The sequence below is a fragment of the Stegodyphus dumicola genome, chromosome 9, assembly GCF_044657685.1.
Source record: "Stegodyphus dumicola isolate Sdum_Otavi_A_Nest chromosome 9, ASM4465768v1".
In the NCBI taxonomy this organism is placed as follows: Eukaryota; Metazoa; Arthropoda; class Arachnida; order Araneae; family Eresidae; genus Stegodyphus; species Stegodyphus dumicola.
The window spans coordinates 105228546-105366247 of record NC_140776.1 but is presented as its reverse complement, the minus strand read 5'-3'; the positions used below and the strand labels follow the sequence as shown (position 1 = coordinate 105366247).

Sequence of the window (137702 nt, the reverse complement as noted above, 5' to 3'; positions counted from 1 at the left end):
GTATAGTTTACGAGAATGTTTTTGATTCACATCCGAATTTGAGTCCGGTCGCTGCAAGTTACTGTAGTCAGGTTGTATCAACTGGGAATTTTCCTCAGCTAAAATATATGCTGGTTTCAAGCGATCCAGGGATACGTTAACATGTTTTCCTTTTATGCTAATAGTAAAATATTTGTCCTTGCGATCAATAACAGGAAATGGTCCTTCATAAGGAGGTTCCAAAGGTTTTTTTTACCCGATCTATTCGCTGAAACACATGAGAACAAGTTTTTAAGTCCTTATGTACAAATATCCGTTCAGATAAATTTTTATGAATTAGTCTAGGTCCAACAACTTCCATCTGTTTCTGGAGTTTATTAGAAAACGTCTCCGATGATGTCTGGATACTTGGTTCGCTGAAACACTCTCCAGGAAGTCTGAGACTCTGGCCATAAACTACTTGCGCAATAGAATGATTTGTATCTTCTTGAATAGCAGTACGCAAACCCAAAAGTACTTTTGGTAACGTGTCCGTCCAAAATATGTTGTTGTAGGCTTTTAATGCTGTTTTTAATGTTCGATGAAGGCGCTCAACTTTGCCATTACCCGAGGGGTGGTAGGCAGTAGTGTGTTGTAAATTGATGCCACAGATTTGGACAAAGCCCGTAATGTATCACTTTTAAATTGGGATCCACGATCACTAATGAGTTTACTTGGTGTTCAGAAACGCGCAATCCAGTTGCTATAAAAGGCTCTTGCGACATTCTCAGCTGAAATATTTTCTAAAGGAATTGCTTCCATCCAATTAGAAAATCTATCTATACAAGTAAGACAATAAATATTCCCTTTAGATGAGGGAAGTGGTCCAATGAGATCAATATGGATGACAGAAACTCTTCCTGGTGGTACTTCAAACTCATCTAATTTTGTTTTGGTATGCCGACTGATTTTAGCTTTTTGGCAACGAATGCAGGTTCTTGTCCACAACTGTACATCTTTCTTTATGTTAGGCCAAATGAATTTTGATGTCATTAATTTCATAGTCGATTTTATTCCTGGATGTGATAAACCATGAATTCGCTGAAAGACGTGTTTTCTGAAAGCTTGAGGAATATACGGCCGAATATGTTTAGTTGATGTATCACACCACAAATATTTCCCCGAAGGTAGAGAACATTGCTTTAAATTCAAGGAAGTAGTGGTTTGCAAACTCTTCAGTTCTTCATCTTGAGTTTGTTCATCAGCTATTTTATCATAATCTATCGATGAAATTTCATTAACTCTGGATAATGTGTCCGCCACAATATTATTCTCATCTTTTACATATTCGATATCAGTCGAAAACTGGGAGATGTATTAAAGTTGGCGAGCCTGTCTAGGTGCTGCTTTGTCAAGTTTTTGACGAAAGGCGAATAGGGCTTGTGATCTGTATAAATTGTAAATACTCTTCCTTCCAGATAATGCTTAAAGTGTCTAACTTCCACGAGGAGTTTTCGTATTGTTGCAACACTGAGCCAATCGCCGTATCTGAAGCATCTGTAAATAACGCCAGCGGTAGTTCAGAATTGGGAAAAGACAACAATGCCGTGTTCACCAGGTCATTCTTGCACTTTTCAAACTGTTTGTCAGCTTCTTCAGTCCATTCGATTTTACGTTTGTCAATCTTTTTAGCTGCCTTAAGATACGCGTGTAACAATGCTTGATTCTTCGCTGCATATTTTATGTAACGACGATAAAAGTTAAGTATTCCAAGAAAAGTTCTGAGTTCATGAATTGTTTCTGGGCGTTTGTAGTTAGTAACAGCTTGAACTTTTTCTGGCAAAGGACGGGAACCCTTAGGTGGAATTAGGTAGCCTAGAAACTCGATTTGTGGAAAAAATACAGATTTTGAAACATTAATTCTTACCCAAATGTATGTAATCTTTCGAAAACTAATTTAAGGTGGTTTTCGTGTTCTTCATGGGTACTGGATGCAATGAGTATATCGTCTAAATAGGGAAAAACGAATTCTAATCCTCTAAAGACTTCGTGAATAAATCGTTGGAACGTTGCAGGAGCATTTTTTAAACCGAAACTCATTACATTAAATTCATATAAACCGAAAGGAGTGATGATAGCTGTTTTACATTTGTCTTCTCCAATGGGAATTTGAAAATAAGCTTTGAATAAATCAATTTTAGAAAAAATATTTGTACCTCTTAAAATATGATGAAAATCTTCAATGCGAGGAATTGGGTATAGATCAGGTATCGTCTGCGCATTCAATCGTCGGTAGTCTCCGCAAGGACGATATGAACCCTCCTTTTTCGTTACAATGTGCAAGGGGCTTGATCACTGGGAGTTTGATGGACGAATTATTCCATTGTCAAGCATAAATTTAAATTCCTCTTTAGCTATGTGAAACTAAATAATTAAATTTCGTTTCTTCTGAAACGATATTACTAATTTTGAACTGAGCTTCAACTTGATAAAAAACCATATTTCCGGTTTATCAGTCCAAAAAGGAGGTATTTTTACACTCACCTTATGAAGCTCCGGTGACTGCATCGTATCTTTCATAGCAGTTTCAGAAGAGTCATTTGTTGACATTTCGAAAATTAATCAGGGTCACCACGATGTGGCCTTGGCTACTAATTTTTAAAATTAATTTATGACTAGGAACAGCATGAATTATAAACAAATAGCTAAGTTTATTGCATTTTATTTTCTAGCTATCGAAATGCGACGCTACGAGCAACGTTTTGAAACCAAAACCAAAGAAGCCAAAACCTTGTAATCGGAGATCGGAGATCATCATTCGTTAAGTGGTGTTCGATCCGAGGGCCTTTACCACTACATGTTTATCAATCCCCTAAGGACCTGTAAAAGTTCGTTAAATTCCATAAACTGGAACAGTCCTGTGCACTTGTAATAAAAGTGCAAAGTCTTCAGTAGTGAAGAAGTTGATCAGGGGTGGCGACTTATATCGGCCACAGATGAAGTCTTCGTTGGATAAGCTATAATAGCAACTAAATTTTGGCATATCTTTTACACATTATCGTATATTTGACACAGTATCGTACATTAGTAAGATGAAAAGGATGATAAAGATGAAACAAAATCTAGATTAAATAGTTAAAAATAATAAAATATATACAAGAACTACCATCTAACATTATGATGTATAGTTCTGGGCCGTTTATGTGGCTGTTCGATTAGATAGTCGTACTCCCCTATGTTTTTAATAACTTCGTGAGTGGAGGAATCACATTTTTCGTAGAATTTGAATGTAATCTTTAGTAATTCAGCATCTAATGGTAAAATCTTTAAAGAATTATGTATGACAGTGTTCCTAACGAACCACGGAGAGTTCGAGAGGAATCTGAGAGTTTTACTCTGAAAACTTTGAAGCCTTGCTCGGTTTGAACGTGCAGTAGCTGCCCACGCCGGAGCGGCATATAGAATTATGGGTCGGATTGCCTGTAGATAAAGTGTTCTTTTAGCGTTGATATTTAACTTCGAATATTTGCACATCAGAGGGTATATGCTCATTAAGGCACGTTGTGCTTTGTCTCTGATATAATTAACATGAAATTTGAAAGTTAACTTCTGGTCGAGATAAACACCTAGATATTTTACTTGGTGGTCACGTGACACGATTTGTCCGTCCATTGTAATTTCTTCTAAGTCTTGAGGGATATTTCCTTTTTTAAAGTAAATCACTTTTGATTTTTCGAGGTTAATTTTAATTTACCATCCTTTAAACCAGGGTGAAATGTAATTAATGGCATTCTGTAGTTTATTTCTTGCATGATATGGATTAAGTGAGTGACATAAAAGTGCCGTGTCATCGGCATAGCATGCAGTGAGAATATTTTCAATATTAGGAAGATCATTAATATATAAATTATAGAGAAGCGGGGAAATTACCGACCCCTGTGGTAAACCCGCGTGAATTTTTCTTGTGGTAGAATAATTATCTTGAATCTTAACTTGAAAAGTTCTGTTCTTTAAAAAAATCAGCGATTAGATGGATGATGGCAGGTGGGAAATTATAGTTCATCAGCTTGATGATAAGACCGTGATGCCAAACTTTATCGAAGGCTTTCTCTACATCCATAAAAATAGCAGCAACTACTTCCTTTTTATTAAAATTTTCGCCTATGAATTCTACGATTCGGGCGATCTGCTGAGTCGTTGAGAATCCCTGGCGAAATCCAAATTGATGGTCTTTGATGATGTTATTTTCATTAATAAAAGTGGTGAGTCGAGACTCGATAAGCCTTTCGAAAAGTTTGGCAATCGCAGGCAGAAGACTGATCGGTCTAAAGTTACTTGTGAGATTTCCAGCTTTGCCAGGCTTTTTAATGACAGTTAGAATGGCGTGTTTCCAGTTTTTTGGGAATGTATTAAGTCTTAAACATGCGTTAAAAATATTTGTAATAAGAACGATGCCTTTCCTTGGGAGGTATTGCAGGGCCTTATTAGTGATATTGTCATATCCAGATGCTTTCTTTGGATTAAGTTTCTTTATAATTTTCTGTATTTCTTTGGGAGAAGTCGGGTTGTTTTGATTTTCAGGATCTTTGCAGAGGAAATCGGTCACGTGATTGATAATATTGATATCATTCGGGTGTAGGAAATTATTTATATTAAACTGTTGTTCATAGTTATCAGCGAAGAGGTTGACAATTTTCTTATGATCGTAAATTTTGGTATTATTATCATCAAGAATGGGTCCAATATTGGAGGGAGTGCTTCGGATAGCTTTAGTAACTTTCCACACAGAGTGGTCAGTGTGCGAAAGACTTTCAATGAAGTTATCCCAGCAATTGTTTCTGTACTCTTGGATAAGTTTTCTGAGGTTTCGATTGGCAGCAATTTGGACATTTTTGTCTTGGGTGGAGTGTGAACGTTGATAAATTTTTCTTAGTCTATTTTTCTCTGTAATTTTCTTTCTAATATTGTGTGGGAGTGTATAATTAGTCTGTTTTGGAATAAATTTGGCGTGGTTGATGGCTTCGTTGATTTTACTGCTAAGATAGATTGTGGCATCATTAATTTCGCTGTTATTAGTTATTTTAGTGGTAGCAGATATGTTTTCTTCAAGGTGATAAGCATAGTTTTCCCAATTAATGCGACACTTTATAGGCGGAAGACCATGCTTTAAGCCATATAAAGTGAAGCGTACTGGTAGGTGATCTGAAGAAAGTTCATTATCCACTTGGAGAAAAGGTATTTGAGGAACATTGAAGGTAATTAAGATGTCTAATACATCAGAAGTATTTGAGATTTTATGAAGATGCGTAGGTTCATCTGGACCATAAATGTTGATATCAGGGTTGTTGATGATGTAATTATTAAGAATAATTCCGCCTGGATTATTTCGCCTGGAGTTCCAGTTAGCGTGTTTACAATTTAGGTCCCCAGCAATAATAGTTGGATAACCTAAGTTGAGAATATAGTCAAGATCTTGAGAGTTGAGGCTATTGTTGGGTGGCTTATAAACAGCAATGATGAGATATTCTTTATTGTCACTGTTCAAAATACATGCACTTGCTTCAAAGCTCATAAAGGGAAGAGGAAAGATGGTACTGTTTAGGCATTTTTTCATGAGAATAGCTGTACCACCACCACGGTTATGAAGACGGTCAGATCTATAGATGTTGTAGTTGGGAATTTTAAATTTGTCATTCGGTTTGAGGTGGGTTTCACTTAATAAAATAACATCCAGACTGTGCTGGTTGATGTAGTTTTGAATTTCAATTTTTTGATTTTTAATACCATTACTATTATAAAACATAAACTTGGCATAATTAATATGTTGCATGGTATTTGGATTAGCCGTATGGGCGTAATTATTCATGCTCGTTCTGGATGAATATCTTTAGTGCTGTCATTGCAGTCTTGAGCCTGGAGTCGGGGTTAGAAGCCTGCTTGTATTGCTGGTAAATTTGGTAAATTTCAGTAATGAACCCGGTGAATTCTTCAAAGGATTGTTCTTCTGTGTCTATGTTTACTGATTTTCGTTTATTTTTGGAGGATTGATCTTCTTTATCGTTATTTACAGATTTCTTATTATTCTTGAGGGATTTCCTGTCGTTAACCGTCTTCGGGTTGCTCTTGGTAATCGCCGCATATGATTGGTTGTACGGGGCAGTGCCCAAATTACGTGATTGGCTGAGAGTAGCCGGAGTCTGTTGATCTTGCTTATTTTGGGAACTTTTTGGTGTTTCTTCTTCATTATTTTTTTCAATAGCTGTATTTCCTGGTCTTTTGGGGCATTCCTTACTACAGGATGCATGTCCTCCTCCACAGAGGACACATTTCGCAGGAAATTCTTTACCTTTTTGAGGGCACTGGAAGGATTTGTGATTCTCGGCGCATCTGAGACACCGGGGCATATTTTTACATGCACGTTGAGTATGCCCGTACTGTTGGCAGTTGAAACACTGCGTCGTTTCGGGCCTGCTTTTGTACGAAACCACTTTTACTCTAATATCAGTAATGTGACGTACATGATTAATTAATTTTCCAGCTTCAGTGCGTGGAGTTTCAACATAAAAAACGGGTAGGTTCACAGCTATGCCATCGCGCATGCGCTGTATTTGTTTGCATTTTAGTACTGGAATGTTTTGAGATTTAAGATCATCTTCAATTTCTTTTATGTCTGTGTCATTTGATAACCCTTTTATTATGCTTCTAACCATTTTGTCAGAGTTCAGTAAAAATGTGTGATAGGGAATCTTTCGAGAATCAAGCCTATCCTGAACTTTGCGGTAGTCGTCGGCAGAAAACAGCTTAATCCTGAAGTTTTCGCCTTCTATTTTTCCTTCAACTTTTTCGATGCCTAAATCTTCTTTTATTTCTTTACGTAATTCTTTCCAATTTATTTAAGGGTCTCTGATAATAAGTGGTGGAATTTTGCTAGCATATTTACGTGGTTGTTTAAATCCTGTGATACAGTAGTCGTGATCGTTAATTGCAGTAGTCGTGGTGTAACTCGCAGAAGTATCAATTTCAGTGTCTTGTTCCATATTATCTAAGTTTTCTTCGCTAGGAAGAGAGTCAAATTTTGATTGAGTTTTTAAGGGGGGTAAATCCTCTTCAACCGAGGAGTTACTGTTATTTCGTGTGCGTTTTCTGGGAACTTGTTTCCATTCATCTTTGGTTTTAGTGTTTTGTGAAATGGCTATTTTTTCGACTTGTTTTACAAGGCTTTCGGGAGTGTTATAAGTATCATTAAGGGTTTTATGATACTGTTGCCTCAGATTGTTTATCACAGCTAGTTGCTCACTATTCGGTTTGCCGTCGACGAAATTCGCCGAATAATTTGCAATTTCTTTTTCCAGGGTAAGAAGTAAGTCCAGATCCTTAAGGTGCGTATCCTTTACCGTTTCCATATCGTCTTCGTAAAAAAAACAATTATAGCTCCTTGTAATCATGAATCAGAACTAGTTGCCATTCAGCATAAAGAAATTTAAATATAAATATGAACTACTTGTTACCATTCAGCATAAAAAATATAAATATGAATATTAACAAAATATTAAAGTTAATTTTATAAAATAATTAAACACATGAACAAATATATGAAATAAAAATATAATTATTTCTCATGCAATAACTGGGCCACTACAATATCACAATGAGATATTTAAACTCAGAGTCATGTTTAGCAATATCGACTACCTAAATGATTAGCTAATTATTAAATTCGCTTATACAACTTCACTCACATGCCTATGTGTTTTAGTTACTTTCTTTACATCTCAAAAGTAATTCTACGAGGGCCATCCAGGAAGTAGATTACGTTTCCGTCTGTGTCCGCTAGGGGCGGGGCTAGCGCGGCCATCTTGGGGTCAGAGCGTTGCGCAGCTCAGTCTGCATCTAGCCGTGCTAGTGAGAGGTTCGTGCTGTGCTCCGTTCAGATACTGTGACGGTTTGAAATGTCTGCGTTAATTGAAAATCCCGCGAGCTGCGAGGTGCGCTCAGTAATAAGGTTTCTGACTGCAAAAAACTGTAAACCGATAGAAATCTATCGGCAGCTTCGTGAAGTGTATGGGGACAACATTATCACTGAAGGTGGAGTGCGTCAGTGGGTCATAAGATTTCAAAATGGCCGAACCAATGTTCACGACGAAGATCGAAGTGGGAGACCCAGCATAGTGACCGCCGAACTTCTCGAAAAAGTCGATGCTAAAGTCCGTGAAAATCGAAATTTCACAATAACGGAACTTTCTTTGAGTTTTCCACAAATTTCGCGAAGTTTGTTGCACGAAATCATCAGCGAAAAGCTTGGTTACCACAAGTTTTGTGCAAGATGGATTCCAAAAATCTTGACAGAGGACCACAAAAATCAGCGAATGGCTGCAGCGTTGAACTTTTTGGACGCTTACCATAAGGATGGTGACTCTTTACTCGATCGCATCGTTACTGGTGACGAAACATGGGTGAAACATGTGAACTTGTAAGGATCTTAAGTTTTACTAACGTTTATTTTATTTTAAATCTTTACTATCACTTCTTATTTTCTACTTCCGGCCAGAATTATAAGCGTGAAGGAGTTTATGCAAAGTTGTCTGGCGAACGCCAAGTATTTAAGTGTGGCCTTTTTGCCAAGCAGAAGAGAGGAAGCCGTGAGTTCGAAGCAGGCCGCTTACCTTAGAAGTTACGCAGTTGCTACTTTGCCTTCCAGGCCAGAGGTTTTAATCCTCTTGATAAATTAAACGTATTGTAGTGTTCACAGTCTCTGTGCTACATACGCTTCCTGTTATTATAAGGCCAATCTTATTCTAAAGTTAAATTAGAGTTTAGTTTTATTTTGATATCTTTTAAGTTAGACCCCGAGTGGAGGGTCATTGTATTCCGAAGTACGGAAGTCATTGTATATAAAGAAAAAATAAAGAGTTTTGTATACCCTTCGTCTGTATCCTGTCTACTTACTACAATTAGTGAACATAGCTTTAGTAAGCTCTCTGTTCTAGTCAGGTCATTGTATGTTTCCGAAGAAGGATAGAAGAAACATTGAACCTGATAAACTGTGAAACGAAATTGCAATCAATGCAGTGGGGGCACACAAGTTCTCCCCAAAAACCCAAGAAATGCATGCAAACAATGTCGGCAAGGAAGATGATGGCGACTGTTTTTTGGGACAGAAAAGGTGTAATTTTGGTGGACTTCCTGGAAAGAGGCACTACAATAAACTCTCAAAGGTATTGCCAAACTCTCCAAAAACTCAGAAGAGCAATTCAAAACAAGCGCAGAGGAATGTTGAGCTCTAAGATCTTGTTGATTCACGACAACGCCCGGCCCCACACGGCAAATGTCACTCGTAAAGTTCTTGAATCTTTTAAGTGGGAGTTGTTTCCTCATCCGCCGTACAGTCCCGACCTGGCACCGAGCGACTTCCACCTATTCCCAGCAATGAAGAAGTGGCTGGCTATGCAGCGTTTTGATGACGACGCACGGCTGCAAGAAGAGGTAACGAAGTGGTTGAAGGCGCAGGCGGCCGAATTTTTCGACGAAGGAATTTCCAAGCTCGTACATCGCTACGATAAATGCCTTAATTTGTATGGTGACTATGTAGAAAAGTAGTATTTGAGTGTGGCTTTCATCTGTATATAATAAAATTTGTTTCCTATACTTTGTTTATTTTTTTATTCCAAAACGTAATCTACTTTCTGGATAGCCCTCGTATATATTGAAGCAATGTTTGGGTTAAGCATTGCGTACAAAGTAAACTGATATATGCTTCACCCTGAGGAAAGAACAGTTTCTCGACCACACTACCATGCAAATATCGAATCAATGAGTAACATATTCTCATCAGTGTTATTTAACTGAATCTGATGTAATTTAACTAACGTAACTAAGTGAATTTTCTTCTGCTTGACCCTGAAGGGAAAAAACATATGTGTATTGTGTTGGACCACAAATAGTGAAATAGTAAGTAAGATATTCTCTTCAGTGTTATTAAACTGCTGCATATGTTTTTAATTTTGATTCTATATATAATTTGTTTTTAATTATAACAGAAAGAAAAATATTTAAGTACTGAACACTATTTCGAGTATAACAAAAGTATTTTAAGAAACAAGGTGATACAGTAGTTATTAAAAATATTTAATTTGTACGCAGGCTTAATTGAAATTAAGAATTAGGGAAAGATTACTTTTAGATAATACTGAAAATATACTATGTAGAGTGTCTCACAAAAGTGATGGAACACTTGTGCTTTACGAAAGGGAACTGTAGTAAAATAATTTTAAAAACATGTAAAATATTTTTGTGGGTGTGTTTCATACTTAAATTTAGTAACAATTATTACACAACACACATTTTCTCAAAATATTAAAATAGTAATTTAATAAAAATACAATTGTTTAGAACGGAGCAAAAAAATGGCTCACATAAGTGATGGGACACTTACTTTTCCATCAAATATTTATCCAAAAATTTTACTTCTTAACCTCTCGAAGCCGGCTGGTACAGCAGTTGTACCAGGAGAATGACTTTCTCAGACGCCGGCATTGGTACAACTGTCGTACCATCCATGCTTTCCCCATTTTAGAGAATCGCCTATCTGTAGATCTTTGGGTGGTCCATTGTCGCTGCTCAGAGTAGCCGCTGGCGGCTACGCATTATTTCCCTCTTCTTATCAGTTTGGCTACATTTTGGCAAAAACCGCAGCTTTCGTCTCGCGTCAATATACTTGAAAATTAAATAGAGGCCATCTCTTTCTCAATCTGTCTCATAATTTTAATGCTAATTTTTTTAGCACTGAATTTTGCTATGATTAAAACGTCAGCGATTTTGCACGCTCTTTAAGCATATTTAACATATTTAATATATTTTAAGCATATTTAACATATTTAATGTTTTTTAATCATAACAAATAAGAATAGATTAATATTTTAGATTTAATGCCCTTCTAGAAAATAGGTAAAACCGCTTTATCGTTTACTTCCTTTTCATACTTATGAATAATAAGATTTTATTTTGACATTTTTTTGTGGAGTGCATAAAACCCTTAAGAACTGTTAACTCTTTCAAAGTGCTTCTATTATGCAAGCAATTTTGTCTGATTTATCAGGAGATAAATAAGAGACAATTGTATGCATAATAGTTTTTGTGATTTTCATTCATTCAGTGATTGCTTTCAATGATTTTCATTGATTGTAAATTAAATAAAATCAGTTTATCTTTAAACCCTCTTTTAGGATGAGATCTGCCAAAAAGTATTTAAATATCAGTAAAGCTCACGTTACTTCTAAATTGAATCAAAACATCAGTTACATTTTATAAAATTTCGGCCAGTTTTATTTGCTGAAATTCTTATACTCCTCAAGAGATAAAGGGAATTCAGACAAGTTGATAAAAAATATCTTTAAAAAAGGTTGGTATTTTGTCTGTAATAAGGTGTATGTCAACTTACTATTAAATGTATGAAAATTAGAATTGGATTACGGAAAAGTACGCGAACGCTATCTGCTTAAGGGGATGGATGCTTTCGTGTAAACCTTTTTAAGAGAAAATTGCTCGTATTTACGTTCCTGGTGGAAAACTCCACATGTAATCAACCCGCTCTTCGGTATTGATTGGATTAATTTTGTTCGCTTACTGAATTACATCAAATCACACAACAATTACCTGTATAAGGGGAGTTATGCCTTCGAGGAGGACTTTCTAAGAGAAGCTGACTTGCATTTACGTTACACAAAATCCGTGAATCCAACTATTTAGCCGGGATTCAAACCCAAGCGAGCTACAAGTGTTCAGCCACCTTTATCGCTCTACTGAAGAGCCTGTAAAAATATTGATAAAGGAAAAGTATTGAAATAACCGGTTTAATTTACTAACCTACAATCGACAGTACATAAATTACGCATATGAGGGGGATTATTTGTGAATAAATAAACTGTATTGCACTTTTCTCCACTATTTCATATTACGATGGAATTATTGCATTTCAAAGTTATTTCTCATGAATTAATTTTGCTCTTCATGATTTTTGATATTTTCAAAGAGAAAATTCCACACTTTAAATAAAAAAATACACGAGAAGATATTTTATGCAAAATTTGTCGTAAACGGTTTTCTTAATTTTGCTTTGAAAATATTCCAGGGTAATCGTTTTCATTACTGGAAGAAATATGAAAAACAGATTTACTATATTGTGTCAACACCCAGTATTTCCTTATTCTTTTGAAAACGTGAAAGATTACTCTTTCTAAAATAAATTAGAAATTATATTATGTGCAAATAGAATATTCGTTGAAAATGAAGTAGACTTCAACTTTTGGATATAACGATGGTTTTAGACGAAATTTCTAATTATGAAAAGAAATTGACGTATAATTAATTCTTCATGAACATTTAAAACTGTTCTCAAAATTCTTTTGGTGATTGCATGTATAGGTCACGGATTTTTTTTTCTCTGCTAACATAAACAAAAGCCAATTTTACAAAGAAAAATTATCGTTAAAGATATACCTTCTTTGCTTGAATATTTGTTAAAGTTAAATGATTAAACGCAACCAATGTATCTCGGATTTTGATTTTTATATTATAATAACAAAATTATCGAAAAAATCAGATTTAAATCTCTGTTATTGTTATGTAAAGCTTTATTATTGCTGTAAGTTCATCTCAAAATCTAATTGTATTGAATCTCATTCTAATCATCTAATGGTAATAAATATTATTATTATTATTTCATTAAATTAGTCGTTACCAGTATTTTATTAATGAAAATATGTTATTAAAAATCGCATTCCAGCCTGCAGACTTACAAATCTAGTCCGTATTTACTATATTTTGTTAAATTTTGTTCTCGCTTTCTAATTTTTAATACGAAAATACGCGAATATAAATGAAGAGTGAAAACAAAGTTAAAAAATTCTCAAATTATTTACGAGATTGATTAGAAATAGTGAGTGAAATATAAACATTGCATACGTTTTGTTCTAAATAAAGTGTGCTCTGCATATGCATCCAGTACTGCATATTTATTTATGCACTATTTATTTAGAACTTCATTTAAATGAAAGCAAAATAATCATCGAAAAAATTGCAAATCTAGCAACCCCTGTACTATGGGACGTAGGCGTCCAACAAACATGTAAATTTTACTTCATCCATGGAGGGGAACTAACGACTTTTCTTATTAGGAAAATGTCAAAGAGGGGGCAAAACTGTTTCGGATCTCGCCAGGCTGAAGGCTATATTATGAGAATTTCGGCCCGGTTTTAGAAGGTTAAAATGTTTTAATATTTTGTTGAATTTCCTTTTACTTTTAAAACGTGATTTAATCTTTTTGGGATGGATTCGACTAATTTTTTTTGGTTATTTCTGGAGTGATTTTACCCCATTATTCTTGAAGCAATGATTTTAATTGTTGTTTTGAAGAAATGGTGTGTTTGCGAATTCTTGATTCCAAGTCTTGCCAAATATTCTCTATGGGATTTAAGTCTGGAGATTGTGGTGGTGTTTTTGGCACCAAGTTCTGTTTGCGAAATTCTTCCCTGGGTTTTCTCCACACCAAGATTCTACCGTCAAATATATTAAATTTACTCTCATCAGCAAATATAACTTCATGCCAGTAATCTGAGTTCTTATTTATGCTGGATTTTGCGAAAGCCAGTCTGAGTTTTCTATTCTTTTCACTTACTAAAAATTTTTCCAGGCTGCTCTACCGTGATATCCAGCAGATCGAATTATTTTTCTAATAGTCTCTGGATTAACAATTACTCCATATAATGCTTGTAAATCAGCAGCAACTTTAGGAGCACTCATTCTTGGATTTTTTTTTAATATTTTGAACAATAATTCGCTATATTCCATTGGATAGTTTTTGATGGTCGGCCAGGTCTTCTTTTATCCTGAATCATATGATTCTTTTTATATCGTTTAATGATATTGAAAACTGTTGAATGACTCATGTTAACTGTTTCAGCAGTTTCTCTAATAGATTTTTCACGTTCAATATGCAAATTAATAACTAATTTTCGAATATCAGGCAAAGTTTCTTTTCGTTCAGCATTCATGGCTGCACAGAGCTAAAAACACAAAAGTTCCAAAACAAACTGGAGAGAAAGACTGCAGACGATTTCATAAATTATTGCTAATTGCTTTTGAGTAAAAATAAAAACCCCCCAAAATATTTTTATTGTAGTACGTAGTAGTATCTAATGGTGTCCCATCACTTATGTGAGCCATTTTTTGCTCCGTTCTAAACAATTGTATTTTTATTAAATTATTATTTTAATATTTTGAGAAAATGTATGTTATGTAATAATTGTTACTAAATTTAAGTATGAAACACAGCAACAAAAAATTTTTACATTTTTTTTAATTTATATTATTACAGTTTTCTTTTGTAAATCACAAGTGTCCCATCACCTTTGTGAGACACTGTACTTCTGCTGACATCTGAAGTGAATCAATATAAGTGACTTTTCACCTTAAAAAAATGTGATAAGTCTATTTAAAAAGTATATTGACGTTGTAAAGAAATTTGTAGAATTTTATGTTAATTGAGTATGAATTTGGTGATTCAAATATTTTTTTTACTTGAGCTATGTAATTTAAACTGAAAATCACGATCATATATTACTCACAGAGTATCAAAATTCATTTGTATTGAAAAAATGCATGAGCAATGAAAACATATGGGAAAATACTTTTTGATTATGTTATGACCATGGTTTTGGCAGTTCTGCCTTCATGTGTTCTATTCAACAAGATTTATTAAGTGCAGGCAATACAACGTAAAAATATTTAAAAATAGCGCGTTTTACAATATTTAGTTTCATTAATTGAAATATCATTTTTCATATTTTAATGCTTTCCTTTAAGAAAAGGGTGTTTACAATTATTGGTACTATTCCGTTTTGAGGACCGTAAAATTTGCAGCGAAAATATATGCGCAAAAGCGCCAAATCTAGCAAACGCGCCCATTTAACAGCGCGCCAAATCTAGCGTACCCGCTGATTTCAGATTGCGTAAGTTTATATAGTTCTATATTTCTTAAGACGCCATTGAAATACTAGTTTAATTTTTAAATCCTTTTTTTATTTTAAATCCTTTTTTAATATCCTATGGATTTAACAATTTGGGAATTGCCCATGACGAAAAGTCGGCAATAGAATTTTGGGCAAAGTGCAGAATCACCCACTGTTTGACGCGTTTTTAAGAATTGCACATACTCGGTATCCATGTATACATCAACCTATTTTCACTTAAAAAAAACATCCCAGAATTGCACAAAAATGGCATTGTGCATTCCCTTGACTTAATCCATGTACACATCGACCTATTTTCACTTGAAATGTCAAAGAAAATTGACAAAAATCCAATTGTTTTTAGCCTTGTAAAAAGCGATAAACAAATAAGTGGACGATTCTGCACTTTAACGAGAATATTTTCAAAGAAAAGGCATCATTCATCATAGAGAATTACGTTTGAACAACCAACGAGATGAAATTATGCTTTAGCGATAAGTCGGTAGCGAAATAGCGATGCAGACATTCATTCAGTTATTTTAGCAATTCTTATATAAATTATAAATAAATTATAATAATGATCTGAAATAGTTATTTACTCTTTTGCTTCCATTCAGTCATGTTTAGCCTTTTTTATATAAATTATAATAATAAAAAAGTATTATATAAAATTAACCTTTCATTCTAAATTAAAACATCAATCTTAGATAGTTATTTACTATTATACTTCCTTTCTTGCCGCAATTATTTTTGGCAGCTTTGGCATCAACAATAGTTTGGCGATTTTTTACGGCCCTCGAAACCGAATAGTACCCAATTATTTTATCATTCGTACGAATTCTAAACATAAAATAAACATTTGATTTGACAAAATACTTAATAGGAAAGTATATACCCGGTATTTCCAATATGTTATTATACATACTACACATAAAATGATCATTTTGCTTTAGTTTACATTTTTTCCATTATTGAAATCATGCAACAGACGCGTCGACCGATGGATCTTGTCACTCGGGTGACGTCACTATCAGCAACCAATGGCATACTTTTCCCGTTCCTGACCTAATCTTTAGTATATTAAAGAACCTTGGTTTGTCAGTTTGGCAACACTCGGTAGCGAAAGTGAAGGTTTGTGATTTGTAGCAGAAGGTTCAAATGCGAAGTAGTGAGCCATTTAAGCATGTGACTGTGTCAATAGAAAAAAAAAAAAAAAAAATCCTTTTAATTCCAGCCAATCTTTATAATTATTGCAGTCTCCATACTTGAAAATTTATGTATGAGTTTTATGTAATCTTCTGTAAACTTAGAGAGAAATAATTTTATTTTTTCAATTCTTTATATTATCTGTTGAGACGAAATAATTTATTTACCGTATCTGCGTTTCTGACCCTTATCCTAACCATATATACTGATAAACCCATTTTATAACTGACAGCTTTTCTCTGTTTTTGAGATTTTTAGTACATTTACGGTATCTGAAATTACTTAAGCTCAAACAAGGATGCCGCCGCACAAAGGTATGAGGTTTAGTTGGGATATGAAAATGCAACCTGAAGATTTGATCAAACGTGCTGATGAGTTAATAAATAGATGCAGAAAAGTTTATGATCATGTAGGAGCTGTACCTGATAATGATGTTAGTTATGAAAGTGTTTTGAAGGTATGTGTCAGTATTTTAGTTTTATCTTTCTATATATATTTATGTGTGTGTGTTTATTTTATTTTGTCTAAATCTAAATATAAAATAGAATTTTTGGAACTGTGACGTTATATATTTCATGCACAGGCTTGATCTCTAAGGATATTTAAAGAGTAAAATAAAAGACCAAATCTTTGTATATATTGTTCTGATAAATTTGCCATAATTAAATCTTTTTAGTGTATCAACACTAGTTTCTTTTTCCAGTGTAGAATATATGTAGTAAAACTATTTATTTAGTATTAAAAATATGAAATATAATTTTATTATTTGCATTAAATTATATGTATTAACTCTCTGACATTTTATTTTCAATAATTGATTTAAATTTTTAATATGTAGTAATTCAGCACTTTGGATCGAGGCTTGCTGAATAAAAGTGACGTATTTATATTTCAAGGAAAAAGCAATGCATTTTTGTAATGAAGGTGAATTTGTTGGTTGGTTGTCAACTTGTATTTTTTAAACTAAGCTTTTTTTTTTCTTAAAACAAATAACTAAAAAGATTGCATGAAATGAAACAAAATTGAACTTCCAATCAATTTCCCTACTTTTATCAGCTAAAAAAATAAGTTTCATTATACTCTAGCAGAAAATTCGTTTGCTAATCAGGTGAGTCGAGCTGAAAAATATCGGAAACAAAATTAGCTTAAGCATAAGTGTAAATCTTGGCTCTAGTGTAGAATTGGGTGCCCCTTCGATTAGCGACAATTTTTTATAAAATTTTGACGATGAAATCTTATTTTTGGTTACCATGATAGTGTAACTTTGCTTTAGCCTCCTGATTTTGGAACTACTCTGATATGCGGCCTCAAGTCGCCACATTTCTCGCCAAACTTCACGCTGCCATATTTCACGCTGCCATATTGCTATCTAAATTTCACACGCTGCCATATTGCTATCTAAATTTTTTGTCTACATTTCGAACTTTAAGCCTAAAATGTCTCCAAAAACACGGTTGTTTTTTCATCCGCAGAGAACCCGTTGGCGCCGTTGCATTTTTACTCGCCAAGCTCGCGGTTCATCAGCGATGAGCCGAGCCGCAAACGTGATATTTTGTAGACGTGATTTTTAGTGCATGTAAATTCAAGTTAGCAGACAAAACAATACATTAAGCATATAGTAGTAAAAATTCACAGATTATAAGCATGTAGATGTAAAACTAACTTGTTAAGCGTGATATACGAAAATTGTATTAAATTCAAGTTAGCACAGAAAAGAATATATTAAGTATAAGACAATATATAAGCATTTATAACGGAAATAAAAATTCATTTGAAAAATATAAATTAGTATTAATGTACTGAAATTAACCTGTTAAACGTGATAAACAAAAAAAAAATTGTCTTAAATTCCAGTTAACACAGAAAACAATATATTCCTTACACCAGCAGTGGTTTGCTAATTTTGATGACCATGGTGATGCATCAAACTATTCTGTCATCTTAGATAATCAATAATCTTTTTTATTTCAACTTAATCATCTATTTATGTCACACTTGCCATCATTTGAAAGGTTATTGTTAGAAAAGCATTAACAATATATTATCTTGTTAAAATTTTACGCCAGAAAATTGATTTATTCTCATAATTTTAGATGACAATAACCAATAATAAAAATAAAAGCATTACTTAGTTATTTAAATTGCTGGTTCTTAGAGCTGTTAATAATTAAGAACACAACGGGAACAGCCGTGTTACAAATTAGCATTCACCCCTCCCGCCGTATTTTCTTCCTTTCATCCCGAACCGAGAACCGGCATCTATCTACGAAAATATTTCTATCTATTCGTTGTTAAAAAATTCAGAAAAAATAATAATAAATAAGAGAAGAATAATATAAATCTGCAAATGCGAACAACGACAGTGATAATTCAACAAAATGAACCCAAGAGGAATGGTTGCAAACTTCGAACAAGCGAATAGGATAAATGCGCTGGGTTACCAGGTTTGAACTTTTATCGCCGAAGTTGGCGATGTTTACATTTACCGGGTTCTCTGCGGAAGTGCTTCCACACGGTTTTCGCACATGCAAAAACTACGTTTTGAACACGATTTAAGCTAAAAATCCGAAACAAAAACAAAAAATTTAGATAGCAAAAACGTAAAGTTTCTAACCAAAAATATTTGACAAGAATCCATGTACACAGTGACATGTTTTAACTTAAAAAAACATCTACGAATGGCACACTGTAGGCAACGAACGAATCTACGAACTACGCACACCTCGCTTTAATAAATTAACATAGCAACAATAAATTTCAAAGAATACTATGTACACAGCGTTCTGTTTCAACTTTAAAAAACATCTACGAATTGTACAATCTACACTAAAAACAAATCAAGAAAATAAACTAAAATAAATTTCAGACAATTAAAAAAAACAACAATAAAAACGGAAATTCACACAAAAAACAATGAATATAACATTCTACATAATAAAAACAATAAAATAAAATGCACTTACCATAATGAAAGCTTCTTTTAAAAGCAGAAATATCTTTCCCCCCTATCTTCTCAGATACAGAGCATACAAAGTCCAAAATACATTCGTTAATAAAATTTCGCCAGTCACACAACGTCTGTGAAGAAAACTTCCACGATTTTGCTATATCACATGCCTTCCTATGATTCAAAATTCCAAAAGTAACAAAAACTTCCTCCAACGTTAACTTGCTACACGAAAACCAAGTTCCAAACCTTAAACTCCGCTGACACCCATATACTTTATTTGCAACAATTTTACTGCAAACCCAAACAAGTCTATCAGAAACACCATTTTTCGTCTGAGTTCTCGTATCAGCTCCGCATTTCGGACACGTCAAACTCCGTTTTAAAAGTCCCGACTCCCACAGAAATTCCAAAAATACACTACAATCCCCATAAATACATCCGTGAACAAAAGACTTGTTAACAACTCCAACATCGTACCTTTTCATACTAAATTTACTCTGCACACAATCTAAAATACGCGGCTGAAACCTTCCCACCACGTCTTTCATCGCAACATAGGCCATTTCAAAAACACATGCGACACGAACCAACTAGCAATTATTAAACTACTCCACCAAAAGATTTTTCAATGTCGACATGGTTGCCATACAACACGCAATCGTGCCAAAAACCAGTGCAAAACATATATCGCCACATTTGGTGAAATTAGGGCGTTTATCAGAGTTATATCCTGATTTTTTTAAAATAAAAATAGATTGATGTGTACATGGACATAGAGTTTATATGCAATTCTTTGACTTTTTATTTTGGTTTTGTGTAGTGGCCATCTTGAAATTGTGTCTTCCTGGCGCCTATCTTGGTGTCAAAAAAGAATCGCCAAAAAACAAGGGACACCAAATTGTAAACTTTTGTAATTTTTTTATTTCTTGATATTTTAAATTTTACTTGCTTTTCTAAAATGATTACAAAAAAGTAAACTGTAGATTAAAAAAAATGAAATTAATGCAGTTAACACTACTCACTTACATCGCGAAGATGTTATGGAGAACTATTCAAAATTATTTATTTATGTAATTCTTTAAAATTCAGTACAGTATTTCAATACAGTAACTTTAAATTTTTTAAAATTTAATACATTATTTCAGTTATGTTTTAAATAGGAACAGATCGCTTAATATGGTACTGATTAATCTTGTATATCTGGTAATCTTTATATATATATATATATATAGTTAGCAGCTAAAGTGAGTGTCGCCGATAGTTTATTGTTGCCACTCGGAAAAATAAGTGCGGAAATTAACGTTTATGCAATTTTTAATTAATATCTTGGCCGATTAAAGTCATATGAAGACGAAAATGGTATCGATAGATTCGGAGAATTTTTTGGAATCCGTGGATACGCAACTCGTATTTCAACTCGGCACCATTCCGTAGATATTCGAGAAAAAAGAATTTGTCACATAGCCAAATTCCTGTAATAGGGAAAACCCAAGGAGGAAAGTAAAAAATGTAAGGAAAACATAGGGGAACATTAGTTTTTTAATTAATATCTTGGCTAATTAAAGTCCCACGAAGATGCGAATGGTCAAAAGGGCGTGCTACGGACCTGCGGAATCCAACGGTGTGCTTCGCTAAGCCCGGGAGCCAGCCGTTTTGAAGGAGATGATGTTACTTCACCCCATATATATATGCTGCTTAAGTGTCTGTTTGTCGCCGATAGTGTATTGGTTGCTTGCGTAACTGTACTAGCCAAAGGGGTGAAGTTGCCATGGCACAGGGATGCGTTTCAGTTGAGACGTAGACAATTTCCTGTAAAACTTACCTTTGCTATGACCATCAATAAGTCCCAGGGCTAAACGCTTAAGCATGTTGGCATTTTTTTACCTGAGCCTGCATTTGGACACGATCAACTTTATGTTGTAGAAGTAAAATTAAAAATAATTGATAGTCCTCTGCAAGGCGAGCTTAAAAATGATGGAAAGATCTACACAAGAAATGTGTACAAAGAGATCTTTGACATGTGAATAAACATTTTATTATTTAAATCACCTTTATTTATTGAGCTAGCGGTAGTTCTTAAGAAATGTACCACCAGTGGTTTCCTTCATTGCACTCTACTTTAAGCAATTAAGCAAGTAGAAGGGGGAAACTCCATGGGGCAGTAAGCAAAGGGACGTCCTCTCCGCCAGCCCTGGGTAATTCAGTTTGAATTTCATTTTAATTACAATTTATAATATCTAGAACAGCGGTCATTTCATATGACTGCCGGGCTTTCTAGTTTTATATATGATGAGTAAGTCATCAGCAGAAATGGGACATTTCTTTAAGTATAAAAGGATGTGTATTCTGAGCCTCTTTTTTCTTGGGGGGGGGGAAGATAAGGACTGATTTCTTCTATAGTATTTAAAATATGTCAAATTATAAATTTCTTTAATTCTGTGTATGAAAAAATTTAAATTAGAACCAAGAACAAAATTTTAAATTTCATTTTTTCTTTCTTAATTACACTTTTCATCATTGTTTTGAATTCTCATTCAGGGCTGGCATCAGAACCAGATTGGCTGTATGGGGTTGTAAAATGTTTGGTAAAATTCTACTCTACCCTTGGCAAATCGTTTCTTTTTTGATGCCAAGATCGGCAGCAATTTCAAGATGGCCGCTACACAAAACCAAAATAAGAAATCAAAGACTTACACAAACTCGGTTACACACACACACAAACTTGCACAAACTCGGTTATGTATACATTGACTTATTTTCACTTAAAAAAAATATTTGAGAATTGCACATACTGGGCATTGTGCACTGCCTTAACTTTGTCCATGTACGCATCAATTTATTTTCACCTAAACAAATCAGAAAGCTAAAACAAAGTTAAAACTATCATGGTAACCAGAAAAAATTCACTGCTGTCTTAACAGACAGAGACAAACAAACAATGAAAAATATGCAGAGAGGAATAAATAACCAAAAGTACATATTTCCTAGCATAAAAACATTAAACAAAAATTAACACACAGAGATGAATAAATGAAACATCAATTTTTTAATATACCTTTTTTTCACGTGCATATGTTGAAGCTTCCCGCCACCATCTCCATCCTCCAGGTAAGCAATTCAGTTAAATTTTTTCGTTGTTTCGTTTCATCCACTGTTAATCAACATTCATCCTCTTGGTCACCTCACACATACTCAAATGATGGTACCCATGCATGTGCAAGCAAACACAGCAACTGAAAAGAATAGTAAGAACCAAAAACCCACTTCCATATGAAAGGGTTGCTATTACAAAAAAGTGCAGCGGACTTCACAGATTTCATGAACAACCAACACTGCTTGGAAATTTTTCAAAAAAAAAAAAAAAAAAAAAAAAAAAACCACCAAGGGCTACTGTATATTAAAGATAAGCCAAATTTTTAAAATTTAAGAAAGCACTGGATGGCAGAATTTAGGTGCCAGAAAGATTGTACCAATTAGTAAAATGCCTAGCACTGACTCTACTCTCATTGGCAGTTATCATTCAGCAAAGCCTTGATTTGTAAACTAATGCTAATTTGCATGGTCACTTTCTGCTTCTTTGTGAAGGTCACATTTAAAGCTCTTTCTGTTATGTGAATAAGGTCCTTTTAATTATTGTAGGCATGGTAATGTTCTTGGTTGTGCATCCCCCATTGAAAAGCCATGAACTTGTTGCCGAATTTGGAGAGCATTTCAACTTGTTGACAACTTTGAAGAGAAATGTTTGCTTGAGTATCTTTGTCTCTGTTTCAGTGATGCACCTCATATGTTTTTATCTTCTTCTTTTTCCATAGAAGAATATCTCCCTATGTATGGAATGATCTGTTTTTCCAAAAAAGAACATTGGAGAACTGCACAAATGCGACACTGCATGCACCCATTGCCATGATTCCCCAAGAACAATTAAATGTACACTCCAAAGAAATACTCCAGTGTAATGAAATTAAAAGTGGGCAAACTCCGAAGTTCCATTACAGTTTGTTACTACAAAAACAAATGCTCTAGATGTGAAAAGAAATACTGATAAGAAAAGTCTGTTGAATTTCAAAAGTGGCAGTTTATGTGTCTAAAACACATATAGTCTATGCACATATCTGTGTGGCTGCATGAATACTTTTTGACAATATTGTGGGTTGCCACAGAAATATATTTTGAGGACAGGGTGCATTGCCTCATTATTACTTTATGTGGCTTTCTGGTGAGGGTGCAAATAATCTGAAAATACATTTAATTGCATTAGTTTAATTTTACCACTGTAATTTAATTGATTTAGGTTTATAACAAAGTTATCAAAATATTTTAGTTTTTATTATTATTATAATTATTTCTTTTTTTCCTTGAAAAAAATTAAATCCTCGGTTTAAACTATAAGTTCATGTCTTATAAAATGCATAAACTGAAATCATGAAAATAAAACATAGAAAAGTCAAATTGGTATTTTAATAGAAAAATAGTAAATTATTAAATTATTTCTTAAAGTATTTTATATAATTTGAATTGCTGATATCTTCTGCATTGAAAAGAATTGGAGGCAGTTGAGACTATATTGGAAGTTTCTCTCAAGTTTCCAATTTTGGGAATCATGCCTTGTTAGAAACCTTTAGAAATTCTTAACTAACAATCTGCTAATATAATTTCTTTAAAATAAAAGTTAAAAACTTAAAGTCTTTTTAATCTAATTCATGTAATTTTTATTTTTGAAGTTTTAAATGCTGCATGCTGTTCTTGAGAAATAAGTCAGCAGGATTTTTGTAAATATTCCAGTTATTTAGAAAATACTTTGGAAGTATAAAAAATGTTTGAAAACATACAGAAAATATACTATGTATAATCTGCCTGCTGTAAAAGTGTTCTTTATTTATAACAACTGCAAGTTGTCGATTTTGATGACTTGTTAGGAAAGTCACCAGAATATTGATATTTGATATTTGGCAAGCATTGTTAAATATATTTAACAAAACTTTAACTATTTAAAATAAATTTTAAGTTTTAAATAAGGATTATGTCATATCTTTAAAAAATAAAATATGTACCTTTTTTGAGAAATACTTCATTAATTTGTTTGCAGTCTTGCTCTCTGCATGTACATAATGACCAGTTTTTGCTATAGAAAAACATTGGAGAATTGCACAAACTTGACATCGTGAATAACCTCAGTATTGTGCACCTGTCATGATCTCTATCACACAGGAAAAACTGAAACTTTAACATATACTCCAATGAAATATTCCAGCATAATGAAAATAAAAGTGAGATTCTGCTTCCATTATTTAAAAATTACAAATAGTAAACAAAACCGAGAATAGATCACAATCCCTTGGATTCGAGTTGAAAAAGAAAAAGGTTCCCAGAACCATATCGTTAACTATAAATGGTTACCAGAAGATCAGTAAAAGTAAGAAGTAAGGTACCAGAAAAAAAAAAAAAAAAAACATTATCCAAACATCAGAAGAGCTCTGAGTATTCTAGCTGTTAACTTATTTTCTTCTTTCAAAAAATAAATAAATAAAAAAACTATTTAATTTACCAAGAAGTGAAAAGTTGTTGTATCTTTCTTCCTAGAAAAACACATTTTATCTTGCATCTGAATATGTAAAAAGGGTCATTAAATAAAATTAAGTATCATTGTTATGGATTTGGAGATGTAACATGAAAAGTTTCAAGTGAAGGAAAATCATACATTTTTGGCAACGGATTTAGTGATATCAGAGTATTGTTTACAGTGATTTATTTACTGTTCACCAGAGGAATAGACGTTGACTATGGTGAGAAAAGAAATTCAGTCTTTTTGAGAATGCAACTATTCACTGGAACAGCTTTCTGAGATGTATGTGCTCCACATCTAATCCAGGAATAAAATAAGTGAATAGTTGGATCTTAAAAAACTTAAGAAATACACACAAAATATAGGCTGTGGTACTTTCTCAAGTAGTGGAATAAAAATCAATGAGGCAAGTTTCACCATCATCATGAAACTGAAGATTCTCGTAGAGTTTGTGTAGTGAAAGTCATGGGATGAGAAAATATTTCCTATGCCATATGAAAAGCAATCTTGGAAATATTGCCAAAAAGGCTATATGAAAAGTAAATATGAGCTTGTCAATTATCCTGACACCAATTTGGCATTTAAAAAATATTGGTTGCAGTATTGAGAAAGTACCATGGTACCTTCTGCTTCTTCTGAACTTGCTTTCATAAGCATATAGTAAAGTGAAAGGATGTTTCTAATTGATAACTAAGGGTGTGTCGTCTTTGAAAAGTATTCTGTTTAATGCATGATACAGTAAAGTTTGTTAAGTAACAGAATTGTAACTGTTAAGTTTGTAAAGTAACAGAAGAGCAAAACTGAGAAAAATCTAATTTTGTTTGGAATGCTAAGAATTTTCAGTCACTAACAATTTGCTCCATTTTATTTCCAGGTTTTAGGAGAAATTGAATGTGAATATACATCTGAAAGATATATGTGGGATTTTCCACAATCCGTATCAACTGATCAAGCAATCCGTGATGCCAGCACAGAAGCAGATCATAGGCTGCAGGCTTTTGATGTTGAGATAAGGTAGTGTAGCTTTAAAATATTTTGTATTTGGGTACAGTAAGCACTGCTTAATGTGATAATATTTTTTTAGCTATTTTGATAATATTTAATAACAAGAAAAAATATTCTTCAGAATAGCAATGAAATGTAATTAATTTAATATAAATGAGACTTTAAACTTATAAATAGGCTTTTTTCAGAGTGTTTGAACTGGGAAAATAAAAAAGTTTGTTTTCTGGAAATTATTTGATCGATGCTATACTTATCTTAATATTCGAAGGGCATCTTTCATTGGAAGATAACCTGTGGATGTGAAATTTAAAATTAGACAAAAAAGCAGCTTTAGTTTGGCTTAGATGTTTTCAGGGGAAAAAATTCTGCAGTCTTTTTTTCCTTCTAAAAAAGATGGATCTGTGTCTCGCTTCAAAATCAAACATTTTTTCTTTGGGAATTTCTTTAACTCTTTTAGAGATTTCAGATTTAATGATTATCTTTCCAAATGTGAAACCTTTAAAAAACTTTTATTTCTAATCCAGGTGTAAAGAGATTTTTGAAAAATTATCACAATGTTTTAAACCCTACTTGAAAATAAATTGACTTAAAGTAAAAAATGTGTGGCAACTTTTGTTATAAATTGTGCCACACAGTTAAATTTAATCATAATTTTATATGATTTCTATGATATTTTATATTTTTTATTTCCTTAATTTCAAAGTTTTATTTAATTAAAATTTTTTTGTTCACTTTTTGTGAAAAGTAAAATGTTTAATTAGAATTTGAAATTTTGTTTTTATTAGATAAAATGTGAGTTTTTGTTAGAATTTTTATAGCTAACCACTGGTTATGATGCTTCTCTAAAGATCAATGTAAAGCACATTATATCAGATAATTGTTGTATAGAATGGGTCGAAATAATGGCCTAAAAGTGATTTATCAGTGTTACTTTCCCATATTTTAAGTAACAATTTAATTATCATTGTAATTATGCTAAAAAGTTTCTACATAATTTCATATTTAATCTATAAAAAGTAAAAGTGAATTAAAAATTTTTAGGTATTTGCATATTATATCGTCCACCGTGAAACTGACTCCAAGCAGCATGATTTAGCACCATTTATGGATAAGTGACATCACAAAACTCATAACATCTGCACTTTTGTTTAATGTAACCCTGAACTGATTCTAGCCACTTTTAGTTTTTATGACTAGGGGTATAAATTAACGGTACTTTTCCGTTATGCCGGTGCAAATCTCGCCAAGCAGACTTTATTGGCGATAACATACAGTATACACATAAAAATTTTTAACAAATGTTAGTTCTTAAGAATTTTTTATTTTGAAGGCATAAATATTTTAATATTGTTTAAAATTTTGTATAAAGCCAATAAATAAAGACTATAAATTTGTAAAAAAGATATTAATTTGAGAATTTAGTATGGTTTTATGGTTCAACATCCTGATTCGCCGGTTCATATCGCGTGACCCCAAGTGATCTCATCTCACGTAAACTACGCTACAAAAATCTACAGTCTTTTTCTGAAAATAAGACATCCTCCGAAAATAAGCCCTATCGTAATTTTTGGAACTTTTTGTAAAATAAGACATCCTCCGAAAATAAGCCCTATTGTGATTTTCGGAACTTTTTGTAAAATAAGACATCCCTCGAAAATAATCCCTAGTTAAAATAATGTGACAAAAAGAATTCGTTAAAATATGCTGTTGATTTATTAAGTAATAATATGTTTAGCTTTCCTAATACTCATATTTCAGAGAAATGTTTGAAACAAAATATTCCGAGAAATTAATTGTTTACCTCTACAGTTCATTTCAAATTAATTCTTGGAGTTTTTCTTAACCAGTTCACTGTTTGCCCTGAGAGAGATACGTTCACAGGAAAGGCATCGTCATCCGTTAGCGTCGGCAGACACTCGTCGGGGTGAAATTTGGGCTGAACCGTAACCCCCGAGACACATACGACGCAGCGACCTTTTTCCAACCCCCACAGAATGAATCAAAAATCAAAAGGGGTGATTGATGAGTTACTTATCTTCTCAGCGGTGTCGCATTAGGATCACAGTGGGGCTGTTTCAGGAAAGTAAAGGATGGGGACACTTTCTTCGAATAGCTACCCCCTCAACATATCTTACGAGATCCACAACAGCTTTCTCCCTTTCTATTAACGAACAAAGGGATTCTTAATGATTCAATTCTTTTCTTTTGTTACAGGCCATCAAGAAAATAATAAAATAAAATTCAAGGACATTTCAAATACTAGCTAATGCCCTTATTTTTACTTTATATAAAGCTTTTTCTTGACAATTAAAAATTATATTTACATTGTAATAGATTGCAATAGATTTGGGGTTGGGTGCAAAGGGAAAAATATCTGCTCTAAGGACCACACCAGTTTTTGTGTCTTATGTTGCCCCTTAGGGGTCGTTATTCACAATCCTTCAGTGTGACAGGTACGCTGTTGAATCTGATTTGAACAGAACTTCTAAATAGGCTTTTACAGGTGGTGAAAGTGGGAAAGAAATACTCTGAGCCCAGTTTTAGACACAAAAAGTTTATCTTTGGATGCGAAACATATCACGAAATGTTTGCGATTTTTCTAATGGCGAACTGGTTAAAAATACAACATAAGGCAGCAGTCTACATTGAGTGACAGTGCAGGTATACAACGTTCATTCATTTCAGTCTTGTAAGTCTGATTATTTCCTCATACGTAATTTTATTTAAAAATAAAGTGAATAATTTTAACCCCAGTTAAAATGAGTACAAAACAAAAGAGCTATTCTGTCAAGTACAAAAAGGGAATCGTGAAGACTCCAGGGGTGTAAATCTTGTAGCATTCTGTAAAGAGAAGATGCTGGATCTCCGTATGGTTTGTAAATGGCGTGCAGAGTACAATTACCTGTGTCAACTGGTGGACCAAGGAAATGATAAAAAACACAGATAAAAAACAGGCTACTTATACAAGAAGTATTCATTTAACGATAGCTATATCGCAAGACATGAGAGATTCAGACCAATGATTCAACAGGAAATGGATTTAGAAGAAAATCAGAATATAATTCAGAATTTTATTTATGACGATGTTCCAGAAGAAGATGACATGACTGTAATTGAATAAATTTAAATTTCTGTATTCTGTGTAAAATAAATATTAAATAATAATATATAAATATATTTTTATTTTTGCCCTCCCCCGAAAATAAGCCCTAGCGCGTATTTTGGACCAAAAAAGAAAGTAAGTATTTTCAGAAAAAGACGGTAATTCTCTCAGTAATTATCTACATTAATTTCAAGTTAAATCTTAATTTGGAATACAAGTTTAAATGAAAGAATTATTTCAATTTGTACGAATAGCTTACTCAGAAATTACGTAAAACAGCAGTGCTTTACTTCGCTAGTGCATTCTTATTAGAATTGATAAATTTAACCCTTGACTTTGCTTTTTTTATATTTTCGCCTTCGAGTGAGCAGTGTGATTGCATCCTAATTGACTTGATTACCGCGAATGGCCTTAAGGAATAAAATTGAACTATCTGGTAAAACTTCTATGTAATTGTATGCCAGTATTGAAAGAAACAATCAACCTGATAAGAAATAGCTGTGACTTGTTTTGAAAATGAGGCATAAAAGGTTATCAGCGATGATATTCCGTTTGGCATCAGTTGTACTATTAATGGCGACTTTATTGCCTGCGTCGGCAAAACAGAAAAGTACCAAATTAACTGCTATTTGTGTATTTTTTACCTGCATTATATATATATATATATATATATATATATATATATATAAGAGCTCCAGGGTTGTTCCAGTTCATTTGCTGCTGGTGGAGAAAATTAACTTCTGTTGAATGGGTAAAAGAAGAGATGCTCATGGCCAACCAAAAAATACTGTATTTTCACTATCATGCGATGTGTTTTTGATAATTGTAATAAAAAAAATTGAGGTGCACTGCTTACACAAAACGAAACAATATTGGCCAGGTAAATGCAAGTCGTTTGGCATAAATTATTTATTTTAAAAGCTAAGCTGTCCCCAGAAAATATAACATTATGTGATATTACCCTCAAAAATAATAAGTTTGGGCCAGGGATTTATAGAGGATATACTGGTACTTTTAATTAAACTGTTATTGCCTAAATGGTTTTTGCCAAACTTGGGGTTTTGGTCATAATATTGGCAGCAGCACTGGAAAAAATGTACATGGAATGTATGGCTGCTGAAAATCATGCACTGACACCGACTGGTTGCATCAAGAAGTCCAATATAATTCGAATCTGTGGATGGATCAAAGCTGCCTTGGATGAAACTTCACAAGAACTTGTTGTTAAGAGCTTCAAAAAGTGCCGAATGTCAAACAGCATGAATGGAAGTGAGAATTAAGCAGAGTGGGATGCTGAGGAAGAAAAGAATATCGGCAGTTTAAAAAGCATCAGTGATGACAGCAGCGCAAGAAGACGAAGATTTACAATCTACATTGTGTTTCCACACTAAAAAAGTGAGAAGTGCCATGGTGTGATAAGTTTTCTGTCTTTGTTAGATTGCCGGTAGATTTTAAAGCATCAGTCGAGACTTTTAAATCCATATTTGTTTCTGACTGAAGCTATTGTTTAACGAATAAAATTTTATATAACATACTTACATTAGCAGTTTTTTCATTCTGCCATAGAATTGAGTTCTGCTAACGATTTATTTCCTTCCATTAAAATGTTATTGGGCATGTGTTGCTATGTACTTAGGCGGGAGCTGCGAAAGCTGCAGGTGGTAGCTCAGATTTCTTTCCTGATAACCATCAATCGGTATCACATTTCTTTGTTTCTTTATGTTCGTAATCCGGAAGAAAGATTTTTTTCTGTAGATTAAGCTTTCAGTGGGTGTGATAAAAATATGTGAGCCATATTCGTGGGCATTTTTTTATTTTTTGGTGTATTGAAAAAAATTTGGGTGTGCGTCTTATCCGTGCATGGTATTCATGAACGTACAATAATACATTTTAACAATAACCTGTGAAAAAGTTTTACTCGTAACACTCTAAACAGAGATTCTAGTAAAACTTGAGGGCCTGACAAAATAGAAGTCAATGAAATTTACACTTTTTACAAAGTGCAAAAAGAGCAAGTCGAATATTTCTGCAGCAGTGGCTGTTTGGTGGATTGCACAGAGACACTGGCAAATGTTTTATCGTTAAAATTGCAGATAAAAATTCAGCTCAGAATTCTGTGGAAAAGATTGGCACAATTTTGGTGGCAACTTTTGCAGGAGCTTTGTTTTATTATAAAATTTTTCATGTTAAGTGGTTTTAGATATCCTAAGTGCTGATTTAGCCATTTTCAAAAGTTATTAATTAATATAAAATAACCGCATAATTTTTTTTTTCTTTTTAGAAGGAATTTCACAGCACTCTAGTAGCAATTTAATGCTCTCTTTGATGATATTTTTTTGTTGATCTGTTCATTAGAAGGAGAACATTGTTTGTTGAGAAGTAAGCAAATTTGCAATAAAATTATCTTCTAGAAAGTTTTTTGCATGTTAAATATTTTTATCAGACGCAATGTGATCTTCAAACATAAAATACAAGTCAGAATGAATGCAGTAAGAAAGCATATGAGGTCTATCTGCCTAAGGGAAGGAATGTTTTCATGAAGGATTTTTTTCAAGGCAAATTGGCTGATATTTATTTTACACATATGAAAATCCACAAAAATGGTCATGCAGCCAGCTCATACACCAGGATTTAAACCTGGTTTGCACTACTGGCATTTAGCAACTTCATCACTTGGTTGCTGGTGAGCCTCGTTAAGTATAGATATTAATGAATTTTTTTCAAAACTGTTAAGAATGCCACATGGAAAACATTGAGACCTACCGAAGAAACAACCGTGCTACAGTAACTATGATATTTTCCAGTACTTGTTCTGTTTCAAATATATAATATAATAATAAAAAAATATTTTGCCTAAGGATGCTTATGAGAAGGATTTTGTAGGGGAGGTTGGCTCATATTCGCAAAGACCGCTTAACTGCTGGTAATTGCGTAAATTATTGCCCGTGGAACATATTTTGTGCATTCTAGAAAATACAGTCAAATACTGAAAATCCGCCGACCTGAAATCCGTCAACTCCTGAAATCCGCGTTGCCTCTCAAAATATAAACATTCAGTTATTCAGTTTATAGATTCTGGAAACCGCAGCATTGAGTACGAAATATCGAAGAAAAAATACTTACTGAATAATGACGTCATAATTACCGAATAATAATGAGTCATAACGGAAATACCAAATTATTGACATCATCATAAAAGTTTTCCCCCCTCTAATCTGCATCGAGGTAAAAAAGCAGACGATTCACTCAACTCTTCTTTCAAGTTCATGATTCACGTTGTTGTATTTTCTGAGCTTTGTTATTTCATGAGATTATTTAGTGCTGCCTTTTTTTAATCCAGATATTTTGTGGATAAATTAAGAGTATATTAAATTTCATCCCTTTCTAATACAATGACAGATAAGAAATGCACTCATAATTTTACTGCTTGCAACGTTGAAAAACATAATAACGTTGCATTGACGGTAATACAAAAAGTGCAAATTCTGCAAAAGATGGAGGCGGGTTCCACTCCTCGGTTTATAGCAGAATCATATGGAATTGCGACATGATTGTGTATGATATACGAAAAAATAAAGAAAAGCTGTTGAAATTTTACAGCAACAGTGATTCTAACACCGGAATCCGAAACCGGAAATCATTGCATCAAACGAAATCGGCAAACCTTGATGCTGTGTACATATAATACAATGAATAATATAATCAATTTATATATGTAATAATAATAATTTAATGCATATAATAAATTATTGCAAAAATGTATATAATAATTTAATTAAATGTATCTAATATGCTTATTTACTACTTTGCACACAATCATGTCGCAATTTCATATGAGTCTGAATATTATGATTTATCTTTTCTGTCCTAAAATCCGCAAAATCTTAAGATCCGCACAACCTCTGGTTCCAAGCCTTGTGGATTTCTGGACTTCTATTGTACTTTTAACTATCTTAAAAGTAAATTTTACATATAAAAATTGCATCTCTTTTTTTTTTTTATATACCGTATTTGACGGCATATAAGACGCACCCGTATTTAGAAAGCCACACACAAGGAAAAAAAGTTTAAATAGTCCGTGCGAGAGCACTGTACCACAATAACTTAAAATGTGGTTTCTTTTAGTTCTCATGTTTCGTAAAAGCCAAATAAACAATCATTGAATGCAATTACCAAACATGTTTTTATTAAGGAAAATTAACAAACGGCAAGCTATTTTGAACATGATATGTCAAGAGCATTACTGATTCCGCACTTCTTAAAAGACTTAACAATTACTTCAGCCTTTACATCCTCCCAAGATCTTTTTACTCACTTGCACACTTGTGAAATAGAAGGCCGCTTCATTCTACCTGAGGGTGTGAGGGCGTGATGTGGCTCTCCTATCCACTTGTTCCATCGTTCTCGCACTTTTTCCTTAAATGGCTTATTCACCGATACATCTAAAGGCTGTAATTCGCTAGTCAGTCCTCCAGGAATAATAGCTATGTGGGTTTTTAATTCTCTCGCTTTATTCTTTATGGTTTCAGTTCTATGGGTGCTAAACTGATTCAAAACCAAAAGAGAGGGTTTTTCTTAAGAGTCCACCAGGTCGCCTCGCACATACATTCTGCAACCACAGTTTCATTCCAGCTTCGTCCATCCAGCCTTTCAACATGAACAATTACACCCATTAGAAGTTTTCTTTCGGATGAGTTTTTCTTTTGAATATGAAAAACAGCGGTAGTTTTGTGCCATCAGCACAACATGTTAGAACTATTGTATATCGGGTTTTTTCATGACCTGTGGTTTTTATGATTATTGATTTAGACCCTTTAATACTCAACAGTCTTGTTGGATGATACATCAAATGTGAGTGGAATTTCATCCATATTTCCTGTTTGACCGAGCTCAAAAGAAGTTTTCTTGCGTGCATTTATAACAAACCTATGAAATGCTAGTATTTTTTCTTCATAATCAGCTGGCATTTTCTGTGCAATAGTTGTTTTTGTGCGCATTGATAAGCCTTGCCTTTTCATAAACCTGTAGCACCAGCCCTCAGACCCTGAAAAATTCTGATTCCCATGTTTTTCTGCAAATCCTTTGGCCTCATTGATTATCATTTTCGTTGAAAATTAATCCTAGATTTCCACTTATTTATCACCCACATTTTTATGGCATTTTCAAGTTCAGGCCAAGATGGAACTCGGCATCGAAGGTTATGTTTTTGTTTTTTAGCAGTCTTCAGTTGATCTTCCTACAGTCGCCAAGTATGTATCATTTTTTTGGTAGGTGGTAGCCCGAAATGCCTTGCTGCTGCTCTGTTTCCATGCACTATGGCGTAGTTTAACACTCTTAGTTTATACTGAATTGTATAGTTTAATCTCTTGTTTCTTGTAGTCATATTTTCCAGGGTATTTTTTTTAAACAAATAGTTTTAAGCACCGGTACTGACACGTTTATACAGAGTAGCACCGATACCGACACGTGTGTCAGCTGAGTCAAAGAAAATCTATGTAAAGAAGGAAAGGCTCCATAGGCGTAATGTGACTGTCGAACCAAGTTCGAACTTCGACATCAGCTTCGAGCTTTGGTGCTTTTTGGCGACAGATATTTCACGCATGCGCAAAATAATTATGGCAGATGTAGAAAAACTTGTGTGTGTCTAGACCTTTATCTGGGCTAAAAATGGCATTCAGTATTGAAAGTTAACCTGTGTCCTTCATGTATAAAACACAGGTAACTTTTTTGAGACCAAATTTAGGAAAAAAAGTGCGTCTTAAATGCATCAAATATGGTATTCTTTCTTCATTTCAAATTAATTTTTATATCTGTGTAGTATGCGACAAGATGTCTTCAACAAGCTGCTCATTGTGGAGAAGAAACAGGAACTTATGAAACCAGAGGCAAAGCGGTTCCTTGAAAGATTAATCAAATTGGGCAAAAGAAATGGTTTGTATTTCTTTTTACTCTATCATTTTTTTAATTATTCATAATTATTGCCATTCATTATGAACTAAAAACTCTACCTTATAAACCTATGAAACAAACATAAAAACATGTTTATGTTTGGTACTTTTTTGTTAAGCTCTGACATTCATTTTTTGCCTTTTTTTTTTTTTTTTTTTGGTTTCTTTTCTCACACATTTCACTCACAAAGTGAAATGATTAAGAACTGTAATTAGGAAACATTTTGTAATTCTGTGATAGAATCCACCAGATACTCACTATAGCTAACATTTATTTTCCTGAATAAGCTTCCATCAATTTCCATGATTTTGTTGTGTCCATCAATTTTAACATTAAGACAAGATAATAGGGTATTGACATATACACTGGTTATCATAAATTAAGGAAAAATAACAAAAATCACAATTACTGAAAAAGTTACATGTAGAATTTAATGAAACTTACCCACAATATACAACACATAGTAAGGTATCAAATAACATAAAAAGAAATTACCAGACAATTATGGTAGTATAGAAATTAGCACATGTATAAAATGAAGAATTCCAAGGTGTCAGTTTGCTATAGGAAAGTACATTCAATATGGAATATGGTCGCCTCTAGAAGGAATACAGCACATACAGCGATGCGTGATGCTTTCAATTATGTGGTCTATCAGTTCCGTAGGAAGCGAGAGCCATTGCTCTTGCAAAGCAGTTGCAAGCGCGGCAAGGGTCTGAGGGGGCAGATTGAGAGCAGCTAGACATCTCTCTAAAGCATCCAAACGTGCTTGATAGGATTCAAGTCCGGGGATCGAGCTGGCCACTCCATGTGCATAATTGTTTCCTGTTGAAGATAATCATCTATGATGCGAGCCTTGTGCGGTCTTGCATTATCGTCCTGTAACTGGAAAGCATCACCTATATCCCCGGCACATGGGCGCACATAAGCACCAAGGATGTCATCTCTATAAACCAGAGTATTCACGGTTTCCGTTGGAAAGACATGGAGGTCTGTGCGTCCACCCAAAGAGATGCCACCCCAAACACAGACAATGCCTCTTCCGTATGCATCTCTTTAACAGATGTTTGACAGATGATAACGGGTTCAGGGTTCTCTCCATATCAAATAATGCCTACTATCGCTTTCTAGACTAAACCTGGACTCTATCCGTAAAGAGAACCACCCTCCATTGATCAGGCGTCCAGTAGACATGTTGTCGTGCCCACTGAAAATGGTCCCTCCTATGGCATGACGTGAGCGGCACACAAATGGCTGGTCTCCTTGCATACAGACCATCTTCGTGAAGCCTTCTACGCACACTTGACGCTGACATGAATCTTCTGGTGGCTGCAGCAAGGGAGGATCTAAGAACAGTCAGAGTAGCGGTTATTCCTGCGTGAACATAATGTCAAATATCGGTCATCGGCACTCATCGTAGCAGTTGGCCATCCTTGGCTGAACCTCCTAGATGCCGAATCTGTGGTTTGAATTTGTCCAAAGTTTATGAACCACAGAAGGACTCACATTTAGCCATCTGTCCACTTCTGTTTGACTTTGTCCTGCCTGTAGACTCCCAATAGCTCTCCATCACAGTTCTGCAGGCAAATGATGCCTGGAGGTCATTGTTAAGAATTGGCTATCTCAGGTTTCTGATGTCACTGTCACAGTGAAATATGTGGGCTTGCTCTCAAACATGGACTTTTATGCTCCTCGCAGATGACGTATTCCAAAAGCAGTGCCACTAATTTGCATATCGCAGTTTTACTCAGCTACTCTTACTTGGCAACATATTCAAATTTTACACGGTTTGGCTTATTTTTGAGGGAGTTAACGCTATTTTTGTGTTTTTTCCTTTATTTATGATAACCAGTGTACTATAGTGTGCAAATTAATTGGACAAAGTGACTTGCCAGCTGGCACCAGCCACTCTCTCAAAGCAATTTTATCTACCATAATGTCATCTGGATGTCTGCTTTTGAATATTTAAAACTGGCTTAGGCAGTAAATTGGGATTATTGCACCATTTTGTAAGCTTCTTTCTTTGAGAAGAGGGAATTACTTTTGCATATATTTTACGTACATTTTGCATTCATTCATTTTAGTGTACTAAAAATAGATTCACAGAGGGTGCTGCACATTTTTGTAACAATTTTGCAAAACTTTATATATAAGCAAACTTTAGAATTTTATTTTCTATTAATATGTTCAATCTGATATCCTTTTTGTTGAACTATTATATTACATCTTGATTTTCAAGATAAAAGTCCTTTTCTTAAAACGTCTAAGTTTATTCTTTTTTTCACTTCTCCTTCACAATCTTCCAGAGTCCCTCCAATGTTTTGGGATGCCGCTTATAAGGAACTTTTTTAAAAGTTCAGATGCACAGTAATCCATAGGAGACACATCAAAGGACTTGGGATGTATTTAAAGAAAATAGCTTCAATTCCAGTTTCATTTCTCATTTTTTCAAAAAAATAGAGCAGTAGATTTAGAAGTATGGCTTGGAGCCTTATCCATATGGAACTGAACACAGTGAAGATTATTTGAGTAAAGAGATGGGATTTCTTCTTTAAAAATAGGTTTTGAAATATATTTCTGATAGTTATTCAAATTAATTTTGACATTTTTTCTACTTTCCTTATTTTAAGTTTTCTGTTATAAGAGAATCCAGTAATAACAATAAAACTTTTCGAAAAACTTTCCTTGTTTTCTCTGAACTAACATTTAAGTCCCTTTCTCCTCTTTTTTGGTAGTAAATCGATCTTGTTATACTGCAATCAGATAAATATATCCAAGTCTCATCAATTGTAACTATATATTTCCATTTTTAACCTGCTAAATAATTTCATACAGCAATCTGCACATAGTCTTTCGCTGAGAAACATGTTTCGGCATTAGGCGATGAATGTGATTTTTTGTTTTGTTTTGATTAGCTTTAAGTCAGATTTTATAATTTTGTTCACAGTTCCTACAGAGATATTTAAAGATTTTGCAATAGCTCTTTAGAAAGGGGGGGGGGCTGAATTTTCCTTTAAAACATGAGATGTGACTTAAGAGCTGTGCATACCTTTGTTGGGTATGCATTTTTTGCCTTTTTCTCAGTCAGATATAAACTTTTATGTTTATTTCTTTCATATTACTTATGCTACTTATTTTAATGCATAAATATTAAACCCATGCCTTTAACATCTTTTTTTTTTTTTTTTTTTAAATAATTGAATAAGAGTATTTCTCTTCAGACTGCTCAAAAGTATAGTCTTTGATCCATTGTTTATTTTTCAGTGACATTTTAAAGAAAAGAATATTTTTAATGCTGCAGACCATAATTAAACCTTATTCCAATTTGATGACAGTCACGTTTGTATTTTAAAATTAATATTTAAATTCATTGAGAAAATCAAAATTATTACAAAAATGTGTGAACATCCTCTGTAATGTCTAAAAGGAAAGCGAAGATTATCACATTTAACAATCATGCATCCATTACTGTAACAAATACTGCTTCTGCGACTGGCATTGGAAAAATCAAGTGTTTCTAGAATTCCAAGGAAACAGAATGAAACTGGAGCATTTTCTTCAGAAAGGAAGGACAAATTTAGAAGGAAAAGAACTTCAAAATCTTATAGATTCCTACTCCAAAATGGCTGCTCACTACTGGTTGGAAGGAGAAAAATCATATTAAAAAACAGCTTTTGACATTTCAAGTGAAGCAAAGTTTGCATCAGGGAAATATGGCAAAAGAAAGAAAAATGCTAAGTATAGTAAAAACTCAACTTTCCAGAATGTTCATAAATTGGAGAATACGAGGTACATGAAAATTCTAGATAGTTTAGCATATAAAAAATTTAATTCATGTTAGAAAATTCAAATCAATGCTGAAAAATTTCATTCTAAAATTATAAAAACAGCCATCTTATTTGTTATCAACTTAAATATAAAAAAGCTTCATTTAAAATTATATAAGATTTCGAAAACAATGTGCATTTCAGTTGTAAAAGTCTATTATTTTGCAGGTTTTAAACATGAAAGTAGAACTTCTTATCCGATTGTAAAATCCTGTCAAACATAAAAGTTGGTGGAGATATCACCAATAATTCCAGAAGTTTAAATGAAGAAATAATTTTTTATTTAATTATTTAATAAAGATTATTTATAATCAGATAATTTTTCAGTTACATTGCCATTGATTATCTGTTTTCAATGTCGCATATGGTGGCTTTTTTGATGCTTCAATCCTGTAACTTTGAAAATACTCCATGGAGCCGCAAATATTAATCATTTTTTTCAAATGTGAGGAAAAAATAGAAATTTTATCTTTCGTTACAAAAATTATGCCAGCTTATTGAGAATTAATCGAATTTGACATTAAACCAAAACAAACTTATTGTGTTTTGGTTTTCTGCCTACTATTATTGGTTCTAAATCACAGTGTTTGGCAACAATGTGTATGCATTAATAGTATTACAAGCTGTATAATGGCATTACAAATATCTCATTTACTAAATTTTTAGGAGACAAAATTGTTTTCTAAAATTAAAATAAAATAAAAATTTTTTTCTAAAATTAAAATAAATAAAATAAAAGTATTCCAGTTACTTAAGCTGTTCAGTTAGTTGAATGCTGGATTACTGTTGTATGGGCTTTTAAGAAAACCCATTCTTTAACTCCTCAAAATATGTATGTCTTAAAAATTAATAAAGAAATGGATGCCTCTTCAACCCAATCAGTTATACTGCATGCTGTTGAAAGCTGTTTTCCTGAGGACCAGTAATTTAATGTTCATAGTGACAGTTCAATGAAGGTTAAGAACATGGCTGCTGGAATTGATATGTGTACCTGGTCTACTTCCTTTTACAAAGCAGCAAGCCATTTAAATGATTTTACAAGACGTTTTCTCACTGTTGTGAATACTTCATTTCCACAATCAAACAGAAGCTAACACAAAGAAGATAAGAAGCATACATAAAATATACATGGAAAAATTGAGATTTCCTTGTTAGATGCCATCAAGGTTATCATTACAGGTTCTTTATTATGGTTTCCTTCAAGATCCACATGTACTTTATTAAAAATTAAATAACTAGGGAAAAACAGAATGTTTTTATTCCATAAAACAGTCCAGTTTTTTAGATAAAATATATTTTTAACCATTTTAGATTTTAAACTTATACATACATATATTTTTGTTTAGGTTTACATCTGTCTGGTGAAATTCAAAAAGAAATTAAAACTATAAAGGGTAGAATGAATGATTTATGCATTCAATTCAACAAAAACCTTAGCGAAGAAGCCACCATCTTAGAATTTACTGAAGAAGAACTAGATGGTTTGCCGCTTGACTTTATACTGAGTTTAAACCAAAATGTAAGTTATTTTCAGTGTTCATTTCTGCTTTTTTTTAATTAGGATTATAATTAATTTTATAATGGCTGAATGTCCATATACAAAATGCTTTTGCATATTGCAAAGATTTATGAAGTACAGTATAAAGTCTCTAATTCGGATGTCCATTATCCGGAATGATCTATAATCCAGACCTCTAAGCCACAAACTTATGCATGTGCGTAAAGCCAGTAAAGCGTTTACCTATGCGGGCTTCCGATAGTGAAGAATATAACAGAGAATGTTATTGAAAACGAAAATATTTCGATTGACAAGTTAGTCAGTATTCTCGACACAGCAATTACAGGACTTGAACAGTGAAACTTTGTACTGAACAAGAAATTATGTCTGTTTATAGAATTAAAGAGAAAGTATTAGCACAAACAACAAAGCAATTTAAATAACTTACATTGATAGAAATGTTTACTAAAGTAAACAAATAAATATTAAGCTTTTTTTTGGTAAATTTTGATACTCTTTAGATCATAATTGCTCTTTATTTCATAAATTAAGGTTTTATATTTTTAATTGTATTATTTCTGCATGCCATCTTACCAGATTTAAATTGATGATGTATAATCCAGAATCACCGAAGTCCCGACGAGTCCGTATTACGGACTTTGTACTGTACTTTTAAAGGAATGACAATCAAAATAAGATCTTTTTGGAAAATGGACATGTCTGCCTGATTCAGTTGTGTTGCTATCTGCAAAAGGAGTAACAGACATTGGTTTGTCTACTTTCTGTTCTTGTTTTCAAATTCAGTTGATTGTTTAGTGTTTGAAAATAATTTAGCCAAATCCAAATTTTCCAAAATGTAAAAGGCAGGTTCTAGTATATCTATTGTTATGGTAGTTGGTGTCCCATTTAAATCTGTTACAAATGTTTTGTGTGTTCGCTTCATGACTGGGTGTAGTCCAGAATATGGGGATTTGCGTGGAGAACAAGTTTTGTTGGTTCGTAAGAATATGTGTGAGCATGTTTCTAATGATGGATTGACATATGCTTTGATATTGCTGCATGTGTACGCGTTCGTAATAGATTGAATGCACAAGTCTGATGAAAAGTTAATAAAATTTATTCTTATCACAAAAAATAAAATGAAATGCTGAAATATTTCCTCATACATATTCGTACAGTATCACACAGTAGTTATTTTTTAAACTACTAAAACATTAAATAAAACACAATTTGGGCAGAGAAAGCTAATCTGTTCGAATTCGCTACAGTAAACAACAAAAGTTATCTAAACAGCTGAACTGAGATGCTTTTCTCCGGCTTTTATAAGCTTTTTAATCCTCTCGCTGCATACATTTTTTTATCAAAATAGGTTCAAAAATTGCTTATTCTTTTTATTACATATTTCAAATCTACATATATTTTAGAGTTAAAATATACAAAAATTTTTTAAAGAGTTTTTTTTTTCAATATGGAATTTGATCATAGAAAAAGGATGTCAGAATACTGAAATTGAAGAATAATGATATAAAAGGAAAATTTTGAAAAGTAATATTGGTTAAATTATGATTTATTTTATAAAATACAAAGGTAAAACATATATATTTATGACAATATTTGCATAATGTAATATTTTTGCATATCAATTTTACATCACTGTTGAACGTTTTCAATAGAAACTGAATTTTCAGATTCATCACTATCTGCAGAGGAATCCGAGAAGTTCTTGTTTTGCTATAACTATCACCAATATACTTGAAATCAGAGTCAGAACTACTATCAGTGTCGGAAATATCGTAAGGAATATAAGTTATATCACTCACAAAATGCTTCCTGCCAGACATCTTTGAACTCTGAAAAGCATGCGCAAAATGTTACATTACGTATTCTTGTACAATTAGCAGAAATGTGGACAACTAACGCCATCTGTTAGCCCACATCTAAATAAACAATTAAACATCACAGAAAAGCTGAAAGGAAACCTTGAACTTTGAAAGAGCGGGTTGCACAGTTAAATAGATGGCAAAAATTCATCTCCGCAGAAATCACGGGTTGCGCAAATTTTGCTACTTCTACGTTGCCTACGTGGAAATCGCCAGATGTGCAGCGAGAGGGTTAATCTTGCACGAAACATTCTGGTATTTTCTCGAGATTTCTGGAAAGCAAAGGAGTAGAATTACAGTTACAGGTAACACACAATTGCATTTATTCAATTTAAATATAAATTACGAGATATCTATTTATTAAATGCCCGTACTCCTGTATTTTTACTTTTTCGATGTAGCTTTCTCTTACTCATCACGTGCTGCGTTGAACGGGGAAATAAAACAATTTTAATTACAATTCTTCAAAAATAGCTAATTAAATACAAAATCCGTGACAATATTGACATGATCAGTAAAAACGGTAGGATTAAGTTTTTTCATCATTTTGCAGTTAACTTAAAACTAGTAGTAATAGGGTATTTGAGATAATCTATAGGAATAATATTCGATGGTAACCATAAGAAAGTTTTATATACCAGTTGAGAGCTTGTTGCATTTATGAGCTTATTATGTTTTATATCTTCATTTGCACATGGGGGTTTCATAATATTAGGAAATTCATTTAAGACTTTAAGCAAATCATTATCACCATATACAGTTTTGGCAGAAAAATAATATCAGCAATATTTAAAATACCATGGCAATTCAATTTTATCAATTGTGTAAGGATTTCAAATATCAGGTTTTAAATTAAAATAATGCAAGAAATCAGCATCAACTAAGCAGTAGAAACATTACAAATATAAAAAGGAAAAACAATATTTTTTCTTAAACTAATGAAATTTTTTTCACCATAAACCTGAATGAGTGTACCATTGGCGGCATTAAAAGTTTGGATCAGAGTCTGTCTCTTTTCATATTTATTAGCGGGAATTAAACTTGCATCAAAACCTGTGTTAATAAGAAAATTCACTTTTGATTTTTGGTCTCTTATAAATATGCAATTTGACGTTGATAACAGGATATACGTCTCCACTATACCTGCCTGCTGGCATTTCTCTGGAATGAACATGGTAGTGTACACATTTTTGCTTTCAATTTGAACTGGTGATGGTACGAGCAAATGCCCGAAGCAGCTGCGGGTGAAGCCTCGATGATGGGCACCTCGATTGTAGAGGAGAATTACGAGAATGACTTCTTGACCTTCTTAAGGAATTTACTTCTTTGCAGAATTCTTTTAGCTCCTCTAGAAGTCGAGATTATGTATTACTATTAATATTAACATTGGAAGAATTCGAAGCTCTGCTTTTCTTGGATGGAGTAACTTCTAAAATTCAATCAACCACCTCAGTGGCTTTTTGCAGAAATGGGTGCCAGAATAACTTGAAGATTTGCAGGTATTTGTTGTGAAAATAACTCTAACATAAGGAAATTGACAATAGTATGCAACTCGGTGTGGCGTGGCACTGCATCACACAAAGTAATTTGCTAGGCTTATGGTTGCCTAACTGTTCTCCAGCTAATAAGTATCAAATTTGAGTTTTGGTTCCTCCTCATCTGGAAATGATGTGCTCCTTCAACTGGGTATAAGGATCTGTCTTGTCAGGATTTAGGATGATATCATGTACTATGGATGCTGCATCAGGTAGAGATGAGAAACACAATAATTATATTTTGTTTTCAGTTAAGTGGTAGGCTTAGGAGAAGCCAAATTGAAAGTAGCTTCGCACATGAAAAACCACAAAGCAGGATCAGCATTAACGAAGACTGCAATTTTTACTGCTGTTGTCTCTGTTGACAGTGATGCGATGGTAGGCTTAACACAAAATGAAACGAGTCTAAAACAAAATTCCACAGAATGAGAAATGAAGGTAGTCTGGCATATAGTTCCGGCGGTCACCATGTGGAGATCTTAGATGCAGCTATGAGATGAATGTTTGCATTTTATACAAATGTTTATTTACAACACAAATAATATTAGCAGAAGAGCACATACAGCAGCTTGTCCATTGGCGTAGCAATTGGGGAAAGACAGAGTTAAAGAGTTATTACAGCACTACTCCTCCTGAACTAGAATGCTTTCACTTCAGATTCACAAGCAAAGCAGTAATCGGAGAGCAACAAACTCAGTTACAAATCAGTTGTGCTTCTGTGAACTGACCAACTGAATGATTCCAGTGGAGTCATGTTGAAAGGTTATCCGAGGAAGAGGTTAAACACTTCTGAAAGCTTTGAAGAAAACTGCTGCTGGGACTTCAAAACTGTTGTACAAGATATTTAAATTCTATAATAGTTATTTTATTTTGAAACCCTTTCCTATCAATTCTTGTTTCCACTTAGAGAACTCCCTTACCAGAATAAGGTTTTAGAATTGCATTGAATGCAAATGAGTTAGAAGAACTACTTAAGGAAGGTTCAACTAACTTCCATAGAGAGTGCTAGGAGTCCTTAGAAGCACATGTTTGCCTACTCGCTAAGTCACTCTTGAAGCTGTTATGCTCGGCCATATTATACGTGACTTTTGGTATTCGCCGGCTAGTTTAATTTAAAGGCCAACTATGTTAAATAATTGTGTCTAGCTTCAGCTAAGTCTTGTTTAGTTAATTATAGTTTAATTTCTTATTTCTTATTCTGAGTTAAAGCTGAGTAGTAAGGAGCTTCTTGTAAGCCTGAGAAGGGGCTGACAGTCATTCTTATTTGAGTGAATGAAAGGGTATTTTAAACCTTCTCGGGTCTATGTCCTAGCTGTTCACAATTCAGCGATAAGTCGCTGCATAGTTCACTAGGTTTCTCGATGTTCAATGTAGACAAAAGGAATTAGGAGCCCTACACTGTATTTTCTAGAACCTTAAAGCTTATCACCAAGTTGGGGAAAAAAAATATCAATAAATGTTGCTAACTTGGCTGCAAAAATTATCACTGAAGCCAGGAAGGAAGTGTTCTGCCTTACTCCGAATGTAACTGAGCTAGATTTACAATTCAAATGTCAAACAATTCTAAATAAAAAATTCTACTACTAAACATATGAATTAAACATTTACAAATGCAATAGGTGGCCACAAAATAAATAAAAATGCAGTAATAAAATTATTATGTACAGTACTCTAAACAACTAGATAAAAACATTGTGTGACACTGGCAGAAATACATAAAATCCAAATTTGCAAACAAATACATACAAAAATGTACAGCAATAATGTGATACAATCTATAAGCTTTTTATCTTTAATACTTTTTTGGTGCTGATGAATTATAGTAGCAGAGCTAATGTAAAAGAATAAATGAGAACTGTGGGCCAACATGCCTTCATTAATTCAATATATGAATGGCGGTATCAAGTTAAATGCTGAATTTTTATCATACAAATGTTAATATAGTGAAAGTAAAGTGGATCCTCTAAACCTAGTTTTCAACATTAAAAATTTTTTTTTTTTAAATTGTACCTGGTACATAGGCATGTGAATGTACATGTACACTGCACAAAAAAAAGGGGGCAGTTCTATGTCTCCTGTTCTACTGGGCCAATTGATGAAATTCAGCACTTTTCATGACTCGAAAGTGCGACTTTCATGTCTCAAAAGCGTGGATATAAATTAGATTTATATAAAGTATTATTCTAAGATAGATATTTTAGCACAAAATCAGACTTTTTATGAAGTAACATACCAATTTTTTCCATATTTTGATTCTATGACTCAAATTATGCCAAACTGCCAAGTTTTGTGAAAACTGCACAATTAGTTTTTAAAAACTTAGCTCTCAAAATTTCAGCTCCTCAGTGTTAATTGAATTTGGTATATATTTATTAATATCTCCCTTTTTATTAATTTTTTTTTATTCTTCCTTTCATATTTCGAAATTTAGGTTCATTTTGATTAACAGTGCCTCTAGCAGTGATTTCTAACCAGAAGATTTTTTGCTCTTGCCAGATGAAACTTACATAATTGTAGTTCCAGAAATAATTTGTTTCTGCTTAATAAATTAATTATCGAACTTGTACTGTGCTATTCTTTTTGTCCCATTCAACGTAAAACATACTGTGCGAATCTAAGTAGTGTTTATTACTGCTTCATATTGCTAAACCCCAAAATCTTTCAATGTTTTGAGTGTCCCATAATTTTAAAACTAATCCACCACTTGCTATTCTGTAAAAAGAAGGCCGCAAATTTCATTTGTTTATGTATTTTTTCAAATACAAGAGAAGAGCAGAGAAATAGCAATTAACTCATATCCTTCATTACAAAATCTAAACTGTCTTATTGAGGATCATGCTTCCCTAAACCCAAACAAAACAGATAGGTTTTGAGTGTGTTTATGCTACTTTTATCACTAACTTTAACATCTGGTAATAATCACACTGTCTGGTGGCAGTTTTTGTTCCAAAAATGGTTGAGGGAAATATCCATAAATATTCAACAAAGTAGTTTGAAAAGTTAATGGTATTTATATATTATCCTCTTAAAATTATGAAAATTGGCTACCATCAAACCATGAAAGTTGGCAGAGATTTCATCAAAGTTGTAACAAATGTTCTCCCAGGATTCTTATAAGTAACTGGCACAATAATAAAACAACTTCATTTTTTTTTTTTTTTTTTTGTTTTTTTTTTGTAATAACACTTTTGTTGATTTCTACTATTTTGCTGTGTCCTCTGACTGTGTGACTGGAAGCTTTGTTTAGAATGCTCCTGCAACATAGTTCTTCTAATCTATTACTGTTTTGTCAGCCATCTTCAGCTATCATATCATGCCCAGTAATCATTAATACAATTTCTTTAATTATAGGATCCATAACTTGAAAATAATCCACTGCTTGATGTTCTTGAGAAGGCAGATCCCAAATTTAATTTTTTTTTCAAAATGCAAGTAAAAACACAGAAATAATTTATTTATATCCTTGTTTATAAAAAAATCATGACTTATTGAAAATGGGGTTACATCAAATGAAAGTGCAGATATGATTAATATGTTGTGATGGTCAACTCCTGAGTGTTGAATCTTGAATGCAGATAATCAGAACATACTGGATAAAATCTTATTGAAATTGAATATTTCAAGTTAATCTGAATGAAACTATAATTTTTGTATTTGTAGACGTTTATTTAATTGTATTTTCATAACTATTTCTTGAATTTAGAAGTCTATTCCCGGTTTTGTATATTTTTATTGTAGTTGCCTCCAGATTTAAGAATGAATAACTTCAGTTGTGGAAAATGTTTCGTGCTTTGTCTAAATTTTATTGTGCTAATAAAATTGAGTTTTTTTTTTTTTTTTTAAAGTAGCCAATATTTTCATTTCCTATGCTGCTGTTTTAGAGATTTCCATTTTTTAATTTCTGTGCTGCTGTTATAAAGTTTTTTTTTTTTTTATTCTTCTAGCCTGACACAGGAAAAAGTGAAGTAACCTTAAAGTATCCACATTATTTTCCAATTATGAGAAAGTGTAAGAATCCTGAAACTCGGCGCCTCATGGAATTAGCATTTAATAGTCAGTAAGTAGTTATTTTTTCACTTATAAATAGCTAATTCCAGATCTGATTAGTGATATCCAAATAACCAAATTTTACATTATATGCTAAAAATTTCTCAAACCAGTAGCCTGTCATGACTGCCATTATAAGAGATTGATCTGAAGAAAAATTATAATCTTCTTTAAAACAACTTATAAGGTATTTCTCACGCTTTCCTAGCTTGCCTTCGTGGTGTAGCGGTCTGCATGCTGGGCCAGTATTCCAGAGGTCCGTGGTTCAATTCGCGATGAAGGCGTTTTCTCAGTTTTCATCTTACCTGCTTCCAAAAAATAATCCTAATGTCTTTACAGTGGCACCCAAACTAATAAGTCTGGTGGATGATGACACCCCACACTCAGGATTTGGCAGTTGGGTACCCTGAAAACCGCAGTCGCCCTTTAAAAAGGGGACTATATAAGGTATTTCTCCCGCTTTCCTAGCGTGCCTTTGTGGTGTAGTGGTCTGCACGCTGAGGCGGTATTCCAGAGGTCCAAAGTTCGATTCCCGGTGAAGGCGTTTGCTCATTTTTCACCTTGCCTGCTTCCAAAAAATAATCCTAATGTCTTTACAAACTGACCATTGTTCCAAAAGATCCTGGTCCATGATGGAAGTGGTTGTTTTTCATTGGGAATTTTTATTTATGTTCTCGAAAATACTAGTCCTTTCCAGAAGATAAGCTCACCATGATAAGATTTACTATATTTTGAATACAGAGACTAGAGTATAATAATGTATACTATGCTCTGATAAATTTGCAAAAATTAGAAGTGGGGAAATCAAAATGGTTATATTGGAAAAAATAAATAATTTTTCAATTTGATGTATTCCATAAAAATAAATATGTAATTGAAAACATTTCTTATCAAAAATAGTTCAAGATCAGCGAAATAGACTGCTACTATGTTCTTATATCATTAGTCGTTTTGAAATTGTACTCTGTGAGTGGCTTAGCATTTTGAATGTGGTATGAAGAACTGTATTCAAACTGCTTCTGTTAACTAAATTTGTTTATTATTTTTAGTTTCTATTTTCATAAATTTCCTTTCATTAAGATGATATTTACATTATTAACGAAACAAAAAAAATATTCAAGTTGTAAAATAGTATATACAAAATATCTCATGACCATATCATGCTGCCAACTTTCCTAGGTTTATTGGGAGACTTCCTTTTTTTTGTTCCTTCGTCACATCTTCTATCCTCTGGTAGATCACCAAATCTTCCAATTTTTTTTATTTTAAACCATTTCTAAGGAAAATGTTTTCCAGCAATAAATGTAACTTATGTATACTATTAGGCAAATGTCATTTCCCCACTTCTAGTGATTTTTAGGATAGTTTTTCGTAATAAATTTTATTCTATCTGAATATTCTTAATGATTATGTTTTCTTATTAAATTTCATTTGATCTGAGTTGTCTTAATCTACTGTAGACATTTGCAGTTTTTATGTGAAGATTCAGGCAGTGTTAATATAAGTTAATACTTGCATTTAATTTAATTTTACTTCAGTGCATGGTATTATTATAAATTTTATCCACATAAATATCATGCACATTAGTTTGCAGCTGTTTTGCTGCATTTAATTTTATCTTCATCATATTTAAAAGTATTTTTATAAATAAAAGCTTTCTTTCATTATTCAGGATTTTCTTAGTATAAAAGTGCTAGAAAATTTTAAAATGAAATTAACCAAAAAGCATAAAATTTAGAATATCTAATTAAATGCAAATATAGTTTACCTCAGAATTATATTAGATATAGTTGAATAACATGAATTATAAGCATTATAACTGAATTAATGTAAGTTTGGAGTTTCCTTTGAAATGGTGCCGCCATGCAGCATGATACCCTCCCAGACTTCTCAAGCAAATCCCCAGTTTTGAAGATTTCAAGATTGGCAGCTATGCTATAAAAAAACTGGTAATGCTGCTCAAGGGGTTAATATTCCACTTTGGAATGATGGGGATAATGTTTTGTGTTTACACAAATGAGAATATATGAAGCATATCTAGTTTTTATGATTATTTCTTGTTTCTTTTGAAAATAAAAGGTGGCCCAAGATAAACCAGATAACTCATTTTAACTCATTTCATCAGTTTAAATATTAAATAAGGATTATATGATACATATTTTTTTTCACAAAATGCTTCCGTTTTTATTTTATTTAATTTTTGCACTGTTATTTTTTCCATGTTCACAGTAACCTGTTTTGATTTAAAAAACATCAGAGAATGGCACAAACTCGGCATCGTGCGCAACCCGGACAATGCACACAGGGTATTTACCAAATGGATCTTGCCATTGTTCTGTTTAGCAATGTTTTGGAAAATATTCTCTTCTGCCAGAAATTTGAACTTCAAGTGACACAAAAAGAATGCAAGTGAAAATGGTGACATTGTTAGCTCAAAGGATTGTTTTGAGCATGGGTTGTCTGAAAAATGGTATGCACTTGGCTTGGTGCATTCTGAAAATTTCGGGACTTCTACTAGGGTGGCTTTGATAAAACATAAGTACCAAACAGTTTTTATGGAAAAATTTTACTATTTTTCCTGTTTTAAACTCAGTTTTCAAATCTGTATTTTTGGGATTTGCCTGTAGTGGAAGAAATTTTTAGTAAAATTTTGTAGCATTAAAGGGAAGAATTACATTGAGTCTATTGGTAAGGTTTTTATTTTTTTTTAAATTTTCACCCAAACAAAAGAAACTATCAGCTAACAAGTAAGTTTATTCAATAGATAATTAAGGCAAAAAGTATGTATATTTAGTACTTTTTGCAATTATAAATAATCATTTCTTATCTTTTGTAAGAAATCGCCAAATGCACCAAATTGGTTGCATTAATACATAAGCATAAGTATTTATTCTAATTCTCATGCATGCAAATAGTACATGATGGAATATATGCATTAGAGATATGATGCCAATTAGACCTAACATATTGTCAGAATAAGAACTTGGAATTTATTCCAAGGAAGTAATCTAACTTCATATTTAGCAATGTTCACATAGAAGTAGAAACATGCTGTGAATAACAGTCATACAGTTTTGAACGGGACTGTCAAACAATATCTGCTACAAATATGCATAAAAAAGCTGTTTAACTAATCTGCTAGTATTGAAAATATACTTTATTCTCAAAAATTGTTTGTTTTATTAACATGTTGACTGCCGTGCGCATTTCACGTGGTTTATCCATGACACCAACTTGAAAGTTTTATTATGCGATGTATATTATGTTGAAATATTATCTAAAGAAGATAATGTGATTTATATGATCGTGCTTAATGCATTTTTTCATGATGGGGGATCACCGGCGAACCCCAAACATCTGTAGACCATTTTTGCAATTTATATTTAAAATTTTTACGATTTATTATTCTTCAAACCATTATAGTAACAATGTACTATTTAAAAATTTATTAGTGTTGATATTTACTTATTATTTTCTATATTTAAAATCATGCTGAGATACCACCATCCACTACTTGATTGGGGTATTATCATTGCAAAGAAAAACTTCTGTTACATCTTCTTCATTTATTATCACTTTTTTGCATTTCTTTTTAAATTCCTTGTGTGGAAAATTATACCTTCTGTAGCATTCAAAATCCACAACAAAATAAGGTTGTAGTTTTGCCCCTCCCCCTTTTTTTTTAAATGCACTTTCTTAAGCTCAAATTGGCCTAAAACTTTTTCTCTCATGCCATACATAGAAAGTCAACATAGAAGGCAAATACCAAATATACTTTTGCTTTGAAGGTCCTGCTACAGCCCCAGAATTAGAAAGACTCTCCCTTAATCAGAAACTCAGACTTTAATTTTGATAGTATAGTCTGCAAAAAATAAGCTGGATCAAATTAGTTAAGGAAGAGTAAAATTTGTTGCAATAATTCAACTTAATTCCTTCCTAACCTTTTTCTCTCCCCGCTGTTATGCCACAAAAGAAATATCAGTATCAGTAACATCTCACTACAAATGAATATGCCTTCAGGCTTCCATTATTGTTTAGGTCAGTGAGAAAAATATTAACCTCCCCTCCACAACCATTCAAGAATGGAAAGTGTGGTTACGGCTAATGTCAATCAATGCATTATCATTGGCGACAGGGATTTTATGGCTAGTAGGAGCTTAAAGTGGCATACAAGAATCTCAATTTGTAGGGAGAAAATATGTCTTTGCAACACACCTGCTTTTTCTGGGGTATTATACATCATTCCTAAATTTCATTAAAGAAAATGCTGATGATCTGGAGATCTGATTATTAGATCATTCCGGATATTGGATGCTTAATTTTAACTTTATGCTGTACCAACAGAAAATTAAATAAATTTTAATTATATTTAAAAAATAAAATTATACTGGTGGTAATATTTGCTAAAATTTCTATCAAAGGGGATGAGTAAGGTTGTCCGCAGAACATTTTAATTTATAAAAGTGGTTAAAAAAGTTTGATAAATGCTTGCTTATTCAATAACATGGATGTTTGTAATAATCTGTTATGGGACTGATTTTTGGCACAAACTCTTTTTTTATTTAAACATCTTTCTGCATCTTACATTACTTAAAATTATTGTTATTTTTAAATTTAGATGTCATATTTTTTACAGAATGCATTTTGTCTGAAGTTAATAATAGTGCTTTTCAGATGTATCAATGAAAATATTCCTATTTTGGAAGAACTTGTAAAACTTCGAAAAAAGGTCAGTAAATAATAAATATTCAAAAAATACTTTATATATATATATACATACATAAGGCTTTTTAAAAAAAGACTGAACTTCTTAAATTGCGTGTTGATGGCTGCAGATAGCCTGTTCTGGCCCCCATGTGCATTTAGCGATATACCTTCCTTTATTGAGATCAGATATACATATTTGTTGCCAAGTAACTACCAAATGAGTGAGGTCATGCATATGACGCTTGTTGGATTAGTGAAAGAGCAAAAATGTATAAGATAGAGAAACAATACATCTGTATGAAATTTCATCTAAAATTGGGGAAAACTTTCCTTGAAGCATACAAAGGCTGGGTCATACATGGATGTCTGAAAGAGCTAAATAAAGTGCTATGATTGGTTTTCAGCATTTTAAGGAGTTCAGAAGCTGCCTTGCTTAAAATCTAATGACTGGATGACCTTGCACATAAAGAGACAACCTTGTTCAGATGCACTATGAATTTGTGCCATATGGGTAGCCAGTAAACAAGAAAGTCTGCCTGAGAATTCTAACATGACTGAACTGTAGAGAATCGGTCGTGAATATTGCATCTTGAAAATGCTACAGCTGGTGAATCGTTCTTTACTGATTATTTGACTAAATATCGCAATTTTGTTGCTGTCCACTCTCACTGTTCTCCAGACTTTCTTGTTTTAGACCAAGGCAGATTTTTTCCTCTTTCCCAAACATAAAACCAACTTGAAAGTTGTTTCTATTCCATAGAGAAAAATTCAGGAAAATATGATAAAATACTTCACACCATCAAAAAAGTGATTTCCAGCTGGTGTTTCAAAAGTGAAAGAAATGACGCCTCTAGAGGAAATGGTGATTGAAAGTTTGTGTTATAAGCAATGAAGCAAAAACAACAATAGTTCCGTCTTTTTTTGAACAGTCCTTCTAATATATGTGAAGTTATCAGTAAGTTTAGCATAAACAGAATATAGTTTTAAAATTCAGTATGATGTTACATTAAGCATGTCAAACAGAACAGTGTTATATGTATTTGAAACATATTTTAAGTCTGTTTATTTATTTATTTATTATTATTATTATTATTATTTTTGTATTGAATTTACTTCTTTCCTACCACTAGAGTAATTGAGAAATGTTCTTAGTTTTAAGGCATAAGATAATTTTATGCTAGGTGAATATAAAGGTGATATTATAATAGTTATTTTTAGTCTTTTTAATTAAGCATACAGTTCAGTTTCTTGCAATTAAAACTCTAGTGAATCTTCATGGATTCAAAAATTGAATTGACAGAAAATTTTTATCTGCTTGCATGTATATATAAAAATTCACTGTTTTTGAAGTCTGAGAGATTCTTGATACTCTTAAAGAGTGCTGAACATCTAAAGAAAAGAGTAATAGTTTTTAAAATCATTTTGCATTAATATTTTTATTGTTTTCAGAAAAAATGATTTCTCATTACCAGTCTGGGACTACGAACATAAACATGCATGCACAATTACTACCTGTTATTAAACAAGGCAGACTGCAGTGAACTTGTCCATCTTCTTTTGCTTATATTATCCACGGGAGGGAAACCTCATTCAGGCATATGCACTGGTGTGCAAAAATTAAGTATGAGACGGTTTTTTCAATATAACTTTGTACAAAAGCTTTCCCAATCAACACATTTAATACCATAAGATCCCCAACACGTAAGGACATGAGTAATGTAAGCAACACTTACTAAAAGAGAAATCAGAGGGATAAAAAGAAGCTTTACTGAAAAAGTAGCATGGAGCGCAATGCGACTGAAGGCCGAAACATCTCTGTGATGGGTGTTCAGCAAGAAACATCCGGTCTTTAATAGGGGATATGATCTCCCCTGACTGCTAGGCAGGTTTCACAGCATCTGCCCATGCTGAGAATGAGGGTGTCAATGAGTTGTTGAGGCATTGCTGCCCATTCGTCTTGCAGTGCCAATCAAAGCTCCGGAATCGTTACTGGTGGTAAGGTATGAGCTGCCAAGCGTTTGCCTAGAAAATCCCATACATGCTCGATGGGATTGAGATCCGGAGATCGTGCCGGCCAATCCATACGTTCAATATCCTCACTCTCTAAGAGCTGTTCGGCAGCTACTGTGCGATGACATGGTGCATTGTCGTCCATGAAAAGGAACTGCGGACCCATAGCGCCTCTAAAAAGATGTACATATGGAAGAAGAATCTCGTTACAATAACGGGTCCCGTTGACTGAACCTGCGTCGAAGATGTAAAGGTCTGTACGACTACCAAGCATGATGCCTCCCCAAATGAGAACACCGCCACCTCCATACCTGTCCCTTTCAATGATGTTCAAGGGATGATTGCGGTTTCCTCGCTCTCTCCAGATGAGTATGCGATGAGAATCGCTACTCAGACTGAATCTGCTCTCATCTGTAAAGAGTACTCGTCCCCATTCATTGTCTCTCCAATTCCGGTGTTCCCGACACCACAGAGAACGTCTTCTCCGATGGGCAGGCGTTAGAGGTACACACCGTACAGGGCATCGTGCAAACAGACCACCACCGTGCAGTCTTCTGGCCACGGTAAAACGCGATATCGGTCGTCCAGTCGCCTGTGTCATGTGTCTAGCGATTTCTCCCGCTTTCTGCTGCCTGTTTCTTCTGGCCTGTAAGGCAATATACCGGTCATCTGCGGGTGTGGTTCCTCGTAGACGACCACTACTAAACCCCGGATAGCTGTTCCTGTAGTTTGAAATTGTCTCCAAAGTCGTGAAACGATGCTGTGAGCATTTCCGAACTCTGCAGCCACACTTGTCACACTGCGGCCTTCCTCCAACTTCCCAATGATTCGACCTCGGGTAAAAGCATCCAGATGTCGTCTAACAGATTGATTATTCGCCATTTCTCGCTGAGGCAGCAACTTGGTGTGATTTTAACTGCTATACGGCATGCAATCTCTTTGCCAGAAATACTGATCTTACACCGACAACATGCTTTATACTACTCAGACACTCCCCCATTACGTCTACATGCATATCTGCGCATGTGCTACCGTACATCACCTTACTTAATCTCCTGATTGGTCTTTCTGTGCACTCTGCCTCTTCGTTCAGCTGATATGCTAATTTTTCGACTTCGTCCTTAATTTTTGCACACCAGTGTATTTATGATGTAAGGTTTAAATTTATATAACTTAGTTATCTTATTATTTTGGCTTTAGCATTGCTTCAACTTTTATTATCCTTCATTGCAATGTGAAGTAGAAATAAGTAAGAATTCTCAAGTTTTTAGAGAGTGCTTGGCAGCATACATTGAACATCACTCTGTTGTTGTAATCTGGCTTGTTGGCATAGTTTCTGTTCACTGCTGTTGCTTCATGAACATTTAATTAGGGATGGGTCAAGACTTAGTCGGTTATTTTAATTTTTGAACATGTATTCTGGTTACCTACAAAATAGTGAAGTCCTTTTGGTGTTTAATTTTATGTAACCATTAGATCAACTTGATCCTTTCTTTTTAGTTAGAAGGAAGGCAGAACAAAAAGTCACCAATCAGTCTTTTATGATTACTCAGAGGTGATCTGTCATTTTGGTAGTTTGGTCTGAAGTAGTAATAACATAACCTTAGGATAAAGTGCAGGGAATTAAAATATATCCTGATATGCAAGTTCTTGGAGTGCAATGATTAAGATAACCAGCAACAACTGGAAGATCAATTCTCTATGAGGATACAGTTAATTTGTCATGTTTTCTGCTCAAAAATAATATTACAATAGTATGTAACAGGCCACCTTATGGTGCATCCTGGATAATGTGAAAATTACTACTGCTTTGCTACTTTACTTTTAGCTTTTGAACTTGAATTTGAAATGAAGGTGTGATGGATGTTAATGCATAATCAGCTAGTTTTACTGACTGAATCTTATCACTTCTCATCGTCTTACTTCTAAAGTTTTGTTTTTTTCTTCAGTTTTCACTCTTTTTTAAGAATGAGGGGTGCAACAAATTAAGGCGTTCTTCCCATTTTTTCTTGTGATGTATTAAATTCAGCTAACAATTGGAAGATTTGTGGTTTAATTCTTGGCCCCAGTATAATAGTTTTTTTTTATTTTATTTTATTTATTTATTTATTTTTTTTTATTTACTCTCAAATGTAAATCGCCATCTTTTTATAACCAGGTCTGAAGTTTTTCAAGAGAGTCTACTAGTGTCTCAGTATCCGTAGTCAGATAGTAAGCTTTTTTGTTGTTTGTTTTTGGTACTGAAAATCTGTTTTTAATTAAGAATGGTTTTCTTAGAATGTAGGTAATTGCTTTAGAAAAGAAACTGGACACTTTTAATTTCCAAATATGTCTATCATTTTAAATGCTTTGGAGTAAAGTTTTAAATTCAAAATAAGCTATTTAGCTAATTAGCTTTTATGCTAATTTTTTTTCTGACAATAAGTTATTAAACTCAAAAATTCATTCTTCGGTTTTAATAGGTAAATATCACCAAAGTCTTGGACACTGCAAATAAAATAATCTGCAGTTTATGAAATATAAATTTGTGATGTTATTTTGAATCCAAGCAATGAACAACATTTAAGAAACAGCGTTTTAATTTTTTTTTTTTTTTTTTTTTTTTTTTAAAGCTTTCTGTGAATTTGACTTTTTTCAATATTTTGCATCAAAGCTGCTTATATAAAGCAAATGCTGCTAGATATTCCAAGGTTAAATCTTAATTTGCTTCTATGGAAAGAGAAATATTCTTGAAAAGTTATTGTTAAGTAGTGTATAAGTAATTCTGCTCTAAAAGTGAAGTACTTAAGAAAACCATTAGAGCTTTCTCGAGAAATACAACTCATTATTCGTCTGATAGTAAAAAAAAAAAAAAAAAAAAAAAAAAAAATTAAATAACTGAGAGGCTTTGTTCAAAATTAGGGAGAACAAAAAAAGATGGGACAACTATAGATTGGTTTAGCTTATCAGGACTTATGTTTCTCTTGATTTGCTTTGGAAACATGATGTGTCCTGAATAGGAACAGGGAGCTTACTCAAGCTATGTTCAAGCTTTGTGTGTAACAGATGACACAAGCAGGAAGGGTATATGAAACCCTTTATTTTCTATACTTTTACAAGTACTCCCGAACTTAGGGATACAAAGACCAACCACTTGTGGTCTGAACATAAGAATATAAAACTACTAACTAAAAGCTAACTTTGAATTAGTATACAGATGCCTAGCACTAAGACTGGCCTTTATTTAAAAGGGTACGTATGTAGTATGCTGAGCTGCTGAAACTACAATATGTTTACAAATATCAAGAAGGCTAAACCTCTGGCCGTAAAGGCAACCAGCAACTAAGTGAAAACTTGTAAAACTGCAGTGGCAAGCGGCTTGCTTCCTAAATCTCCTTCTCTCTCCCTAACTCTTGGCAAAAAGCCACAACTTAAATACTTGGGCGTTAGCAAGACAATTTGCATAAACAAGTTAAAGCATTTAATTCTGGCCGGAAGTAGAAAATAAGAAGTAATAGTACAGTTTTAAAATAAAATAAACGTTAATAAAACTTAGGATCCTTACAAGGTTTGGAATAAAACTCTGTATTTCAAGTATGAACAGATATATCTCTCTTCATGCTTGTTTTCAAGTTGCTTGCATGTTCTTTTCTCAAGTTCTATTCCTTGAAAATTTTGAGGGAAATCATCTTTTGTTCTGATAGTCCTCGAGAAATAAAAATTCTAAATACTGGGAGACAAATGCTGGAAATAAAAATTCTAAACACTAAAACTCTAATTACTGAAAATAAAAATTATAAATATTGGAAGAGCTGCTGGTGAAACTAAATTTGATATCTCTAATTCTGCTGGTTAATTAATAACATAATGAAGGATCGAAAAAGAATTTTAAGAATGGATTAATTTTAAAGATGTAAAAAATTTAATTCTAACAGGTGGCAGGTAGAAGCGGGTCTGGACAACCAGGTGGCTTACATAGACTATTCAGGTGTTGTCCAGAGCCCACAAGGGCCTAAACACATGGAAGAGGTATAAAAGGAGCATAGATTTTGAAATTATCGCTATAAAAACTTCTTTATAATTAACATAAAAATCTTTTAATTATCTATATATTTCATTTTTTATTTTTCATTTTCTACTAAGACTGCTTTACAATACTGCTTTGAATATGCTGTTTTGGCTGTGGAATAGTCATTCTAAAATAATGAAAAAATATAAACTGTATCCAGTATCAAGAAAGAAAATAAATGCAACAGTATAAAACTTAAAGCTAGGTAGAACAACAACTTTATGTTTGGCATAGATTCTAATAAAAATAATGCTTATATTGTTTCGCTCTTGGCACTACACTCAAGTTCACTTTACTCCACCCTTTGTTTGTGGTATAAATACGGTCATATGCCTTCTTTCTGAGTAAACTCTTTTGACGAAGACAACTACAATGCTATTAAAATCTATAGAGTTTTGGTTAAAATTTGCACTAAACATAAAGTGGTTTGCCTAATTTTAAGTTTACCCAAGATATTTGACAGGAACTGAAATCTAAAACTTAAATTTAAAAAATTAGAAACTTGAATTGAGCAAGATTGGACCAAAAATGAAAAGAAATAGTTGAATCTATGCTGAAAATATTAAAATGGTGTAAAAACTTTAATCAAAGTTAACAAAACTATAGAACTGTTTTTAAAAATGTTATTTTTATTTACTTACTTAATTTTTTAATTTATGTATTTTTATTATTTATAACAAGTGTTTCGTTGGTTTGTGAGTGTATGTTTGGCTATTTATATTGAATTTATATTTTCTTATTTTTATGAACTGGTTGAGTAAGTACAAAGTGTATACTTACAAAATTAAATGTCAGGTGCAAGAACATTTTTTTTTTTTTTTTTTGTGTGTGTGTGTGTGTGTGTGTGTGCATGTGTTTGTTGCATTGAATTCAATTACATTTATGAAAGGCAGAGGTTCCAGTCTTTTTTACAAGACTATGTATCTAGGTTAGGGAAATTTACTCTTTGCATCCTCTTGTGATGTTAGTGAAATTTTCTGCTATACTATCTCTCTTGCTTTTTTTTTTACAATCCTTACCTGAGTGGTGGTGTTATTTGCTGAAAATGACAACATTTTACAGTAAGATCATTTCAGTGACAGTATGATTTTCGAAAAATTACAGTATTTTTACAACAAGAACATTTGACTGATAGTATGATTTGCTAAGAACTACAAGATGTTTGTAGTATGATTTGCTGAAAGTTGCAATATATTTACAGAACAGTTTTTTTTATTTAGAATTTTTTTAAAAATTAAACTACATTCAACCATAGCAAAATATTTTTAATAAGATATTTTGTGATATACATATATCAAAAGAAGTTCTTAACCTTACTTGTATACATAAAAGTTCTAGTTACTAATTATTCATGAAAGAATGAAATTTTTAAATGCGTTTGTAACCCTGATAGATTTTCTGTAACTTTAAGAATCTCTGATATTTTTTACTCTGATATTTTTTTAGTGTTTTCAAGGAGAATGTGCATTAATGTGTTGTTATTTTAAAAGAAAGCATTATTGCAGTCGTTCTGAACCTTTTTCCAAAACTCAATACATATAAATGGCTTATAAGGTTAATATAAACTTTATACATATATATATTAGAATATAAGCTTTATATATATATATATATATATATGGCTTATATACACATATATATGGCTTATATATACACACACATATATATATACTCAATATATATGTGCATTTGTTTAAATTTAGATTGCTTTTTAATGTGTTTTATAAATTAAACACAAAAAGGTATAGAGAATGTTGACAAATACTAAGTTGAACAAAAGTAATGCTTCATATTCATAAACTAAAACTAAATTAACAGGTCAATAAAAGGCTGACTTCATTTTCCCCTCAGAGGGAAATTCCTTCTTGGCTGAGAACCCTTGCATTAATGCATTCTTACTTTAGAAATTCCTTTCTCCTTCCCACAATAAGGTAAATAAATAAAAAGTCTTTTTTTCTGTTTAGTGTGTGAAAAAAAAAGATGATATCTCTAAAATGCAAATGCCATTCATTATGTTTGAAGGTTATGAAAACATGAACCTTAAAACCTTTAACCTCTGGAGGGGAGGGGGGCTGAGTTTCTTTAGTTTAAGAAGAATCCTTGCATATCATGTGTTTGCATAGTTATAATTTTTCTGTTTGTTATTATATAACTAACTTTCAATAATCCTGGTTTAATAATTTTTTTCTATTATTTTACTTAATAGCAAGCAAACTTGCTCGGATTTTCAAACCATGCAGCATATATAACTGATTTGAGAATGGCTAAGACTGCAGAAAATGTCAGCGAGTTTTTAACTCAGCTATGGCATAAACTCACACCTCTATGGGATGAAGAAAGAAAATATCTTCTGGAGCTGAAAGAGGAGGAGGTATTTCAAGTGTTTTCTGTATTTATGTGTGTATGTAAGTTGCAGCTCATAACTAAAATTAGTAGTGTGCTGCTCCAAAAAAATTTTAGCCTTTATTTTAAAAGTGTGAAAAAGGAAACAGATTTGTATAAAAAGAAAATTTATTCATAAACTTCATAAAATTCTAAAAGAACAAAATCAAACATTTTTTTACTTATTCTAATCTAAATTATTACAATTCAAGCTTGATCTGTTCGTTTAAAAATGAAACCCATTTTATTTTAATTTGTGCCAAAAATTCATAATTTTCTTCTTGATCTCTGGATGATGGCTGAGGAAATTGTTCTTTATTAAAAGCACTGAAAATACATTTAGACTTTCCGAATTCATGGTACTTCTTAGAAAAGTTTTTATTCTTTTTCATGTTAAAAAGCAGGGTTCTGCCTCTAATGATAAGTTTCTACAGCTGAATTGATTTTTAATATTCATGAATATCAGACCTACAATAGAATACTTTTAGTTCAGTTTCAGGCTTTTCTTTGTTAATCATCAGATATGCTTCAGTGGCGAGTATTAGCTCTTCTGTAGATTGCTCATTCTTAAAACTAACTGCTAAATTATTTAACAAGCATTACTTGTTATACAATTTAGCTGCTACTAAGAATGTCTGTCCATTATATCAACACATATATAGTCACACACTTCCTTAGCTTCTGCCAGGAGTTTCTCAGAAGGATTCACTCAGTACTTTAAATTTCTTTATTCTAAAATATCAATTTTGAAATATGTTTATTCATTAACTTTAAACACAATTTCTCAAGATTGCGTTTTGTAGTAAATTATTTGTAATCAATACTTGAAATTATCATCATTCAGGTATTTTAAAACTCTCGTTACTTCTGCAATAGTTTGATTTGCATTTGATGCTGACTTGAATTTCAGTTAGGCAGTTTTTTAAAGGTTACAAATTTTCATGAACTCTATTTATGGTCTGTGTGTTGAAGTTCTGCCTTGTACAAGATGGACATAGAATGCTCACATCCATATACTTCTTGAGAAGGGTGCATGTTGTGCTGATTTTGAGAAGAATGTTGGAATAGCCAGAATGTTAGAGAAAAATATTCTTGTGTTTTGTGTAATATTTGCTGCATTTCTCATTATTAAATTAAATTGTTATGCATAACAGTGAATGAAATGTGAATTACCATTAGCTGCATTTATTTTTGCTTGAACTCCTGCTTTTTTGCCCTTTGCGGTATTTGTACCATCATGTGGCTAAGCCATTAAGTTTTTATCTATTTTCTTAAAGGATTATTTCCAATTGTTTTAAAGTATGCTTTTATAAGCCATCTGCAGTTTGATTTTCTGGAGTAAAAAAAAAGTCTCCCAAAATGCTTAAATATTTCTCCATTCAATACGTGCCATAGAACAAGGACCATTTTAGTGTGTTCCAAGACACTTGTATTGTCATCAGCAATGGCAATTGCAGAGGAAGCTTCCCTAATTTCTGTCCTTATCTTCTCATAGTATATTTGTCGCAGGCAGTCACGTATATCATTCTGGATGGCCTTAGAAACACCTTCAAAGACTGCGCTGGTTTTTAAGTTATTCTTCAAACTTGAATATCATTTAATTACAAAATTTACTAATCCTCTAAATATCCCTAGATTTACTAAATTGTCTTTTTCATCATGTCCACATAAGAGAGTTTCAAAGTTTCCTGAAAAGAAAATGAAATTTTGTTATTTTGAACAGTTTCATGGTTCTTTCTCCTTTCAAGTTTCTCCTTAATACTTACAGTTCCTAAAAGTAATAGTGAAACTACATTATCAGTCTGTTTCTTTGACTTCTCATGCATAATGACTTATTTTATTCATTTTATTTATATTTCTAAAATAATCTTTTATCCATGTTTCATTGCTCCCTAATAGCTAACACAGGAAGCAAAACAGTAGATTTTTTTTACTTCACAGCCACAAAGCTAACTTTTCCACTGGTACCATTTAGAATTAAAACTATATGACATGTTTCTTGTTGTTGCTTATATGCTAAGATATTAAAATATAAGCATTAAATGACATCTTTTCTTTGCTGTAACTTTCTGATGGAGAGGTTGCTGTGAAAACTTAAGCTATTTAAGTTCACTTACTATCACAGAACTTATTTCTTGGGGATGCAAGGCCATGGTTAAAGTTTAAAAAAAAAATAAAAGTGCCCCCTCCAAGGAAAAAAAAGGGGTTGGAATCAAATAAAATAGCTAAAAGCCGGATAATAATCTAATTTTATGCTTTATCACATTAAGAATATGGTACACAACTTTTAAGGACAACATGCACAGTGTTGAAAGAAAAAAAAAATACTTTTCACCAACTTGCCAGGGTTAGAACTGTGGGAGCAACAGTGTTTTCTGCCCTTCACAGCTTTGCATATGCTTGTGGATAATAGCCAAAGCCCATGCTGCTGGAACTGTGAAATGCACAGTTCCATATTTTTGTATCTTTTTCATAAACTGAGGAGTGGAAACGTTAAGCTTAAGAATTACAAATTGTACAAGTATAAAAAAGAATTTAAGAAAAAAGGATTCATTATATTAAATATTATTGATAACATCAAGTAGAAATAGGGGGTGCTGCAGTTCTACATTGCTTATATGCGAGCCGCCCTTGGTGTTACTGATGTATTCTCAGTTATTGATTTTTCTATGAATTTTGGATTTCTGAATGCCTTGTGTGGGGAGAGGATTAAATCAGAAAATTAATTTTCTGGACATATATATATTAAATATCCTTCAGAAATGTTTCAAAATTTAAAATTGTCATAGTAGAAAGGCTTAATGAGAGAGAAAGCTCATGGATTGCAATAGGAATAAAAGGGTGATTGTAGTCTGGATATTGCTAGAATTCTGGATTTTTTACTTTTTCAAATTTGGAATTTCTGGATTTAGGAAACATAGATTATGTAATCAGTAAATCTGTTTTAAATTTTTAGAACAGATATGTCATTCAGAATCATCAGAGTGTTTTTCTGAGATTTTTATTTAACAGAAATTAAAAACTTTTATTCTAAATAAAGTTCAGTGAGTGGTCTGACTTTTCTGAACAAACTAGGTTTGTCTTATACAACAAAGGTATTTTTCATGTTTATCTTAAACAGAAACAGAAAAAACTGATATTATAAAGTTTTAAGCTGAAATATTCAGACTAAAAGAAGGTGGCAAACAGAAATTCCCAATATTGACAGAATTGATTAAATCTATTTTAACTTGCTTTTACAGACCCATTGTTGACCTTCAAAGACTGCACTGGTTTTTAAGTTATTCTTCAAATCTGAATATCATTTAATTGCAAAATTTACTAATCCTCTAAATACCCCTAGATTTACTAAATTGTCTTTTTCATCATGTCCACATAAGAGAGTTTCAAAGTTTCCTGAAAAGAAAATGAAATTTTGTTATTTTGAACAGTTTCATGGTTGTGACGAACCTGCATTTATCCATGGCGGCCCGTAGAGCAATCACAAAACATCCGGTAGTTCAGTTTTTCTAATACTATGTATTATCCATTATATTACATATTTACAACTGTCCTATTGTTAGGTGGACTACCTTCACAGAAATCATGTTGCCTAATCAAACGACATTTCGTTTCTACTTACATGCATTGCGCTACTGCCAAGCAGCGCCCTCTACTTCTCTCTTTACAACACTCCCCACCTGTGAACTCAAAGTTCACACAAACATAATACAAAATAAACCAGTATTTCTAAATCAAACACAACATTTGAATACTCTATAAACTACATCAAATTACAAATAACAATTAAGTAATGTTTAAACACGTTAAATCAACTTATAAAGTAATTACTAAATAAGAAACATTATACTAAATCAAAATTCCCAATAATTATATAAACTAAACTACATTTAGCAAAAATCAATAAAGATATTCAGAAGATGACATATGTGCAAACAATAAATCAGATTATTACATTGTAACTCTTTACTACTAATTATGCACTTCAAGGTTGTACAGCAATTGTACTGGTCTCTTTAGATTACCTGTTTTAGTTTTTATTAGACAAGAGCGAACCTGACCATCTCTGCCAGGATAAGTTTCTATTATCTTACCTAGTGTCCACAAATTCCTAGGCAAACGGTTGTCATGTACAAGGACTACGTCATTAACATTAAACTGACCAGACACTTTAGTAGGTGGACATAAATTCACAGATCTTAAAGAAAGCAAGTAATCCTTCCTCCACCTATTCCAAAAGTGGTTTAACAAGGTTTGTTGATGTTTATACCTTTTGATCAAGGAATGTCTAGACCCAATCAAGTCTTCTCTGCACACTCTTGTAACTGGAAGAGAAAGTAAACGTTTACCAATTAAAAAATGAGCAGGAGTTAGCGGTGAGGGTTCTGAAGGGTCATTGTACACATACGTTATAAGCCTTGAATTAATTATGGCTTCGATTTCTATGAAGACTGTTTCTAGCTCATTCAAACAGAGACTAGAACGTCCAATTATTTTCCTTAAACAAGTTTTAATAGTTCTAAAATGCCTTTCCCAGAACCCTCCCCACCAAGCTCCTTTTTCCACAATAAACTTCTATGTTATACCGTGGGAAGAAAACAAATTTTGTACAGATGGATGTTGAATACACTTCCAAATTTTTCGCAACTCTAGATCAGCACATTTGAATGTCTTGGCATTGTCTGAATATATCGTTGAGCACAATCCACGACGAGAAATAAATCTGCGAAATGCAAGCATAAAATTCTCCACGCTCATAGAAGGGACAAGTTCTAGATGTAAAGCTCGAGTTGTAGCACATGTAAACAAAAGCAGATAATGTTTATTCTTGCTGTCCTTTGTAAAGAAGGGACCAGCATAATCCAGGCCTGTTACAGAAAATGGAGATGATTGAAGAACACGATCGGGTGGTAAAGGAGCGGTTTCCTGTGTACCGGCACGCACCTTGCATCGTTTACACAAAAAGCACTTACTCAACGTGGACTTGACGAATTGGCGTTCTTTTATGATCCAAAACTTTTCTCTAATATCGGCTAAGGTAGCTTCGACTCCAGCATGAAACAATTTGTTATGAGACTCAAAAATTACTAGTTCATTGTATCTATCTTTATAAGGTAACAGCCATGGGTGTTTTTCTTCGAAAGCAAAGTCTGAGAATTGAAGTCTGCCCTTTAAACGCACAAGACCATGGGTATCCAATTCTGGGTTAAGTGAATAAATCGACGATGTGTTTTCTAAGCATTTTCCACTTGATAGATCTAGAATCTCTTTCGCAAAGTATTTTCGCTGTGTAACTTTTACCCAATAGAGTTCAGCTCGCGAAATCTCAACAGAGCTTAATGGACCTTTGACTTTCACTGAATTTCGTTTTATATTGTTGGTAAACCGCATAACATAAGCCGTAATTCGATACACCTTCAGCAGCCTGCTGAATCGTGTTAACTCTAGTAATGCCGAAGATTCTACGTCTTGAACAGAAACATGAAGAGATGTTTGTACCCTTGCTTCGTTCTGAACGCTCTCCTCATCGATGTTGGTCTGTTGATTTACTGGCCAAACACTTTCAGGTTGAGAAAGCCAGCTAGGTCCCTGTAACCAAAGGGAACTTCTCACAAGATTAAAGGCATTTTCTCCTCGAGATAAAAGGTCAGCAGGGTTTTCACTCCCACTGCAGTGAAACCAGCATTCAGGATCCGTGAGTGACTGAATATCATAAACTCTGTTTGATACAAAGGGTTTCCAATTTCTTGCACATCCCTTTATCCAGTAGATAGTTATTTGGCTATCACTCCAAAGAAACTTTTGATGACACAGTTCAGGAAACAGCCTTGTCAAATACATAGACAATTTGGCGGCTACTAAAGCAGCCATCAACTCCAAACGAGGTAAAGTCATAGTCTTGAGTGGAGCTACGCGACCCTTTGCGGTAATGAAACTGGTGCAAATAATGTTTTCTGAATCAAGGTATCTAAAATATGCTACTGCGCCGTACGCTTTAGGGCTAGCGTCAGCAAATACGTGAAGACTAACATTAGATTTTTCACTACTACCAAAATATTTTCTCGGAAGAGAAAACTCCTCCAACACCTTTAATTCAGCTTGCCAGCGACTCCAGTCCTTAATTATTTCTAATGGAAGGATATCATCCCAGTCCACACCTAATGTCCATATTTTTTGTAACAGAATTTTCATTTTCATCACAAAGGGTTGAAATACACCAATTGGATCGTAAACTTTGGCCACCCTTTGGAGAATAGTCCTTTTTGTGGCCTCAGCACTGTCATGGGATAAATTTCCTAAAACTTCGCAATTCAACTTGATCTTATCTGCTTCAGAGTTCCAGATCATGCCCAAAAAATTTGACTCTTTAGCTGGTTCTATGTTATAACCTTTTCCAATCCACCAGGAATTAAGTTCCTCGGAATTTGACCTTAATTTTCTCAAATTCATCTCAGCGTCTTTAAAAATCTTAACCGCGTCTGAGGATAATCGACATGCATCTTCAATAGTGTCTGCACCGTAGTATAAATCGTCTACATATAACGAGGAATCTAACACATCATAACTTTCTGGATTTGTGCTTTTATATTTTTTAATGTGGAATTTTATCGTCATCGCTAAAATTGCTGGACTACAGCAAAGTCCGGATGGAAGACGTTTAAACCTTAAAACTTTATATTTTTCCTCACTATTCCCGAACCAAAGAAATTTTAAATATTCCCTATCCTTTTCTAAGATTCCTATCATTAAAAAGGCCTTAGCTAAATCTCCGCTGAAAGCAATTTCATATTTACGAAATTTTAAAATTATGTCCAAAACCACGGGGATCAAACTAGGTCCAATGTCTAAAAAATCATTTAAGGACTTTACACCTTTAGTTCTAGAAGAGCTCGCATCGTAAACAATCCTACACCTTGTGGTTTCCTTAGGTTTTATTATTTCCCTGTGCGGCATAAAATATGATGCCTCCGTTATTTCCTATGAACACTTCTCAACTATACCCTCCTTCATTTGCTCTTCAATTACGGATTTATACTGCTGATAAATCTCAGGATTTCTAATAAGTCTATTTTTAAGACTTTCAAATCATCTTAATGCGACTCCGAAATTATTTTCTAATTGCCCTGCTTCCAATTTCCATAATAAACTGACATAGTATCTATTACCTTTTACCCGTATTTCCTTTTCAAAGCTTTGAATCATTTCTCTCACCTCGTTAGAAATCGCTGAGTCATCGGTAAGGCCCAGCAAATCTAAAGTCCATAACGATCGCAATGAATCAGTTACGCAAGAAGAAAGGTTTACTATTGCCATGTTTTGAGATACTATTTCGCTCTCTTTATCTTGAAGGCCAACTGGGACCCATCCAAACATAGTAGAAATCGCATAAATTTCCTTTCCTAATTGAATCTTTTCCCCCCTTACCATCTTCCAGTAATAATCCACACCTATTAGAATTCCAACGCTTCCTTTACATAAACAAGCGATTCGCAATCCGCACTCATTCATCATTTTTAGTGTTTGTTTTGACGGTGTGGTCATATGCGCAGCCGTAATGGCGTCAGTGACGAGACAGCTGATTTTTATTTTGTTCTTTTGCTTCGCATCTGAAACACAGAATTCGACAACCTTATATGTTTTAGGTACTGCGTATTTCATTCCGAAAGAATAAATAGACAATGTTTCTTCTCCAACAAATTTTAAGTTTAATTTCTTAACTACACTAATATGAACAAAACTTCGTGTAGCACCACAATCGAAAATTAAATTAGTTAACTCTGACCTTCCATCATAATGAGCTAACACTGAACAGGTTTGCAATAAAGCATTTTTCTTCAATGATATATCACAAGGAACAACAGAAAGCGTGTGTTCTTCGGGGAGTTTTGTGTTTCATCTACTGAATTGTCTCGTGAGCTTTCGCACAATTCTTTTATGTTTTGATCTGAAGCCGTTCGCGCTGTGTTACGATTTGAACTACTCGTACATAGTGACTCATGATGCGACTAACCAAGTTTGCAGTCTAACCAAGTTTTGTTCAGGATCTTTAATACTTATTTTATCCTCTTCCAACATTCGATTAATTCGTTTAATAGCTCGAGAACATTTTTCCTGATATTCCTCAGAACTAACTACATCCGCTTCTAGAGAATCTATCTCAATTACGGAATGAATTGCCTCGTCTAATTCTTTCAAATTACTTTTCTTTTCTATTAATAATTCATGCACTTCGCATAATTTATCTGTATCTTTCTTTGCTAAGCTATCCTCGACTTTCTTTAGTAGTTTAGATACTACCGTTCTCAATGCGGTTCTCTTTCGTTTTAATCTATCTAGTTCTGCCATTATTTTGCGTTAATACACAAATGTACCCAAGACTGCAAGTTATCAAAATTCAAATCAAACACGTTCAAAATTTAATAATAATCATGCTCTTACCTAGGGCATGGTCTGGACACATACTTCCTCGTGAAGTTCACTTTAACAAATCCAAACATTTCCGTAAGGTGCACCATTGTGACGAAACTGCATTTATCCATGGCGGCCCGTAGAGCAATCGCAAAACATCCGGTGGTTCAGTTTTTCTAATACTATTTATTATCCATTATATTACATATTTACAACTGTCCTATTGTTAGGTGCTACCTTCACAGAAATCATGTTGCCTAATCAAACGACATTTCGTTTCTACTTACATGCATTGCGCTACTGCCAAGCAGCGCCCTCTACTTCTCTCTTTACAACAATGGTTCTTTGACCTTTATACATTATGCTTACTGATTGAGTTTGCATGCCTAAGTTTCTCCTTAATACTTATGGTTCCTAAAAGTAATAGTGAAACTACATTATCAGTCTGTTTTTTGACTTCTCATGCATAATGACTTATTTTATTCATTTTATTTATATTTCTAAAATCATCTTTTATCCATGTTTCATTGCTCCTAATAGCTAACACAGGAAGCAAAACAGTGGATTTTTTACTTCACAGCCACAAAGCCAACTTTTCCGATGGTACCATTGAGATTTTAGATTTGGGAAACATAGATTCTGTAATCAGTAAATCTGTTTCAAATTTTATTTTAGAACTAATGTGTCATTCAGAATCATCAGAGTGTTTTTCTGAGATTTTTATTTAACAGAAATTAAAAACTTTTATGCTAAATAAAGTTCAGTGAGTGGTCTGACTTGTCTGAACAAACTGGTTTGTTTTATACAAGGAAGGTATTTTTCATGTTTATTTTAACCAGAGAAAACTGATAGTGTAAAGTTTTAAGCTGAAATATTCAGTTTTATATCGGAATGAATTCTTGGACAATAATAGCTTAAATGCTCCCAGACTGAAAAATTATTTACTCTCATAACACAAAATTACATATGAAGCTTTTGGATCATAAAATCCCTCTGATGATTATTGGAAAATGTTTTTAGTAATGGCTATTAGCAAAGGTGACTATTGGTAAAGGCATTACTGGATGGCTTTTCAGAATTCTTTACATTCCATGAACCATTCTCTAACTCTTTCTCATCTGCAACAACTTTAGATAAGTGCATTGCAAGTTTGAATCTAATACTTAAGCCCATTGTCTACATCAAAGATCATACTGAATTTTCAGTTGTTAGCAAAGAAAAATATAAATGTAGGAAGCCCCTCCAAAAAGCAAGCCATTTAGCTTCACAAATATATTGTCGCGTAGATGAGGGGATCCTACAAATGAACAGGCAAGTACAAGTCTAAACTCAAGACTTTTTATTAACTAGAACTGAATGAAGAGCTACTTATATACAGCTGTGAACATGCTGAAACATTGCAGACTTGGAATGTTCTGAAAGAATAAGAAGCAAATTTATATAAATAAGATAACATTAACAACAAGGATATTTACATAAAAGCCAATTATCGGGCATCTTGCTGTTGATGGGTTTCGAACCCGGTACTTTCAGGTTTTGAGTCTTGCGCCTTCTCCACTAAGCTATGAGGAGCTCGGTTGAAAAGAGCGATTTTCGCTACATTATCTCCTTCTTAGGAAGAAGCAGCATCCCGCGCTGGTCTGGCTTCTTGTAACAGGTCTCCTGGAAATATTGGGCTTTCTTTCATCGTCTAGTTGTACTTTTGGATCAAGATAGGGCTTCAACCTCAACACATGAACGATGTCTTTTGAATTCCGTCGTTTCTTATTTTGTTCCATACTTTCTACTTCGTACGTCACGTCAGAGAGCTGTCCTGTTATTCGATACGGTCCAAAGTAACGTCTTAGAAGCTTTTCGGATAACCCAACCTTTCGTACTGGAGTGAAGACCCAGACAAAGTCTCCGATGTTGTAGCTGACGGGTCGATGTCTCTCGTTGTATCGGCGCTTGTCTGTGGTTTGCGCTTTAAGAATATGGAGTTTTGCAAGCTGTCTAGCTTCTTCAGCTCTAGTGATCAGATGTTGCGCATAACTATCTTCGGGATCTTCGATACTGTATGGGAAAATTACGTCGAGAGGAGTCTGGATATCTCTGCCATAAATGAGAAAGAATGGGCTGAATCACGTTGTGTCTTGTTTGGCTGAATTATAGGCATAGGTTACAAATGGTAGAATAGTATCCCAATTTTTCTGTTCAACGTCTACGTACATGGACAACATGTCTGCCAATGTTTTATTGAATCTTTCAGTTAAGCCATTGGTCTGAGGGTGGTAAGCAGTCGTCAGCAGATGAGACGTCTTGCATAGATGAATTACTTCTTTAACAACATTGGATAGGAAGTTGCGTCCTCGGACACTTATAATTTCTTTGGGGGCACCATGCTTCAGTACAATTTCTTCAACTATAAACTTGGCAATTTCAGTGCCCTCAGCTGTCGGTATTGCCTTTGTGACTGCAAATCTGGTAAGGTAATCTGTGCAAACTATAATCCACCGGTTCCCATTTCGAGTAACAGGAAAGCGTCCAAGTAAATCTATTCCAATTTTTGTAAACGGTGTGTGAGGAGGTTTTATCGGATGAAGCTGTCCTGGTGGACGTTGCGGCGGTGATTTCCGTCTTTGGCATTCTCGGCAGTGTGATACATACCGCCGTGTGCTTCCATATAGCCCTGGCCAATGGTACTTCCTCCTTATTCGGTCGTACGTTTTGGCAAATCTGAGATGGCCAGCGGTTGGAGCATCATGAAGACTTCTTAGAACCTCGCTACGAAGTTGCTTTGGTACCACCAAGAGCCACTGCTGTCCCACAGGGTCATAGCTTCTTTTGTGCAGTATACCATTTTTTATTTGATAATATTGATATGCGTCACCTCTCTTGAGAGTTGTAATGATGGATTTTAATCGTTTATCCTTCTGCTGCTCTTTTCCGTAATCTATGATTGCTGCAAAGAAAGGGATGTCTTCATTGTTCTCAATTATTGGTTCTATAAGAGGCTTCCTCGATAGTGAATCTGCATCGGAGTGCTTCCGACCGCTCTTGTAGACGATATTTATGTCGTACTCCTGCAACCTGAGAGCCCACCGTGCAAGTCTTCCGGGTGGATCCTTAACATTGGCCAGCCAACATAAAGAGTGGTGATCTGTGACTACCGTGAAGGGTTTTCCATAGAGGTATGGCCTGAATTTACTAATTGCCCAGATGACGGCAAGGCATTCTTTTTCGGTGGTGGAATAATTCCTTTCAGCTGCACTAAGGGACCTGGATGCATAGGCTATTGGTCTTTCTTTGCCATCCTGGATCTGAACCAGTATTGTCACTAGCGTCAGAATGTATCCTGGTTTCTGCGTCTGGAATAAAATGTCCCAAAACAGTGCCACTGGTCAGCAGCCTTTTGAGCGTTGTGAAAGATTCAATCTGTAACGCGTTCCAAGAAAATTTTGCATCTTTCTTCAACAAGTCATGTAGGGGCTTTGCGATATCTGCAAAATTTTGTCTTGGATTTTGTTTTGGATAAATCGTCGGTAGTAGGAACACAAGCCCAGAAAACTTCGGACATCGGCGATATTTTTCGGAATAGGGAACTTTGCTACAGCCTCTACCTTTTGTGGATCGGGATATATCCCATGTTGATCGACTAAGTGTCCCAGTATAGTCAGTTTCTTTTTGCCAAATGAACATTTCTTGGAATTTAGCGTCAATCCTGCTCTTTGGATACAATTCAATATTTCCCTCAAACGCTTTTGATGTTCTTCAAATAAAAACGTTTTTGATGAAATGTATTTGATAAAAACGTTCTTCAAAACGCTTTTGATGTTCTTCAAATTAAATAGCCGACATTCATCCCTTTCGGTATCAGTTGGGTTCGTCGAGAACAATTAGTTACCCATAATTTACCACAACCATCCTCTATAGTGACAATTGAGGCTGGTATCGATAGTTCTTTTTCGCACATAAGAAGTCTATTTCTAACAATCATAGCTTCATCTGCTTCCCGTAGCTCTGAATTCAAGGCACATATTCGCTTTGCGGTGTTTGCTTCAATTACAGAATCGGTTGCGGCAAACAAGGAGAGCTGTGACTTATTTAAATATTCAATGTCTGGAAGGATTTCTGCAAGTGTAAGTTCTTGATTTCCACAATCGATAACGGCATCGGTGGCACGGGAAAAATTCCATCCAAGTATCATTTGATGACTACATTCAGGAAACACAAGGAATTCAAACGGCTTTTTAGTCCCATTCAAATCAACTTTCAATACACAGCGTCCCGAGGCAGCTACAGTTTTACCACAGGCAGTTTTCAATACAGGTCCATTCTCAGCAAACATAGGAGCATTTAGCTGTCGACGTAACTGTTCAGATATGACAGAAAAATCGGCACCAGAGTCAACAAGGGCTTTCACATACTGTCCGTTCACGGTGATAAAAGTGTTATTCTTTTCCAACTTGGCTGTGGTGTACGTCGGAGGATTTTCTTCAACTGCGGCCTCACCTCCTGTACAGGTCGCTTGAGCTAGTTTTCCTGTGTAGAAATATTTAGTAAATAAAAGAATGAAAACTGATTGTCATTATTTATTCTCGAGTTCTGCCCCACCTGAAAAGTTTTCATAATTTCTTTAGTTTAAGTTAAAAATAAGCTATTTAATATTTCAATGTATTAAAATTATTTGAAATAAATGTCAGCCTGAAAATTTAACATTTTGCTGTCAATAAGTGTGATCAACAGAAATTTCTTATAAACACAAACATTTAGATTTCAGACAGAAAATAACATAAATTGGGACTTTTCCTCTTTTTATCATTATTATTACAGTTTATGTATGCTTTGATAAATATTCAGTTAATAAATTTTAAAATTTAGTACCGTATTTGACAGCATATAAGACGCACCCTTGTTTAGAAGGCCACACACAAGGAAAAAAAGTTTCAATAGTCCGCGTGATAGCGTGGTACCACAATAACTTAAAGTGTGGTTTCTTACGTTTCATAAAAGCCAAATGAACAACCATTGAATGCAATTACTAAACATATTTTTATTAAGGAAAATTAACAAACGGCAAGCTATTTTTTTTATCGGTAGGTGGTGGACTGAAATCCCTTGCTGCTGCTCTGTTTCCATGCACTTTGGCATAGTTTAACACTCCTAGTTTATACTGAATTGTATAGATTAATCTTTTGTTTTTTGTAGTCATATTTTCCAGGGTATTTTTTTTTAAAACAAACAGTTTTAAGCACCGATACCGACACATTTATGCAGAGTAGCACCGATACCGACACGTGTGTCGGCTGAGTCAAAGAAAGTCTATGTAAAGAAGGAAAGGCTCCATAGACGTAATGTGACCGTCGAACCTGTTCGAACTTTGACATCAGCTTTGAGCTTTGGCGCTTTTTGGTGACAGATATTTCATGCATGCACAAAATAATTATGGCAGATGTAGAAAAAGTTATGCGTGTCTAGACCTTTATCCGGGCTAAAAATAGCATTCAGTATTGAAAGTTAACCTGTGGCCTTCATGTATAAGACACAGGTAACTTTTTTGAGACCAAATTTAGGAAAAAACGTGTGTCTTATATGCCGTCAAATACAGTAATTCAGATCATCAGTTCCTTTCAGATAAAGCATGTGGCTTACATGCAGTCTGAGTTTGAGACCATTGACATAAGACAGGCTGTAACTAGAGATGGAGGAAAAATTTATTGGATACTTTCCTGTTGTCGGAGCTGGATTAAAAAATGTGCGCATGTATGTACATATGCGTACATATGTATGTTCACAAACATGCACTACATATGTATGTGTCTACACATACATGCATACTTACACACATACATACATACATATTCATAGATACGTATGTACATACACACATGCATGCATACATATATACATTTCTGAACCTGGTTCCGATTACATAAAAGTACTTTTTATTCTTATATTACTAAGAGAAGATAGATCTTAGACAAGCCAGGATTTCATCATTTCAAAAGTGTATATTATGCACTGTTTTGCATAGGATGTGAAAGATGGGGTTTGTTTTGAACTGTTAATAAATATTCAGTCATTGATATTTAGTGTCATCAGTTAGGTAATTTCAAACCCAAAGAACCTGCTTTGATTAAAAAAAAACCTGATGTAATTCTTTGGTGGAATCATAGATTAAAGGAATGATTTGAAAAACTTAAATAGTAGGAAATTCTTACTCATCTGCTTGAGAGTCCTGATTTTGAACCTGTTAACCCACTGTAGCATTTTCTTATTGGCAAAAGCTTCTGTGGTAAATGAGTGGTCAAAAATAAAATAAATGAATTTTTTGTGACAAAGGCTAAAGAATTAATTCTTCAAGAAGGAGATTGAAAACTTGCCTTATAAGGTGAAACCTAATTAACTATTCTAACTACACCTTTTATAAACTTCTTGTGTGTGAGACATCTCATTGACTGTGCAGTATCTAGAAATTTTAGTAAATGAGGCAAAACCTTACATTTATTATAGCATCTCTTATAGATATAATTCAAATTTAACATAACTTATTTACTGCTGTTGGGAAATGTGTAACTATGTGAAATACAACAAAGAAAATTATTTTTTAACAAACCAGCTGCATATATTCATTACTTCTAAGCTTGAACAAATAAAAGAAAAAACTGACCGAAACATGAATCTGCATACAGATGGAGACCTTGGTGAATTAAACTCTTTATATAAACTCTGCCAATTTTCATTTTGGCAAGACTAATGGAATAGATGTTACAGGAAAGAATTAATTTGGAAATATAATAATTATAATAACTGTTATTTATTATGAGAATATAATACTTTGATAATAAAATACTGAGACTTACAGCATGACAGATGGGCAGAAGTCATATGAATGGTGAACAGCATATTAATAATTAAATTTATTTAACAGTACTTTTATCTCCTTTTAAAGTTGTTTGTCTGAATCCTAATGTTTTATAAACCTAAGAAATACAAATTAAAGAAATAAAAAAGTGCGATATTTGAGAATGATTTCTTGCTCTTGGCTGCCAGGAAAGTACATCCATTTTTGCAAGATTAGCAGATCCATATATAATCTGAACCCTGTATTTTAGCTTTAGAAAATGTTCCAAAAATTCTTGGCTTATACATGGAAATATATGGTAGGTTTTCTGGTTTCATTTAAATTCTTTGAATGATTTGTCAGACAGAACTCTGTGTAAGGTCGATGCTATGATGGAAATTTTGAAAATTTCGCTGTTCCAAGAAAGGGGAAGTAGTCAGTCTTATAAGTTTTGGCTATGCAGTTGATTAGATTTTTATGGAATGAAGATTTTTTATCCGTATCAATTTGTTTTGTTTGAGAATAAATACTATCCAAGTTCTATGGAATGAAGATTTTTTATCCGTATCAGTTTGTTTTGTTTGAGAATAAATGCTATCCAAGTTCTATTCTTTGAATGGGGGTGTGGTGAAAACTTTTCCTTTCTTTCTCCAAAAGCAGTGATAATGTGTGAAAAGGGGGAAAAAAACTTCTTTTTTGTTCTTTCCTTATTGCGAGTTATGACTCATTCCCCCGGTTCTCGGACATTCTCTTCTGGATTCTTTTCGGCAAGTAGGCGCGGCAGAAAAAAAAGGGAGAGACTTCGTTCGACCGGATGTGCGATCACGTGACTCTGGATTCAAAGGTCTTATCTCTCCTGGCGTGGCGCCAATAAATAGAGAAGGGGGATTTTTCGCCGTATTAGCTATTTTTCATTGATCGCTTCTCAACTTTTTTTCCTCCGCTGTGTAAAATTTTCGTTTCATTTATTGATGCATGTGTAAATTTTTCGTTTCGTTTATTGAAATATTTTTTTATTTATGTACGCAAGAGAATTTCACTATGAAATTTCTCAATATAAATAGTGATATTATACAATTAGAAGAAGGTGTCCGGAATGCATTTAGGTGGAATATTGGATTGAATGGAGAGATGGTAATGGGGATACCATCGCCACATGGTGCAAGAAAATAAATGTTGCTGGACAAGCATATTGTGTTTTTTGTAACTCACTGCTGAAGTATGGTGGGGAAGGATTCAAGGCTTTCACAAATCATTCTAAAACTGTGACGCACATGAAATATTCAAAGTGCATTAGACATTCAATGACTTTAAGTAATTATGCTAATTCAAAAAATACTGACGACTTACTGGAGACTGATGCTCGGCCATTGGATATAGTGACAAGAAAAGCACGGCAAGAGGTATTAATAACTTCGTTTATCGCCGAGAATTCTCTTTCTTTCAATTTATCTCCCAATTTAATTGAACTCTGCAAACAGTTGAGCCACGATCAGACGGCACTAAACTCGGAAATGTCCAGGACTACTGCATGTTATAAGATGAAATATGGGCTCGCAAAAACTATTAAGGAAAATATCATTAAAACTTTAAAGGAGACTCCATTTTCTCTAAATTTGGATGAAAGTACTAGCAATGCTCAAGAAAGTATACTGGCAATATTGGTGCAGTTTTATGACAACAATTGAAATGAAGTTGTAGTTCATCATTTTGCATCTCTAAAGATGGAATCTTGCAATTCAGAAGCTGTTTTTAAAGCAGTTGTTAATACTATTGAAGATAATAATATTCCATGGGCAAACTTAATTAGTGTATTAATGGACTCATGTAACACCATGCGTGGAAAAAAAAAGGGTGTTGAAACCAGACTACGATCAAACAAAGCACCCCACTTATTAGATATTGATGGTGACACATGTCACACAGCTAATAACTGTGCAAAAAAATTTGCTTCATGTTTTGCTAGATGCTTAGAAGATTTGTTTGATGACATATATTTTGATATGAAAAGCTGCAGTAAAAAGAGAAAATTTTTTCAAAATCTGTGAATCCCTTGCCATTAAAAAACTTAAGCCTTTGAAGAGACCAGACCATAGGTGGGTGTACATTTTATGTGTTTTAGAAAGAATCAAAGATCTGTGGGATGCTCGTATTGCATTTTATTTTCACTACTTGGATAAAACTGATAAAGGGGATTATTTTTCTTATGTTGAAACTGTATACAATAAAAGAAATATTTCTGCAGCTCAGAAAAAAATTGTTGAAGGGGTGTATTCTTGCTTGCATTCCCAACAACTCACAAAGGATGCTTTAGCTCGGAAAAAAAGAATACTAATTGGGTTATTTATTATGCAAAACAAAACTTTATTGCATATGGCATTATATTCAGCAGTATTACCAGAGTTCAACACATATATTAAATTATTTGAAACAAAAAAAACCAGTGCTTCATTTAATACATTCCAGTATTTATAAATTGATGGCAAAATTTTTATCTTTTTTTATGAAGCCAGAAAATATAGAGTGCACATCTTATAATGATTTATTAAAGGTTGATGTCACAAATCCAGAATTCCATCTACCTAGCTAAGTAATATTTACTGGTGCAGAAGCTTCCACTCTCCTGAAGAAATTATCAAAAAATCATCCAATAGCAAAAGAATTCCAAATTTCTCTGATGAAAGCTTATACTAATACAGCACAGCATATGAAACAGAAATTACCCCTTAAAAATTCATATCTAATTAGTTTTACAGCATTAGATCCAGAGCTAAGAGGTAAAACCAGTACAATATTAGCTTTTGAAAAATTATCATCTTTTATGTCCCATATTTTTAGTGATAATGAAAAGTCAAAAGTAGAAGCTGAAATAAGGTTATACCAGAGTGATATTGATATCACCAAAGAAATGCTTTACACATCTGATGAAAGTGGAAATCAAGTCAAGTGTACAATTGATAAATATTGGTCTAAAGTCTTTAATTTAAAAGATGATTTCACAAATGATTATAAGTATCCTACATTGGCTAAATTGGTCAAAGCCTGTCTTAGCTGCTTCCATGGCCCATTAGTGGAAAGTGCATTCAACTTAATGGATACACTCGTCACTAACTATCTCTAGGCGAACCTCTCTTAAGATTGATTCCCTAGATGCAATGCAGACTATTAAATATGATTTAATGGCTTCTAAAGAAACCTCATGTGAAAAATATGGCTAAAAAAATCCAATGACTGATCCAATTCACAAAGCTCTCTTACTGAATATGAACAGAAGTTGGAAAACATATCAAGAGGACTTAAAAACATGTATTTCAGATGAGTCACCTATAAAAGTCTCTGAAAAACCTTCTACATTAGCAGAAAAGCAAACTGCTTCTACCTCTGCATGTGCAGTTCTTGAGGAAATTTCTTCAACTGTAAATGAGGAAAATACTAAAACAAGTCAACCTTACTGCAATTATGAAGTTCACCACAAAAGAAAGACAAGCCCACAAACATCAGAAAATAAAAAAAAAGCAGCAGAAATTAGATAATTTTTTTTAAAGAATTAATTCAGGTAATTTAAAATATTTACATTATATGTAGTAGTTTATATGTTTGAAAATTTATGGTTATTAATTTTGCAAAAAAAGTAATTCATTGAACTTTTACAATTAAGTCATTCAATACTTCATAATTGTAATTTTTCATTTCTCTCCCCCCTTCTCGAAACTCCAAAATATCGGTAGCAAGTCCGTAAAAGTTTCAGTGTATTTTTTGGGGTCCCACAAACACCCCTGCTTTCATCACACTTCAAATCATGTCATCTGATTAAACAGAAGTTAGCTTCATTTTATTCCTCCGTTTTTCATGCATTTCAAGTTTGCTTCTCCAAACTAGCTCTTAATCAAGAACTAAACTATTTAAAAGCAGTTGCTATTGACAGGGGTTTTTCACCCAACATTATTAACCAATAATTTAGAAAATTCTCATCTCAACACATCAAAAGGCACACTCTTGTTTTAGGAGATTATAAGAATTATCTTGTCTTTCCTTTCTTTTCATTGATTAACTATAAAATTGAACATATTTTACAGAAATTTAACTTTTATGTCGTTTTTCTCCTATCAATAAAATTCTCAGTTCCAGGACTAGTTGAGGACCCCAGTCCGGATATGAATTCCTGGAGTATTTACAGGATTCCTTGCCAGTGTGGTTTAATTTACATTAGTCAAACTAAGAGAGCCTCAAAATTTCATGTTAAAGAACATGAGGCATATGTTTGGAAAACGAAAACGCCACAATTTTCTGTTGCCCAGAACTGTTTGATCAGAAAATCACATTTTCCGTTTTTCTGCAGCCAAAGGTATTCAAAAAATATCTTCCGTTGGTGAATTAGAATTTCTAGAGATGTTTCATATTCAAAAATCTTTGTGTTCGAGTTAATAACCTTAATTCCAATCCATCTTTTCATCATAGTTTTCTTGTTTCATCAATAGATGACGCCAGTAGCTTAACTTCTTTTCAGCCATTCTTATCTTATCTTCTTATCACCATATCTTATCTCCTTCATTTGCACTTAGGCACCCGAAAAGATGGTTCTGTAGTTAAACCATCAAAACTAGTCCTGCAAAATTACAAGTATTACACTGATTTTGTTGTTTGACTTCTTCAATAATCATTACTCTGCATCTTATTTAACCTGAAATATAATATACTATTAATATAATAATAATGAAAATTTAATATGAATTTTTTAAACTTTGATTTATTATTATATTTTTTCTTTTTTCGGTAGACGTGCAAATGCTTTTTTTTTTTTTTTTTTTTTTTTGTTTCAATTGCTCATTTAATTTCTACACTATTTTTTGATAAATCTAGTTTTCTTATCGAATAAAATATAATGAACCAAATTTTCAGTTCCTTGAAGTTTGTTATAGTGGGATTCGATTGTATTTCAAAATTTTAAAAATCGAGCTTTTTGAACTTGTTATGCAGCAGCTTCTTATCTGGGTCTTATTGTAATTAAATCCAGAGTTTTAGCTTATTTTTGCATTTTAAATAAAAATGGATATATTTTTTAAATCCGTCTTTGTTTTTATTTCAGTGTAAGGAAATCGGAATTCCATTTGATGGTAAACTGAATGTTTGGGATCTGAGGTACTACATAACAAAAGTCGAGGAAAAGAAATATGTTGTGAATCAAAGCAAACTCAGGGAATATTTTCCCTTATCGGTTGTAACACAAGGATTATTGGATATTTATCAGGTTAATATATAGTTAATATATAGTAAGTGAAAGAAAATCTCATGGTTAAATAAAAGCCATTACAGTGAAGTTTTGTGCAAATGCATCATTTTAAAAATAAGACTTTATTTAAAAATTTTAGTCTTTTTGTATTTGTTTTATATAAAAGAATTTTGATTATATTTTAAACAGGAATTACTTGGACTAAAATTCAGAAAAATAGAGGATGCTGAAGCATGGAATGAGGATGTGCAGCTGGTAACATATAAAACAATTACTCTTGTTGTTCATCTGTTCTAGTTTGTTACTTTTTAATGATTTCATAATCTCCTTTTTTTTTTTTGGAGGTCAATGAGGTGAAATATAAAGTTGTATGCATTAATGTAAATTATATGAGGTTAACATGTATTGATTTCATTAACATCACTGGCCAAAATAATTCGTTTTTGCTTCTTAAATTAAAGTGAAAAAGACAATCCATATAAGCTTTTTTTTTTGGTGATTTCAAATGAGTTAATAAAACTTTTCTGTACTGAGGGCTTTTAGGTAATATCATGAGGAAAGAAAACAGTTACTGTAAATATGAGATAATTTCTTAAAAAGTGAAAGGAGGGGGGAAGGTCTAAAATTTTATCAGTTGCATAAAGGAGCTGTTAAAGTTTAATGTGATTTATCAGTAGGTATTATCCATAGAGATTTCTCAGGAGGAATACAGAAACATTTTAGAGGATACTAGATGAATAGACATTTAGATTAACATGAGAATGTTCTATAAGTTCTGTACATTTAAAATGTGAAAAAATATGCAACATAATTCTGTAAAAATATATACCGTTTTAAATAGATACATCATGAATTAAATGCATTTTTATTTAAAACCATTCCAATTAAAATATAAAGTATTAATATTTTGTAAATAGTTAGTTAATCCATAACAGACAGATACCGTTGGAAAGATAAGGATCTTACATTTTGTCAAATGGCAACAAACTCAAATGAAAATTGAAACTATGCATTGACAATGGATGACATGAAGTGAGTCAATGCAAAATTGTATTTCAATATATAATTCTTTTGGGCATCAAAAGAAAAAGAAAAAAACTGTGGATGTTAAAGAAAAGAAAATGCAATTTAATTTGATTTAATCTCTTTGCAGTCAGTGTACAGTGCTGATTCATGCATATTTCATATCCTTATTCATGTTATACTAGAACTTAGGTTAACAGTGTAACTTACATTGATTTTGTTTGTTTATACACTGCGCAAAAAAAAAAAAAAAGGGAAGACAGTTCTATATCTCCCATTCTACTGGGCTGATTGATGAAATTCAACTTGCATTTTACATGTCTCAAAAGCACGATATAGGATATGTATTGGATTTATATTGACACAAAATCGGACTTCTCAAATGGCATGCCAGGTTTTTTCCATATTTAACTTCTACAGCTCAAATTTTGCCGAACTACCAAATCGCAGTAGTTTTTAAAAAAATTAGATCTCAAAATTTTAGTTCCTCGATGTTAATTGAGTTTGGTATATATTTATTAATCTCTCTTTTTTTATTATACTTATTTGATTCTTCCTGTCACATTTCGAAATTCAAGTTCATTCCAAATAAAATTCACCCCTTTTTTTATTTATTTTTAAAATTTGTATTTTAAAATAATTTTTACAAATTTTTCAAAAAAAAAATTAATTATAATCTATAAAATTTTCACCATCATCTTAAAGTAGACGTATTTCTAAGCTTACATACAAAAATCCGAAGATATGCATGAATTTATATATTGGCATATTTTGAAATTTGGCATATTTGTTGAAAGCAATAAAACATCAAATGGTTTAGGCACTTTTTTAAAATTATTTGAAAGTAGGAATGATGTGACTTTTTTCCGCTCATGCACAATGTAAAAAGGCAGAAATGAGGTGCCCTTTTTTTTTTTTTTTTTTTTTCTTCGGCATAGTGGAAGGGAAAGGAAAATAAATTGCCATATATTAAGGCAAACTGAAAAAATTGCACCAAGATAAATTCTTGAATTTCTCTGCAAATTTTGCGCCAAATTTTACAAAATTTAATATCTAGGCATAATTTGAGTTGTAGAATGAAAATATGTAAAAAAATTGGTATGTTATTTCAGAAAAAGTCTGATTTGTGTGTCAAAATGCCTATATTAGAACAATGCTATATATAAATCTAATATATATCCTAAGTTGCGCTTTCGAGACATGGAAAACTCAATTTGAATTTTGTCAGTTAGCCCAGTAGAACGGGAGATATAGAACTGTCCACTTTTTTTCCCCCGCAGTGTACATCTTTATTGTTTGATGTTAACTGGTATAAAAAGTAAATAAGAATCAGCATAAATTAACCTGGTCACTAGTGATTTTAAGTTAACTATCTCTTATGTACTGATTACAAATATGTGTGCTTATTATAAAAATGAAACGAAAACCAAATATATAAAGCAAATACCAGTTAATGCCATTGTAATACATGTTATCATTTAGATACTGTTATCGAATTCACAAAATCTGGTTTATTTTTATGCGAAATCACCATAAATTATCCTGGTCACTAGTGATTTTAAGTTATTTCTTATGTACTGATTACAGATATATGTGCTTATTACAAAAATGAAAAGAAAATCAAATATATAATGCAAATCCCACTTAATGCCATTGTGATAAATGCTATCATTTAGATATTGTTATCAAATTCACAAAGGTCTGGTTCGTTTTAATATGAAAACGTGGGGAAAACATCACGTAGTGTGATCAACAATTTGGTTAAGATTTTGGCACAGTAAGATTTATTTTTACTTCTCAAATTTAAAACTTAATGTTCATTTAAAAGGAATTGATGAAAATACTGTAGTTTTTTTAAAATGAAACTAAATAGCAGTTTATATTAGTGTACATTTTAATATTTCATTCTAAAAAAATATAACATTTTAGTTTAGTGTTGAAGATTCCAGTGATGAGAAGCTTCTGGGCTATTTCTTTTTAGATCTGTTTCCACGAATGGGAAAATATGGCCATGCTGCTATATTTGAGTTGCAGGTATGTATCCAGAATGCTCATCTTTGTTAAAATTTCATACTTTTTATGTCAGCTGAATCTGTACCTTAACCTCTGCATTTCTTGCATTTTGTTGTGTTACTTTATGCCAGACCTAGGGATTCTAATACAATTAAGCTGGTAAATTATGAAAATTGGCATAAATTTTTTCTGATAAATATTTTTTTTTTTTCAATAAATAATGGTGACTATTACAGCAAGAGCTGTGTCTAATGCAATATACCACTTTTAGTTAATTATTTGTTTTTTAGGTGGCAAGATTGAAATTGGTAGTTGTTTTAATCATTTCTTTTTCCCATCATTTTATCACACATTCAAATTAAAAAATTGTGTTTTAATGATATCATTTAAATAAATAACTAATTAAACAGTAAATAAATAACTAAATTAATATATTTCATAAAAAATATACTCAATCAAATTCTGATGGCATTTTCTCATCCTTATTAAAACTACCTAAGATTCGTAAGGTAAGTCTAAGATTAACATAAGACTCTACTGCCTAATAGGTACAGATCGCTTTATTCGGTTATTTTCACAATGGAGTTCATTTTGTATCTAAACTGAAAGTCACATTTTCCCATTTGGGCAACTCTCCTGCCTCTCCTCTACATCTGGGCAAAGTTAATAAAGTAATAAACATCAAACATTAAATAATAAATAATAGTTGATAATTCTTTGATCTTTGTCAAGGAACAGATGAAAGAATTATCAGTAGAACCACATTTCTGAATTCTGTCTGGATAAATGGCAAAAGAAAATATTCAAAGAAGTTCTGTTTTAAGTTTGAAGCAAAAGTAATTAAACGAGAATATGTTTATATAAAATTCATCAAAATTTTTAGAGAAGATTTTTAAAGAAGATGAAAAATAAATTTAAAGAAATTTTTAAAAAATAACCATCGAGATATAATCTGTGTTGGCATTATCTGGAGGAAATGCACATAATGTACAAAAAATAATTAAATAAATTAAACAGTTGGAGAAAGACAATAAGTTTTGAAACAAGGGAAAGAAAATTTAATTAATTTTAAAGCAGTTAGAATGCAAAAATGGAGAAATGGACATAAGGTAGTAAGTAATAAGTTAGTCAGGAAAACCAAAATTACCGAAATGTCAAAATTGCTTCAGCTTTGCAAATATGGAAATCCAAAGTAGTAGTGAAAAGGTAAATCACCAAGTCATCAAAAAGTATTTATGTGTCAACCCAGGTATGTGTGTTACACAGGTGTATTTGAGTACACATGGATCTGCACTTTTCGAATTTGGTGGTCATTTTTCCAATTGGCATTTCTTTTTGCACTCAGTACACTTTTTTTTTATTGTAACCATTTAAAATGGATTTCTGGAGTTTGCCAGCTGATGGTGAAGAAAATTTTGCATTTCTTTGGAACTATGGTAGAACAACAGAAAATGTGAAAGTTCTATTGAAATAGATAATTTCCAACAATGGAAATGCAAAAATTTGTATTCAGTGGAGTTGTACTTCATTAATGAGGAAATTTTATGGAAATGCAGTGGGAAAAAATTTCAAGTAAGCTGTTAGAAAATAGATCAGGAATCTGTTCGAAGATAGCCAAATCTCATTTACCACAGCAGTTCGTTTTATTTATTGTTGTACAAAGGAATATAAGTCAATGGAATTCTGTGAAGAAGAGTTGAGATTACCTTTACACATGACTATGTCATTATCACTGAGATCTTATGGCATTATCTCTGAGAAGTGCACGTTTTCGCTTGGCGGGGGGCAAAAGTTGCATAATCAGTTTTAAAAAATTCTGTTATGGCCAGCATATGACCCATTACCGATTTCATGTTTTAAATAACAGCAAGCTTTAAGTAAAATGTCACTTCCTGTTGATTATTTGGAAACAAAATCTAATTGGTTGTTTCAATCTATAGAAAGGTTTGTAATATTGTAGCGAAAATCGCTCTTTTCGACCGAGCTCCTCATAGCTTAGCGGAGAAGACGCAGGACTCATAACCTGAAAGTACCAGGTTCGAAACCCATCAACGGCAAGATGCCCGATAATTGGTTTTTAAGTAAATATCCTTGTTGTTAATGTTATCTTATTTATGTAAATTTCCTTCTTATTCTTCCAGAACATTCCAAGTCTGGAATGTTTCAGCATGTTCACCAGCTGTATATAAGTAGCTCTTCATTCAGTTCTAGTTAATAAAAAGTCTTGAGTTTAGACTTGTACTTGCCTGTTCATTAGTAGGATCCCCTCATTTACGCGACAGTTTGGTGAAGGCGCCGGGTATTTCTCAGTTACTACGGCAGTGTTAAGCCGAAGCCTGCGGATTCGAGGACTTCCTCCTGAGTTTGGGCTCTTACAGGATTCGCGTAAAAGATCGACAAAGATGGTGGATGAGAAGGAATCCGAGCAGAATTCTCCACCAGCCAGTTCCGCTTCAAGTAATATCGCACCAATACCGATCCTGACGTACCAACTACCCAGAAGCCCGTGTATATTCAGCGGGGATAGCCAAGAAGACACTAATAGATGGCTCAAGGACTTTGATCGAATCGCCAACTATAACCACTGGGATGATCAAATGTGTCTGGCGAACCTCATTTTTTACCTTGGCGGAACCGCTCAACAGTGGTTCGATAATAATGAAGATATGTTTACCAGCTGGACTGTTTTCAAGACTGCTCTTAAGAACACCTTTTTCCGAGCAGCTGATGTAAAGCACCAAGCTGAACAAGTACTACTGACACGTGCTCAGCAAATCGATGAGACGTCTGAAGCATACATTCAAGATGTTCTTGCTCCCTGCCGGAAAGTAAACCCATCTATGTCTGACGACGAAAAAGTGGCCCACCTCATGAAAGGCATTGCTGAAGATTTGTACCAGGTCCTGTCGTCCCAGGACTATGACGGCGTCGATGCCTTCGTGAAACGCTGCCATCACATAGAAAGCCATCGACGAAGACGTATCACCCGATCACGATTCCAGAGGCTGCCTAATGTCTCCGCGGTCTCGGCCGATGTGGATGCCAGTGAACTAAAGTCTATAGTGCGCACCATCGTCAGAGAAGAGCTTCAGAAGGTCCTTACGCAAGTTCAGGGCTACATGGAAATAGAACCCGTAGCACCGAATGACATAGCATCTGTGGTCCGGGAAGAGGTTATAGAGGCGCTGGCACCACTCACAGGAGTAGGGAGAAGCAAAAACACTACCCAATGTTCACTTCCAGTTAGGTCGCAACCAAGACGTGAAGCCAGCCAGAGAACTGCTCCACAACGTAGGACAGATCTGTGGAGGACTGACGATAATGTACCTCTCTGTTTTCATTGCGGACGCCCAGGACATGTTCTGAGGTACTGTAGGGAAAGACGCCAGATATTTGAAAATGCAAGAGCCTCAAAGACGTCCAACCCTCGACGGGACAGGGACACTGAATCTACATACAGCTTCAACGACGAATATGCACAACCTAGTTCTTCCCGAGTAAGGAGCAGTTCACCTTATCCGCGACGCTCTCTCAACCGCCGACAATCGCAGTCACCAGTATGCCGGTCCAGCCGTTCCCCACGCCGAAACAATGAGGAAAACTAGCTCAAGCGACCTGTACAGGAGGTGAGGCCGCAGTTGAAGAAAATCCTCCGACGTACACCACAGCCAAGTTGGAAAAGAATAACACTTTTATCACCGTGAACGGACAGTGTGTGAAAACCCTTGTTGACTCGGGTGCCGATTATTCTGTCATATCTGAACAGTTACATCGACAGCTAAATGCTCCTATGTTTGCTGAGAATGAACCTGTATTGAAAACTGCCTGTGGTAAAACTGTGGCTGCCTCGGGACGCTGTGTATTGAAAGTTGATTTGAATGGGACTAAAAAGCCGTTTGAATTCCTTGTGTTTCCTGAATGTAGTCATCAAATGATACTTGGATGGAATTTTTCCCGTGCCACCGATGCCGTTATCGATTGTGGAAATCAAGAACTTACACTTGCAGGATATCCTCCCAAACATTGAATATTTAAATAAGTCGCAGCTCTCCTTGTTTGCCGCAACTGATTATGTAATTGAAGCAAGCACCGCAAAGCAAATATGTGCCTTGAACTCAGAGCTACGGGAAGCAGATGAAGCTATGATTCTTGGAAATAGAGTTCTTATGTGCGAAAAAGAACTATCGATACCTGCCTCAATTGTCACTATAGAGGATGGTTGTGGTAAATTATGGGTAACTAATTGGTCTCGACGAACCCAACTGATACCGAAAGGGATGAATATCGGCTATTTAACTATCATAAAAAGCGACGCTATTTGCTCCCTCAGTGATCAGGCTCCAGCAGGTTCCAAGGGACATAGGTCCAGGAAAAGGTTATCTCAAGAAAACTTAAAAGAGATTTTTGATACTGATTTGACCAATGCTGAGGAAGACGAGCTATTGAGTCTACCAGATGAATTTAGTGACATTTTTGACTTTAACAGTATTGCGAAAAAATCTCGATGCAATTCGGTGAAGCACAAGATTGATAGAAGTGACAGTGCACCAATCAAACAAAGGCCATACCGTGTGTCAGCCACTGAGAGGCGTGTGATTGCAGACGAAGTGCAACGAATGCTAAAAGAAGATGTGATACAACCATCGGATAGTCCATGGTCATCTCCAGTCGTGCTTGTGAAGAAGAAAAATGGTGAATGGCGTTTTTGTGTCGATTACAGAAAATTGAACAAGGTAACTAAAAAGGATGTCTATCCATTACCTCGCATCGATGATGCTTTGGACTGCCTGGCTGGTGCAAAACTTTTCTTTATGATGGATCTGAAGTCAGGCTACTGGCAAATAGATGTTGATGATAAAGACAGAGAAAAGACAGCTTTTGTGACTCCAGATGGTCTCTATGAATTTAAAGTCATGCCGTTCGAATTATGCAATGCTCCAGCCACATTTGAACGGATGATGGACACGGTACTAAGAGGTCTCAAATGGAATATTTGTCTTTGCTACCTCGACGACATAATCGTGTACGCACCTAATTTCGAAGAACATCAAAAGCGTTTGAGGGAAATATTGAAATGTTTCCAAAGAGCAGGACTGACGCTAAATTCCAAGAAATGTTCATTCGGCAAAAAGAAACTGACCATACTGGGACACTTAGTCGATCAACATGGGATATATCCCGATCCACAAAAGGTAGAGGCTGTAGCAAAGTTCCCTATTCCGAAAAATATCGCTGATGTTTGAAGTTTTCTGGGCTTGTGTTCCTACTACCGACGATTTATCCAAAATTTCGCAGATATCGCAAAGCCCCTACAGGACTTGTTGAAGAAATATGGAAAATTTTCTTGGAACGCATTACAGTTTGAATCTTTTGCAACGCTCAAAAGGCTGCTAACCAGTGGCACTGTTTTGAGACATTTTATTCCAGACGCAGAAACCAGGATACATTCTGACGCTAGTGGCTATGGTATCGGTGCAGTACTGGTTCAGATCCAGGATGGCAAAGAAAGACCAATAGCCTATGCATCCAGGTCCCTTAGTGCAGCAGAAAGGAATTATTCCACCACCAAAAAAGAATGCCTTGCCGTCATCTGGGCAATTAGTAAATTCAGGCCATACCTCTACGGAAAACCCTTCACGGTAGTCACAGATCACCACTCTTTATGTTGGCTGGCCAATGTTAAGGATCCACCCGGAAGACTTGCACGGTGGGCTCTCAGGTTGCAGGAGTACGACATAAATATCGTCTACAAGAACGGTCGGAAGCACTCCGATGCAGATTCACTATCGAGGAAGCCTCTTATAGAACCAATAATTGAGAACAATGAAGACATCCCTTTCTTTGCAGCAATCGTAGATTACGGAAAAGAGCAGCAGAAGGATAAACGATTAAAATCCATCATTACAACTCTCAAGAGAGGTGACGCATATCAATATTATCAAATAAAAAATGGTATACTGCACAAAAGAAGCTATGACCCTGTGGGACAGCAGTGGCTCTTGGTGGTACCAAAGCAACTTCGTAGCGAGGTTCTAAGAAGTCTTCATGATGCTCCAACCGCTGGCCATCTCAGATTTGCCAAAACGTACGACCGAATAAGGAGGAAGTACCATTGGCCAGGGCTATATGGAAGCACACGGCGGTATGTATCACACTGCCGAGAATGCCAAAGATGGAAATCACCGCCGCAACGTCCACCAGGACAGCTTCATCCGATAAAACCTCCTCACACACCGTTTACAAAAATTGGAATAGATTTACTTGGACGCTTTCCTGTTACTCGAAATGGGAACCGGTGGATTATAGTTTGCACAGATTACCTTACCAGATTTGCAGTCACAAAGGCAATACCGACAGCTGAGGGCACTGAAATTGCCAAGTTTATAGTTGAAGAAATTGTACTGAAGCATGGTGCCCCCAAAGAAATGATAAGTATCCGAGGACGCAACTTCCTATCCAATGTTGTTAAAGAAGTAATTCATCTATGCAAGACGTCTCATCTGTTGACAACTGCTTACCACCCTGAGACCAATGGCTTAACTGAAAGATTCAATAAAACATTGGCAGACATGTTGTCCATGTACGTAGACGTTGAACAGAAAAATTGGGATACTATTCTACCATTTGTAACCTATGTCTATAATTCAGCCAAACAAGACACAATGGGATTCAGCCCATTCTTTCTCATTTATGTCAGAGATATCCAGACTCCTCTCAACGTAATTTTCCCATACAGTATCGAAGATCCCGAAGATAGTTATGCGCAACATCTGATCACTAGAGCTGAAGAAGCTAGACAGCTTGCAAAACTCCATATTCTTAAAGCGCAAACCACAGACAAGCGCCGATACGACGAGGGACATCGACCTGTAAGTTACAACATTGGAGACTTTGTCTGGGTCTTCACTCCAGTGCGAAAGGTTGGGTTATCCGAAAAGCTTCTAAGACGTTACTTTGGACCGTATCGAATAACACGACAGCTCTCTGACGTGACGTACAAAGTAGAAAGTATGGAACAAAATAAGAAACGATGGAATTCAAAAGACATCGTTCACGTGTTGAGGTTGAAGCCCTATCTTGATCCGAAAGTACAACTAGACGATGAGAGAAAGCCCAGTATTTCCAGGAGACCTGTTACAAGAAGCCAGACCAGAACGCAGCGGGACGCTGCTTCTTTCTAAGAAGGGGATAACGTAGTGAAAATCGCTCTTTTCAACCGAGCTCCTCATAGCTTAGCAGAGAAGGCGCAGGACTCATAACCTGAAAGTATCAGGTTCGAAACCCATCAACGGCAAGATGCCCGATAATTGGTTTTTATGTAAATATCCTTGTTGTTAATGTTATCTTATTTATGTAAATTTCCTTCTTATTCTTCCAGAACATTCCAAGTCTGGAATGTTTCAGCATGTTCACCAGCTGTATATAAGTAGCTCTTCATTCAGTTCTAGTTAATAAAAAGTCTTGAGTTTAGACTTGTACTTGCCTGTTCATTAGTAGGATCCCCTCATCTACGCGACAATATGAAATTTTGGATTATATTTAATTAGGTATAATTGGTCGTGTGTAAAAATTGATTTTTCTAAATTTATATCAACATACTCAAATGTTTGCTCATTTCTTCTTTTTTTTTTAAATTATATTATTGAACCATCAAATACCATATAATTTAATTGTTTTTTAAATTAAAGAAAACTAAGTTATTTAAAATAAGTATAAATGCAATATGCTTAAAATAAGAAATGAATACCATAGTTCCGTTTTCTTTTGTGTTGTTTCTATCATATCAATTAATCTAAATTCATTTTGATCTGCATGTAGTAAACAAGACTTGTTCACCTGCAACAATATGTTGTTATTTATACAGGGTGATTCTAAATTGTTTTTACAAATTAAGAGGGGGGATAATATTCATCCAAATGAGCAATAATTACCATGGAGCATAGGGTTGTATTCCTCTCTGAGAGCCAGAAAAGAGGAATATTAGAATTCCAATCCTAATTTACATCAGTGTTAGGAAAGCAAATGAAGGAAACCAAAAGTTGCACAATCAGTTTAGTGAAAAACTCACAGAGAGTGCACAAAATGAATAAAATCGAAAACTTGACATCCGAGTGTTAATGTGAGCTTAGACTTTGATGGCAAACACTCAAATGCACATCTTTGGTTTGCAAGGTCTCAACCTCACAAACAATTGCAACAAGTGAATTATCTAATCAAGGGCTGATTATTATCAACTAACTCAAGGTAGGTTTGATACTATCAAGATAGCAGTTTTTTCCCCTTTGCCATCTTTTATTCTGTACTCCTGGACTTATTATGCTGTGCACATTTTACTTGAAGTGCCTTTCTATGGTCAGGATGTTCTGACAGCCAGAACACAGCATGAAACTTTCATTCTAATCTTGGCATACAGCGGAAGTTGCAGTTATTTGATAATATTCAGCCCTTGATTAAATAATTTACTTGTTGCATTCGTTAGTGAAGTTGAGACCTAGCGAACCAAAGATGTGCATTTGAGTGTTTGCCATCAAAGTCTGAGCTCGAATTAACATTCAAATGTCAAGTTTTCGATTTTATTCGTTTTGTGCACTCTCTGTGAGTTTTTCACTAAACTGATTGCACAACTTTTGGTCTTGTTCATTCGCTGTCCCAACACTGTCGTAAGTTAGGGTTGGAATTCTGGAATTCAACCCTATGTTCCATGGTAACTATTGCTCATCTGGATAAATACTATCATCCCTCTTAATTTTTAAAAAGAATTTAGAATCGCCCTGTATGTGCAAAAGTATGTTATTTTGATCGTTTCAAAACTGTTATGGGTTTCATATACCACTTCTGGTAGTCCAATTTTACCTGAAGTTTAATTAACTCTCTATATAAATGCAAAAAGCTTAAATTCAAAAATTAGAAATTTTTGGAAGTTTGATATACAGGGTTTGGGATCCTGCCATTGAGAAAAGATGCACTTGAAAAACAAAATCACTGCACACATACACGCAGACATTATTCTAAAAAGAATGAAAATCTGTTGTGGGAATAAACACAAAAAAACTAATTTGTGTTTATTCTCTGATAACTCCCTATCAGATTTTTGGATCAAAAGCCTTTCCACCCTTACCTATTTATATAGGTTGGCGGGAGATAAAAATAAACAAAACTAGATTCATTATTGAAATAGCCATTGGGATATTCAAACAAATGTTTCTTTCCAAAGTTGCCAATAAGTTCATGAATGCTTTCCATATTTGCCTATCTATAAATTACTGATATGACATATAAAAAATTTGAATCGCTTATCAGAATTTTTCACATTAATCGCCGTTGTTTATCCTTTTTCCAAAGTTGCATACTGTGACTTTTTCTGATGCCCGGATCCTGTAACTTTGAAAATACACTCTATGCAATTCCAAATATTAATCTTTTTTTTTTTTTTTTTTTATTGCAAGGAAAAAATAGAATTTATTGTCCTTCTTTAAAAAAATTAAATTGTCTTATTGAGCATTAATCAATTTACATTAAACCGAAACGAACTTATGATTATGTTTGGATGTCATGCTTAACCATTATTGGTGCTAAATCACTCTGTATGATGACAATGTATATGTGTTAATAGCATTGCAAGTTCTATCATGGTGTTACAAATCTCTCTTTTACTGAATTTTTCGGGACAAATATTATTTCAAAATTCCAAAATGTTGTCTATAGTTGAATGCCGAATAGTCAGGCTTTTACTGTGCATAATAATTTAAAAAATATTTGTACCCTTTTTGTAATTATTAAAAGGTATTTGTAATTCATTATTGTGCATATTTCACTACAGAAAAATCATTAATTTGCTGTCTAGCAATAATTTTTTTAATGCTATATGATGTGTTTGGATTAATTTTTAATGATTGTTTTTATGTCTTTTCCAGCCTAGTTGTCTTTTGCCTGATGAAACACGGCAAATAGCTGTTTGTGCAATGGTTGCAAACTTCAGCAAGCCACAGCTAGACAAACCATCATTATTGGATCATAATGAGGTAAATGACATTTAAACTCTTTTGTACATGTCTTTTAAAATTTTTATTGTATTCTATTTAAAGGTGAACATCCAAGATAATTTATTTTATATTTTGTTGCATTTATCCAAATACTTTGACATGTAATTATTTTCAATGGCAAAAATAATTTTTCTTAATCCTTCTTCCTTTTGTATATTTTCAGGTAGTTACATTCTTTCATGAATTTGGGCATGTTATGCATCACATATGTTCTCAAACAGATTTTGCTCATTTTAGGTGAGTGAATGTTGTTTCAGTCTTTCAGAAACTACCACTTACTGTATTTTCCAACATATATGCTGATGCATTGTAAAAGTCCACCTGCAGATTTTATCCAAATAACTGTTAAAAATTTAGATACTGCAAATGTCTGATTATCTGGCATTCAACTAACTGGAAGGCTCAAGTAACCGAAATGTTTTGTTTAAAATTTTCTTTTTTAACAAAAGACACAAATGAGAGACTTGTAAAGGCCGTATAAAGAACATGTAAGACTGCTACTCAGAATCAAACATATAACATCTAAAATGTGAATACAATTGCACAGCAGTCTTTCACAATATGTTTCTATCCCATTACCACAGTTGCATCCTTCCAACAATTTGTCATCTGAGCTTGTTTCTTGTCAAGTCATTTTCAACAAACATAAACTGTCATCAGATATTACGACATCATAAACAATCAAAAGATCTTTGCTGTGCAGCACATTAATTTTTGATGAGCCGATTTAGTTTTTATAATGAAGAATATAAGTCAACTGCTACATATCTGTCTTTACTTTTCATTTTAAAATTGATTAAAATTTGAAAGCTGCCTTTTTTTGAATAACAAGCAATCAAGTACTTTCAAAGGTTTGGGATGCTGCCATTGAGAAAAGATGCATTACTGGGACACAATATGTGACTTTATTTGAAAATGGGTGAACAGTGGAGATGTAACAGGAAAAGTTAGAATGAAAAATTCAAATTTTATACATACTATATTTGTTGATTATTTAATTAAATAAATAATATTGTGTTCTTTCAAATTTTTGACAATATGGTTCTGGGTGGTATCTCCGCTAACTTTTGTTCTTGATGAGATTTCATAAAAGGTTAAAATATTTTATATGTTTAAGGCCTATAAAATATATTGGCTTTCATGTCTGAAATGCCCTTTTTTTTAAATGGAATCCTACATAATTTTTAAATGTATTCACTATTGATAATAAGTAAAATTACTGTTTTTATTAATTTTAAACTATAGATTTCTTTTTGTATTAATTTTACTTTATATTGTGAATTTATCAACTATCTGGAATTGTCATGTATACAATATGTGAAATTTCTCATACTTTCCAGATAGTTGAGTTTTATAATATATCCAGCCTATAAATTTATTCTAATTGCTAAGCATTTAGAAAATGTGGTGTGTATGTGAAACTTATCAAAAGTTAAAAAAAGGGATGGAGAAAAACAAGTACATTAGAAAGTATGCCAAAATTAAAATATACTTTAAATACAGGTAAATACCACTCTTAAACATTGAACATTTTAGCCTGGTCCGAATGTTAAAAATTTTAGGGGTACTGTTGTATAGCTAATTTACTATTACTAGCTATAGTTGTATAGCTAATTTACAGAATGAAAAAAATAAATGATGCAAGAGCTGTATATATCTATGATTTAAAAATAAACCAGTTTTTAAAAAAAGTGTGGTTATCTGCATAATCTAATCATATCTTCATTTAAAAATTATTTTAATAGTACAGTAGGTCACCTTTTCTTTATTTCTTTCCTAAAATTTTCATAGAATAATTTGTTTCAATTTTTGTAAATAAGACTATTTTTTTAGCATTTTATTTTAAGTGATAAATATATAATTAACCATTTTTATTCAACTAACTGCTCACATGGCTGGCTCACCCAGAACTGTCATTAAAGAAAAGAAAAACTATGATTTTAATGAGTCCAGCTAATGTTATTTCTTAAAAATATTTAATATTTTTAATTAGATATATCATTAATTAAGTACATTTTTATTTCAGTCAGATTAAAAAATAAAACAATATTATTGAGAACTGCATTTATTTTTAAATCACTTAGTTTGTTGATTGATAACAGACAAATTGAATTTGAAAGTTTAAAGTCATATAATGAGTTAAATGTCATATATTTTGCCAAATGGCAACACACATTCCTCTCTTATTGATTTCATTAATTATATGTTATATGTTTGTATGATTAAAACTAATTTTTTATAATATTCTAATGCAGTGGTACGAATGTTGAAAGAGATTTTGTTGAAGCCCCATCCCAAATGTTGGAAAACTGGTGCTGGGAAAGAGAGCCACTGAAAAGAATGTCTCAGCACTTTTTGAACAAAAGCGAGTTGCCTGAGGATTCCATAGATGCCTTGTTGAAATCGCGGCTTGCCAATACCGGTTATCATAATTTACGTCAGATTGTCTTAGCAATGTTTGATTACAAGATTCATACAAATCCTGAGGTCAGAATTTAATATTTTTGCTTGGAAATATTATGTGTAATTTTAGTAAAGTGTTTTACAATATTTTTTTATCTTTGAAACAATTGCAATGTATTGTCTAAGTAACATTAGTGGTCTCTCATGTGGCAGTCCTCTATTTTTCTTCATCTGCCTGATCTTTTATGTATTAGCTGTTTGTGTTAAATCCTTCATTATAGTGAAATTGCATGTGCATTTTTAAGATCATATTTCATTTGCAAGTATGCTAACTCTTTTCAGTGTGCTATTGACTGAAAAAGAGTGAGAGGTTTTTATAATGAGCCAGTTTCTTTTAGAAAACACTCAAGGAAGGCGTACTTTTCCACATTCAGATAGCCCTCGTGTGCTTTGCCATATTCAGGTAGCCTTTTTTTATGCAAAAAGGAAATTCTCTTACATACTAGACCAAGGGTTCTCAACTGGGGGGTTATTGTCTGTAGGGGGAAATATCATCCTTTCGAGGGGGGATGAGGTCAGCCATTTATTTAGCTTTTAAGTAATTAGTTTTACTTATTGAATTTAAAAAAACTACTTTTTATCGAACTTTTGATATTATCCAACATTTTCTATATTTTGTATTTTTTAATTGTATATTTTTAATTCTTTTTTTAACTGTATAGGTTAACTCTTTGTGGTGCATTACACTTTAAAGTCGGTATTTCAACAAGAAATGTTGTATGCAGTCTATCTAGGCCTAAAGGAGTATACAAATAAAATTTTGTAAAAATTGCACTTACCGTTCCAATTCTTTGGGTGTTCCATGAGGTGGAACACTGCGCCATCAGAGCTCTTAAAAGTGTGACTAAGCGAGCATTGCAGTGAAGCACGGAAATTAATAGAAGCTTATGTATAGTAATGAAAAAAAATAATGTATTATGACTGTATACAGGTATTTCTGGATATACACAATATTCTTGAATATATGTGGATAAATGAGATAAATATATATATATATACACAAGTCCTATATACAAAAATATTTACAAATTTTTCGATTTCATAGCTTCGTGAAATTTTCAAAGCATGTCACATCTTTTCGATAGAAGCACAAACCAACTTTGCAAGTTTTGAACAAAAAACTTGTTTTGTGCGGCTTCTGTTCCATACAACAATATGTTTAGAATTCCTGCTATTTATGAAAAGTTAATAATAAGAAATTAACTGCAATTAATATTAACAATAAAGAAAAATAAGCTATAAGATACACATACACAAAAAATATCTACACAATTATTGTAAATAAATGGGAATGAAACTAAAAAGCGACAACAAAATAATTCACGCAGCTCCTCTAAGTAAAGATGACTCAAGCTACTGATAAAATCCCCACCTGAAAACTACTCACAAAGGTTTCATTTCAAGGTGCCAATATTAGGGCTTTCATAGCACAAATCACACTTCACCCCTCAAGACTGCTTTGTTTGAATTCATTTCCCCAAAACAACGTAATTAGAAAACATATACAACAGATGTTTCCTCCTAAGACTGATGTTCTGATGCATAATAGCATGAGATCGCTAAAGGTGAAGTGTTCCCGCTAATGGAACACCCCGTTTTATATAATGATTCTGCGCATGCTTTTTGTATGAAAAATATAAAAAAATATATAACAAATAATATAGAGTACAGCCATCAAAATTATATGGAATTTTTTTCAAACAATTTTTGTTTGCGTCACAAAAAAATAAAGAAAATTACTAGAAAATAAGTGCATTTTTTAATAACACATCATAAATGAAAATTCTGGGTCTCCTTGTGATATGCTGCCATCTACTATTTAAAAAGAGAAGTTTGAAGTATATTATAAAGGCATTTTTATCCATTTACAGTTGAACTTAACAGTGCCAAAAAAGAAATGTAAAAATTATGGAAATTAGTGTACTGAATCAGAAATTCCTTTTTTATCTTTTGTTGACAGGAAGAAAAGACATTAGTGAAGTAATATGAGAAACAATAAAATATTTGTGATAATAAGACCATTGATCGGAATAACTTTATGAGGAAAGCATATCAAAAAGACATTCACTCTACCATGCTGAAGACCTGAAGAAATTGTCGAAATTGACCAGATAGTTGTTTTATGCAGGAAAATCTATCATGGAAAGGTTTTAGCTAAGAAATGAGTATTTGAGAGCCTGAGGTGAAGACACAAGAACAATTTTCGTTTGAAGTCTTTAACAGATGCCAAAACCATTTACAAAATATGTCATTTGGAGTTCTATCTTGCTGAATTTATTTGACAAAAGTATAAAGACCTAGGAAATTGTTTTAAACAAGTTGTTGCAATAATTGCTGAATTATGGCTATAAAAAAATTCTTGTATTTAGTTTGGCAATGCTTTGGTGAAGTGGTTAGTCTAGAGCAGTGTTTCCCAACCTTTTTTGTGCTATGCCCCACCTAATCCTCTCTAAAATTTTTAAGCTTTCCCTAGCATATACATAATTTTTAATATTTAAAAATTGAAATTTTCACGAAAGAAACTTGAATGATAGCTTTTAGGCAGAAATGACTAAGAAATTTTGTGAGCAAACACAGTAAGTGAACTTTCAAAACATGGAGAACTGAAATTCAAGAAAAACTCATTTTAGAGAAATTTTTTTATTTTAAGTATTAGTACAGTCAAAAGTCATTAATTTGGACACCCATAATCTGGAATGATCTATAATCCGGACCTCAAAGCTACAAACTTTCTGCGCATGCGTCAACGCGCGTAAGACCTTTATGGCTGCTAATATGCGTGTGCGCATGCCTAAAATACATTTACGCATGCGCGTTTAATGTGTAACGGACGGTATGAGGTAAGCTAAAATTATCTAATTCAGTTAATGTTGCAGATTGCTTTGTTCCTTAATCTTTGAATTGGATCCATCTTATTATTTTTTGCAGACTGTTAGAGCAATTTTATAAAAGTAAGCTTGAACTTTCAATTATGTCAAATAGAATTTCTGATATATATTTACTAATATGTAAAGGATCTACAAAGCGAAAGTATGTTTCGAAGTCCATTAAACAAAAAGTGGAATTGCTGCAAAAAATGGATAAAGGCATATCCTTTGTTTATCTAACCATTCCGAAATCTGTTTATCAATTTCACGCCGCTCTGCAGCGGGGGGACGCCACGGCGTGCAATGAATTGGAAGTTGATCTGTCAGCACTATCCTTATCTTCAGGGCAGATGTTTTTATTTTATTTGGCTTATAATTCCTTACTAAATGTAGTATTTCATCTCGATGTACTCCGTCTTTGATATGATTTAAATCAAATTCGAAGAAAGTAAAGTAAACAAATAAATATTAAGCTCTTTTTTTTTTTTTTTTTTTGTTGTTGTTGTAAATTTTGATACCCTTTAGATCATAATTGTTCTTTATTTCATAAATTACGGTTTCATATTTTTAATTTTATAATTTCTGGATGCCATCTTACCAGATTTAAACTGATAATCTATAATCCGGAATCACCGAAGTCCCGACGAGTCTGGATTAACAACTTTTGACTGTAATAAATTTAGAGAGTTCCTTGCGTTTGATACTTGCTGCAAAGAAATTTTATGTCAGGTTCCAATTTAGATAACTTGAGTCTCAAGTCTCCCGGTTTCATTATATCCAACCGCTGTCTTTCTTTTTTTTTTTTTAAGCAGCAAATCATTTATGGCACTAAATCCGCATTCAACAAAATATGAAGATGGAAACGGTAACAATAGTTCTCTTGCAAATTTTGTTGCATTTGGATATCTCATTCTGGTTTCCTCACAAAGCTATGTCATCACTCCTTTTATATTAAACAAAGTTTTAATTGACTCATCATTTTGCATTTCTGTGAGTTCTTCTTTTTACTGCATATTTGAAATATCAGCCAAATCCACTAGCATTGGCTGCATCATCCAAGTTTGAAAATCAATTTGTTTTAAGTTACAAAATCTTTTAAATCAGCCGATAAAATTTTCAGATGATCGACAATAACAAGTATAGTGGTATCAATAACAAGTATGACGGTAGTCACGTCACATTTTTGGAGCCAATGAGACTTTTCAAAATTTTTGTGGTAAATAGTATGTCTGACATAATTCAACAAAGATAATGAAACCAAATATCTTCCTTTTCCATTGTAAGTTTTATTTGCTCCTTGAAGTTGTTTATTTAATATATTTAATTTTTCAAAGATATTGGCTAAATAACTCACAATTGCCTTGTTATCATCCGTTAACGGATTTTTCATTTCAGGTTTGTCGCTTAAAAAATATCTAAGAGTATCAAATAGTTCCATAAATCTTTCCAAGCAGTTCCCTTTTGACAGCCTTCTTACTTCAGTGTGAAGTACAAGTCTATATAGTCTTCATTTTGTTCTTCATAAAATAACTTGAAAAGACGTTCACATTTGGCCCTAGCTTTAATAGCATTGATACACTTTATAACTGAATTTAGTACTTCATTTAGAACAGGCGAATTGTTTTTAGCTACCAGGTTTTCTCTGTGAATAACACAATGCACAAGAAGCATTTCTGGATTCTCATCTTTTATCAATTTTAAGCAACTTTTTTTCTTATTCTGTGCTTTATTTTATTTTTCAACCATCATATTAGGAGCACCATCTGCAGTACAAGATGTATTATATTTTTTATTGGTATATTTTTTATAGCTAAGTAATGTTTTAGCTTACTATAAATATCTTTGGAGGTAGTGGTGCTTTCTAATGATTTACAGAACATTTCTTCGGCAAAATCCCCTCTATGAATATATCTTACACAAGTTACAAGTACGGCCTCACTGTCTCTCAAAGTTGGTTCATCCATTTGCACCGAAAATTTTCTTGTTTTCAGCTTTTCAACAAGTTGTATTTCAATATCCTCACTCATTTAATCTTTCTTCTGCAAACAGTATTGTTATTTAGTGGCATAGCTTTAACGTCTTTGTCATCTTTTTATAGAACAGTTTCAAATGCTGATATTGATGGTTTGATTAAATTCTCCCCTATAGTACGTCTTTTCCCAGATTAAGCGATAAGTAATGAAATTTGATAAATAGCCTCAAGAGCACGATTAACAGTTGTATTATGAGCAGTAAATAAACGCTTTAATATTACTCTTTTTTTCAAAAATTTTCCTACAGGTGTGAAAATAATTCAAATTTGAATTATTATCAGCAATATGTTTCGCCTTCAAATGTGCCTCAAGACGAACTAGTTTCATTGATTTGTTGATCAGGCATTATTGGCATAAAAGAACAAAAGTTGACTGTTTATGGCTCGGGTATGAAACCAAATTTTAAATATGCCTCCGAATACTGACGAACGTTTTTTCTTTCTTGCACCCCTCATTCACTAAGGGCTGAAAGAAATAAATATAAGATCAATATAAACAAAGCTGAAAGCAGCTACTGTTGCCATTCAAGAAAAGAATAATATACCGGTTGCCATTCCTACAGGAAAAAATAAAATTAATTCATTGGCTGAAATGTGCGAGAAACGTCTGGAAAGCATAATGTGTCAGTTATTTAAATGCCTTTAAAAGCATTTAAATGTCCATGTCTACAGCGAGAATTTTTTATAAAATTTTTAAAATGCACCGCAATTTAAAAACTTTTTTACGCATACATCACTCACATTTTTCTTTATTTTGGGGAATAAAAAATGAAATTTTGACTTCATGAAACATATTTAGAACGTCCCTTGTCCCGTTTGAATGTCCTTTGTCCCCTTAAACTCTGGACGAGTCCATTTTTGAATTGCTCCCATTAACAATCGCTTTGCCCCCTTGTGGGGCATGGTCCCCACGTTGGGAAACACGTGTCTAGAGATTCAGAAGTGTAATTTTTTTCCTCCTTTTTACACTAAGAGATCTTAAAATTTCTGTTACTTTTTTTTTTTTTTTTTTTGCCTTAGGCTGACACTAAACAAATGTATTCTGATGTACAAAAAGAAGTACTAGGCATAGAACCATCTGAAGGAACTCATTTTGCCTGCCACTTTGGACACCTTGCTGGTGGTTATGATGCCCAGTATTACAGCTATTTGGTATGTATTGTAGATATCTATTAAAGAAATGCATTAGAAGTATTTTGATTTAAAAATTTTTACATTTAAAATTGTTATCATTAAACTATCATAAAATTCAGTGGTCTCAAACTAACGGTCCTCAAAGCAATTTTATGCAGCCCATGAATACATTTCAATTATGTATATATTTCAAATACTGTCTTGCAAAGATTTCAAGATTTTAGTTATTTGAAGTCTGAGTTTGCATTATTATCAGTACCATTAAAAACGAACATGGATAACGTACCAGAAAATCTGTAAATAGAGCTAATTAATTTACAATTTAATGCAAATATTATTCTAAGATTTGAAGGTACAGATTTGATTAACGTCTACTCATATTTGTTATGAGATACATTTATACCTGAATAGCTTTTGTTTACAGCTGAAAATTAATAAGAAAAGAACCCAATTGACTGATGAGCATCTACAATAAGTAAAGAAAATATTGGGTTAGCCTATAAATTCATGCGCATTTTTTGGTAAATTTTTAAATAATAAAAAGAAACATGATTTAACATTTTAATCAATTATATATTTTCCTCCATTATGTACAATGTCTTGCCATTTTATTTTTATGCCATTGCTGTAGAAAGACTCTGGTTTTGATGCAAAAAAACTTGAAAGTTCATTATGCACATCCTGTTTAGAATTTAATTTTTTTCCCAGTAAAAAAATTTGTGAGGCACGAAATAAGTGAAAATCACATGAGGCAATATCTGGAGAGTAAGCAGTATGTGGCAAGAGCTTCTAATTAAATTCACTAATTTTTTGCAGCGTTGTTCAAACTGTATGCAGTCTAGCATTATCATGATGAAACAACACTTTCTTGATATTCACCAATCGTGAGCGTTTTTTGATCAATTCTGAGTTTAGACGGTTAGAAGTTGTTCACTATAAACTTCTGAATTAATTGTTTGATTTGGTTCTAACAGTTCAAAACTTTCTGAACGGGGTTCATCATCAATGCTGCTTTTTCCAACTTTAAAATTTTTAAACCATTACCTTACACTAATAGTGTGCTCACCATGTACACTATTAATTTTTATCTCTGCAAACCTGGCAGATTCACCACACAAAAATAAAAAATGTAGCACAGCACACTTATACTGATTATGTATATTCATCTTCTATGGGTACTAAAATGCATTTGATATTTATGAAAGTTGGTGATGAACTGAATAATATGTTAGTCAAACGATGACAAGTTTCAACAGGTTCAAAATTGTATTGTTTTAGTAAATGCGTAATAGTGAATTTCACGCATACTCTTAATGCGCACAAACTTATGGACTGACCCGATAATTTGTAGTTATTTTTTTCCCAAGTCTACAAATTTTCTCAGAAATGAAATGCTCTCAGGTGTCAAGTTGCAGTAAGAAATAAAGAAGTTTATAATTATTTACATACAAATATACATAATTTTTATTTATGTGTTGAAGAAAAATTTAATAAGTATAAGAAAGAAGTATAAATTTAATTTACTTATTCTCAAATTTTGTCCCACTTGGAAATTTTCTCTGAAAACTTAAAAAGTATTCATAATTTGTTTATTTTTAGTTTAATTTAAAGTAAGTTGTTTAATTATTAATGAAACACATTACAATTAACTGAAATAGATGCCAGTTCGATTATTACATATTTTACCTGTTACTATGTTTAAATTACAAAGTGTAAACCAACAAAAATATTTTTAGGTACCAAACTTTAGGTACTGAGGTATTTGGGATTCAGTTAGAAGATATATATAATTTTGATTTTTTTTCTCTTTTCATTATGATTGTTATTGTCTAGGCATATTTTGATAAATATTTAGTTTAAATAAATTTAATATTTAGTTTAAATATTATTTTGATGATAAAATTTTTAATTTTTTATCAACCAAGTTTTGATCTATCAACTGTCTTTGTACTGCCTTTTTTGTTTGTTTGTTTGACATACACAGAAAACACATGCAGAAACATTTTAAGTAGATCAAGCTAGTATTCCAAAAATCTGAAGCCTTTAATTAATTATAAAAAACAGTGATTCCACACAGTCATAAAAATTTGTATAATCAGACACAAAATGAGTATAAATAATGCTTGTGATTAAACATGGAAACATCTTGGTTTCAAGTAAAGTACAGTGTGAAAATCTCAGTCATAGAAATTTTGATATTCAAGCATGCAAAAATTTTTATAAAATAGTGTTCTTGATTATGAATAAAAACATCCTTAACACTTCCATGAAAGTTGGCCTTCTATTTAAAAACTTCATCGTCAGGTTATGGGAAAATATTCCTGGTTATATTTTTCATAATAGATGGCATATTATTTAAAAAATTTGATGTGGACACCATATGACTTTCCTATATGGCCAATTAGATTACTCATATTTTTTATGTACTTCATTTAAACTTATTTCCTCAGATTATTCTAACTTAATTAATCACAAGGTAATTTGGAAATGACATCAAATATTGCAAATTTTGAAATTAAATATCTCAGTCAATTTTTGCTGTATTGGAGTCAAACTTCTTATAATTTTATTTCTTCATAATGAGTATTTAACTTTCCCAAATATAAGTATAGGAACTGGGAGATTGCATTAAAAGTTAAATTTTGTTATTTATTGGAAATTATTTTATTATTATTGATTAATTTGGCATTCATAGTCAACACATGAATACTTTTGCAATTTGAAACACTTCTGTAATTGGAAGTATATGAAACAACCAGTGATTGCAAAAATAAAGGCCGGGTAAAAACTTTTAAGCTAAGATGATGTGTGTGTGTTTGTGTGTATATATATATATATATTATATGTACATAGAGAGAGATGGATATTTGCCGATCCCCTTTTCCTCCCCCCCCCCCCCCCCGAATAAAAAAAGAAAGAGAGAGAAAGAGATGTCCACAAAAATGTTATAGCTGTCCCTCATACAAAATTTCAACATTCTTCAGCTATACAATACAAGCTATTATAGCTATACAAGTATGTGCGCTCATATGCCATGGAAAAAAAATCCTTTTGATTCCATTTTACAATCTGTTTTGGAAAAAAGAGTCATTTAATTTTTCTGTACATACAGACATTGTGGAAAAAAAAGGGGGGATTCAAAAATGGTCATGGATATTTCCTTTGAAATAGCATACTCGAAATTTTTTGCAATTACAGTACTACTTGCTATTGGCAAGGAAATAATAAAGGAAAACAAAATAAAAGTGTAGAGGAAAACTTAAGTCAAGAAACTACCAATACAATATGATTTTCACTTCATTAGGTTTCAGGAACAGATGGAATGACAGCAGATTTAAACTCTGCCAATTTTCTTACATTTCTGTGTTCTGTGGAACTCTGAAAACTCTAGAATGATCTGAAACTGGAAGACAGAAATTCTGATACATTTTTCTTCCATTTCTGTGTTGAATGGAACTCGGGGAAACTATATAATGATCTGGAACTGGGAAACAGAAATGGCGGTACAATTATCTTCCATTTCTATGTTCAGCAGATCAGTGGAATGCTGAAAACTCTGGAATAATCTGGAACTGGAAAACAAGAATGGTGGTGCAAAAATTCACCAAGAAACAATTTCCAAAGAAAATATGCTTATACTACATCTCTACACTCTAAATAAATTTTTTTCTTCTGTAATTTGATTGTGATTTTCTATCATTGGAGAATTAGAATATAATTGACATTAAAGTTCACTTAGTTGCAACCAAATATTTTAGATGTCTATTGCTATTTTAGCATTATATTATGTTTGGTATGAAATAAATTAGTTGCTTAATTCCTTGAAATTAATTTTCATACACCTAATCAAAGATTGCTCTCAGTAATTAATAAAGGTCTCTTAGTGATAGTAGATGAAATAAAAATTCAGCAAATGATATTTTATATATCAAATTCTGAAACCGATATTTATTATAAGTCAGCAAGCATTATCAACATATAAAAAGAAAAAGCACTAACAATTTTAAAATACAAATTTATAAGAAAATAAAACACATTTTTTGCAAAATCCTTCTCTAATTTTTAGGGCTGTTTTTTCCTCCATGTACACAGCAATCTGTTTTCACTTTACAAATGTCAGAGAATTGTAGAAACTCGAGATTATGTACCAGCTATCTACCATCTCATCGTTGTTCACTTTAGCAATTTTGCCACAAAGTACTGTATTTCTGTGGAATTTTTACTGCATTTACTTCCATTGCTGAAAATTTCAACTAGTGCTGTTTTAAAATCGAGCTGAAGGCAAAAAATATCATGATTTGTCTATAAAAACCATTGGAACATGGCATACTGAAAAAGGCATCCATATGGAAATGGTGATGTTGTTTAACTAAAGACTGTTTTGAGCATGATTGCATGGAGAATATTTATATGCAGGGTTGCATATGCCAAAAATTTGGGGTATTCTACTGAGATATTTGCAATCAGTTGAGATGAACACACATATGGTGACTTTTTTTATTTTTGATCATTAGTACCTTTTATGTGAAAAAATTAGTTTGCAGAACTTATTAGAAATTGTTAAAATTTGCGTTGATTTATAATAAATCAAATGAGAAGATTTTCTATTTTTAATTTCACATCAAAATCATCTGATAACTAATTTAATAATCCAAATAATGCATTGTAAAGGGTCTTCGAATCAACTTTTATGTGTTTGGAATTTTTTTAAAACATCCCTTTGCAATGCAAAATTTTCCCTTGTTTTTCATGTTTTAGTATTACCAACTGTGACTGGGTACCAAAAGAAAATGTTTAATTCACTAATTCTTAAAACCATAAATAATGTTTCAAATTATTTGTCTCTTGTTTTGTGTAGGGTTTGCTGTTTGGACATATAATTCTTAATAACAGTGAATTTGTAAATGCATTAGAAAAAAATGTATTTGATAAAATGATTGTCAAGCATATTGTATATATATATATTCACACACCAATTCTCTTAGCATGTTTTTTGCAAGTCCTTGTCTGACAGTTGTTGAAATTTTCTTCCACTAGACTTGGAGAAGAGATGCAAATTCCTTCACTGATATTGGACGTTTGTTGCACTACTTAATTCAGCAATCCAACTTGTCCTAGAGGTTCTCCATAATGTTCAGGTCTGGGCTTTGGGCAGGTAATTCCATTCAGTTAACCCCATAGTCACCATACTAATCCATGGTGGACCTTGCAGCAGGAGAGCTAGCGATGTCGTCATGAAAGTAACGTGGGTCTAACCCATAAAACTTGTATGAAGCCCATTGTCATCCAAAATAGTGTATTATTCGGTGTTGAGTTTACCATAAATTTGGACCAAGTGTTCAGTCTATTAACAGGAGAAAAACCCTCATCATAATTCCACCTCCATTGAACTTTACTGTTGGCACAATGCATCCTACAGGAGGCGTTGTCCAGCTAGACGCCTGACCCAGACCCTGCCATCCGAACAGTAGAGGGTGAACCATGATTCATTGCTTTACAGAACACATTTCCACTGATTGTTGTGTAGCAAATTCACTCAATTATTTAAATTACAAGTTATTAAAAATTTAATTTATTAATATTCTAAATTTATGCTACACAACGTGTATTTTATTTAATGTCTGCTTTAATTTGTTTAATTTTAATTGGGATTTTTGTACGAAAGATTTGGTAAGTTCTTTTCACTCGTTACTTGTAAACATGCTGAAACATGGTGAATTTCTAAGTAATAAACTTGATTTTATAGTACTTAAGTTTAACCATTATTAATCTGTATTACTAGAAGCAGAAAAATTAGCTCCTTAATTTAAGATCACTTGCAAGATTTTAGCTCTAATAGATTTTGAGTTATAGTAATTTATTTAACGAGAATTGCAGTTCTCGTGTGAAAAGTAGTGGGGGGATGAATTTGTAAAAGCGATAGAAAGCACAGTTTTTAACAAGATTTTGGTTCCTTACCCATGATTTTTGGCGGGGAAGAGTTTATGTTTGTCAGCTTAACCTTGCAGCTGTCCCGGGTTGGGGAAAATTTGGCAAGATTTAAATTTGAGTTTAGTTCAATGCCAGAAAAAAGGAGAAATTTGACATAGCGTGAGGTGGTGGTTATAAAAACTGGTTTTGTCACAATTTTGAGCGTGTATTGACGTCGGTGGTAACCTTGTTTAACAAAACAGAATGATCTCAGGGTGAAGGACACATTTTTTACACATCATGCTCGACTTTTTGACTCTCTCTTGGCTAGAGAGAGGTGCTTATTTTAACGTCGGTCGCTGAGGTGATGAATCGTTTACTACTGGGAAGGAAATGAAGGGCGATCTACAGGTTTTTCCTGGCTGGGAACTTTCCAAAGAGAACTTTTCTCATACTATGTCCCAAACTTTCCGGAGGACTATACTGACAAAATAATTCCTTTTTCCGCTTAAAAAGGAGTTTTCCTACTGCTGGCAGGGCACTTTCTTCTTGATAATTTAGATGGTTGGCTTCAAAGCAGAAATAAATGGCAACTAAATGAAAATAAAGATTCCTATTTAGTATCTTAAATTCCATTCTTCTCCGAGTCAAAGAATTTTCTCCTCGTAGACGTCAGTCTTCATCACAACTTCAGCTCTGTATCTCAGTTTCAGTATTATCAGGAAGCGACTATGAGTGTCATTTTATGGAAGTTTGGTTCTCCTCCCCCCTCCTTCCCACTTACAGTGGAGATGTGATTCATTTGTCGTCATCAGTTTCCAAAACTGTCCATCCCCCTGCATCGTTCTAAATGTTCCTGCTGCTTGCTGATGTCCATATTCTTCCACAGATAAGTTCTAGCTTAGTTACTATCAATTAATTAATATTTGTGTTTTTCCTTTAAGTGATAAATCCAGCGTTCCTAAGGCTTAAATATTCCTTTTCCATTTCCTGAGAAAATTCTTAAGTTAATTATGGAAAATGAGAAAAAAAATATTGTTTTTAAAAATGAAATTTAGTTAATGTTCTTAAAATCTAGATAATGTTCTGAGATAAATGTTTTCTGTTCCTTTTCTGCTATGAAGTAAAATTTTAAGGAAGAAATTAATTTGTGCAATAGAAAATTTCTACATCATATCCCTTCCGGTTAATGTACAATTAATAGCAACTAAGAAACTTTTGTTAGAAGGATTCTCTGCTCGTTATTAGAAAATTGTGTTATGATTAATTAATTGCTTCAAAATTTGAAAGTATTTATAAATATCCTGTGTTAATATAATTACTGATCATTAAGTAGTTACACTGTATGTTAACAAAATTGTTTAACTGGTTTTATTTCCCCGGGGAGAGTTTTTATTTAACTAAATATAATAGCCATAGTGTGCTCCAAGATATTTAACCTATTTGATGAAATACTACCTTGGTAAAATAAGTCATGTTTTTATTATTATATGAGTTTAGTAATGTATTTTATTTCTCATACTATGTATTATTACACCTGACAACACCAGTTCATATTTTAATTTGAAATAAGAGTTGTTCGAAATTTTAAACACAATGCAATGCAAACATTTTAATTAGGTTAGGATTTTAGCAAAATTTAATTTGGTGTTTTGGTGACCTTCTTAAAAGGCGCCAGAACATGATCAATATACATTGACTGAGCAATGTGATTGGACTTTGTGATCAAAGGCTTATGGGCTGCAGCACAACCATGAAAACCAAGTAAATGTACTTTCCTACGGATGGTATTCATCAAAACAACACTCCTGGTTGCTTCTTGAAACTCCTGGAGTATGTGGGCCATCGGTTAGGTGTGGTTCTCTGAATTTCTCTGGACAGCACCCGTCTGTCCCTATATCCCAGTTTAGCTGGCCTGCCGACTCAAAGCAAATTCCGATAATCACCGCTCACTTTCCACTTCCGAATCACATAGGCTACTGTCAAATTTGGGTAATGCAACTCACTAGACATGTCCCTTAAGAATCGGCCATTTTTGTGATACCTGACAATCTTACCTTTCTTGAAATCAAATAACTCTGCACTTTGTGGTGCCACTAATGCAAATTTTGTTTCCTACATGATATTAATAATGGAGGTGAAGATATATTTCCATATATCAGGACCCACAGATATTTGCATTTGCAGGGATGTCCAAATTCTTATTCATAGATAGTGTGTATATATCTAGTGGTAATAATTAAACGTCCCCTATAAACGAAATTCTACAGCACAAATGAGTGAACAGAATGCAACGAAATTTTGTATATGGGCTATACATAAGATTACCTTATGGAATTTAGGAAAAAAAAGTTAATTTCAAAATGCCCACCAGGCGGCACCTTTTCGGGAAAAACAGGAAATTTAACACAATAAATGACAAAAACAGAATACAGAAACAATGTTAACATTTATTGACTAGTTTCTGATCGCCTTGTCATCGAACCACATTAAGTAAAGGTAAGGGAGATACAAAAACAGTTCAATTTGCAGACTCGGGAACAGATTAGGACGAAATTGCACAAGAGGAGCAGTTGTTAATCGTGCCCAGAAGGATGTAGGGAAAGGTGCTCCACATGACCACCCTCATTCACCTGCAAAATTTGAAGTCAATGGACAGTGTGTTCAGTAGCAGATCATAATTGATCAGTTGTGAGGCTACGCAAATGAAGCTTTATGGCGATCTTCAACATCTTCCTTCAACATCTCGCATGTAGTTAGATCTGGTGAATGTGTTGGCCACGGATTAGGAAAGGAGTGACTAAAAACACGTTCCTTTGTGAAGTTTTGGAGCAATAGCTCCTTCACGGACCCATGGATATATGGGGGCACACCATCCTGCATGAAAATTATCGATGTAAGGACCCAGCTTTGCTGTAGTTAAGGCACAACAATCGTCTGCAGAATGTCATGGTACCAACTGCCTGTAACAGAAGATGTAAAAGGCCCACGTTCACTGATTTCCTCAAAGAAGAATGGCCCAAGGATGAATGTCGCCATGAATCCACCCCAGACAGTGACCTTTGGAAACTGTAGGGAATTTCAGTGTGGATCCATGGATTTTCCTGCGAATGAGAGACATTGTGGGTTGTCCCTATCAAGCAGCTCCTGGGTATGGTGGATCTTGTATGAGTAGTAGTGAATTATGTTTCTGAATACTTTTTGGACAATGCTGTAAGAATAGTCTGTCTGCAGAGAAACTGCATGCGTGTTACTGCCCCAAAACTGTCTTGATGGCATCAACAAGTACCGGTGTGACATGTTTACGGCCTTTTCCAGGTTGAACTCCTAATTTCTCCGTCTCTTTAAATCTCTTAATCATGGCCCAGATACCTTTAGTAGACGTTGGTCTACGCCATAGGTTCTTTCTACGACGAAATTCATGAACTGCAGCAGTAGCATTCGTCTTGTTTTTGTAAAACAGCTTCACCAATAACGCACGTTCAACTAAAGACACCATCATTAGTACAGCCGAAACATCGACTTAAACATCACAACATCTGTAAACCTTTTATACCCTAACCTGTTTTGCATAAAGCTTCCTCTTCTTTCCAAGCATGCAAACCTTGACATTTTTTTCTTACAACTGACAGCTTTTCCCACTTTTGCATTTTATTACTCATAATTCTTGTGTCTGGATTGTTAATATTGTTTCTGTATTCCATTTTGGTCGTTTATTGTGTTAAATTTCATGTTTTTCCTGAAAAGGCGCACTCTGGTTGACATTTTGGAACTAAAAATTGTTTTTCGAATTTCCATGAGTGCATCTCATGTATAGCCGATATGCAAAATTTTGTTGCATTCCGTTCACCCGTTTGCGCTGTAGGATGCCATTTATAGTGGAAGTGTAATTATAACCACCTGGTATATATACATAAATTAAGCTTGGCATACATATGTATGTGATGTACCAGCTTTTGTCCAGAATAAATAGATTGGTGAAGAATCATAAATGTAGTCGTAGCTTAAATTATCAGATGATAAGTTTAAAAAACAGGATCTATTTATTATTATTCAGGAGAAATAGCAGTTTCAAAAACAGATATCTAGAGTAAATAAAAAGAATTACTAGTAACTTTTTGTATGAAGTTTACTGCATCGTTACATTAAAGAAAAGCCCCCGATATTCCTTTGCGAGTCCTTTTATAGCCTCTGGAAAGGCGGAGCTTCCAAGAAATGACCTCAGCCTCGTCAGCCAATCCAGTTCGCTTTAAATATTTCCAGAACATTCTATAACTGTACGTGTAGAAAAGGCGGAAAAAACAACTTGACTACAGGGCTGTGGATTTAATTCCACGTTTTTTCAAATAAGAGACCGTCGCCATTAAAAATGAAAAGAACATACAGTTAGAAATTTAAGTGTAATTTTGACTATGGAATTTTATTACAAAATATCCCCCCCCCCCCCAAAATCTGAAAAGGCTTGAAGCCGGGCGCCTCGACTACAAGACATTCCAGATAGTGAAAAAGCATGACAACAGCTAGAAAATTAATTTTAAAATAATTTCTTAATTTGTTGAAGAACTTGCATCCAGAATTCGAGTTACAATAATATTAATCTTAAATAGACACTCTCACTATAACACAGTCAATAATAATATCAATATATAAAATTGTAAATAATATACCTTAATATATTGACATTTATAAAAAATAAAGAAAAATAACATTATGCATGCTGTATTGGGAAAACATTTCTCGAGAACAGTTTCAGTTCTAGATCCAGGTCTTTAGAGATTGCTGCAAAACATTAAAGCAGTTCTTATTTTACAAATCTTTCATTTCCAGTTCGCCGTGGCTTTAATATGAAAAATTTCTATTTGAGGTGAGGTATTCCTCTTTTTTTTTTCTTCATGTCATTGACATTTGCAATACTTGACTAATTTCTTAACATTTCCTTTTGACTTTTAGTTTGTTTACAGTATTTTATTTTGACAGTATTTTATTTTGACGAAAACAAAGCTGTATCACAATTCACAATTCTTCAGTTGTAAAAAACAGACACAACTTGCACTTAAAAAGTTCTTTCTCTTCCATTGGAATTAGTTTCCTCTTTGGGTACACCAATCCTGCCGACTCCTATTGGCTTTTATTACAAATTTTGGACTATATGAATGGCTAAGACTCCCTTTTGGCTTCAAAAATGCACTGGCTATCTTTAACAGAGTTATTAAACAAATCCTCACTAAAAATAAAATCCAATTTTTCGGTGTCATCAGGGTGAATAGGAATGTGCCAAAACCCTGATCTTAGATCTATTGTAGAAAAAACATTTGCATTACTTAATTTGTCTAATAAAAAGTCTATCCGGGGCAGGGGATGAGCATCAGTCTTTGCTAAAGCATTCAACTTACGATAATCAATACACATTCTGGTTCCCCCCCCTATCTGAAAAAGACGTTCTATATATTTTACAAGATGATGAAGCTGAAAGTGAAAAGAAAAAATCTGCTTTGGAAAAAGAGCACCTTTTTGTAGAATTTAACAGTGATAAAGGAGGCTATATTGGAGAAATATGTGCAAAGCATAAATGTGAACCAGGAAAAGTGTGTGAAATAAACGAAGACGGAAAAGCTTATTGTACTTGTATTGAAAAATGTCCTGAGGAGATTGATTATAGAAGAAAGGTTTGCAGTAACCACAATGAAACTTGGGACAGTGATTGTGAACTGTATCGCATGAGGTGTTTATGTACTGAAAGCTTGGAAGGTTGTAAATTGAATAAGTATAATCACGTACACATTGATTATTATGGACCATGCAAAGATACAGGAGAATGCACTAAACAAGAATTAGAAGATTTTCCTTGTCATATGAGAGATTGGCTTTTCAATGTCATGCAGGAATTGGCACGAAGAAATGAGTTAAAAGGACCTGCCCTTGAACTTGAACAAGAAGCAGAAAAGATGAGAGAGGAATGGAGAGCGCTTGTGTTTGGAGTTCTGTCTGCTGTGTTCTAAACGCGGAATTTACAGGTTTAACAAATTATGCACCTGCACAAGGTCTTCATACTTTTTCTGATTGTTGCAGTTGTTGCATCCAAAAAGGAGGAGCTTCTAAGAAATGACGTCAGCCAATCTAGTTCGCTTTAAATATTTCCAGAACATTCTATAACTGTACGTGTAGAAAAGGCAGGAAAAACAACTTGACTACGGGGCTGTGGATTTAATTCCACGTACTTTCAAATAAGAGACCATCGCCATTAAAAATTATAAAAAACATACAGTTAGAAATTTAAGTGTAATTTTGACTATGGAATTTTATTATTACATATACTATATATGAGAATTTTTTAATTTTTGGTGTGTTTTAAAAGGTAATTAATTTTTCAGCCCAGATTTATATTGAAATAAACTGCCTCAATGGTTATTTCTAAATATTAAAAAAAATATTGCTTAATCAAGAAAGGATGGAAGCTATAAATCCTCTTTAGTAATTTGTACTTCCTTCAGTTGCACTCAATACCTACATTCTTCATTATTATCTGAATTACCGAGTGTTATTATTCCTGTGCTCATTCATAATCCATATTCTTCATCACTAAATTTCCCCTTTTGATATACTGATTTCCGTACTTAGTCATATTTTTCTTAATTAGTTAATTTCTTTCTGCTATTTGTACCGATTTCTGTATTAAATCATCCAAATTCTTCTTTTTGTTATTTCTACTGACTTCTGTATTCAGTTGTCATTTATATTCTCTTCTTTATTAACTAAATTCTTTTTTTTGGGGGGGGGTGCTGATTTCTGTAATTTCTAATCAGCCATTTTCTTCTTTATTAACTAAATTATCTTTTATTATTTGTACTGATAATTAAATTTCTGTATTCAATTATCATACAAATTCTTCTTATTGTTATTTATACTGACACACAGCCATCAACTACATTCTTCCTGTATTATTTGCTAAACTCCTTTTTATTATTTGCACTAATTTCCATATTCAGTAATCACCCATATTTTTTGTCTATTAACTGAATTCTCTTTAACTATTTGTACTAATTTCTGCATTCAGTTATCCATGTTTTTCTTTATTAATTAATTCCCTTCTTTTACTTGTACTAATTTCTGAATGAAATCATCATCCTTATTTGACGGTTTCTGTACTCGGTCATTATCTATAGTTTTTATTTGTAACTAAGTTTCCTTTTGATTTTATTCTGACTTCTATATTCAATCATTATCCATATTCTAATGTATTAACTAAATACCCTTCTGTTTTATTTATTTATTTGTGCTGATTTCTGTACTCAGTAATCATCCATATTCTTCTTTATTAACTAAATTATCTTTTGTTATTTGTTCTGATTTCTGCATTCAGTCATCATACAAATTCTTTTTGTTATTCTTTTGGTGTACTGATTTTTGTATACAGTCATCATCTACATTCTTTGATTAGCAACTAAATTCACATTAACTATTTGTACTAATATCGATACTCTGTCATTATCCACATTCTTTTTTATTAATGAAATTTCCTTTTGTTATTTGTAATGATTTCTGTATTCGGTCATCATGCAAATTCTTTTTGTTATAATTTTGTTGTTTTGTTATACTGATTTCTGTATACGGTCATAATCTACATTCCTTTATTATTAACTAAATTCACTTTAAGTATTTGTACTTCTTTCTATACCCTGTCATTATTCACATTCTTCTTTATTAATTAAATTTTCTTTTGTTATTTGTAATGGTTTCTCTACCAAGTCATATTAACTAAATTTGCTTTTATTGTTTGTACTGGTATTCAGTTATCATCCTCATTCTTCTGTAATTAACGCCTACCAGCGGGCGAGCGGTAAAATCGCTGAACACTGGTAGTTCGGTCCGAGGTTTGAATCCTGTGAACGGGCTGTCTGCATGGGCGTTTTCGTGGTTTTTCCCATGTGTAACGTGTATACGAGCCAGTTTCCTTTAGAAAGTCCTCCACGAAAGGCATCCCTCCCCTTAGGCAGATAGCCCTAGTGTGCTTTGCCGTATTCTCAATACACCACCACCACCACCACTTCTGTAATTAACTACATTCAATTTTATTATTTATACTGATTTTTGTATTCAGGCATCATCCATGCTCTTTATTAACTTATTTAAAGTGATGGTGTTATTTATATTAGTGTCAGTTTGAGCTTTATGCTCATTCTATCCTTAAAATAAAAGTAATACTTACGTAATGTAATTGTGTGATTTTTCTTTTTGCAAACAGTGGAGTGAAGTGTACAGTTTAGACATGTTCTATTCTCGTTTTAAAGATGGCAAAGTGATGAACAGCGAAGTAGGCAGAGAATACAGAGAAAAAATTTTAAAACCAGGTGGATCAAAGGTATTCCTTTATTTTTTTAATTGGTTTTTGACATAACAAACACTTAATGGAAAATTTTTTAATGCAGATTGCATGTAAATGTTTGGTGTTTAATACACTGCTAATTTTGAACTAGTTAATTGTATTATACCCTTAATCATTGTACTCATTGTTGTTTTTGCTCTTAAAGATTTATTTCTATATGTGTGATTGATGTGTTTAAAATATTTAAAGTCTGATTGTTGATATTATTGGTTTATTAAAGTGTAATTTGTTTGCTGTTTTTTAGTTTTTTAAACTCAGATATATAAAGAAATCTATTACCAAAAATTAAAATTTGCTCATTACGTTGTGTTAAGTATTGTATGTCTAATCATGAGACCTGCCAATTAACTCAAGGCGACTGCTATAGTCACTGGCCTTATACATTTAAAGGAGGCTAGAATCAGATGAAAAATTGATTGGTATATTTTGTTTTTAGCTAATGTTGGTCATGGCAAAGACAAAGTTATAATGATTATTTTACTTAAAGCACAAATCAAAAAGCATGTATCATTAATTCATCATTAAATGCATCAAGATGGCAAACATAAATGCTTTTTTTTTTGTATGTGTGTTTCAAGATACTCCTACAAGAAATGGATAAGGACTTGCTTCTGTGGCACAGGCATTCATAGATATTCTGTCTGAAGATGTTTCTGTGGTAAACAGACAGTAGTCCAGAATTAATTTGTAATGATGTATGGATTAATTGAGTTGAGTCTCTTTGCAGGCAATATCAGCAAAATGTAAATTTAACTACACTTTTTAAACTGTATGTTAGAATCTCTGATGAGTATGTCACGATATTTGGTTTCCAGAAAAAGTTGCCATAGGCATTCAGACATTTGTCCCATGGTGAGACCAGTCTAAGAATGTATCCATGTAAAATTTTGAAAAGTTACCCTTCAGATTGTAAGGCATCTATTCACATGACTATCTTCATTCACCTTTGCATTATTGTTCTCTATGGCAACAATATCGGTTTGACCAGGATGGGAATAATCACTTATTTGTTCATGTTCTTTCTTAGGTATTTTTGACCAAATCACCACTATTGTTTTTTGAGACACTTGCAATGCTCTACACTTATTTCATTCAACAAAGCATGTTAGCCAATGAACATCCATCTACACTGACCCACCAGTGCCCAAGTGGTAAGACAGCTGAATACTTAGAGTGCTACATGGGTTTGATCCCAGTAAATGGGTTGGCTGTATGTTTGGTTTTTTCCCATGTGAATGTGAATATGACCCAATTTCCTTTAGCATGTCATCCATAAAGGCATTCCTCTCCTTTGACATATACCCTATGTGCATTATACCATATTCAGGTAACAAACCCTAATCTTTTAGACTGAGGAACAGTCTGACAGCATCCCAATCTTGTTTTGATAGGTTACATATGCAGAACTGTATTTCTTGATAGCTATTCCTGCAAAAGCAAAAATCAGAACTCAATGTGTATTGCATTTAAAATATGCTAAAAGTGTACTTTTTTTTTTTCCTTTTGTATATATAGGTTGTTTCAATATTTTTATTTTGTGTTTCATAATTATTTTGGTAGATTTAAATATGTATAACATACGTATGTAATGATGCAGGCTTAGATATAATGATGTAGGAATGTTGATGATTTAGATGTAAAAATATTGCTTTTCATAGATGTTGATCCATAATGAAGAGCAAATTTGGCAGCTGAGGCAGATTAAACAATCATTTTAATTTCAACTGACACTTGAAGCCATAAGTACTTGGTAAATTAATCATGCCTGTTCCAGAACAGTTATATTTTTTATATTGTTTGCAATAAGAAATGAGCAGCAGTCTAGATTGGCCAAAGACGAGAAGCAAGTGTCTTGTGTTCAGGATAGAATCTTAATTCAGAGTGACCTGGTTTCAGTTTCAATGCATGTGGTAGGATAATTAATAATGCTGTAAAATTATTATTATCTGTTTGAGTATTAGTTCCATTTTCATCAACAATATTACGTAAAAGTCATGTTATATAGATTAGTCTCAAAGTGAAGCAGTGCAGAAAAAGGTATTATTTTTAGACTGAAGATTGGAAGCACCTAAATTAAAATGAGGAATTAAAAGGCTATTGCTAATTTAAATTATGATTTTGATTTATATATTAACTATGATTACAAAAAAGACAGTTTCACTATTAATAACAATAAAGGGGGAGAACGATTAATAAGTCTTATGTTAAAACAATATTGAAAACCTTCAGCATGTGTTCCATCTGTGCCTCTGCAGATATTAAATCTGTTTCTAGCATAACGAAATACATTCTGAAGCATTTCAGCTAATTGTGAATAATTCTCTTGAGTTCAGCTGAGCAGTGATCTTTTTGCATCGTCTTTTTTTTTTTTTTTTTTCTAAGAAACCCCATGAAAAGAAATGTGTTCATCTGTTTCTGCACATCTTGCCGCTCAGTTGAGGTAATCTTCTTTGTGAAGGGAATGTTGTAATTGAATGTCATGAGGCATTTTCATAAGTGTTAAAGACAAAACTCTGTGAACTGTTAGCTTGAATATATTGAGCCTGAATCTTCCCTATCTGACTTAAGTTGTTGGCTCAGTTTGGAACTTTTGTCAAATCTCTTCAATTTTGTTAGGATCTGTCCTTGCTCATCTTTTTCTTACATCAACGTGCATGGATATAGGTCTTTTAAATTTGTTTACGAGTGTGGTTTTGTCTGTAGGTCCAGGTTTAATTATTTTTTAAATAATTTTCGTATCTTTTATTCAGTTTTACTCCTCCGATTCAGAACATCACAACATATATCAGTTTTTCCATACAGTGAAACCTCGAGATACGAGTTTAATTCATTCCAGCATTGACCTTGTATAGCAAATTTCTCGTATGTAGAAACAAACTTCGTTGATAATTAAGGAAATCCAGTTAATCCATTCCACATCCCCCAAAAATATCATCATAAAAATCAATTTTTCTAATAAATAACACTGGCAAATAATATAACCATAGTTTACCATTATGACAAGTCTTAACTGGTGATAGGGATGTGAAGAAGATTAAATAGGCTACTGTGGGGATGGAGAGCCCCCTTGTGATTCAGGAAGGCTCTCTCTTCTTGAGAATTTTACCCCACTGAAAGCAGTTTCTGGGTCAGAATCCCTTAACTTTCTTTTAGTTGCAGGTTGCTTTACCAGAAACTTATCTAATATCACTTGCTTCTGCTTTCTTTTTAAGATACCTCTAAAATGTGACACTACATTGCCATTACACAAGTTCATGGTGCACCCACACACTGTTTTATTAGGGTGATTTTTTTTTCAAAGAAAGTTTTCACTTCTTCCCACTTTGCCAAAACTTCTTTAATCCTGGTGGAAGAGAAAGCCTCATCTCCTGTTTCCTCCTCCCCTAACAGAAGTTCTACCACCTCTTGCTGCTGCTCCTTTTGAAGTTCTTTAAGTTCGTCTGTTGCAAGTTCTTCACTATGCTCCTCCACTAACTGATCCAGATCAGCACCATCTACATCCAGACCCACACTTTTCCCCAGAGATACAGTTTCTTCGACTAGCTGCACTGTGCTGTCCACAGGTTGAGGATTGAAACCTAAGTCAAGAATACTCTGACGCCACAGTTTTTTCCATGCTGAATTTAGGGTCTTCACTGAGACTTCTTCCCAAGCCTTACCAATGAGGTTTAAACAATTTAGGATGTTGACGTTATTCTTCCAAAATTCTTTGAGGGTCAGGTTTGTATTTGCAGCCACTTCAAAGCACCTTTGAAACAAGCCCTTTGTACAGCTTCTTAAAGTTGGAAATAACTTGCTGGTCCATAGGCTGGAGAAGTAAAGTTGACTTGGGAAGAAACTTGACTTTATGAACTCAAATTCCTCCAGCAAATCATATTCAAGCCCTGGAGGATATGCAGGAGCATTATCAAGGACAAGCAAACCCTTGAGGAGCAACTTATTTTCATGAAGGTATTTCTTCACTGAGGGAGCAAAAACTTCATTAACCAATTTAATGAAAAATTGCCGTTTTACCTAGGCTTTGCTGTTGGCCTGCCACATCACATTCAGTTGGTTTTTCTGCACCATCCCTCTCTTAAAAACTCGTGGATTTTCTAAGTGGTAGGTGAGCAACGGCTTGATTTTACAATTTCCACTTGCATTGGCGTAAAACAAGAGGATAAGCCTATCTTTCATTGGCTTGTGGCCAGGCAAAGATTTCTCCTCTTGCATGATGTAGGTCCTCTTAGACATTTTCTTTCTAAAAAGACCTGCTTCATCACAATTAAATACTTTCTGGAGAAAAAAGCTATCACCAGTAATATATTGTAGGAACTCTTTCTGAAATTTATCAGCAGCAGCTGTATTAGAGTTTGCAGCCTCTCCATGTTGCACAACACTGTGAACACCAGCTCTCTTTTTAAATTTTTGGAACCATCCATGGCTTGCCTTAAATGCCATCTCATCCTCAGTCGATGTACCTGGTGTTTTTCAGAGAAGGTCCAAGTACAGATTCTTAGCCTTAGCACAAATGATAGCTTCTGACATTGAATCTCCTTTTAACTGCTTCTCATTAATCCGCACCAACAACAGCTTCTCAGCATCTTCTAGAAGTTTTGGATGGTGCTTGGAAGTAACGGTAACTCCTTTGGCTGCATCAAGTTTCTTAATTTCTTCCTTCTTCTTCAGAACAGTGCCGATCGTTGATGTCGAATGACCACAAGTCTTCGACAATGCCATCCCTTTTACACCACGCTTATGTTTATCTATGATATCTTTCTTAATGGCCATGGCTTCCTTCTTTTTCTTTGCAGCACAATCTGAGGCAACAATCTTCTTGAAAGGCATCTTGAAATAATTATTTTCATGTTAAATGTAAAAAACAATTAACCCACAAGTGCACAAACACTTAGATCAAAGAACATTGAGTGATCTGATGAGGGGATTCCCTGAGTCGAGTCAGATCGAGAAATGGTACCACGCATACCAACAGCCTCGCTCATTGCTTATTATTACTTGAGTCAGATTTTTTGCTCATACTTTCCTCGTATCTTGAATTTCTCATATATAGTGGCGTTCGTATCTTGAGAGTCCACTGTAATATTTATTATGTTTAAAATTCTGAAAAGGAACAAAAAATAAAATAAAAATTTTAATTTCAGAAAACCTGAAAAATACAATTTAGTACACTTTCAGCATATTTTAAACATGCTAAACATTATTAATAAACTTCCCGTAAATTATGTGTTTGGTCCAAAAATTTGATAGTAAGTTTTCAGTGAATAAGCAGAAACTAGGGTGTGTAGAATACAACGATGTAGGTATCTGTGTGTCATGATTTTTTTTTTCAACCATGATAACTACTGTACAAAGTCTGAAATCCGGACTCGTCAGGACTTCGGCAATTCCGGATTTGGTGTTTTTCTGGATATTAGATCATCAGTTTAAATATAGTAAGATGGTATGTAGAAATTATAAAATTAAAAATATGAAATTGTGATTTATGAAATAATGGAGTATTTATGATCTAAAGACTATCAAAATTTACAAAAAAAAAAAAAAGCTTAAAATTGTTTTGTTTGCCTTATTAAATTCTTTCAATATAAATTGTTTAAATTGCTTCGTTTTTTTGTGCTAATACTTTCTCTCTAATTCTGTAGACAGACATAATCTCTTGTTTAGTTACATTGTTGAAGTAATGTAACTGCTTTGGGAAATTTCACCTTTGTTTTGCGATATTCGAAAACCTTTAAAATTAGTGGCTATCGTCATCAAATTTAGCTATCCTTCACTATACATATTTGGCTATGCATCATGAGCTTGGCAAGTAACGAGAAGTTGTTCCGTTAAATATTATCTTGCTTCTATTGCATACTGAGACTGCGGCCATACGAGCCCTGACGCTGGTTCTGGGTTTATGTGAATAACAAATTAATTATTCTTAATTCAAATAGCCCTCAATGTAATCTTTGGGTCTATGAGTATCATCAGCAACATCTGTTTTTAGCATATGAAAAGAAATTTTTGTTAAATTTTTCCTCTTCAACAATTTTTAGCGCATTTAAATCTGTAACTATCGCCAAGCATAATGTCAACATAAAAGGTTACCATACTCCTTTATTATTCAATTACTAACATAAAAAAATTGTTTAGACATCGCTACATGAGTCATTACTCAAGTTGTTATGTTTTGATAAACATGCGGTGGTGAAAGGAAAGTATAATAAATAATGATTCGCCAGGTTGGTGTCAGGATCAACGATGTATCTATGTGGAATGTTTCGGTTTGAGATGTATGCCAAAAAGCAGACACGCAGAAATGGAGTACTGGTCGTACAAATTTATGCTAAAATGTTTGTTTCTTCAATAACAAGGTATTTTATTTAGTGTCAGGACTCTCCAGATGTTCTATTATGCACGGTTATGTTATTATGTTATGTATACTTAATTTTCTTTAATTACAAACCAAATTTGAGGCATTAGTTCATCTTCCCAATAAAATACAATTTTTACGAAAAGAAATAAATTGAAATATTTAATAATTATGGTATAAATTTATAAAAACAAATTTTTTTGCACTGTACTGCACATTAAGGAGGACATATGCCAGATATATCTTTACAACTAAATACTCTTTGCATCTCGCCATATATACAATTATGGTAAAAAAATAGGTATAAATTGTTTACCCCTTATATTTTAGAATCATGTTTCAATATTGTTGGTGAAATAAGAAATTTTATGGTTGACAACCAAACATATATGCTAAATGTCTGTACTGTTTTATAGTGAAAATTATCTTATTATAATTAGATTGTCTTCTCCCTTTCCAGGATGCCTACGATATGATCATCGACTTTCTTGGTCGAGAACCTACTCAAGACGCTTTTCTAATTAATAAAGGCCTTAAAATATAAATTATTCAATTGCAATAGTATACAACAGTTAATCATAATTGATTATATATATCTGATGGATATCTTTGGAGTGGTACCACCCTATGCAATATTTGTCACAGGATGTCATAATGTGCTGATTTTTATAAAGAGATTTTAATTTAAAAATGTTTTTATAGTTATTTGAGTATTTCCATTTTTTAAAAACTATGTTGTTAGATAACAAGTATAAATATACATGAGTCTTCAAGTCGTATGTGGTAATTTTTAAAAATTATGGAAGGAATGTGTGGGTTGAAGTAGATTTGTTGTGTTATTTAAATCGTAGTGGCTATATTTTGCAAAAAAAAAAAAAAAAAAAAAAAAAAAAAAAAAAAACAGAATTGGGTTTCTTTCAGAAGTTATATGTTTGTTCCAGGATAGTGAAAGAAACTGACAAAAGAATGGAAGAAGGGAAACTCTATAAAATGAGCACTGATGCATCAGTAAGTTGCTAAAGGGAATAAATTTGTTAATAACGTTTAACTAATTTGGAAAGCAAATGAACATTTTTTTTAAAACTTTTGTTGTCTAAAACACTAATGGTGAATAGGTTTATTTCTATTTCATATTTAATTGAAAAAGTCAAAAAAATTATTGCATTACTTTTAGCAGTATTTTTTTCAATGCTAGTGAATAAGAGACATATAAACAGAATAGAATTCTGTGAACATATAATATAAAAATCAATATCTCATCATTTGGCCTTGAGTGCTTCAATACCTCTCCAACTTAGAGGCTACATCGGAAGTGCTGGGCATCTTCCGATGTAGATCCTATCCATTTCTTCATATGAGCCACAAATATGGCAGTTTGGGCTGGTAAGAATACCAACACAATAGACATGGCTCACCAGCTGTCGTGACCAGTTTCAAACCTAAAACTGGCCACAGCTATTCTCCGTGGTTAGCCTATGGTGCAGTCCTGGAGTCCGAGAGGATGACCAGTTTGTCTTAGCTGAAATTTGAGGCATTAATCCATCTAAGGGTCGCACAATAACCATTATCTCACCATTGAAAGCAGTTTTTCACATACTCATGGGTATGTAGAATAAAAACTGGCCAGAAAAAAGTTCCCACACTGGCATTTGATGAACCTTCAGTGAACGAACTGTCCATATAGATATAAAACCAATCCAGTTCAGCATAAATTGTATGTATAATAATCAAGGGCTAAATTTTTTAAAGTATCTTCAGCTGTTTGACTTTTCAAACTGTGTTGAGTAAGAATGTAAGTTGATATTTCTCCAAATCAAGTCCAGAGGTCTATGGGATTTCAGAAAAGTGTGAAAAATCTCATTTTTAGTTCAAGGTCTGATCAAAGTTTCAGCAACTTCTGGAGAAATTCATCTTAGGTTATAAGGTCCTGTGGTCATTTTGGCCCACCAGCGGCTGAGTGGTAAAGTCACAGAACACTGGTATTTATTCCAGGTCAATGGGTTGGCTGCATGAGTGTTTTCATGGTTTTCCCATGTGTAACATGTATATGAGCCAGTTTCTCTTAAAAAGTCCTCTACATAGGCATCCCTATAGGCAGATAGCCCCCGTGAGCTTTGCCATAATTTAATAAATTAAACCAAACTTGTGGTCATTTCTGAAACAATTCCAAAAAGGGACCTCAATTCTCATTAATTTCTCAAGAAGGAGCATTACATCCATAGGCGGAAAGTCTTTACCACCCCAATAATTAGTCTTAGCATGTGGTTTTGTAAGATATCCAATTTTTATATTAAGTTTCTTGTAGCTGTGATCAAAATCTCACAGCAGTAATTAGGGACCAGTAAAATAAATGGTTTTTATGTTTGGTTCTGTTGACCGGGAACAACTCTAGAGACAGGCTTCCAAACATTTTAAAATTTTCAATCTTTTTTTTCAGTTCTCTCAGTTAAAGACTCTGTTTGGAACCCCCAGCTTAGTTTATTATCAAAAACTGCTCTTAAGTAGGTACATTTATCATTGTTAGTCAAACAAGAACCCTGATAGAATATCTCGGGGTAATATTTCTGTGCATAAGGAAGAAGGTCTGTACTGCTGTTTTGGTTCAAATTACCAGAACATTATTTTCCTCCCCATCTCTCAAAAATCACAAGTGCTTCTCAATTTCAAATTTAGCATTCTTTTTTGCTACCTGGGTCCATAAAAGAAGATTGCAAACAGATCATTAATGTACATGTTAAAAAGAGAGCAGTTTCTATCAGCACCCTGTGGCAATTCAGTTTGGAGTATAAAACATTTTGAAGTAGCATATCCATAATGTATCCTGTAGCTTCTCTGGCTCAAGAACTCATGGACCAACTCAATATTTGGAATCTACTCTTAGATTTTTAAGCTTAGTAACCTTGCTTTCTTTTCAAATGGTGTCAAAAGTGGATTTGGAATTCATGTACACTGCCATCATCATGTATCTTCTTTTTAAAAAATCCTTACTACTTAAGTTGAGCAGCTAGATCAGTTTCTGCAGAACCCAGGCTGTTCTTCAGAGAGGATGTCCTTGGTTGCAAGAACCAATTTAATCTCTTGATTAACATTTGTACCATCAATTTTGCCAGTATGCAGGGAAGAGATATTGGTCTATAACTGTCAGTTCTCTCATTGTTATTATCTTTTTTTTTTAAATGGGAATACTGGTGGCCCTTTTCCACAGGCAATGAACCAACCCTGAATTTCAGATGTGGTTGAAGATCCTCAAAATGGTCTCCCTCACACCAATCCCCATATATTTGAGAAATTCTATATGGATTTTGTGTTCACAGGAAGATTTTTCGATTTCAAGTCCATTTAACTTGGTGAGAAATTCATTTTCCATGAAAACTTTTTGTGATATTTTAGTCAGTATTTCTAACAACATAGTTTTGAGGAAATAACATATAAAAGTAGCTTCATATTAACAATAAAACATTCTTAATTTCCCATTTTTGGGGGGAGGGGGGAAGGTTTCTCTTACATGTATTTGTTCTAGATTCTAGAGGATATGGAGTTAGGGGAATGTATTATTAGTTACATATATATAAACATTGCATATACTTACTAGTCAAAAGTTTTTAGCCTTTGAATATATTTCTGAAAAATAATATAAGAACTTCCTATTTCTGAAAGAAGATTTTGCATCTTAATTATTATTTGATTCATCCTTAATAAATTAATCCTTAAGAACAATTAAAAGTAGATATCATTTAACTAATTTTGCAAAGAGATATTTAACTTCTGTGTGAGTTTCATTTTCTGACTGTCTGAATTTTTGAATTTTCTCAACTTTTAAGAAAAAGAGCTTACAATATGCAGAAAAACATGCAAAAACAGTATGCATTGGTGAAAATTGTTTTGTATCCTGAGATTTCTTCTCTGATAATTGGTTTTCTTAACATTGAAAGCTGTGTTTATTTATTTATTTTTTTTTTTTTTAAGTGCTACCACTCCCTTTCCATACAAGTATGCTCTGCCCTACATATTTGTATGTGTAAATGCGATAGTATTTTCATTTTAGTAAAGTTGAATGCAAGACCATGTCAGTCATATGCAAGCTGTTGGGCTGCATGATTTAGCAGTATACCAAGAATAAATGTACGACTCTACATGCTTTTGTTAGCGCCTCCTTGCTCAACAAAAGTATGCAATAAGCACCGTATATAGAATTTAATGTCTTTTTATTAATGATCATAATATGATTTCTTTCATATTGCATCTGAAAAATTTGATTTAATTTTTAATTCAAAGCATATTTATTAAACATTTAAGTGCCATTGTGCCTGATTTTGAAATATTTGAGTTTCTCCTCTTTCAAAAAAATTTTTGGGGAGCCATTAAAAAATTTTTATGAATTGATTCTAAAGGCATACGATTTTTAATTCTCAGAATATTTTTATTTACATAATTTAAATCCAGTTCTCTTAATAATTACTGTGGTCAGTTTTCTTTTTTATATATTTACCTAATGGGGATTTATAATCATTTATAAATATTTATAAATAATTTATGGTTATAAGAACCTAATGTACTTAAAATGTACAGATAAACCTATACTGTGAATGACGCTCTTTAATATGGATTAGTGTAGAATATTTTCAAAGTATTTTATTCACAATCTCTATAAAATATTTGCTTTTATTGGCAGAAATTTAACTGTTCTAAGAGTTTTCAATTTATTATTATAAGTTGCAACAGTTGGTAATAAATGCGTAAACGTTTTTCTGTTTCATACCTTAATATGCTGTTAAGTGTCATTCTGTACTTTTGGACTTATACGTATATATCTATCAAATAAGACTGTCCTTCTGAATTTCCAAACTATTCGTGACTTCAAACGCAATTCACATTTCCTGAAAAAGTTGTTTTATACTTATCAGTTCCTATATTAATGTTGGTAATATAAAGAAATTATCAAGTGTCACAAAATGTCAAGACATATATATATATATATATATATATGTAATTAATATTTTTTAAATTAAAATTAAATAGTTAAAATGATTTGTGAAATAAAAATTGTAAGACTCAAGAAACAACAGCTTGCATCTAGCAGATAAACTTATATTTAAAAAATCTTATTAATCTACAATTTTTGTAAGATTTAGAAAATGACAACTTTTCTGTCGATTAAAAAAGCTAAAATTGTTTTTTTGCGAGTTTTAACTTCTGAAAATTTTTTTATATTCTGATCAGAGTTTTGGAACTTTCCACAAAAATAGTCGTACAACTCTTCACAGTATCAGAGAGTACACTCACTAATTACCCTTCAAACTACTAAGAACATTAAACACAAAGCAATGCAAAGTGCATCTAAAGAGCTAAACTAAACTGCAGATAGCACCTGGAGCTCACGCTGAGCTAACAACAACAACAACAACAATAGCTGAGAGTAGATGCTCTGTCCGGCCTTACATAGTTTGCACCTGACCGCTGAGATATTTATAGTACACTCTGCTTCTCGAAATTACTGGAAGGCAATATGAGGGTTGAATTACGGTTACAGCTGATATAGTGATCATTTATATTTATTCAATTACAATACCTATTATGGTGATACAGGGACTGGACCAAAACAGAGACTCCAAAACAGTTGCGAGCTTAACGATATATCGCCAAATTATCATAATACCTATTTACTGAATGTCAAATAGACTTGCCCCAATATTCTTTCTTTTCCGGCATAGCTCGTCTTTATATCAGTGATGGCGAACCTATGGCATGTGTGCCATAGTCTCTGATAAGCTGACACGCGACTAAAATATTATTTCCTTAATCAATAATCACAATAAAATGATACTATGTAATTTAAATAAGTGTTTTAATCTGTTCTTGAATGCTTCACTTACTTATTTATCGCATAATGCTTTTGGCATAGAGCCTAAGCCTAGATATAAGAGTTTCATATATATATAGAATATATATAGAAATTATATACATATTTATTGACCCAATTTATGACATTTCAATTGTTTGGGCCAATCATATTCCTTGTTACATGGCAAAGAATATGCCAAAGTTGAATCAGCTAATGTTTGCTAAATGAATTCAAATTTATTGCAGACTGCCAGTGAGTTTCAATACTTTCATTGGTAAATAGATTCCAATTTTCAGATCTGAGCATTTTGAGGTAATTTATAAGCAATTCTAATTTAATACCTTAAACGTAATGGCATGTGGCCTCTAAAAGTTTCACAACCACTGCTCTAGATTTTTCATGTTACATTACACAGAAAAATACAACAATTTCACATATAATTGCACTAAATCATCTCTCTGTGTATAAAATTCATAACACTGCTCCCTTCCAAGGACTCTACGTCCTGGGTTATACAATCCTTGGACAGGAAGCCATACTTACAACTAAGGCAAATCAATGCGATACTTAAACAGTAATTTCAGTAAATAACATAAAACATATTAAATACTAAACCAATAAATGAGTGCACAAATTTACAAATGTAGAAACAAATAGACCATAGTCTTAGTATATTATTTACATTATATACGCATTGTGGATTACGTACTATGGGGGTATGTAAGGGACTAGCTTGTTGTAATGAACGACTTTAGACTTAGAATTCGGTGACTTACGGATCCAAATTACGACATTGCTCAGCCTATTTAGGCATCTGTAAGTCTAAGCACCATCCCAAGGTGACTAGTTTAGGAGAGCGTCCTTTCCGTTGAATCAGATTCCACAAATTCCACAACTCTTATCAAGTTGAATCAATGTCGTATCGGTTCTTCATTTTCTCCTTTGCCAAGCTGACTTGCTCTCGTGCAAAACTGCGTATCACTTCAAACCGTGCCTGGAGATCTTGGATGTGCTCCTCGGGCGATGAAAGCGCATCCGTAGGGCGACCAAACAAGAGGTCACAAAGCCGACGAAGGTCACGACCGAAGAGCATCTGAGATGGGAAATAGCTGGTAGTCTCGTGGACAGTAAAAACAGAGGTAACTTCTTGTTCCAGTTTTGTTGGTTTCTGGAAATCACGAATGAGAAGTTATTAAGAATGGTTCGATCAAAGCTCTTTACGTGCCGACTGACTGGGTATGCAAAGGTGTCGTTTGGGTTTTGTCGATGCAGAGTTCCTTAAAACTACAATCGCTATAAATTTCTTCCTTGATGGGAATGAAATTGAAGAAGCACTCTGAACCTGGAAATAGAATGCTGTATCATTACCTCTGCTACCGTGACAGCCTCTTGATCAGGCCACTTGGTGTAAAATAATCGGTCTCAACGAGGATGTACTTTTTGCCATCAACAGTTAGTGACCAGAATGTCGAAATAGGCGATGTGTTTAGAACGTGCTCCCAACATTGTAAATTGCACCTTCCCTTGGTTGGGTTTCTTGACAGCACAAGTATTGCAAAATCGGCACCACTTGTGCACGTCATTTCTTGCATTACTCCAGTAGAAGCGTTCTTGAACTCTATCAAAAGTCTGCATTATTCCTATATGGCCTCCTGTCGGACTGCTATGTAATTCTTTAAGGATATTCGAGAACTTGGAAATATCACCTGTCATTGGAATGCCTCTCCATAATCCGATTCAAACTTCCGGTACAACATGCCCTTTCGCATATGAAGTGAATCCAAGAAAGCCCAATATTGTTTTGTCATAGACTATAGATCGAAATATCCTGCCAGGTATGTTTCCTGTGTGAAGACTCCATTAAATCAACTATGGGTTTAATGTTGCCATCTTCCACCTGGTCTTTCATGACTTTTTCGTCACTACATGGGTTTCAATCAGCCGATGTTAAAATTGTAACTTGTCATGCGACAGGATTAAGCAAGTCGAATTTCGCTTTGACCCTGGGATAATATCGGCAGGTTTCTGGAGAGGGCATCTGTGTTTCCGTGTGGTGATCCCTTCCGATGACGGGTACTTATGTCCTCAGAGGCAGCATGCTGTTCGTTATTTTTAAAGTCTATGGAAAATTTTTATTTCCTTAGAATGTCTAATGCGAGTATGCAAGGGTCAGCAATATTTGCTACATATGCCGTGGGATGGTAGGCGGCACTTCCAAACGTGTTGTTAAGATGAAATGGAAATTTCCCATCAATTTCCATTTTATCACCAGACACAGTCTGGAGCAACAGTCGTCAACCCTTAGAACTTCACGGACCACTACATATACACTGCTCGGCATTCAAAATGCAACACCAAGAAGGAGTGGTCAGAAATTTATGCACATTTTAGAGTAGACGCACGTCACAGAGTTATCCGAATTATGTGAAATGCGCAGCTCTCCGACGCATGTGAAGTAAGATATAAGGGAAGGAAAGTGCAGAATGGGCAAATGTTCGTGTCGTTATTTCTGCCAGACAAATTATCGAAGAAAGTTGGTTTTTGTCCCGGAGGATACGTGTGATAGGAGAGAATGCCATACCGCCGTCAACGAAGGCACTTCCAGCAGATAGACAATTTTACGAGGGGTATGGTGATCGGACGAAGGGCGGGTTGGTCCTTGCGTCGAATCGCAGCTGATACCTACATGGATGCGAGCACGGTGCATCGGCTATGGCGAACATGGTTGGAAAAAGGAAATGTGGGAAGAAGGAGGGGTGCAGGTGCAGCCAGAATGACATCAGCACGCGTGGATCGACGCATCCGCCGACAAGCTGTGGCAGTTCCACAAGTCACTTGTACCGCGATTCTGCAGCATGTGCAAGATACCCTGTATATTCCCGTGATGTATGTTCGACCAGAACCATTTCCCGTCGATTGGTTGAACGTGGCCTGCACTCACGGTGTCATTTCTAAAATCCATAGTTCTTTTTGGGAGAGCTTTCGATTTCTATATTCGATTCAAATCACTACTTCAATTAAGTCTTAACGACTTTTATTTACACACATCTTTTATATTACAATATATACATATTCGAGATTACTTTCAAAACAAAAGATGGGGATTATCCCCCCTTCGTATCAAATTCTATCGAGAGAAAAAGACTGAGCGATCGCTCTCTTCCAAGTTCGTTTTTCGACTCCTCGTTGCCACTGGCAGAAGAGAAACTTTCGCTCATTTCGCGTTCGAGTTGTAACATTTCTCCCACCTTTTGATTTTTGACAAACAATTCTGAAATGAAAATTGAAATACTAATATAAGATGAGTAATTTAAATCTTACCAAAATCAACAATTTTATCTAGGCGTAACAAATATCTTGAATATTTTTAACTTACTTAATATTCTGCAAACTTACATTCTTTAAACAACAGGCAAAAAATTCTTTTCTGAAAAATACTAGTAAAGAGATTAATTCACTAAACTGGAAAATCAATTTGTAAACAAAATTTAAATTCAAAGAAAGGAATAAAGAAAACAAATAATAGTGGTAATGAAAACAAAATTAAACTAATTAAAGTTCTTTGGTTTCACAATTTTTCTGGCATATCTACTAAACTAAATGTTTTTATCAGAATTTTCAAGTTCACAGTCTTTGGTATCAATTACTAAATCGTTCCTTTTACCAGTATTTCTGGGAGATGTGGATGATTCAGTAGTTTTAAGCTCGAAGATAGATTCTTTATTGTCTATCTCCATTGGAAATACTCTTTGAACCGGTCTTAACAGTTCACCACTAGATGTTTTTACTTTCACCACTCTGATGTTGTTGTCTTTTCCTGGGTATGTTTCGATCTTTTGGTGGTATCGCCATCTTTTCGATAAGTTGATTTTATCCAAAGTATCCAGATCCGGAACACCTTCAGTTCGCACATCCTGAATAAACATAGATGGAGTGAGTGCACATAAATCGGTGGAATCTTCTGACTCGTATGTTAACGGTCTGGAGTTGATATTCGCTTCTGCATCACATAGGATATTTAACATTTCTTCATATGAAAGTAATGCTTTTCCGAGGATTCTTCTCAATAATTTCTTGATCATCTGGACCAGTCTCTCCCACCATGCTGCGGTTGGTGGATTTAACTTCCACTGAATTTTCATTATTGAAGAACCTCTAATAATTTGGTTCCAGTCAACAGATCGGAGCAAATTCCTTGCCCCTACAAAATTTGTGCCATTATCGCTGTATACTACTCTTGGCCGTCCTCTTCGTGCTATGAATCTTCTAAATCCGAGAAAAAATCCATTAGTCGATAAGCTTTCAATTAATTCTAAATGAACTGCACGATAAAGCCCACAAGTAAAAAGCAAGATCCAAGTTTTTCTATTTTCTTTTAAATAAAGTGGTCCTGCTACATCAACACCTGTTACCTCAAATGCATAAGCATCTCTGACTCGATCTTCTGGGAGAGGACAAGGCACTGTATCAAGAGCTTTCGCCGAGTGTCTCTTGCACCGAACGCACTTCGATATGACTCCTTGTACTGTTTTTCTTCCTTTTATTATCCAAAATTTTTGACGAATATTGATCAAAAGAACTTGAGTACCAGCATGTAAAAGTTGTAAATGGTAGTCTTGTATCATTCTTTCTACTAATTCATGTTTGGATGGAAGTACAATAGGGCACCGGATGTTTTCATCGTTATGTCTTCTCAAAATCTTCGTTTTCAACCTTATAATCCCTTCTTCATCTCTGAAAGTAAAATGTCCCTTCAACTGTTCTTCACTAGAGAATGCTTCTTGTTGAACGATATTCACTAATTTCTTTTCAGCAATGTCCAATTCTTCAACACTCAGGGTTTTGCCATAATTTCTTCCTCCATGTCTACAATTATTTATGAATCTTAGAATCCAAGAAATCATTCTCACAATTTTAAAGTAACTTGAAAAGTAAATCAGATACCATTTTTCAGCGGTGATATTAGCCAAAGTCGAAATAATGTTCTTTTGCTTTTCTTTCATAATTTCTTCTTCGTTAGTAATCACTTCACTAGTTGGCCACTCTTCATCGTTCTTCATAAGCCATTCTGGCCCTTGCCATCAGCGAGATTTCAACAAAACTCTTAATCGAACATCCTCGTGATGGTATATCTGCTGGATTCGAATTTCCTGGAATGTGACGCCATTCAGATTCCGATGACAATTTTCGTATCTCTTTTACTCTATTTGCGACAAATGGCGCCCAATGGTCATCTCTTTGGATCGAAGAAAGAGCAGTACTCGAATCTGTCCAATAGTTCCTTGGAACGTTGTCTAATTTGAGTGATTGTAAAGCAAGAGCTGCGAGTCTGACACCTATACAGCAGGATAATAATTCTAGACGATTTATGGTCATTTTCCTTAATGGACTCACTCTACTTTTGGCTAGAAGAAAATACACCGATACATTTTCACGTTTCTTTTCTTAAATAAATCACACATCCATAGGCTTGTTTACTTGCGTCACAGAACGTATGAAGACTAAGACTTTCATTTTCATTTATATCTAAAGCCCTTGGAATTCTAATACTGGATAAAAGTGACAAATCATCAATCCACGAATAGAACTTTTTTTAAGTCTTCGGGTATATTTGTATCCCAACCAATTTTTAACAACCATGTCTTTTGTATGAGTAGTTTAGGTGTTAGCGTTATAGGGCAGAGAAAACCCATGGGGTCGAAAATGTAATGTACCGCAGACAATATATTTCCTCTAGTAAGATTGACTGGTTTGCAAGTATCAGTCTTCATCTCACAGAAAAGGCTATCATCTTCCTTATCCCACAAAATTCCCAACACAGGAGTAGGTTCTATAGTGTCTTCATATTTCAGAAGAGAATTGTGCTCCCACCCTCTCAGACCGAATGACGCAGAATCTAATATCTGTTTCGATTCCTCGATGAATCGCGTAAGTGTCTCTTCATCAGGAACAGATGTAATGCAATTACCTACGTAGAATGAGTCTTTTAAATTTTCCGCTGTTTCAGGATATTTCGACGAATTTAGATCAATGTGATGGCTTAATACAGCAGCCAATAAAACGGGACTGCAATTCAATCCAAAAACAACGCGTTTATGTCTAAAAACTCTAAGTTCCTCCTTGTCAAAGTCTTTCCACCATAAAAATCGTAAGAAATCTCGATCACTCTTATTCACTGACATTTGCAAAAAAGCCTTTCTTATGTCTGAAATAACTCCTATTCTGTTCTTGCGAAATCTTAAAATTATAGGAAAAATTTGTTCCAGCAAATTTGGACCCTTTTCTAGGCAATCATTAAATGAGCGCGAATTTTTGTCTTTACAGGAAGCATCAAAAACCGGTCGCAATTTCGTAGTCGAAGGTTCTTTGAATACCCCTTTATGTGGTAAATAGTGACACTGATTATTCATTTCGTGTTCAGGGACTTCTTCTATAATTCCTTCATTTAACCAATTTGTGAAAACACTTTCGTAATCCTCGAATTTGCCCTTTTGTATCAACCGGTGTGTCGTATTGTTTAAACGCTGTCTAGCAATATCGAAATTTTGACATAAACAGTCCTTTTCTGTTACCCAAGGCAACTGAACCTCATATCTTCCCTCTTTAAAAGTAACAGTTTTGTTAAAATGATTCAATGCGGCAATTTCCATTTCCTTTCTACATTTTGTTTCAACAGGGTCTTGAATTCCCAATAAATCTAATTTCCACAAATTTTCAATCTTCGATGTGTGAATTAATAAAGAAGTCACTGCGACGGCATTAGTTGCATATTCCTTATCGTCGGTATGATCAAACAATTTTCCCATTAAAATCCAACCCATTTTGGTTTCCATTGTAACTAATGATGAGTTCAAACGTTCAATTTTGTCTTTTACTAATTTCCAATAATTATCAGCTCCAATGAGTAAAGATACGTTGTTGTTATCTAAAGATTCATGATCAACATCCGCTCCCCCCCCAAAGTCCTGCTGTGCTGCCTCAACGTGGCGGGGGGTGTCACTGGGCGGAACGGGCGAAGTACGTCGGGAGCATAGCTCCTGGTAGGGCCACCCTAGGCGTAAAGGCCGTTCCAACATGCCCAGCTAAAGCATAGCAGGTGAAGAACCCTCAGGGGATTGCCGTCTTGGTGATGGGGTATCACATTCCCGGGGCCCCAGTGACCTTTCCTCCTCTCTCTTTCCTCTCCTCTTGTCTAGCTCTTTCTCTCCTATTTTTCTCCCTTGTGGTTTCCTCTACTGGAGGTTGGGGCTCACTGTGAGATGCAGCTACTACTCTTAGTTTCTGTTCCACCATGGTGAGAATACCGCCTATGCGTTTGCCGTGCATGGTGACCCGTAGGGTGGGAAAGGAGGATCCTGGCAGTTGAGGGGCGAGGTACTGTCCCCAACACACTGCTTTGGCCTCTGCTTCTACTTAAAACGGGAGGTACTTAGCTGTCCCCGCTAGCGTCAATCGGCTGGCCACTAGTCCTATTGGTCAGTGGCTAGGGGATAAGCTCTCGGAAGTCTCCGCTTTTGGGAAAGCCGACTGTGGGGCTTCAGTTTGCGTATAGGCCCGGCTAGCCCTAACACAGGGATCTGTGTTCCCTTGTTGGGCTCCATGGTGGGTGGGGCGGTCGGGCCCGAAACCTTCTCTCTTTTCAATATGAAAACTTTAACTTCTCCTAACCATATGGATACGAAAAATTCTGGAGCTGCTAAAATAATTTGTACTTCGACCTTAATTAGCACAAACAAATGTCCAAAGTTCTTAGTTATCACTGGTGAGCTAGAAATTCTATCACCATTCTTCATCCATAAGCATATTGTGGCCTCAGCAGGCGAGCCAAAACACATAAAAAAGCTCCGTTCAGGATCTCTGCTCATCGAGACTACATCTGATGCACAATCTTCCTCTCTCCTAAAAATGACCAAAATGGGGGAACATTCTATTACTGTATCCCCACATAAGTCTTTGAACACGTCAAGAGGTGTCATTTCGGAAATAGACTTGATATCAGTCTCTGAGGATGAACTTTCAAAAAGAACTCGCCGAGCAAAATGTATGTGGCGTCCGCCGAATAAAAGTCCGTAGAGACGGGCAACTCGTCAACACAAAACATCTTATTCTGTCTTTCTCCTCTCCAGAGCTACCGAAAGCCATTAAGGCAGGTTACCTGAATTGCCCCATCAGACCTTACGTGCCGAACCCACTGCGCTGCTTCAAGTGTCAACGGTTTAGCCATGCGAAGGCCGCATGACGGGGAAACCTGGCATGTGCTCGCTGTTCTGCAGGTGGTCACGAAAGTCAGGATTGTGTAGCTGATCCAAAATGTGCAAACTGTCATGCCAATCATCCAGCATACTCACGAAACTGCCCTAAGTGGAAAGAAGAGAAAGAAATACAGCATATTAAGACTACAAGAAAAATCTCCTATTCTGAAGCTAAGAAACTTTTTAGCACGGGTCAGTCAAAAGCAAATGTCTCCTATGCACAAGCCATTAAATCATATCGGTCAATAAGTAC

At 33.7% G+C, this 137702-nt stretch overlaps 2 protein-coding genes across 3 annotated transcripts; both read left to right on the top strand.

Annotated features, from left to right (window-relative positions):
* Positions 1-16079: 16079 nt before the first annotated feature.
* On the top strand, positions 16080-124046 carry LOC118200824 (thimet oligopeptidase-like). 2 transcript variants are annotated; one of them, XM_035372797.2, is made up of 16 exons: positions 16080-16626; positions 25557-25696; positions 34609-34721; positions 39913-40085; positions 47424-47536; positions 52201-52255; positions 60498-60662; positions 80992-81153; positions 81325-81390; positions 84088-84192; positions 94086-94193; positions 94378-94451; positions 96470-96701; positions 102597-102728; positions 116863-116979; positions 123816-124046. In XM_035372797.2, the coding sequence occupies exons 1-16, from the start codon at positions 16468-16470 to the stop codon at positions 123897-123899; spliced, it is 1998 nt and encodes a 665-aa protein (XP_035228688.1). In that variant the 5' UTR covers positions 16080-16467; the 3' UTR covers positions 123900-124046. The 2 variants fall into 2 exon arrangements, with proteins under 2 accessions (XP_035228688.1, XP_035228689.1); XM_035372798.2 differs by having other exon boundaries at positions 16085-16240.
* Positions 111565-114983, top strand: LOC146995442 (uncharacterized). Its single transcript, XM_085824497.1, has 2 exons — positions 111565-111771; positions 113924-114983. Exons 1-2 carry the CDS (start codon positions 111565-111567, stop codon positions 114617-114619), a joined length of 903 nt encoding a protein of 300 aa, XP_085680623.1. The 3' UTR covers positions 114620-114983.
* Positions 124047-137702: the final 13656 nt, after the last annotated feature.

Excerpts from the sequence above, each read along its gene's own strand:
- LOC118200824 (XM_035372797.2), top strand. The coding sequence starts at position 16,468 with ATGCCGCCGCACAAAGGTATGAGGTTTAGTTGGGATATGAAAATGCAA. Across the intron at positions 25,697-34,608 it reads GCTTTTGATGTTGAGATAAG|TATGCGACAAGATGTCTTCA; the intron begins GTAGTGTAGCTT and ends ATATCTGTGTAG. Across the intron at positions 84,193-94,085 it reads CTGCTATATTTGAGTTGCAG|CCTAGTTGTCTTTTGCCTGA; the intron begins GTATGTATCCAG and ends TGTCTTTTCCAG.
- LOC146995442 (XM_085824497.1), top strand. The coding sequence starts at position 111,565 with ATGTCATGGTACCAACTGCCTGTAACAGAAGATGTAAAAGGCCCACGT. Across the intron at positions 111,772-113,923 it reads CCCTATCAAGCAGCTCCTGG|AAAAAACATTTGCATTACTT; the intron begins GTATGGTGGATC and ends GATCTATTGTAG.